This window comes from Sardina pilchardus, chromosome 8 (assembly GCF_963854185.1).
Source record: "Sardina pilchardus chromosome 8, fSarPil1.1, whole genome shotgun sequence".
Classification (NCBI taxonomy): domain Eukaryota; kingdom Metazoa; phylum Chordata; class Actinopteri; order Clupeiformes; family Clupeidae; genus Sardina; species Sardina pilchardus.
In genome coordinates, this window is record NC_085001.1 from 30,828,242 (window position 1) to 30,970,992 (window position 142,751).

The window sequence follows — 142,751 nt, forward strand, 5'->3', positions numbered from 1 at the left end:
AAACAATCACATATGATGAAAGGCATGCGACACCCCCCACATGCTGTTGATGACGCAATTCTCGTCATGCGCCGCGTGCCTGGGACACAGACGTCAGACCAATCTGCCAAACGATTTGTGTATGCCGCCATCTTGCGGTGCTCACTGCAGTTTAACTACATTCTATTCAATCAAAAAGTCAATGAAAGCTACCTGTGGAAGTGAACACTTCATAAGTAAGATGTTCATCAGAACTTGAAATGTAAAGTTTAATTATGCTTTAGGTGTGTAAACTGACCATTCACTATTTTCTAAAAACAAGGATATGGATATACTTTTCCGAAGTCTGACGATCTCTCAAAATGTATTTCATCCTTGATCTTACTATCCAGTTATCTTCCTCAGACATTGTGGATGTAGTTACTACTGTGTGGAGCAAAACTCCAGGTGTAAATGTGCTTTATAAATATTAACCAGAGCAACCTGCCCAAAGCTCAAATAGTTCTGACCTTTGATTAAGTCGCCTGTAGTTTGCTGATGTCGCTGGCCTGTATGGCTCTGACTAAATGCAACTTGTGTGAATGGACGCTACTGTAGGGTAGGTATCTGGCGCAATATCATAGCCTAACGTTGGTTCAGAGGCCAGCTTTTATTGCTAATTCATGTATGTTTTAACATGGCCATAATAAGGTACCTTTGTCAATAACTGGGGGACATTGTCTGATATCGTCAACCCAATTTTCCTTTGCCATTCCGCTGTGACTATGTCTGCTGTCAGCAACAGCAAATCAAACCGCAGTAATGGCAGTGCCGCAGATGGTCTATACCAGGCCTATTAGAGATATTTAATCCCATGTCGTTTACACTGACTGAATTAACTCAACACAAACTCTTTTAGCTTATAGGCAGCATTTAGCAGTTGAAACGTCAGTCCTGTTTCTTAACTTAACTTTCTTAACATTGGCCTAGGGATAAGGTTCCAATCTCAACACACATGCAATGCAATCTCAATATCTCCTTTGTGTCAGTCTGAGGCTCTTCGTCTCAGTGTGATAGTATGCTGTCCTCTAGTGGTCAGATTTTGCAACACAAAATGTGAACTACCATGAAGCTAATACAAGATGCCAAAATCTGGGTCTTTGCACTGCATGTCAAGAGTGATGAAAACAGTATTATGTTAGCTCCTCTAGTATTGGGGCAACTGGAACACACGTATCCTACCTCCTTAGCTGTCCTCCTTTTCAATTTCTTGGGAGGCAATCCCTGATACCCCAGCAATTCCAGTGCAGTACCCTGAAAAGACTTTTCAGGTTTAGCTTCTCCTTAATCCTGTGTTTAAAAGCAACAACAACAAGATAATTGAAATAACTGGACAAATTAATTTTAACATTCATTCACAGTAACAACAACAGGATAATAACAACAAATAGGGGGCAATGCCCAGTACATTGAAACAATGAGTAACAGGCAGGGCTGTAGTGGAAGATAAGCGCAAGGAAATGCAGTTTATCCACCTCTGAAATCGCATCAGCACTCTAGGAACCATTTAATACCACTGGTATTATTATGCACATTGGACAATAAGCTCCACCATCATCAAAAATGTTCTGAAAAAAAAAATAATAATAATAATAATCATATACCACATGGCGCACTCCACCTTACTGTGATAACAGAATTCATGGATACCCACCTCTTTTTTACCACTACACCCCTAGTAACAGGATTAACTCTTGTTTTCTCTCTCTCCCTTTGTGTGTGTGTGTGTGTGTGTGTGTGTGTAAAGGATAGACACAAATGTCACCAAAAACATACTTATTAGCTGCAGCCATCTTGGTTTTTGACACAGACAAAAGGTCAGTGACATATTTAGCTGCGGTCTGCTCAGTATCTATAATTAAAACCATTGTTCCCAGTTTGCTGTTCTGGAAGATGTGCTAATTCCAGGAGGATTTGTTGAGCAGCTCTTTTTTTAGACATTACAATAGACATACATAGTACACATTGTAAGCCAATATCTTAGCACTTCTCTGGTCTTAAATGTCATGTATTAGAACCACCACAAGTACTGTAGTAGGGCAGCTCCTCAGTGGAAAGAGTTTTGTGGCAAACACATGTATATACAGTGCAACTGGAAAGTTGTCAGACCCTTGAATTAAATTCTTCTTTTTCATTACTCTACACACAAAGAATGCTCCAAGACTCCACAAAAAGAAAAAAGTATATGGAGTGTTTTGTAAACGTGTGGAAAAAAAATATTCAGACCCTCTGTTATGACACTTGCAATTGAGCTCTGGTGCATTCTACTTCTGTCGATGCTCCTTGAGATGCTTCTAAAATTAGATTTGAGTCCACCTGCACCTAAATTAATTCATTGGACTTATAAGTAGAGGCCCACATATAAGGTCTCGCAGTTGATGGTGTACATCAGAGTGAAAAGCAAGCCACAAAGTCGAGGGAATTGTCCGTAGACACGCGAGACAGAATTGAGTCAAGACACAGATCTGGCAAAGGATACTAGAAATGTTTGCAACATTGAAGCCCAGTAGCCTCCATCATTCTCAAAAGGAATAGTCTGAGCAATCCGGGACGAAGGGCTTTGGTCAGACAGGTAACTAAGGACCAGATGAGATCCAGAGTTCCTTTGTGGACATCGTGCTCTTAGGCACTTTCAATGCTGCAGAAAAATGGTCTTGCATCTTTCCCAAGATCTGACACAATCCTGCCTCTACGGACATTTATTCTTGACCTTGTGGCTTGCTTTTTACGCTGACATACATCAGCTGTGATACCTTACACTGACAGATGTGTGCATCTCCTAATAAGGAATTCATTTAGACACAGATGGACTCCAATCAAATTGCAGAAGCATCTCAAGAACCACTGATAGAAGGAGGCACTAAAGCTCAATTGCAAGTCTCATAACAAAGGGTCTGAATGCCAATCTAATATTGATATTTCAGTCTTCTGCTTTTTATTTTTCAATTCACAAAACAATCCAAACACCTGTTTTTTGTAGAGCATTAGAGCATTGTGTGTAGATATTGTGTGTAGATTTACCGAAGCGAAACCAGTCGCTTCGGTGAAATGTACAAAATTAAGTTATTGTGCTCACATGAACAGCCATAAACTAAACTTTCCAACGATATGTATATTGAGGGTATTACACACTATCGCTAACATAACCATATCCAAAGTTGACATGGTTCTCCTGTCAACTATGCCAGAAGAGGAGAAATCTCCTTTTTAAGCGGCGTGGACAACGGGAATGACTGCAAATGTGTTGAATCTTCGCCGAGTTTAACAGTCGAAACATATGTTTTTTCCGTGAAATGAGTTCACAATATGAAACTGTAGACTGTATACTGTCGAATTATGCGACAACCTGAAATTCAACATTTTAACCCAGAAGTTTGTTTATTGTGGATTTTCTCAAAATAACGTTGTGCGCAAAGCAACTGACTTTGCTTTGAAGGGTCACAAATAAATAAATAATTGAATCCATTTTAAGATCTGAAACAAGACAAAAAAAAACTTCAAGGATCTGACAATGTTTTGGTTGCACTGTACTTGTTTACTTTAGTTGACTGTTTGAGTACTTCTATTCCTACACACTAAAGTTTGACCTACATTTTTTGGCCAGTTATGGATGATTCCAGCTCTGAGAAGTATTTTTGTTTGGGGGTCCTACAAGCATGCTTAACCCTGGTAGATGAATGCATATTTTGACAAATGTTGTGAGTCAGGTCATATCAGTTATCACACTCATTACTTTTCTGACCCTGTATATTTTGCATGTAAGAATAGTCCACCAAGGATAAAAGTACACCTGACGGCTATGACCTGGGTCTTTTGATATTTGGATAGAAACATCCTTCTACAGGCTAGTATGGTTCCTTGTACCAATCCAGAGTAGCGTAGCTCTCAGCCCAGAGAGCCAAAGGCATGGTGCCATTGGCTTTGCTACTAAGAGCATTATTCAAATGATCAGGGATGGATGGAATTTGGGTCATGGCACCACGGTGAATGTGCTTGTTTTGGCAATGGCAGGACTGCGGTTTGGTTCATTACTCGGCTTATTGTCTAGAAAAACATTAACACAATAAAAGACGTGAATAAGATGAACAACCGGAATAAGCCCGTGCTGCACAATAAGTAGCATCAGCTGATGACAAAGATACATGGCAACCTTACACTGAAATGGGTGTCATTGCTGTCAGGGAGGACTTTCTTCATGAGACTATGATATGATCCATGTGACTATTTACGGAACACTCAGACCCTAATACCACTGATCACTGGGCTGATGGCTGCCGTTCGGTGGGGGCAGAAGTGATGCCAATACGCGGAACCCTGGTGGTCATTCACCAGCACATTCCTGGAAAAAAGGGAAAGTCAATTATGTGGAAAAGAGACTCCTGCGTGTTCACAACTGACCCATTAGAGGTCAAAAGTACAATGGATTTATATGCAAACCCATACATATATACACAGACAGATGAACACCGATAGAACATTTTTGTCCAAATACAATACCATCCAAATACCATACTTGCCCTGCACTTATCAGCCTGAATGCCATCATGATGGTCCTCTCCACCCCAGATCTCTCTCTTCTCCAGCTCACAAACATGGGTACGCAAAATATTTATTATAAAATAAGCCTCTGAACGTGTGATGGTTTTTAGCGCCTGTACTCCAGTATCAGTAGCTATTCTCCTGTATGCATATCCAAATGTGTTTTTTGAATACTAATGTACCTGAGATGTAATCCAAATGCGGTACACCATCTCATCACTGGAGCTCTTACCTCACAACTGACATTAAACCATTCAGTGAATGTACATCATTACCTTATCATTTCAGTCACATCAATTTGTACTTGACAAATTATAACAAACTTTGGAATGGATCTGATCCACACATCCCACACAGCATCAGAGCCAGGTCCTCTCCAGAATCGGAGGCGATCTGGACATGCTGGTTAAACAGCGTGTAACCAATAATTTCTTGAGACCTGGCAACATTGGCTATTCCAGTGTCACCTGGCTTTGTTGAAACTAATGCAAGGCTAACCTATTTCAAGCCTCAGGGTCGGTGTTAGCAGATGAAGACCAGTTTCCTGCATTAGGCGAACAAGCCCACTTGGACAAATCCAGGCACGTGCAGTTAAGTCCGACCCTCCTCTACACTTAAGCCTATGGAAAACGCCTTTGCATTTCGTTGTTTAATGTTTGCGGTTCTGGTCGTTTTTATGCTGTTAACACTATCTTGGATGGATAAGGACTGACCGCTACAAACGGTAAAACGGTGGTTTTCCGACGCCAATGCAGTCTCCCTGAGCGGACAGCGGATTCGGTTCGGATGTGAGGATACGTTACTCGTGTGTTGTTGATGTGCAGTTACATAACTATCCAATGAGCGTGGCCGCGCGCACGTGGTCGGCCCGCTCCAACAGGCGACACAGTGAATGAATCTCAGCGCGTAACAGAAAACTGCGCATTGTCTTGATACTGTCTCGAACATTTAAATATCAGAAATTACAATTACATGGTTATTTTTTGAAATCATGTGAGATAATTTGTAGTCTGTGCCTAGGTATCCTTGTAAATTTGAATGTAGAGAAAAATAAAACACAAAAACGTGTTGCATTGACTACATAAATTGCGAGAGTGTGACAGCAGGTGGGGTGGTGGTGATGGTGGTGGTAATGTTAAACAGTTACAGATACAATTTATATTATTTGGATATTATTGGTAGTCGGTATGTGTACAAATAATACAATATTTCACCGATGCAGTTCTCGTCTTTGGTCCCTGTAGCATGCGCGCTCATGCCCCCTGATCCCTCCGGCGCCCGGATGTTCGGTCTGCTTAGGACAACATGGTCGCCTGACGGAGCAAGACGTGTTCACGAGCGTGCTGGAATCTCTGTGCATTCTCACCGCGACCGCGAGGTTAAATCAGCTGACGGCTGAGCAGAGGGGAACTGTATATGCCTATCTTTGACATAGAGCTTTCTGGTAAGTGTATTACAGCTCTACATGACCATACGAACCTTTAATGTTGTATTCGTCTCCTGTACGTGCTGCGTACTGGTGAACAATAATAAAGCTCTCACAGTTGGCCATGTGGAGCAGAGTCAACAGGCTGTGGTAATGTCACATTTGGCGATAATGCTCTTACAATCGTATTATTCTGAATTAAGTGTAACAAAACGACGTGAGGCAGTGACACCATTCTTCTTTCTCACTGTGACTTAGACTGCTTAGTCGAATTGAGGGCTTAACAGACGTTACATTGTAGCTGGACCATATTGGCGTTTAGGAAGACGCGCGATGTTGATCTCTGGTTGTCAAGTCAAGTCAAGACCTATATTCAGTGGTTCATGTGTTTGTTCAGCAGACACAGCTTATTGTGAATGGAGTTGGTTGTCTATGGAAAGAGATCATGCTCATCTGATCTGTGAACTGCAGAGTGAGTGTCCGAGGCCAGTTGTTAATGTTGTTAATGAACACGGACATGAATGAGTGCGTAATAATATTGTGACAGGTTGGGTTGATGTAGGTCAGTTTTGTCGCCGCATAACTTGACAATACATCGTAAGACAAATATTGCCTGTAAGTACTCAACGCAGTCGAGCTAGAGTCTGCGCACGCGCAGCTCTAGCGAGTTCAGCAATCACCAAATGTGGTCGCTGGCTATGAGTGCGTGCTTCAAATCAATGCAAGGAACCACGCGATGCAGGACACTGAACAGAGAAGTAAAACGTGGTTGTTATCAGGCACCCCGTGTGTCTGGCATAGAAGGGGGAGGGGTGGACGTTAGGTTATTTCCTCAGCCTGATAGCGAGGTCCTGACAACGTTATCTGCTGCGTGTCCTGTAACTGAGGAGATTTCTAGTGACTGTAACACATAGCAGATTGGATGTATTAAGGGGCCGTTTCTGTCGCAGCATGCACCGACATGTGTTGTAGGTGTTGACATTTGTGCGTATATATACAGATGGTGGCATGACACGTGTTTGTTTGTTCATTTTATTTATGTAGAGTATCATCTCATCGGTGACCTTGGTTAGGGCAGATTGCAGGAGCCTGCATCATCATTGGCATCAGCAGGATGCCTTTCAGTGTGTGGTTGTAACATTGTATATTTGTCCCACTGTAGCTTTGCTTGTTGGAGTAAACTAGGCCAACAGGGAACACAAACTATTCAATGGCCTTAATAAACCAAATGAAGTCATAAATGGTCACCGTGATCTGAAGTCATCTGGGACCCAGTGTGAAAGTAGTGACCGCCTCTCAGTCACCACTGCTCTAAACGCATTTCTTTGAACCCTTGACCCTTGAGAGTACTGGCCATTATGTGTACCCCAATTCTAAGAGCTGTCTCCATGACTTTACAACCAGCGGCCCCTGGCATCTCCGTAGCCTTTCTCAGGCTGGCATGCACTCCAGCCTCAGCCACTGAGTCAGTCTGCCTTAAAGGGCCAGCCGTCCACACGAGTACATGTTGGGTTGTCTGCTCATTCTGTGACTTCTTTCATGACTCCCGTGGCTTAAATAAGACTGTGCACTCTAGGCAAAAGCATTCTGGCTCAACAGGGCAAGCCACAATCTACCAGCGTTTTCATGTCAGGCCTTCTTTTCTTAGTCGTATGGGGGTCATTACTGGTGGATTTGTAGTTGTCTCCCCAATGCTCCGAAGATGAATAGTGGATTGCTTGTATGTGTGCAAGGAGCAGAAGATGGACTGGACATGGAAAGTATTTTATTTGGGATTTGTATTGTGTGGCTGAAATACCACAAATGACTGTGATTATGGTCGGTTGTAGTGCTACGATTGAGTGATGTCAGCCAGCAGACCTGTTGCAGGTGAGCGTGGAGTGTGTACAGGTATCAGCCGACTTGTTTCAGATAAGTGTTGAGTGAACTGACTATAAGTATTACTGATGAGTGATGTGGTGCACCCAGGTAGGCACAAATGTGCATTTTATCACACAGTTCAGGTTTTGCAGGTCTCACTCGCTCGCTCTCTCTCTTTCTCTCTCTCTCTCTCTCTCTGCCTCAGTGTTTGCGTACTGTATGTGTCTGTCTGTGTGTGTGTGAAAGACAGAGCCCCAGCAGGACAGCTGCTTGTTTTCCCTGCGCTGTCTCATGTGCAGCTCATGTGACAGGCCTATTTCCAGCGTGTGCCGCGGGCCTCCAGCGAGACACCTGACACCTGTGGGCCCTCAAGTTCCCACCAGCCCATTAAATCCCCACTTATACCAGTTCTAAGCCTGAACCCGCTCCTTAAACCCTAAAGCAAATATCGATCAATACAAAATAAAAATTAATCTGTTACCCCCAAGCCTCCCTTAATCAGTGCTTTGAACCTTAATCCTGCCCATGGCTATCGACAATAACTTAGTTGGTGTCTATTTATCCAAACCTTAGACTTGATTTTGAACACAAAGTCCTTTTAAACCCCAAAGTCACGCCTTTACAAATTTCCTGCTGTGCTTTAAATCTTAAATCTGTCAGTCAGTTCAACTCCATGAACTTGTGTTCAAGCTTTAAGACCAGTTTAGCTCCTTAGTCCCTAACTTGATACTGGTTTCATCCTGGAGGCTCGAGCTTCATCTTCACTGCTTGACCCTGTACAACTCCTTTAACTCTGAAGACCAGGTCTGCAGTCTGATAGTCTTTTGTGCTTAGAAAGAGTTCAATGACATGAAAGTATCCAGATGATGAGCCATAAGAGCGGTGACATTGTCCAAAATGGCCAGGAAAGGTCCTTCAATGTTTCCTTTCCTAGATACACTTGTTACCCTGGACTATCCTCAAAAGTAAAGGAAATGAGACAATACTGTCCAAGGAGTTCAGACTATTCGACAGCAGTCTGCATATTTGACTACCTAATGATCCATAACCAATGCCTAAACAATAACCGTTTAAGCCCTGGGACTTAATCTCTACAGAAGACTTTCTGACCTGAAGTCTATAGATCCCAGAGGGGCTGCTGCTGCTCAGTGAGAATGAGTAACATCACCCAGCGCAGTCTTGGAATGCCTGCCAGCCTGTTCCAGAGTGCACAAGGTGCTTGCTCTCTCTGGGTTGTTTACATGTCACCACGCTCTTCCTGGTCCATGTCTCCAGAGATGGTTCTGTTTTGAGCTCCAGTCAGGCCTGTGGCAGGTCGACTGCTGATTCAGTGCCGTATTGGACTGAATGTCAGCTGCGTGTTACAGGATCGCTTTGGTTTATGCGGCAGAGCAGTGCTACAGACCTGATGTGTGTATTAGAAAGGGATAGACAGCTCAGCTCCGCGTCCCTTCATGGTATGTGTTTGAGCGTGTTGTGCTGGCCATGCGGGAGGTGTGATAAGATTCAAGTGCCCTGGCTGGCAACTTGTCCTGTGGAAAATAGACTCCATATTTTCCAGTCTGACAGGTGCTTGAAACTTAACTCTGCTTTCAAACAAACAATGCCAGTTCCTAGCTTCTTGGGATGATGCATGCAATGAGTCAACAGGTTAAGCATAGTATCCTGAACTTACAAACCAATAAACATAAATTGTGTGTGTGTCACAAGCTGTTTTATCCAAATGACTTGGTGTCTATTTGTCTTGTGTTGTGAAGGGGTTTTTTTATTTATTAAAGAGGAATGAGTCCTATCCTTTAATTAGAATGAATGGACATCATTCATGCGGCGATCTACAATTCAATCAAGGTCTACAGTGCATAAAAGTGCAGAGGTCTGGGAGCGTTAAGTGCCTGGTTGGTCGGGATGTCAGTCAAGCTAGTGGGCTATTGAATGCAAGGCTTTGTTGGGGTTGACACAGTAAATCTAGAACTCTGGCTCTACTTTCACTTACTTTTATTACAAATGCTTTCGACTTTCTCGCTGCTTTGTGGTCTCCTTGCCTAGATTCATTTTTAGTGCCTAAATCTCTTCTTAGATGGTAGACTTTGCTCTAGGAGTGTTTCAGGGCTTGGTTTTCAGGGAAATTGGTGTTTGTTATTGGAGTGGTTTCGCTGGCAGAGATATCGTGATCATAGGAACAGATGATCACAAGGTCTGAATTTGCAGTACAGTGATGTGCTGGAGTCCTGCCAACACACACACACACACACACACACACACACACACACACACACACTCACACCTCTTATATTCCAGTCCCTCGTACTGTTATTGCCAGTTAATGCTGTTTGTGTCCTAATGTAATTCTTTGTAATTCTAGAGGTGGTAATTGCCAGGCTGATTGGGTATATTTGAGGGTATGAAAAATCACATTTGTATGTTGGAAGTAGCTGTCAGACTCGATTTAATTTCATCTGGGCCAGTTTAACTGAATAACATTGAATTGGTCAATTTAGTCCAAACTGTGTAACTAATGGCATACAGCATTGTGGGCAATTGTCATTGTAAGTGGAGACCTTCAGTACCATGCTGAACTTTTGCTAAAGAACATCCTAGAAGTAGGTCAGGAAAGTGCACTAATCATCAGGCTACCAAATTTACCAACGGCCATCAGGACATTTTAAGTGCACACTATTCAGTTTGGGCCATTTCTTCGCTGTTTTCTCACTTTTTACGTACAGTTTTCTCTACAGAGCTCCTCCTACAGCTTCAGAGTATATATTTCACGGCACTCCTCGCTCGGTCAGTGTGCCGTTAGCTCTTTCGCTGGTCCTCCAACAACGCTTTACTCACTTTCTGCTTCTTTTCGCCGGCTCTGCCATGACGAATGTCTGAGAATCTCCGTATAGCAATTTGTTACATCGCGAGACTTTCTGACTCTGAGGCCGTTATATGCCAGCCCAAAGTTGCAAGGCTATTTTTTTCGCTCACAGGCTCTAGGGGGAAGCGAGACAGCCACCATTCAAGCTAGAAAAAGTCCTACAGTATAACCATTCCAGTGACTCCGACGTTAAGGTAAATTTTTTGTTAGTTTAAGTCCAGGTCTGAAAACTGATTTTGTACATATTTGGAGGGGCCATTTTTCCTTTGTGTCACAGGCCATTATTTGTAGATGAAAAATGTTTAGACCCAAATCCTCAAGCCACCCTAATCCGTTAAATCTATTCAGAGGAGAGAAAACTGAATAGGTACCTGAGATAAAATTGGAAGCGTTCTGTTTGATTGGCAAAGGCCATTCATGTCCTATCAATATAAAATAAATATTGCAGCATTCTCTCTCGCTCTCTCACTCCAAAGTACAATTCCCTGGGCCAGGACATCACTTGTTTTGGACTAATGTGTGTAAACTCTAGAAATGGCAGTGTAGTGCAGGACTTACCAGCCATGTTGTAATGGACCCGATTCGTTATTGCTGATAGAATTGTGCTTGACAGGGTACCACACCACAACACAAGTGTGTTTTGTGCCTTGATTGTGATTTACTGTTAGCGGTTGGTGGGAAAGGAATTATCTCATAAAAGCCCAAGAGACAGGGAGTGTCTGCTGTACACATTACTAATACATTAGATAGTCAACACGTTCTCTCTCTCTCTCTCTCTCTCTCTCTTATTCTGTCTCTCTGTTTCCCTCCAGTAACGCTCTATCCCCCTCTTTCTGTCTGTCCTTTTGTCTCACCTCACTGTCCCAAGAGTCCACAGGCTCAGTCTTGTTGGCTGAGGGAGGCTGAAGTGAAGAATAAATAAGTGAATGAACTTTGTGAGCATTTCTCAATGGCAGGCATACATGCACACACCCTTATTCTTACTCTTTATCATTGAAGCAGAAGCAATTAAGTTCAATTCAGTGGGATCGCCAAGATAACATCCTAGGTTATGAATGTTTCCCACAAGCCCAACCCAGTTGCAAATGTTTGTTGACAGAATAAAATTGTAGTGGCTATTGATTGTACGCCCACGTAGAGATGTGTTATGACTTATGTTTCCAGCATTTGGCAGACGCTTTAAACCAAAGCAACTTACAGTATATGAATGAACAAAAATACCCGTTTTTTTTTTTTTTTAAGTTTTAAAAGCCTACATTAATAATAGTAATAAGAACAATACTACCAATATACAAGACTATGTTTTACCATATATTTATCATAAGAGGATTAAGAATATGTTTGAAGATTTGGGCATGGGGCAGAGAGTATGAGAGCACAGGGATGCCTGAATGTTGCCTTAATGTTACATTATGTAATGTTGCACAACTTTGAGTGTCTAAGGGCAGGAGACTGGAAGTGAAGAAGTGACTGGAAGCGTGAGTTTTAGGATGGAGGAGTTAAGAGTCTAGGATGTAAGGGCACTTGGCCTTAAGGACTAGGAGCAAGAGCTGCTGTGGGATAAGGTTGACATCCAGCGGCTCTTTGTAGAGTTAATGAGTGCATGATCCTGCCACAGAGGACATGGCTGTGCGGTTGCTCTGTTTGGTGTAGGAGGAGCTCATGATCTTTGCATGAAAGAGGCGATTGTCCTCTCGTCCAGAAAATGATGTCAGCAGTGGGCATCCCTGCTGATGGAAGGCTTGCTGAAAGGCGGTTACTGAGAGGGCCCATTTGATGTGTTTGCGTGTGTGTATGTGTTTGTGTGTGTGTGTGTGTATCTGTGTGAGTGTGTTTTGTGTGTGTGTGTATCTGTGTGAGTGTGTGTGTGTATGAGAGTGACATAGAAAGAGCGAAAGGGAGGAAGAGAGAAAGAGAAGGAGCGAGGGGGATCCATCTGTGTGGCCTTCAGCTTGTATAGGCTGGCTTGTGTGTGAGTGTGTTGTGTGTGTGTGTGCTTGTGAGTGTGTTTTGTGTGTGTGCATGTGTGTTTTGTGTGTGTGTGCGTGTATAGGCTACATTAGCGTGTGAACCCATAAGTGGTTGGTTTGCATGCTAGTGCGTGTCTGTGGAGGCGTTCTCCTCACGCTGTCCTCTGGCTTTTGGGAGTGGGGTTATGCGCTCGCACATGTGCGTGAGCGTGCTCGCCCTGTGCCCAGTCCTCCCGCCCGCCCGTCCGCCCCCCCGCCCGCCTGCTCCTCCATAAGCGCCGGGGGCTCGGCCCTCATGTTCGGGAGAGTGGAGTGGCCACGGGCGGCCGCTGAGCAAACTGCCCCCAGCTGGAGTCCGAACTGACGGCGTCTCAACCCAAGCGGTCTCGCGGGGGCACTCGCGGCTTTGGCACATCGCGATGAGCCAGCCTTGGCTATTGAGCGCAGGCCACAGCCAACCCCAACAAGACGGGTTTCCTGGCACTCAAGCTGTCAAACGCACCAGTCACCTTTGGGGTTTACCATTTGAATCGGAATTCTGCTATGAGACGTGGAATTGTTTTTGGAATGTTTCAGACACGCAGGCTACGCCAATATTTCCCGCTCACTTTGAAACCATGGGCGTGTCCAGCAGCCATGTGCTGTACTGCACAACAGCTCATAGGAGACGCAGCATACAAGACATGTGGCTTTTTTGAATCACGCTTCCATGCCGAATGGAATAGATTGTCACTAATGTATCTTTGAATAGAGGCTGAACTGACACTGAAGGTGTTTTTAAGTTTGACCTGCTAAATAACAAACTTGATCTAATTCCTAGATCATCTAATTAGTGGCTATGGGAGTGAGATCACTGCATCTGCACAGCTTCAGTGGCTGGCCTCTGCTCTGGCTGCCTGGCCCTTGGCTTCCTGCGTGTGGTGACCTTGTCTCTGTAGTAGGAGCAGGAGCCTTAGCGTGGCCCAGAATGCCAAATGAGAGCGTGAGGCAGCACATTACTGCAGACAGGTATGGCGTGGATGGAATCGGACGAATGCGCTTGGCTTTGCAATGGAGGTTCCCTCTTAAGTAAACCTGGCAATTCGTTTCCGCTGGCGTTTTGCGTTGGCTTTATTGGTATGCAGGGTAGATGCAGTGCGGCAGTGCTTCTCATTCAGGCCTTTGAGTCACTCCCAGATGCCTCTACTTCACTGGCATGACTAACAGCCCATTGTAATATTTTCTGTGTGGTTATACTGTACTTGATCTTTCCAAAACGAGGAGCTCATACATAGTAGATGGGCTATGAAAAATGCTTGAAGCTTTTATAGCTTATAGTCTGTGTCAGCCACTTAAGTGTTTCAGTTTGGTTTAGATTGACCAGTTAACCAGGCTCAGATTCCTTGTTTGTTTACACAAACCTTGCCAATAAAGCTGATTCTAATTCTGAGATTGGTTTATGTCTCTTTATATCCTGCTGTAAACGATGGGAATGCGTGTGTAGTCTCTTAATGGTTGCTCACTGATAGGAAGAGCGATGTATTTGTGTAAATAAATATCCCTGCTGTGAGATTTGATCAGAAAAGGCAGATTTATTTGAACAGGTAACAGGTGTGCATCCGGTGTGCGGAGATCAGGTCAAGGTGGCTGGGTCGCACAGCATTTGTGTGTCTGACTGAACATCTGTGTTGTCTAGCGCTGGTCTGTGTGCTGTGTTCATGTTGCTTAGTGCTGTGTGTGATGGAATTATTGTGTGACTTAGTGACGATGGCACAGCTATGGTTGGTGTCCTTGGTCGGACTGCAGTAACTGCCTAGGATTTTCTCTCTCCCACTCTCTCTCTTTCACTCGCTCGCCTCTCTCTCTCTCTCTCTTTCACTCTCGCTCTCACTCTCACTCACCCTCTCTCCCTCTCTCATTCTGACTCTCTCTTTTTCTCTCTCTCTCATTCTCTCTCTCTCTCTCTCAATTCAATTTCCCAGTTGAAATATGTTTCATTGGCACGGCAATTCACATGTTGCATTGCCAAAGAATTCACAGAAAAACGAATGTAGTCTCTATACATACAAAAACAAGAAAACATATACAGACACTGTTACACTTAATCAAGGCACTGTGAATCATTCCCTATATACATACAGAATATATGACGTATGATGTATATATCATTATTCATTCATATTATGTGTGAGTGTCTCTCTCTCTCTTTCTCTCTCTCTCTCTCTCTCCCTGTCTCTGTCTCAAAGATTCTCTCAATCACACTCACATACACACACATCGCTGTCACCCCCATCACACATACACACATCGTCACGCCATCCTCTCACATTCCTCTCCTGTAATAGGCCATGTAGCAGCCAATCCTACTTGGCCAGCCCCCTCTCTGTGCTGTGATTCGCTGTGTTGGCTGTGATGCAGAAGCCTCTCTTTGGAAACAGTCTAGACTGCAATGCCTCAGTGCAGCTTCTTTACCTGCTCAACCTGCGGCTGTCTCTCATTCTCTCTCTTTCTCTCTATCCCCCTCTGTCTGTCTCTCTCTCCTCCTCTCTCTCTCTCTCTCCATCAGCAGTTATCTATCTGGCAATCCACCTCTCCATATGTCTGTCCATACATGAAATCATTTAGCATTTTTGAAATGTCCATTTAATTAGCATGCGTTAGTCCTCCATCAGTGTCCTTTTGTGTACTTGTGTCTCTCATCACATCACACACTTCCCATCCTACCCCCCTAGTCCCATCCCTTAACTGCGTCCTGCCACTCGGAAGGTGAGTACAGCTGACCGCACATGCCACACTGTGATTTCTTTTTTATCTCTCTGTCTTTAGGCACACACACACACACACACACACACACACACTCACACACTCTCATTCGCATCCTTTCTTTTTCACTGCTGTCTTTTCCTCTGCCTTCTCCCCCCTCCCCCTGGTGCTCTCTCTCTCTCTCCATCTCCCTCTCCCTCTCTCTCTCTCTCTCTCTCTCTCTCCCTCTCCCTCTCCCTCTCTCTCCCTGTCTGCCCTTGTCTCCCCAGGAACAATTTCATTTTAGAACTGCTGTCAAAGTGTGTGTGTGTGTGTGTGTACGCGCGTGTGTGCTTGTGTGTGTGTGTGCGCGACCTCTAAGTAAAAGCAGAGCAGAAAGGAGGAATAAGCTGAACAGGTGCCTTAGACACTGATGTTTCTTCAACTAACGGCGCATGATGAAACTGCAGTGCCCTTGAAACTTCCAGCACGGTCAAAATAGCGCTTACGTTGAGACCTGTTCCCATATGGCAGATTATTATCCTCCGAAAAGGCCTCTCGAGTGCCAGACCAAAACATGTCGGTCGTTAGCAGGATTGTTTTCTCAAATTATCTGTTGATTTGGCACCTGTTCCATGTGGAAATAAATCCTACTGGTTGCATGTCTAAGGCAATGCTATCTAAAATGATGGAGGGGCTCAAGCTCAAGCTATTAGGAGCTAGCGAAAAAAAGAGAACAGCAAAGCCCTGCTAACAATCCAGAAATAATCTACCGAAGGACTGTCAGCCTTTGATTTCCAGCATTCAGAAAGGCTAACCTGCTTTCTTCGAAATGGTTATGAGCAACAGTGGTGTATGTCTGCCATGACATGTTTGATGAGTTGGGCCAGTGTCGTCTCTAAGAATGTATAGGTCAGCAGGGCTGATGTGAATTCAGTGTCAGAACAGGGCCATAGGGGTGTGACCTCTGAAGGTAGGGGACTACTCAGATGTACTCCGTTGATACGTCCCGTTATATAAGGAGTTCATATTTCACCATCTTAATGTAAGGTGGGTCCGTCTCTTTCATTCCACAGAGTGCCTACATGTGCGCTCCATAACACTAACATGCATGTTTGTGTTATTTGTTTTGACACACCGACTCTCTCCATCTCCTTTTGGTCATTCCCCCTCATGCTAACACATGGCCAGATAAGTGCTCTCCCAGTCATTAAGTCCACAGCTTTGCTCAGATTAAGTAAATACCAGCCATGAAATGTAATTTAGGAAACGGTAAGACACAGTGGAATTTTCTGCTCCTGCGCCTTTAATAACCTGATGGAAAATGAATAAACGTCATGAGCCGATTCTCTAATACACTCTGCTCCCCCAATCCTATGGCTGTGCACGAGTCTAACTGCTGGCCTGAACACCGTGGCCCATATGCACATCCAAACTCACAACACCCTCCCCTCACGCTAGGAACTGCCAGGTCCTTAACGGAGTCCTGCCAAAACCCCTGAAAAGGTTTAAGATTAGGAGATTAGCCAATCGTAATGTCAAAAGAACTTAACATAAGGAATGACATGCTAACTTACGTTGCCTTTCCATATCCCCTCCAACGCCCCCCGGCTCCCATTCAACCGCGTCTCTCTGAGCCAGCGGCCAAAAGGTCAGTCAGCCATCCAAACACAAAGCTCTGCGAGTTGAATGTGTTTTCTTAGTTCAAACTGCTCCCTGTTGGATGATGCGAAGAAATGCGTCAGCTCAAAAAAAAGGTTGTTTTTATGGTGCCAAACGCAGAGCTATAATCTTGCTAGAATGTGCTGATCCGTACCATAGGGCCATATGTTGGCGTGAGTGGTTACAAGAAAGAATGTTTCCAAACATGCTGTGGCTACCCTGTGTTCAGTGCACACACACAGATGGCAAGAAGCAGACCTTTTTTGAATAAGGTACGGGCAACTTCATGTGACGCGTGTCCCTCCCTGCTCTCCAGGATTGACCTTGATCATCGAGTTAATTCTTAGCCTACTCTGACGGTAGCTGAGCCTGCAATTGATCTATTCCAGACATGGCATGGATCTATAGTTGCAAATGAGAAGATGACGTCTCCAGATTTAGCCCTGGCATTCTCAGAATAGTTTTAGGCACTGGACCGTACATGGTCATTACCAGCATCTTCTCCCCATCTTTTGCCTTCACATGGGATTTTATCTTAACTATTCAGACTGGCATTCAGAGTTATGTTTTCTATGCTTATGTAGTGTATGTATTCTTATGACACAGGTGACGCACCAGGGGGGTATTCCAAGTATATGGTTTAGTGACAAACCTGGGTAAATTAACTCCTACACCAAGAGCCCTGTGGCATTGTTTTGTTTGGAGAATGAAGCCATACAGCTCTTCTATTAGGAGATTTAACCCTTAGTATTACTGACCCAGGTTTGCCGCTAAACCACATACTTGGAATACCCCTCGGACCCTGATATTTACATTTAGTTTATTTTTGTTATGTCTATAGTTTGTGTACATCTGCTGGCTGCTGCTATAGAGTAGATCAGACCACTTTGTACTGCTTCACCTCCTGACCTGGCAATGACCTCTGAGGAGACATTCAGCCTTAGTTTTGTTATTGAAATCATTTTGTCAAGCCTTTTGGTTGCTTAGTAGTATCAGATGGTATTTTCTGGAACTTTTGAGTCTTGGAACAGATGCTTGAGCTTCAGTAAGACCCACATACCACAGGCCTGTTGTCCTCAGCCCCAGGTCCAGGGGGGTTCTAGTATTGTCCAGCCTGCAGCTGTGAATGTTTTGAGACGGAGCCACAACCTCTGCTGAGAGGTTTGTTTGTTTGTGTTTTATGTGTCTGTGTGTGTGTCAGTGCTAGGAGAGCCATGGCTGTAAACATCTCAATACCCGCTCTGTGTCAGTGTGTCAGTGTTGTTCGGGTTGCTTGTGTGTCCCAGGAAAGCGGCACGCCATACGTGCATGTAGCGTAGCCGCACAGAGCCATGTGATATTGATTGCTGCAGCTCTGGTTCTCTCGTGATCAGGGCACACAACAGGTTAATGCTTTGAGAACGTGTTATGCTGTGTTAGTCTGCCTTCCTCAAGCTGTTTACATTTAATACCCTTCACACAAAAGGATAATCCCACTCAGAAATGCCCCATTCTTCCCCTTCAAGTTGACTTATTATTACACACTGTGAGCACACACACACACACACACACACACACAATCACACACACACACACACACACACACACACATACACCACACACACACACACACACGCCGTAACCACACATGATTAGTGCAAACACACACTCCTCAAAAACATTGTCATTACTGGTCCGCACACCTCGCAAACATTCCTCTGGCTCTCCTCACGAGCACACCTAGCCGCGCGCTGCGCTCCTCACCTGCACGCTTCCGGAGGATCCCATGTGTGGGGGCGTGTTGGCCCTCAGGCAGGTGTGGCGCCGCGCCTCATTAGAGCTCTCAGTCCACTGGAAAGGGTTGGTGGGGGGGGGGGGCACTGACAACAGAATACCATCTGGTCTCTCTTCAGCTTTTAAGTCCCCTCACCCATAAAGAACATATTCCACATTCTGTCACATCTATAGGAACACCCGAAACCCTAGAGATTTATACGGATCCTAAGCAGTCTTTCTGAGTGTATCTCCCTTTCCTGGCCGTGGAGACTTTTGTCTAAATGTTTTTTCTCTGTGTTTTGTCTTCTCTCTTCTGCAGGGTAGGGGGTCCTGAGGATTGCTTTGCAGAGAGCTGAAGGATGGACTGCCACCTCTGCCCTGCTCCTCCTGCTCCTTCTCAGACGCAAGTCCGCTTGATCAGTTAGCGCTGCGCGTCTGCGCTAATCTCAGCTCCAGTTAGCGCCGCTCCCTTCGCACAGCAGCTCTGCTGAAGTTAGTGGCTGAAGTTAGCTGTTAGCTTTGGCACTAGCAACAGCGCCGCTTGGTGCTCAGCGACTACGCTAGCCGCTGTTTCGGTTTGGGCTTTGCATTTGTGCGGACAGCTCTCGATCAGTTCCAGCCTCGGGCTCAGAGCCTCAAAGCCTCCTCACCTCACCTCACCTCATCTGCCTTAACTGAATATTTTTATTTTTATTTTTATCATTTGGGATTGTAAGAGCGACAACCATCAAAATGCTGGACGAATATCTGTGGATGGTGATCGTGGGCTTCATCATTGCCTTCATCCTGGCCTTCTCGGTGGGGGCCAACGACGTGGCCAACTCGTTTGGCACGGCGGTGGGCTCGGGCGTGGTGACGCTGCGGCAGGCCTGCATCCTGGCCTCCATCTTCGAGACGCTGGGCTCCATGCTGCTCGGCGCCAAGGTGGGCGAGACCATCCGCAAGGGCATCATCGACGTCAACCTGTACAACGAGACGGTGCCCGTCCTCATGGCAGGAGAGGTCAGCGCCATGGTCGGTAAGAACTCCCAGCATGCTACTGCGGAAAAGGACGTTCAGGTCCAAGTACATTAGCCTGTATTGCTGCGCGCTCCCTTTGCGCCTGTTTTTGTTTGTCTGACCCGGACCCACGGGGACAGTCTGTCCGTTCTTCTGTCTCTCTAACTGTGTGCTCTCCCACCTCTCTCCTTTTCTATCCTTCTATCTGTTGCTGACGTTTTGTCCCTGTACCTGTCACCTGTGTCTCTCTCTCTCCCTCTCTCTCTCTCTCTCTCTCTCTCTCTCTCTCTCCCTCTCTCTCTCTCTCTCTCTCTCTCTCCTTCCCTCCTGTTGTGCCTGCCTGTCCCTGCCTGTATTCGTCTCACAGAGAGCATGTGAGGAGAGCGAGTGCCCCGGCGCTCAGTGTTCTCAGGTGCGGGAGCACGTCTCTTAATTCTCACTCTGTGTGTGTGTGTGTGTGTATGTGTGTGTGTGTGTGTGTGTGTGTGTCCCTCCAGGGTCTGCAATATGGCAGCTGATTGCCTCTTTCCTGAAGCTTCCCATCTCAGGAACACACTGCATCGTGGGAGCCACCATCGGCTTCTCCATGGTTGCTATCGGCACCAAGGGTGTGCAGTGGATGCAACTGGTGAAGATCGGTAGGTGAACACACACCCCTGTGTGTGAGGTGTGTCTGTACGCATACAACTTTCTGTACAATGGTCATGTTCTAGTAAAAGAACTAGGGTATGTTGGTCTGTGTGTGTGTGTGTGTGTGTGTGTATGTGTGTGTGTGTGTATGTGTGTGTTCCAAGTTGTCACAGCCGAGTGTTCTCTCTTGTGTAGTGTCCTCCTGGTTCATCTCCCCCCTGCTGTCTGGCCTGATGTCGGGACTGCTCTTCTTCGTCATCAGGCACTTCATCCTCAACAAGGTCAGTGGGAATCATTTACTCCACGTCCACACACCACCGAGCGCATTACGGAATCTGGGTCTGGCTGCCTCGAATCTCATGAGCCCCGCGCTCAGGGACTGACATTTAGACTGAACCGCTGTTGTGTCTGACACGATTTCGTGTCAAATAGAGTGACTTTGTAGGCCCCAGCCGTGGCGCGACTGGCTGGGCCACCTGCACCACACGCCGGCGACCCAGGTTCGATTCCCGCCCCGTGGTCCTTTCTGGATCCCACCCCTACTCTCTCTCCCGCTCATTTCCTGTCATCTCTACTGTCCTGTCACATTAAAGGCATAAAAAGCCAAAAAAAATAATCTTAAAAAAAAAAAAAAAAAATAGAGTGACTTTGCAATGTTAAACGATCTGCTGCCCTTCACAATATGAAGTGGTGTCATCGGCCCTGCTGGTCTTAAGCCTCTCATGCATCGTAATGTGTCTTATTTTTACCCACGTCCCCAATAAGGGCGCAGAGGACATTGTAATCAGGACTGTCCATTTGTCTGTAATGAGTCCACTCACATAACCTACAAAGTCAGGATCTTATTTTAATTCAACCTTTCATCCAGCAAGTCTAGCGCGTGGTCCTTCTACATGAAGATCCAGATCAGGACCACTTGAAAGCCCTTGTTGAGCATGTGACGTACATACAGTATCTAGAAATGCCCTTGGGATGACTTGATCTGATAACAGGGAATGCTATGGGATGACTCGGATCACGCCTTCGTCTGCTTATGTTGTGCTTTTGTGCATGTTGTTCCCCTGCAGGATGATCCCATGCCCAATGGCTTGAGGGCCCTTCCCCTGTTCTATGCCACTACCATTGGCATCAACACCTTCTCCATTATGTACACTGGAGCCCCATGTATGGACACTTTCCACACACACACACATTTGGGATAGAATAATGTTTTATAATGTTAATGTTAATAATAAGATTTTGTGAACTGACTAACCTCCTCTTGTGTTTGTGTGTGTGTGTGTGTGTGTGTGTGTTTCAGTGCTGGGGCTGGAACTGATGCCAGTATGGGCGATCGCATTGATAACTTTGGCAGGATCAATAGTGTGTGCAGGGGTGGTGTGGTTCTTAGTCTGCCCTTGGATGAGGAGGAAAATTGCTGGTGAGTATAACACAGATTCTGATCACATGGGTCACATCTGATCACATGGGTCAGTCAGTTCAGAAGCATTGTAGGGTTGTTGCAGACTCATACATGTAATAATATACATTTTAGGTCATACATTAAAACGTTATGCAGTAGGTCTGAAAAGATTAGGCCTTAATTATGCTTATCACTTCTAATCTAGTGTTTACTTCCACTATGTTCATTCAATGCTTCTGTCATGCTTACTGACTATTGATGCAAACTGTGTAGCCCAGATAGAATTTCTCTCAGTCCAAAATGATTTACTTTGGTCATTACCCTGGGACTTTTTTGCCTCTTCTACGTTGAATAGGACTTTGTTGAAAAGTCTTGGATTTAAGTAGGTTATCTTACTGTAACACAGTCGTAATGTTACAGTTGTTTTAACAAGTTGTAATAAAACAATGTCTCATGTTAGATGACTTCTGTCCTGTCAATGTCTTATGTTAGATGACTTCATACTAAACACATAAATAGGTGTTACTGTCATGTATAGAATAAATTATGTGTGTGCGCGTGTGAGCACACGTGAGTGTGCGTGACCGAGAGAGAGAGATCCTAGGTGTGTGTGTGTGTGTGTGTGTGTGTGTGTGTGTGTGTGTGTGTGTGTGTAGTGTACACACGTACATTTCCGTTTATGCGCTCAGCTGTTTCTTCCATCTGTGCGCGCCCCCATAGGCCAGTTGAAAGAGGAGCACCTGTCTCGCATCTCTGATGAGAGCCTGGATAAGATTCCCGAGGAGGAGGAGGAGGCGCCCGTCTTCAAGGAGCTCCCGGGCGCCAACGGCCCCGACGACGACTCCGTGCTGCCCCTCACAGGCCCCACCACGCCAGAGGCCAGCGGCCTGGCCAACGGGGCCGCGCCGCCCCCCAACGGACGCTTCTACGGTGAGTGGCTCCCGGGAGAGCGCCGCCGACGTCAGAAGAAGTCCGCGTTGTGCTGTGTTGTGTTGTGGCGCGCCGCACAAAGACGAGCGTTGTTCAGAGCGTCGCCGGCACACACGCTTTGTGACGGCGTCATGGCTGACACAGAGATGGCCGAGGGCATGACAAGGGAGAGGGTTTGTGCTAACAGTGGGCATCCATCCAGCAGAGTGAGGGAGATGAGGAGGCTCCCAGCAGCCCAGTGGTTCTCCATAATATCCAGAGTGGACATGTACAGATTGGGCCAGTAAAATGCTCATTAGCTCCAGCTGCACTTGGAATGATTATTATGGTCTGACCTTTGCTGGAGTTCTTTGATTTACTAACAGAGCCGCTCTAGGCAGTAAATCAATTTATTTCGAGATCTCCCTGGTTTGAGTATCGTCTGTCCCGAGTAATAGCTTTTAGCTTTCATGATCTCGCATTTCACTTGCAACTACAGTATAAAGCCACGAGACAAATGGCACGCATTACACCAAGAATTATAGAAATCCAGCGGGAGCATCTCCTTTATGAATGTAAATAAATAAATAAACTAGAAAATGTAATTCCAGGGAATTACCAGTGCATGATAATGCAAAAATGGTGAGGACTTTTATTTTGAAACAGTTGTGGATAGAGGAAACAGTTGACAGAGACAGAGAGTTGCTTGCAGGTGGCCTGGCCATAAGTCTATGGGGAAATATTTAATAGTTTTTAATTTGTAATTTAAAAAGTATAAAAGTAACAAAGTTGAAAAGTCATAGCAACCTGGTCCATTAGAAGACCTACGTTACAAAGTTTGAATGAAGTTTCTAAGTGAAACGGTTGAAGAGAAATTGCGTACGGAAAAAGCAATCAGCGGAATAATAACCATTATAAGAAGCCAGGAAGAACAGTACAGTGCATTTTCATAATAAATAATTGTATAATAAATCATAATAATCTCTGCTCTCAGGTCGCACTCACTCCATGACCAACGGCTGCCTCAAGTCCCCGGTGTCCAACGGCAGCTTCAGCTTCGACCACATGCGCAGCGACGGGCAGGTGTACCACACGGTGCACAAGGACTCGGGCCTGTACAAGGACCTGCTTCACAAGATCCACCTGGGCCGGCTGGAGGACGAGCGCAGCGCCTCGCGCGCCGACAACAACTACCGGCTGCTGCGCCGCAACAACAGCTACACGTGCTACACGGCCGCCATCTGCGGCATGCCCATGCAGCCGCTGCGCGCCGAGGCCGCCACCGCCGCCGACGACGCCGAGAAGCTGGTGGGCGACACGGTGCTCTACTCCAAGAAGCGCGTGCGCTACGACAGCTACTCCAGCTACTGCAACGCCGTGGCCGAGGCCGAGATCGAGGCCGAGGAGGGCGGCGTGGACGTCAAGCTGGCCTCGGAGAAGACGGGCGCGCCGGCGCCCCCCGGTGGCCTGGAGGAGCTGCCCGAGGAGGAGAAGGACGAGAAGGACCGGCCGCAGGTGTTCCTGCTCTTCCACTTCCTGCAGATCCTCACCGCCTGCTTCGGCTCGTTCGCCCACGGAGGCAATGACGTCAGGTACGGCCCTCTGCAGCTACACACGGCTCATACTCACCTGTCCCATCCAGTCCAGAATATAGCCTTTTGCACCTGGAATCTACATATTCATGTACAAAACAAATCAAAATTGAGACACTTCTGATGTGTTAGGGCGAAACGTTTGTGGGGTTTTTTTGGTTTGTTTGCTTTGGCCTGTAATGCTCTCTCGGCACTTTGAATATAGTTTTGTATAAATTTCAGCCCCTGAGTAGCCTGGTCCTAACCATCCCATAATACTACCATTTCATTTCGTATTATGGTCTGGCATTTCTTTGCTCTGAAGCGCTTGCAGGAAGCGGGAAGTAACGCCCAGTTCTGGTTTGAATTGATTGGACAGCTCTCACCCAATCGGCGATAGTTACTCATAACAACATAGCGCAGGCGTTTAACGTCATCGTCACGAGCGCCCTCCCCCTTTCGCCCCCACCAACCCGTCTCTTCGTTTATTGGCTGCTTTCTGGAGGGGGGCGTTCTGTTACAATTCTACCGAGCAGAATGCTCCACAGAGGAGCACGGCCAGACTCGTAGTGGAGGCAATCCTTGGCCGGAAGTACGTGGATGGCTCGCGAGGCTAGCCCCTGAGTGCGGTCTCTACTTTTCCACTACCTGACTGAACTCTTTCTTGGAGTTACGCACCGGGCACAACCAAATTATTAGACAATAGGCGCAGATGCCATCTCTACCTACGCAAACAAATGTCCTGGCACACATCCACCCCCATCGAACGCACTATAGCTCTTCACTTGAGCGCTCCTCACAGCCTTGAGCGGCATTCATAACTATTCGACAGCCTATTAAAAAGCCGGGCTTTGGATGTTGACATATTAACATGCTGTCTTTATATTGTATCCAGCTGTTTTGAAATGATTCAGGCTCACTCAGCGCCTTTGTCTTTGTTTCCTCCGTACTCTCAAATGACGTCTTGTTTGCGTGCGTGCAGCAATGCCATTGGCCCGCTGGTGGCGCTGTGGATGATCTACGAGCAGGGCGGCGTGATGCAGGACGCGGCCACCCCCATCTGGCTGCTGTTCTACGGGGGCCTGGGCATCTGCGCCGGCCTGTGGGTCTGGGGCCGCCGCGTCATCCAGACCATGGGCAAGGACCTCACCCCCATCACCCCCTCCAGGTGAGACCAGGGCCACACACCTACGGCCTCGGGGCTCAAACTCAGGCGCACACAGCAGCAGCTTACATCTAAACTTCATACCGACGACACACACACACACACACCATCAGATAGAGCCAGTGTGTTCCTCACTCTCCAGCTCACTCACACCTGCCACTCAGCCATAGGTCTATCCCACCCCAACCTGCCACTCTCAGCCCTGGGGCCATGCTGTACGTCGAGTACACCTGTCCACACTACCAAGGAGCAGGTGCTCTCACATGCCAAACACTAGAACACCCCAGTCTACGTCCTGTCCCTCCACCCACACACCTGTTGACATAGCCGTCATTCCTTACGCCCAAAAAAGGGTTCCCACCAGAAGAGACTTGCAATTCATGCCTGTCTCACCACCTACTGTTCTGTTGGAGGACATTTGTAGGTATGTAGGCAGGTTGTTTTGGCAGGTAACCTGGTGTTAAATAGCAAGGCAAATACTCGCCTGTTCCACCGTACAAGGCTGACACACTCATCGGCTGACATGCAGAGACACATGCAGCCATCCGCAGACACGTTACTCTTACAAAACACCTGCCACTTACACCTGCACAGCAATTCTTGAAGTATTTGCCCAGCAATTCTTGAACCATTCCCTATTATTTTCATACATCTCCCAAATAATTCACTCGCAAGCATGGCTGAGATAATTGAAAACACTGATGCTTTCTTTTAAGAGCACATATGCTTCCCATCACACAGTGATGATGTAGTCTGCATGCATACACTATGGACTTGAATATGCTGTTGTCTGGGCAATGAGTGTGAGTGTGTCTTCTCTGTTGATACGTGTGTGTGTGTGTGTGTGTGTGTGTGTGTGTGTGTGTGTGTGTGTGCAAATGGAAAGTCTGACCATGAAGAATATCTTTTGTTACAGTGGATTCACTATAGAGTTGGCCTCCGCACTCACTGTTGTGCTCGCTTCCAATATTGGAATTCCTGTCAGTACCACCCACTGCAAGGTATGCTGGGTAAAAGGCCACAGGCCACACCCGCCACTCCCACTGTTTGGGGTCACTGTGCACGCAAGGGAGGGGGAGGTGTTATGGGCCTTACCATGCCAATCAGAGGAACTGCACACACACACACACACACACACACACACACACAAACACACACATGCATAAACATATACTCAAACCTACACGCGTACCGACACTCTGTGTCACACACAAACCACAAGCATACACATTCCAAGATAATTCCACTGCTTAAAGGAATTACCCTTATGGCCACCAGCACAAGCCACATGCAGCACTCTCCCACTGGTCAGCAGGCGTTAACACAAACAGACACGGACTCTCACATAACATGCCAGCGGGCCATCAGTCTGACACGCAGACACCCACAGACATCCCCAGCGTGTGCAGTCCTCTAACCTCCCCGCACCTCCCCGCTGCGTAACAGCTGCATGCAGTCTAAGTGTTCCAGAACCTTCTCCCGCTGTCTTGTCACGTGGTTCCTCGTCTTCTCTCGTCTGCTCACCCTCCCATGGCATGCTGGGAAGAGTGGGCGGCCGCGGATTGTGTGTCGTGTCCCATGACCCTCCTGTCTCATGCACGTGTTTGTGTTTGTCCTGTTCTCTTGTCCTGTTTCTTCACAGTGGATTTTGCATTGAAGTAATGACTGCTCTAACAGTGGTTGTTGCCTCAAATGTGGGCATCCCCATAAGCTCCACCCACTGCAAGGTATTGGAGAGATGTACAGTAGACCCTCCCCTCCTAAAGTAGCAACCAATCATAGCACATTTATTCCAAGACTAAGCCGATCGCTTTCCTATGACTCTCTTTCTGGAGTTCTGCATCTGTATGACCAGAGTTTTACGGTAAACGTAAAACCTTACACTTGCAGATCTTTCTATAGATGCACATGCATGCAGACCTACATCTGCACATGCTGCATCAGCACAGTATTACACGAGCACACTTCTTTACTCACCAATTATGGTAGCACAGCTTTTCACTCACCTTATTTATTATTTGCCTTTAATGCACAATAATAATTAGCAGTGTCTGCCAAATTCATGAGGAGCATTCGATTATAGCTGTTAACTCACTTAAGTTTCATGAGCTCCCATTTTTACATTATCGTTTTATACATTCTACTATTACAGCATTTGCAATACAACATTAATGAAAATATACAACCAATTTGGAACAATGCTCTTTTTTGAAAGACATTTCACTGCAAGTGTAGTCATGCAGCGTAATCAACCTAGACAAATGGCTAGCAGTTCAGATTGGTTGGATTTTGTGGATCTCTGCTAGTGGCTAATGTCCTACGAGAGGCTTGCTGAAGGCCTTAACCGAGCCCTGGTGGCCCAGTACTGGTGTGGAGATGGAGGTTTTCCCCCAGAGCAGCTCAGAGAGGGGAGATGCAGAGGAATGCCCTGTTCATCACACTGCCATCCGAATCCAGTCCTTCCCTCCCGATTCCCCATCTGTCCACTTCATAGAGATCTACTCTAACCTGCGTCGTCATGCTGGTTGGAGGCTTACTGACATTACAAAGCAACTTCTAGCATACATACATATATATCAGCAATAGGGCCATAAAGTACGTCACTTAGTTAAATAGTATTAAGAGAAACACTTTTGGACTTTGAGAATGCTTATGTAATGTCTCCTAAGCCTTCAAAATGTGTCATCGGTAGTGACTTTGTGAGGGGCACTTTGTGTGCTGATGTTCCACACCTGAAACACAATTCCATACATGCTCAGTGCCACTAGTGGTCTACAGCCAAACAGTTGTCTGTTAGCCAGAGCCTGTTACTGCAAGATAGACCTTTCACTCCACACAAGTCTCACACAATTCCACATAACACAACCACATAAAACCATCATGCAAATATATAATGCTAAAAGTTAGCATACCCTGTGTTACCATATTCTCAACCTATTTTTGACTATAATTATGATCCTTTCAGTTGCTCCATTGTATAGCAACTTGTAATCACATTAGATTATTACATGATACAAAATATTAGATCACATTGACATGACATTGTAAGATAATGTCAGTTTTTCATTGTTTACCTCTCATGTAAGTTCTACTCCCAAATTACTTTTTGATAAAGTCAGAGAATTGCTCCTCACACTCCTTGAGCTGCCCCTCTGTATACACTCGGGTTTGCAAACAGTTCAGACTCGAACGGAGCCATACAATATGCCAGCCATTCAACCCATCCCTTCAAGAGTTTGGAAATGAGGGGTAATATTTGACTATCTGGTGAGCTCAAATATCCATAGACTTTTGCTAGGGTTAGGGTTAGGGTTAGGGCTACCTTTAATTCCGTTCGGCACCGTCTCTGTCTTGTGTAAAGCGCTTTGGGTTGCACTCTGTGCACGTTAAATGCGCTATATAAATAAATTACTTACTTACTTACTTACTTAATTCACTCGATGTAGACTGTTTGTCTTTAAGATTTTTTTTGTAGCTATAAACATGATGGTGGATTGCCCTAAATTAAGTTCGTCAATACGATCTATTGACACTGAAATCAAGTTGGCAAATCTTATGTCACACCTGACACTACCTTTGGTGTCCTAAGAGATATACACCTGTGGATTCAACTTGGACAAATGGACAATTGCTCTGGCTGTTACCACAAGTTGCTACTGCTTTCAGTCCAGTCAATGCAGTCCATTACTGGAGCTCTACTGTAATGATGTAGTGGAGGTATGTGTTTGTAGTCTCACTGATGATGGAGGACTGTTACGTTTCAAACAGGCCTACTTCCAGTGGGGACAAAAACACATGTTGGATTTTAGATGATTAATGTAATTACACATAGTCCTAACCTAGCATAATTCACTAAAACACACCAGTTCATCCACAGATGAATGGAAAACCCTCGTAACATGATCTACTAAAGCATCTTTTCTCCATCAATATTTGCTCCGTCTTAATGATGTCATTCATTCATGTGTGATGAGCTTGTAAACTAATCCTGTGAATTCCCATGTATGACCACTTTTACTGTGAGCATTAATCGATGTTGCTCTTCAATGTGTGTCTGCGCACACGTGTGTGTCTGGGCATGTGTGTGTGTGTGTGTGTGTACAGGTGGGCTCTGTTGTGGCTGTGGGTTGGCTGCGTTCCAAGAAGGCGGTGGACTGGCGACTCTTCCGGAACATCTTCCTGGCGTGGTTCGTGACGGTGCCGGTGGCCGGCCTGTTCAGCGCCGCCGTCATGGCCCTGTTCGTGTACGGCATCCTGCCCTACGTCTGAGAAGGAGAACCAAGGAACGAGAGCGTGCGCGCGAGGGAGAGAGAGAGAGAGAGAGAAGAGAGAGAAGGGAGGAAGAATAAAGTGCAAGAGGGCTAGCAGAAAGAGGTGTGGAAAAGGAAAGAGGAAGGAGCAGGGGGAAGACAGGTGATGGGGACAGTGTTCAATGAAATGCTGCCAGGAAGTGACACGGAAACTTCCTGCTGCCAGGTCTGCTCTTTTATTTATTTTTGTTTGTCTTTACCAAATTTAGCTTTTGTACCCGAAGCAAACAGGACTCTTTGGTGCAGTGATGTGACATTGTATTTATCATGCAAACACAGGTACTATTGAGCGAGACATATGCAGACACACACACAAACACACAGACAGGCACACAGGTCAGTGGTGTGCTCCCGAGAGAAATACTAATACACTGGCTGACCTCGACGCCCACCCTTCATGCCATCCACACATTACCCTTGACCCCTGACTTGTGACCTCGCCAAATGAGGGTTCCATAGGTATTTGTGTTACCATACAAATCCTTTTCTGAAGGCAGTGGTCATATTGCTGTGTTTTTTTAAATGAAGATCCTTGTTTTAGTACTATATTGTACTGTCCTTTTCTGTACATATTCTTTAAGATGTGTTTTTGTTTTCTTGGGTTTTCTAAATAATGTTTCACTATTCAACACATTGGAAGTTCTCAAAGAGTTTTCAGACTACAATGCCCAGATGCATACATAATCACACACACACACACACACACACACACACACACACACACACACACACACACACACAGTACTGATTTGCTCTCTCTCTCACACACACACATGCGCACACACACACACACACATTTCAATTTGATGAGTTATGTTTCATTTATTTTATGCTCAACTGAAATACACAACACTTATTTTACTGTACCTTACAAACAAGTGTTGTCACAGTTGAGTGGGTTTCCTTTAAAAAAGTAAGCCAGATATGTTATGATTCTTTCACCTTCAACAATGATCACTTGCTTCAGGTGTCGTTAAATAACAAGAAATCTTAAGGCCAGTTCATTCTCTTGCCAACTTAACAGAAAAGTTTGCTGAAGCTGGCTGGAAAAAATGTTTCTCTATTGTTGTTATTTCAGTCTAAGCATCACAAATGAAAGGTTTTAGATTACAATGTAAAACAATTATATTAATGGCACTTTGACACTAGTTGCAATAGAAAAGCTTCAGAAGCTTTTTTCAATTTGATCTTTTGACCATTAACCATGGTAACAGTTTCCCATGGCATTTTTGCCAATCAGTGTACATATACAGCCAACATGATCCTGTTCCCTGGTCTCCGCCAGCATCAGCTTCTACTGCCATCCAGCGCCGTGCCAGTGTTTGTTCATAACGATGCCATCTCTGTGTCCCACACCACTGTGATGTCCTACTGCTGCCATCCAGGAAGCCCACTCTACTGTGAGGTCAGAGCATTACCATCCCAGGGTGCCACTGCACGTTCAGGTCATATCGATGCCATCCAGCAGCATGCCAGTCAGAGCCTATACTAACGCCATCACATGACCCCATGCCCCAGTGAGGCCAACACGTGCAGAGTCGGCCAAATATCTGCATAGTACTCTCAGCTTAGGAGCATAATCAACACACACACACACACACACACACACACACACACCAAATGTACAGTATAAAAGTGAGAGCAACTGTTTCCATCTGTTGGCCAGTAGCTCCACCGGTCTGGTTTGCGCTCAGCTGATTGTCTTGCGGTGATGCGTCTGGGCCTTGTGGCCCCCTGCTCTGTGGACACTCTGAGACTGGACACCCAGGAGCTCTGCTGTAGGCCCACGCTGGTCGTCCGTCGCGTATGTGATCATGCACAGTAACCATGCCAGACATTTCTTCCGTGGGCCTACAGTCAGATGCTGCACTGCGTGCCCACTGGAAACAAAACAAAGCCAGGCTGTTCCAGCAGAGCAGGGGAGAGAAGGCTTCTGCCGGCTCTAGGTCCAATGAGAGGGCCGGTCGGGTTTGCCCTCGGTCCAATCAGATTTTGAAGGGCTGGCTGAGTTGTCCTCTGCTTCTGGACAGGCACCTAATTTGGAAATGTACAAATGCGTGGCTTTCAGAATCAACGCAGTGTTGCTGTTTATTTGTGGTGTATTATTTTTATCTGTCATGAACAAATCTATGCTTAAATGGCCATTTGCCTTGTAATGTTGTGCTTTACTGTTTGTTCCATACAGTAACTTCTCAGTACTGTGGTGTTTACATTGTAATCATATCTAAAAGTATCTCATCCAGTTGCCTAACGATGCCAATGAAAGACTAATCTCCATCCAATTCATCCGTCACAATAGCGAGATGCGTTTCAGTTTTATCGGGAGTTTTAGTAGGTAGTAGTGTGAAGTATGATCTGATATGTCTTTACACTATTACACTGAAATGCATTATGAGTGTGATTTAAATAATTAAGACATTAGATATAAAAAAAAATTCATTAAACTATATTTTTCTACATATCTGAGTTTTACCTGAGAGAGAGAGAGAGCGAGAGAGAGAGAGAGAGAGAGGATGATGATCCGGGCTGAGTTGATGCCTGGTGGAATAAGAGATCACGTCATGCCTGGTCACGTGGCATCGGAGTGGTTTCATACACTAATGTTGCACCCCGATGGGGGCCCATTTCTTTTTGTTCTTGCACAGGGATGTCTCCTGAGCAGTGGAGATGGTGTGGTTGGTTTCCACAGATGTTCACGCTGCCTCCGTCTTGCCAGACTGCCATCTTATGGCGACTTGGCCTCGATCAATTAAAAAAAAATGGAGGCACAGCGCTACCAGGCCACAGGCTCCCTCCACTGTTGAGCAGAAGGTGCCATATTTTCCATTCGTAGAAGCAGTCTGTGTGTTACTTAGAAGAGCTTATCTCTTCTGCACATAACCAACTTTTGGAGCTGGAGTCCAGTCTACTGAGGGTTGTAGCATAACTGGGACTGTCCACAGTTATTTGTAAATATCCTGGTTAACATGTAGCCGAAAGAAATTGGGTGTGCAGTCAGCGGAGACGGTTGGGGTACTTAATGTGTATTAGATGGCTGTGTAAAGATATTGTTGATGCACAATTCTCTCTTGTTGTTGAAGTGTAGTGGCTTTGCAGTTGACTTTGTTTCGTTGTATGATGTAAACAATGATTCTGTGAGTACCTAGTGAAAAAAACTAACTTTGATCCACTGGTCAAAAAGTGATCACTATCCTCAACCAGCTCTAGAGATCTGTCTGTGTGTGACAAGTTCCCAGCTCAGAAATCGGCTGACCTTAACCCGACCCTAAGCTAACTGCAGCCCTTTTAAGGCTAACATAATTCTGACTAACCTTAGGATAATCCAACCCTAATACAAAAACCAGCCTGTTGGGTTATGTTGTATATCTGTTCCATTGGTTGTATCACGTCTGTGGAGAGTTGTAAAGTACGTAGCAATATATCCATGGACTCCTGTGGATATTCAATGACCTCTGGGGTCCCAAAAAGGTATTCTCATATCAGTTTTCACCCAATGAGGTTGAGCAAACTGCATCTCTCTCCATACTCTGCTGCACCTTTGGGAATGTTGTGGCCCCCGCAAAGGGCTACTGCTGCCTGTTGCGCTGTGTCTGTAGAACCAACCAAACTCTTCATCTGCGTATATAATGTACTGTACTTTTACTGTTTTATTTCTTTACAAAACTTAGTGAGAATTGTCTGCATTTGAACTAATTAAATAATGGGAATAAAAATGACAAGAATACCAACATTTTCTGTGTATTGTCCTTTTGTGCTTGACCTATTTAGAGCGTTGTATTGATATTGATATAACACTGTATTGTATTCATGTCCTTTGATGGGATTTTGTCTATTATAGAATATTCCCTCATGATGTCTGCCGCAATCCAGGGCATTCCTATGCTGACATAACTATGTTGGTAAAACTGCAGCAAAACCCAGAACTACAACTCTACATATTCCTGAGAGTAACACTGAGCATGAAAGTGTTACGTCTTAATTGCATGAAGTTAGGATCATGTGTTACTGTACTCCAAATTTCACGTAAGATAAGAAACCACACTAGATATTGCTTGGGAGCTTTTAATTTGAATGGTCTGAAATGAAAAGGCTCCATAGGTGCAATGACAGCATCATAATACATAGGATATTGAAATAAATAAAACATCAGAAGGTCAACTAAACTGAAGTGCCGAAGTCAATAAATAAGTAAACACATAAATAAATCTCCATGACTGAGTAGAGTGGTTGCATCTGCTGGGCTGCTAGAAGATGTGATGTGTCCTGCTTCTGTGGATTCTAAATCTGTAAAAAGCAAGAGGGAGTACATTTAATGATTCAGCAATTAAATAATAATCTACAGTAGCCAATATAACAGATAATCAGTGTTATATTGATTGTTATAACAGTTGTACATTACTAGATTAAATCAAGTCAAGTGTGTGTGTGTGTGTTTATGGGCATACCATCATGTCATTTTTCAGAGGGTTTTCCTTTTCATTGCTTGGGTTAAAGAAAGCAGCCTGGAATCGGCGCTGGGTTTTATAGCTGGAAAAACAGAACAAAGAAAACAGGTTTTCAGACAACTGGAATAAGATTTTAAGTGTAAGTTTAACTCGGCTCCTACATGCATGCCTATGTTTTCTAGGCTTTTCACATCCCTTGTTTGTGTTGCGTTGCGTTTGCGTTGCGTTGTGTTTGCGTTGTGTTTGCGTTGTTGTGGACGTACTGCACACAGATGGTGAGGAGCAGGGCGGAGCAGCTAATGACGGACAGCATGACTGCGATGACCAGCAGAGCGGTGTGGGCGTAGGCCTCGTCGTCAGCGTCCACCTCCCTGTGCTCCGTCTTCATCAGCTGGACCGCACAGCGCTTCCCCTCGTACCCCACCTGACAGCTGACCGGTAATAACAAACACAGTCAACCTTTAACCACTCAAGTGGACGCATTCAGTGGTCATCATCACCTACCAAATACAACTTGATGCACCTCACTTTCAACACTGACAATATCGCTGTAGTCTATATTCTGTCACTCATGCACACACACACACACACACTCTTACATATTGAAATGTTGTTTGTCGGGATTTTACTCACATGCACAATGGTTCCCTCAGATCCTCCATGAACTTGCACTGGCCATGTATGCAGAAGTCTCTGTGTGTGGTGAGACACACATCCTCGACGGTGGTGTGTGAGCTGGAGTGTGTGTACTGTCTCTGGCCTGGTGTGTGGGCTTGGCTCGCCGCTTTCCTGTTTTTCTTTTTGTCCTTCCCTTTTCTCCGATTCCGCCCTCTCCCGCTTCCCGCATCTCCCGTCTCCCCTAATTTACTGAGCTGCTGAACTGGAGCATCAGACAGGGGTCAGAGGTCAACAAGTCAGATAGGCGCATTAAAGTGAGGAACACAAGAACTCACAGCCTCAAAGAGAATTGTATAAAAGAAACAGATGACGGTGGAAGAAAGCTATATGTCCTGACACACAAACATATTTCTACACATGCCTACTTGAGGTACCATACTTGTGTGCTGCACTTGAGTTTAGATATCTTTAACTTATTATAAACAGACATATTTCCCACATTTCCCTATTTCAACCAGTTCATGATATGTTTCTAGGAATTATGCCACTGGCTGCTTTGGAGTTTGGGGTGAAACTGTACCTTTGGTCATGCTCATCTCCACCTCCTCCAGCCTCTCCTTCTCAAGGTCGTCATATTCACTGGACGTCTGGAGGTCGCCGGATGCTCCCAGCAGAGAATCATGGGCACTGAAGCTCACCGCCGAACCCACTGACCCCACCACAGTACACAGGGCTGGATTAGAGAAGCCCACATATGAAGTGAGAGCACATCATGATAGCAGGTATAGTGATATAGGCAACCCTACTCCCATGCTACAGTAGATCCAGTACATCTGGACAGTTGAATAAATGTCCCAGTTCCACCCTTGCCACCCACACACATCCTTCAAATGAAAGCGATGGCATGGTGCTGTTTATCCCATCTCAAACACACGTGTATTCACACTCGCACAAATAAGGTGAAAAACAACTCCCACACAGAGAATCTCCCTCCAAACCACTCAAGCCACCCAGACAGCCACACCCTGAGGAGCTAGTCTGCTCTGGAACGTTGGCATCATTCATTCATAAACACGCTCAATCCCACAACCCGCTCAGTGCCCTCAGACATGCTTTAATCTTCCGTAATCTCTCTTAATCTCGTTCTACAAAAGACTAGAAACATATCGTTGTAACGTGCCTTTTATTTAGTTTAGCCAATTGGACCATGGACGTTGTAAGGTAAGCCTTATGTGCGTTAGTGGCTTTGTTACTAGTAGTAGTAACCCATGGTTGACCCAAGCCATTCAAAATGTACGCACAACCTCTTTCAAACCCTAGATAGCACACACCTTAACCTCCCAGTGGCATATACAGTTTGCCTCCCAGATGAAAGAATCCTGTTTACACACCTGCTTGGGCCCTCACCTGTACCTTGTCACAACTGCCCATCTATGCTCAGATATCAACACACACCATCAGGTCATTATGGTGTTAGAAACCAGTCTAAAGCCATCAGAGATGTGTTTCAGGTTATACATGAAACACACATGCACACACACACAAATAGCTGTCTAAGGAATCACACTTTACCGTGGAAACACAAATACAGATAGTTATATCCCCCAGGGCATTAACACTGACACACACACACACACACATGCAAACATGAACACACAACGACATGAGCACACTCACCTAAACACAACAGGCAGGAGAAAATGAGAGATTTCATGTCCAGGTAGAGAGAGATGAATGCCTATGTTCTGTATGTGTGTGTTCTGTATGAGAACTGCACAGACTCCAACTGAGTAGTCCTCACTCAGGGAGGAGCTTTTATAGGTGAGGTCCCTTCATGGAGACGTATGTGCCAATGTTTGTGTGTGTGTGTGTGTGTGTGTGTGTGTGTGTGTGTGTGTGTGTGTGTGTGTGTGTGTGTGTGTGTGTGTGTGTGTGTATGTGTGTGTGTGTGTGTGTGTGTTGTTCTGTATGAATAACTGGGGTTTAATCATTAATGTCTTTGTATTTAAATGGCCACTTTCATTGTGCTCCTTTTTCTCGCCATTAATGCGTCACTTGTGTTTCCACTGACTCAATATTCACATAAGTACTTACACAATAATACACACACACACACACACACACACACACACACAATAAAGGCACACACATACACACATTATACTGATTGAGAAGGTGGTGCCTGTGACAACAGATCAGGATGCCAACTACATTCTCATATACACAAGTACACATACTTAGCGTTAAAAGATCAATATTGGAGCTGCCCTCTGTTGACTTGTTCAACTTTCTAACTTGCAGACTTAATGAATGTTTATGTATTGTTGTGATCTATGCCTTACCTTTGCACTAAATAGAAAAGGTCATTTTAAAAGCTTAGAGACCACTGCACATTTTTTTTTATGGTTGCTGAGTGCCATTCGAATGAGTTGACGGTCATATTCAAATTTGCAGTGGTCTCTTAATTTTGAATATAACCGTCAACTCATTTGAATGCCACTCAGCAATCTTAGGAAGGCATCAAAACAATTTGCAGTGGTCTCCTAATTTTCTTCCAAAGCTGTATAGTAAAATGTAGTCAAAATGTGCAAGTCACAAGGAGTCAGCGAGTGTAGTTGGGATTGATGGATACCTACTGTAGGGTTTCAGTCAGATGTGCATTATTAGAGTTATCTAACCTTTTGAAATTCAATTGACCTCAAAGTAGGCCTTCTCATTCAACCTACAGTATACTTCTTTTAGCTGCCGTCTTCCTCTCTTGGGTCTCCCTCATCCCTCAGCCCCATTCTCTCTCTTCTGTCGACCTCTCATTCTTTTCCCTTCTTCTTCAAAGGACTCCTCCATGAAGGCCGTAGGGTGGCATAACAACTCAATTATTTTAGACTCCATCAGTTCTCACAATATGCAGACAGAAAAACATGAGTTAGTATACCAGACTACGTTTTTTCAAAAGACTCCTCAAATATTTCAAGATCCTTTCCGCTGACTACATCCTTAGTGTTGTTGATGTCATCCATGTGTGTGTTTATTATGGAAGATCGGTTGGTATGGAGAATCTGTGTAATGAGAGCCATCCCAGGGCCGCATGCCAGCTTATGTGAACAGAAAACAGTAAATATGGGTGTAGTTACATGTGCTTGTTACCACATGCTGTTGAAAGTGTTGTGGGTGTAAATGAATGTGTGTGTGCGTGCGTGTGTGGGGTCCTCAAGGCTACAATATTGATGTAATGTCTGGATATCAGGAATGAACACTTAGATAAGAGAGCAACTGAATCACTCACTGGTCCAGACACAAGCATATGCACATGCACACTTGTCCTCTTTAGTAACAGGATATGTATGTGTGTGTGTCTGTATTCATTAGCATCCACACAGCCAGTAATGAGTTCACCATGCACCATTAAGCTTGGAGGCATAGAGAAGACAGAGGAACATACAGTATAGGCTTTCTGTTTATGCTATTGTGTTTGTGTACATATGCTTCAAATATGACCTTTCATATCAATATGAAATAATATTAGTGAACTGAAATGTAGATAGAAATGTGGCATGGGTGAGTTTGGGCACCCCGTTGACCCAGGTTTCAATATGCTCTCTCTGGCAGATAGAGAGATCATTTGCAAATATTTTCATGTTGCTAGTCTTAATTAACAGATTTATTACATTACAAAAATAAATAATTACCAATATCAAATGGTCTGCACTAATTAGCATGAGCTATAATGACTCAGTGCACAGCACTATTAAAATGGATACTAACGACCAAAAATGATGAATATGCAGCTTAACGGACAAGAGCACTTGCCTCCCTCATAATGCACCTCTTCTGGTTAAACATCCAAGGGCCCTGAGGCAGCTGATGGTGACGCTGTTTTCACTACTCTTTCAGTTGAAAAGATTGCCGCAAAAAAGCATGTTTCTCTAGGATGAAGCTGAGGCAGGTCTTTTTTTCCTAGTAAATGGCAAATGAAAATATATTTTTAGGGGTAATAATAGATCACAAATTCAGTTGCAAACCATGTAAACCATGAACTGTAACATCCAAAATGTCCAGAAGCATTGAACACTCTCTACATATACAGTAGATAGATAGATACTGTAGATGGATGGATGGATGGATGGATGGATGGATGGATGGATGGATGGATGGATGGATGGATGGATGGATGGATAGATAGATAGATAGATAGATAGATAGATAGATAGATAGATAGATAGATAGATAGATAGATAGATAGATAGATAGATAGATGGATGGATGGATGGATGGATGGATGGATGGATGGATGGATGGATGGATGGATGGATGGATGGATGGATGGATGGATGGATGGATGGATGGATAGATAGATAGATAGATAGATAGATAGATAGATAGATAGATAGATAGATAGATAGATAGATAGATAGATAGATAGATAGATAGATAGATAGATAGATAGATAGATAGATAGATAGATAGATAGATAGATAGATGGATGGATGGATGGATGGATGGATGGATGGATGGATGGATGGATGGATGGATGGATGGATGGATAGATAGATAGATAATTTTATTGCCATGCAACAATGTTGGTGGTATTTTTGTTACAGGATATACTGTGACAGTCATAACTCCCACACCAGCCAGTGATAGATGTTGTGATGATGCTCTCTATGATGGCTGTGTAGATTTGCATCAACAGATGTTTGCTCTCATGAAACTTCTTAAGTTGCCTAAGGAAGTAGTCTTTCTTGATACTGTAAGTGCTGTTAATTTCCCACTTCAAGTTCTTGCTGATGTGTGAGCCAAGGAGTTTGTCTTGGAGCCCAGGAGTCTGTCAAGGTAATTGGCTGGTCACATACAGTAATAACTGGGGCAATGATGTTAGGCCTCCTCCTAAAATCCACAACTATGTCCTTAGTCTTTAAGCAGGCATTGAGATGGAGCTTGTTGTTGCCTCTAGCACGCTGATTCTGCCTTATTTAACACACTGTGTTGAGATCTGGGGTAATGCCTGCAGAACCACTCTATTGACAGGGTAAATTCGGTATGGCTTCTAGGCTAGACTTTGACGGGTATGCCGGGAAAATGCTGCTCCTTTTCCGGAATGCAGGAACAATTATTACAATACCAGCAATAACAAAAAGAATAGAATAGAATAGAATATATACTTTTTTGATCCCGTGAGGAAAATTTGTTTTCTCTGCATTTAACCCAATTTAACCGAATCAGTGATCACACACAGCACACACATAGTGAGGTGATTTACACACTAACCCAGAGCAGTGAGCTGCCTGCCCAACCAGCGGTGCTCGGGGAGCAGTGAGGGGTTAGGTGCCTTGCTCAAGGGCACTTCAGCCGTGGTGGACTGGTCGGGGATCTAACCGGCAACCCTCCGGTTACAAGCCCGAAGCCCTAACCAGTACACCACGGCTGCCCCAAAGGAAAATACACAAATAAAATAGAATAAAACAAAGTGACTTGCTCAGGATACCTCTGCTCTGTATGATGTGAAATATGTCCATTAATAACGGCAGATGTGTGTTACATCAGATCACCATTTGGGAGATGAAGGTGACCCCACATTTAGTGGTCACATTGGCTGTCATGAAGCTTATGTTCCCAGTATACTGTAATTTCAAAATAGTCAAAAGGTGCCGAATGAATACATTTATAGCTCATGTCATCTGATTGGTCATATTTCACATCTGTATCTGTGACATCTGTATCTGTAAACTGGAATACAGTGGTGCTAGAAGTTCCATGAACATTGAATCATAGAACTGCACACATTTTCATTCACTGGTGATCCATTATGACATGCTCTCCTTCCAATAAATGATAGCAAATAGCATTGCATTAGCAGTCAGCATCAGCAATAATTACTCACATTTGCATGAATAAACTCCATTGGCTTCTCTTGATCAATTCTGGTAACAGATGAAGGGCTGATCTCATCTGATGTCATATGCACATTTTCCTACATTTCTGAGGCTTTCACAAACCAAGCACCACCACAATTAGTCAAATCAAAGTCAATGTCATTGTCTATATGGTGTTGTCTGTGAACCTTTAGAATAAGTGCACAAACCAACCTTTAGTTTACTAAGGCATACTCTTATACTGTATATAGCCATATAGGCTATTAATATATATATATAAAAAATAACTACAGGTATGGGGCAGCAAATGCAGCACTGCAGTTCTTGAAGTACAATGCAGTAGCTTACGAGGCCTAGGCTTAGGCCATAACACAGAGTAACATTTTTGTAAGGGTATGCTTGGGGCGCTATGGCAGAAAAGGGCCGTTGCGCATGCGTGCGGCGCGTTTTCCGCATTTGTGGACTGAAGTTCGTTTTCTGTCTACTTCCTCGTTTTGTCTATCCCGAGTACAGCACGGAAATTTAGACAACTATCAACTAAAGTATATTTATCTGTAGGAACTGTTTAGCTTCCTAACATGTCAAAGCCTCCTCCCAAACCAGCAAAACCAGGTAGGCAATTAACACCAAACAGACTTTTAACCGGCGATGCTCTCCAAACCTGCGTTGGGTGCATACGCTCTTTGGGAACTTAGCACGGAGAGTTACAGTGTTGAGTTGGGACCTGTTCGGTTACAGGGAACACACCCATACTGACTGACTTGCCAGGATCTGTGTCACGAATACCTCTTATCTTGGTTTGCGAGTTTTTGAAAACAGTTTATTACAACTGGGTTCTAATGTTTCCGGAATGAGTGTTTGATTAGTAAACAGCCTATCCTTCAACTTCAGGATTCTCCGTCGATTTAGAGAATAGTATACTAACGTCACGTAGTTCCCTATTTCAGTTCGAACCAAAAAGGTGTAGGTCATAGTTGCGTCTGTCATGTGGTTGGCTATTAAGCTGTATTATTCAGTTAAATCTATTGTTTGCAATTTTATCTGAAACGCTGCTGAATCTTGCAAAGTTGGTGAAGTGTTGAATTAAATGAATCCAAATGGCAACATGCCGATGGAGTCCATCGTGGGCTATGTGTCAATGTTGAAATTGACAATATGTGCGCGATCTGCTTGCCCATAGCATGTTTGCAGCGAAAATGTTTAACTAGGCGAATGGGTAATGGCATTGAAGGCCAACAACACCGTGTTTCTAAGATGAAATATCCAAACATTTTTGAGAACATGTGTAAACTGAAGGATGAAAAAGAAAGCGCAACAGCGGTAGTCCTCTTCTCTCCAGACTCAGCATTTTCTCGGTCATGCGTCAGACTGAGGAATGTATTTCCGATCTATACATAATCAACCTAGTGATTAGGGAAGTAGACAAGACGGTAGGACACCCTTTCATATTTAGTCTTGGCATAATAATTAAAAAAAAAAAAAAAAAAAACATTTTGTATTGACTTCTGCAAGTGTGTCTGCCGGTATGAATTCTTTCATAGCGAAAGGGAAATTTATTGGTTAGAAGTCATGAAATCTTGATAGTCATCATGACAAATTGTCTTTGGTCTTTAGCCTGTGTGTAGATGGTGAGGCTCAGGCCTGCTCCACGTTTTAATAGACGCCAGCATTACAATGTAAGATGATGGACAGTACTCATTTCACACAAGTGAGAGAGATGGTGTTACAGAAGCACATGATTATGGATGTCAAGTTTAAGGATATGTCTGCTGAAAATGACACATGCCTGACCCATGCGCTACACATTGCTGGATGCTTGCCTGTCTTTGATAGCAAGATCACTGCAAGCCTAGACAGCTCATTCCTAAATCCCTCAGGCACATTGGACCAAAATAAATCCGCATCAAAATTAGGCAGTGGGGAACAATGTCTAACAACATCATCATAAAAACAGAAGCTCAGATGTAGACTATGCCCATGCAACCTGATAAATGTACATTCTTAGCAAAGACGACCTTCCAACCATACATCCTACTTATGTCAGAATACAGGCTGCTGTGGTTTCAGTCAGAGACAGCATGCTAATTTATAATATATGTATAATATTTCATGTGTTTTCCCACCACTCCACTCCTGTTTATGTACAAGTTAATGCATATTATTGCATTATTATTATTATTATTATTATTATTATTATTTATTAATGTTCATAGTTTAGGACCTCAAAGTGGATGAATTACCTTCATTTCTTTGTTATTGCTAGGTGCACAGACCTCATGTACGCAACTGTTAAAAGACTATCAGTGAATAGCCCGTACACTGTGACAGTGGCTCAGGAGGTGCAGTGATGGGAAGGTTGCTGGTTCGGTCCCGGCTCCTTCTGGTCTGGTGTCAGTGTGTTCTTGAGCAAGACACTGAACCCCTCACTGCTCCTGATGTGCAGGTTGGCGCCTTGCATGGCAGCCTGCACCATCACTATGAAATGTGTATGGGTAAATGTGTGGGGTATTGGCCTGTAAAGGGCCTCCAGCACCATAATAACTATAGTGAAGTGCTATATGAAAGCAGTCAATTTACCATCTTGATATGCTAATATGGTTGCAAGCTAGTCTAGTTTATTAGTTTCCTAATTAAATGATCTTTTCTTGCTCGGTGCAATGTCATTATGAGAAAAAAATTTAAGTCATGTATTAAGTATTAAGTGTATTTTTAAGTCATGCAGTCTATTGTCTATTATTGACTTTGAGGTGAAATGAGGCTCTGGCAACGTTCCTGCAACCACACATTAGTATTCTTGCATCTGCGTCATTGTGCGGCTTGGGATTTTGCAATGCAAACCTACATGCTGGTGGTAGCTGTCTAGCTATCCTTTAGTCATTTTGTGTATTCATTAAAAATAATACTGTGATCTGTTAGATGTAGTTCATGGGTGAAGAGGTCTTACATTTTGGTATAATGAATGAACTTGCACAATACTTAATGGTTGCATACCAGTCTGGGTCAGGGATACAACCATGTGTACAGCCTAACACAGCCTTAAGGGATCTTGACACATTTATTTTGAAAGATTTTAACACAATAATGATAATTAAAAAAAACTAAAATATGAAGAATTGCATATGAAGAAAGGCTTTGTTATAGATTTGGTATAGACCTCTACATGGCTTGCTATTATCTCCAGCAACAGCATTAGGCTACAACTTCAGTAGTAGTACTGACAGCCACTGACTGGTATGGTTTCTAGGGCTGAAAAATGAATCCATTTTTTAGTTAATTTTTTAATACAATTTGAATTCATGTAATTAGTAAACCGCAAAGACTGCAAGTCATCATGCAGCTTTCGACTTTTGGGTTAAGCGGAAGTGATGTACAGGCAAGCAAGCAAAGATTCCATACAAAAGCTATTGTCACGCAGTTGCTACCTCCTGAGGCAACACCACCAACATGTAGCAGCTTGAAGGAGCACCGCAGGCAGCAGAGGGATGATGAAGGTATAGCAAATGCAAGCAGATCTAGTGCTGGTCCTGCCCTATAAGACAAGGATAAGCAAACTATTATCTCAGCGTCAAGTGCATTAAATAGTGAATATTGAGCTGGCACTTGACATTCAAAAATGATATCATGAATCAAAGCGCAATCACAATATGTCAGCAAAATGGCTTTTTTAATACTTCCCCCCCCCTTTCAGAAGTAATAACGTCAACCTGTTGGTTTTGTCTGAGTTGTTTCATACTGTTCACAACGTTTGTTATAATGAAACTAATGTGCTTTCAAAACAGGTTTAAACATACCACCGGTGTGGTCTAACCCTATCTGTTCCTAATGTGATCAATGGATATTAGCCATTTCATAAAGTGCTACCCATATCCCACTGCTGATTCAGAGACTGTTCAGAGCCATTATTCGTATGTGTTGGTCATTATTCCATCCATTAGAAGCATTAACGGTGCCTCCAAATTGTGTGTGTGTGTGTGTGTGTGTGCGCGCGTGTGTGTGCGCCTGTTTCTCTGTGTGTATTTTAGGCCAAGTGAAAGTGTTCAGGGCCCTATTCACCTTTGACCCCAGAACAGTGAGTATTCTCAGTTGCTCTGAAGCTTTTGTGTTGAGGCCACTGTTTTTATGAAATACTTAATAAAACATGTAACTGAAATTATTATTTTATTTTACAGCCAGATGAGTTGTACTTCGAAGAGGGGGATATATTATACATATCTGACACGGTGCGTTGAAAATTCTATTTATGTGTGCATGTGTGTACAGGTGCACATTTTTTATACAAGAGTGTTTTGTATAAAAGATTGTAAACATGATCTAGCATCATGATTGGTTTGTCAGTAAAACCATGTTATATTTACATACACCTGTAAAGCTTATGTTTGTGTGATAATAAGATGATAGAATTTTCAGACAATACAGTATGTCATGGAAAATATGTCTGTTTTCAAGTCGTAATGATTAATTTCAGTAGCCACATTTACATGGACAGTTGTTTTTTTTTAACAGATTAAACTATTCCGATTTAAAAAATCGTGTCATCTGTTTAAATGGGGTACGTTCTATTCCGATCAGGTGTTTTCAAGCACTTTAGAATCTTTGATCGGAATAGCCGTTGTTGCCTACATTTCATTGGGAAGATATAGCATGCAATACGAATGACTGTATGGCTGTTCATTCAGATTAGGAACGGACTACACCACCTCTACATCACCTTCATTCCGATTAAAATTCTGATTGGATCAGGCATATCCATTCTGATTGATGTGTTTATATGACAATTTTATTCCGTTTCTAATCTGACTAGAAGTGTCCATGTGTTGCTTTGTGGGTAGTGAGAGGGTGCAGAGTCTACAGTACATACTTTGTCAAGTCTACATGTGTATTGTTTTCATATGTTGTTATGTAAGAAAACAATAAAAAACAAAGTAGACTAAAAGTAACAGTTCCTTCCACTAAATCAATGTAGAGGGAACCTTTGCCCAAACGTTATATGTGGTGGAGGATTAGCACTTTTGGGATAGCCTTCCAGAAAACATTGTTCCTTGAAATGGAAGCAAAATGCAGTTGGAGGAAATAAAGTGCCATTTTGATCTGTCCTTGACAGAGTGACAGTAATTGGTGGAAGGGAACCTGCAGGGGGAGAACTGGCCTGATCCCCAGTAACTATGGTGAGTGTCTATATCCAACACACACACATCTTTCACTTTTCTTTTGCCAACACCATGCATATTGTCCTGAGAAGCAGTCTCTTGATTAGTGATATGACTCTAATAGTGTACACTGTTTGCTGTGGATGACTAATACAGCTGGAAACCGCAGCATTTTAATTGAATCTAAGGGTGTGCTAAAGCCCAGTTTACACAACCATCACTCTTGTGTTCCTTTGACGCACTATGTAAAAGTGAAACCTTGGTTATCTAGAAAAATGTACTGTTGAAGACAGTAACAAAACTGTGTCACTGGGCTACTTGATAAGGATCTAAAGCCCCATTCACACACGAGGGGAATCAGTGGTTTTGAGTGGTAGTTTAATGATAAGGTCTGATGTGTGAATGAAGTAAACATGCTAAAGTCGAATTGCCGATAACACATTCGATTGTACGATAACACATATCTTCTCACACAACTGTAGTGTGAAAACAAGTCAATAGATTAGCAGTTTTGAGAAGGGCATTGGGTCGGAGGGGGCACTTACCCTTCCACATTCACTTTCTTCACTAATATCAGAAACCTCAAAGTCAAAATTTCTCTCAGGATTATTTAATGTCTGTGTGTAGCCATAAGTGGTCGCAATCACTTTTTTATCACTATTGATGAGCTGACTATGAGACATTCGCCTGAAGCTCGGTTAGTTAGCTGATATGATAACTGTGCTTTTATCAGTTTGTATTGTTAACATTACCTAACTTTTTAAACCTAGTTTTAAATGTATATTCTTAAATACATGTTTAAAACTAGAAAAGCACTCAGAGAGCGCAAACCTCTGCCAAGCGAACACATAAAAGCTTTCTGCATCCAGACGGTGATGCGGATCCCTCCCAAAATGTAATCGTTTCTTGGGTCATTTCAGAGCTTCCCTGAAAATTTCATCGAAATCCATCCATAACTTTTTGAGTTATCTTGGGAACAAACAGACAGACAGACAAACAAGCAAACCAACAAACCCAGATGAAAACATAACCTCCATGGCGGAGGTAATGAGGGCCTAGCCCACAGTGCTCAAATCACAGCATATGGGAAAGGGTTGGAAGGATGCTCATGCAGCCAGTTCATAAGCACGCTGGCAGCTGCCACTGGGGAAGAGATGGCCAGCAAAGATGAAACCTCGCCGTAGGGGCAGTAATAGCTTGGATAGTTCATAGCTAAGATATTATGCCTAACCTTGCACGTTCAGTCTCGCAAGGTTGCAGAGCAAACCTATTACGTAAATGCTTTTGTGTGAGAACAGAGGAGAGATGTTACTTTATCGTTATGGAGGAGTGTGTAAGAACACAAAAGAATGTAATCAAAGCCATTTTTATCTAGGATTTCTTGTGTGAATGAGGGTTGAATATTGAATATTTAGAAGTGTCTTTCTTAAACACTGGTATTGTATTCAACAGTGAATAGGCCCTTGGTCCTGATCGTTCAGCATTTTAAGTGAAAAACACACATTTGTAACTTTTAGTTTGAGCAGAACTTTTACTTTGTCAGTGTTTTGTCTGTGTTTGACTGAGTTTTCCTGGAAACTGTTCATTCTCTGCGTGATTTCAAACTTTTGAACAGGGTCATCTGTGCAGCCTAACATGAAAGCAACAAGCTAAGCACTACCACTACCGCAAGACACCCACTGTTGCCCAAAGCCCACATTCTTAAAAACAGGGCATGCATGATGTCTTTAGTTTTTGGAGTAAGCCTCTTAAGCTTTGGGCTGTACAAACAATGTACTCAACCAAACTGAGTGGCTTGTCCCTCTCTTTTCTCTCCCTTTCACAGTGGCCGAGCAGGCTGAATCCATAGACAACCCCATGCACGAAGCAGCCAAACGCGGTGAGTAGCGCGTGAGACAAGAAGTAGGCCGACATGCTGTTATAGCAGCGGGTACAGGTGCCTGTGTCTGAGCCTGAGGATGAGTGGTGCTTTGTTGTGTTTGTTGCAGGTAACCTGAGCTGGCTAAGGGAGTGTTTGGAGAATAAGGTGGGAATTAATGGACTGGACAAGGCAGGAAACACCGCCCTCTACTGGGGATGTCATGGAGGACATCGAGGTAAACTTTCATACACGTTCACAATGGCATTTTTAGGTGTGTGAAACATTGGCTTTTGCTTTGTTTGCTGCTCTGATGTAAGCACCACATTTGTACACACAACTGAGGATCTCTTCAGCATTTAAATTCAGAGTTTAAACGCACAGTTAAATTTAATTACAAGTTGCCTTCAACAGCCAAATTCCTTTAACACTGCTTCCTCTTAGAATTAAAATGAAATATTATATGCCGGCATGTCTAGCCTTTGTTGCTAGAGCAGTGGAGAGTAGACAGGAAATGAGTTGGAGAGCGATGGGGAGTGGATTGAGAAGTGACCTCAGGCCAGGCTTGGTCCTGGGCCCTCATGGGAGGCCGCCACTTGCGCCAAAGCTTCCCCCTATTGTAAAATACTTTGTAGCACTTTCCTTATGAAGAAAGCTTTGTATGGCTTGCATGTGATGGTTGCTGGACATTTGAATTGAAATGGAAAACTGGAAATGGGGGGAAAAGACCCAGAGTGGCCTTCACCAATCCTTGCAACAACAACCACACCTTATAAATGAATGAAAATATGTTTGGTGTGTGTGCTGTCTTTCTACAGATGTGGTGGAGATCTTGCTGAGCCAGCCTAACATTGAGCTGAACCAACAGGTGCGTGAACACTCAAGCACAGAATGAGTGGTTTTACGACATACTAGTAATGGAAACATAAACTTTTCAGATGATGCATGCTTGGTTTGTCTGAACAGACATGTATGTTTCGGGGTCTTGTTGCTTGCCTGTAATGTCTTGTCAGACTTGATAATACTGAGAACAGACACTATCTCACCCAATATGGTGGTCCTCCCTAGACTAGACCATTGTGATGTTGTTTGATCCTGTCAGACCTTCTTACATCTGACACTATGACCGATGAGCCAGAACACAGGGATTGTTTGTCTGGTCTCTGATTACGCTTCACAGTCTCCCTATAGCAGCTAGAACTGAATTCAGAAATTCAGAAATCTCTCACTCTTAACACACCGGCTTGATTCAATTACACTCTACACTTTGTTCGCAAGGTGTACAAGTATTTTAGAAGGTTATGAAGTTAATTGTTTATTTTTTTTCTGAATGTCTGCACCACTATCAAGTCTGGTGTAGCCAGTTCTATTTCCAGTGATTATAGTGGAGGCTAATTGTTGCAACAGACACTACGTGAACAGAACGTTTGTTACATGCCCGATATACAGCCTTGCTGTAACCTGCAGGACAACCACTGAATCATAATTCAGCTCTAACTCTCAGACTTCTTCCCCTCCGCTCAATGGTTGAATGCCTTCACCACAAAGCAAGACGATTGTTAATTGTGGTTCATTTGCAGTAAAATAACCTATGTAATTAGTTTTATGTTCCACTCACTCAAAGTAACCCCAGTGAAATGCTCTGGAAGGCTGTTGTGTTTCCCACAAAGGTTATCTTTGTTAGTTTCTTGTGTGCTGTTTACCTTTTACCTTACCTGATAAAAACTGATTTTCCTGCGGCACGACTTACGATAAGGAGTCTGGGACATGGCTGATACACACCCGGAACACCTGGTCTTGCACTATGTAACGTTGTTATCATGGGTAGAGAAGCATGACCCTTTTCATCGCTTTTAGACAAATTGCCTACCACCTTAGCCTTAGACCCTAACAGTCTGTTGAAAATTGACAAAAGGAGAGTTCCTACATTGTGTTACTTCACAGGCCAAGTCAGGGAGAGGCTTATGACTGAAACGTATCCCTGTTTTAAAATGTTGCTCAAATTGTTGTGTCTGTCCTCTGTGCTGTAGAATAAGCTGGGTGACACAGTATTGCACGCGGCTGCCTGGAAAGGCTACAGTGACATAGTGGAGATGCTGCTCAACAAAAGTGAGATTCACGTCCTTTATCTAGTGCTCTCTTGATGTCTTCTCCTTTTTTAATTTCACATCTATTTGTTACTCTATCTCCCATTCCATCCTGTCCCTTCATCATCTGTATAGTAGAGTATCTGGCAATTGCTTGGGTATTAAGTGTGTGTGTGTGTGTGTGTGTGTGTGTGTGTGCGTGCGTGCGTGTGTGTGTGTGTGTGTGTGTGTGTGTGAATCCAGATGCCAGGACGGACCTTCTGAACAACGAGAAGAAACTTGCACTGGATATGGCCACAAATGCTCAGAGTGCGTCCCTGCTGAAGAGGAAGCAGGGCAGCGGTGAGTCCTGTTCTCTAGCGCTCCACACCATCTCATCTCCACAACACATACCTTACCTGTCTGTGCGCCACATCATTTTCACCATCACTCAGCTAGACTATAGATAGATACCTACATACATACATACGTTATTGATCCCCAAGGGGAAATTCAAGGTCGCAGTAGCTTATAAGACGCCAGACACAACATACACTACAACGAAAACAGGATGATAAAATAACAAATCCACATGACTAAAAAGAACAGTAAAATATACTAAAGGTACTAAACCAAGGATCCACATGAATGTAGGCCAATAAGGATGTATAAGCATGAGGCGCTTGTAGTGACGGGGCAGGGACTGACCCTGCGATTGAGTATGAGGTGTCATTGTGGCAGTGCAAGTAAGTCTGAACTGCCCTTACTGCAGTCCTGTGTGTGTATCTGGAGAGGATGTGTCCTCATAACAGTCATTGTGTCATTGCAGCCGTCTCCCGCACTCTAAGCAACGCAGAGGAGTATCTGGACGATGAGGACTCGGACTGAGGAGGAGGCCGAAAGATGGAGTGTGCTGTCCAGCAGTGCTGTCTGTCAGGGACGCAGGATGATGGAGTGGAGTTACTGCACCACGGCTGGGTGGCCTTGTCCCCCCAGCCCTATGGTGTGTCAGCTCTGGTTTTTATCACCTTTTCAAAAACGTCTGTGTGAAATGTATGTGTATATCTGTGTTCATCTCTGCAATGCTTTGTAACATCCGTAAAATGTGGCGCGAAAGTGTGAAATGAGAGTAAGAGTTGTGAGATGTTGAATGTGAGTCTTGTTCTATTGCTGTCTCGTCCAGGCCAGAGCTCTAGTACGGACCACGTCCGTTCTGTTCCGTTCCGTTCTGTCAGACAGTGCTGCTTTACTAATTGTGCCTTCTCTCTGTATGTATGAACGACGTGCAGAAATGTTTTAATGTCTTTCTTTTGGTATGTGCACTGGAGACCAGCTGCTTAGCTTGGAGACGGTTTGCCACCTTAGAGCTCTCACCCCAGCTCCCATGGAGGAATATTGGGTCCAGGAAATATTGTCATTCCAACATATGTGTTGTCTTTTTGTGTTCTGAGAAGTCTCTCCACAGCTGTAACCAATAAAAACTTTGAACTTGTTTATTATGTTTCTTCATGTGAATAGACTGGGAAGAATATCTAAATATTCATTCATCTGTTTAATATCTTAAACTAACTTCTCCTTGGTTATGCCCTGTATAATGCAGTATTGATCACGTAGTATAGGCCTAAAGAATTGTGGATTCAAAAATATCTGATCATTTCGGTCTCAGGTCCTCTTTGCTTTAAACCCTGATTACTGATCCTGATGTTTGATTAAATACTTAGACTATACTAAATACATATTGCATGGGTAATCTTTTACATACACATGCTAAAGTTGACTAAAAAGAGGAATGAAAAATCATCCTTTGGAAATTGTCTGAACACCATATCTCACAATTGGCATATAGGGTGCTTTTCATAAGAACATCTCTCAATGCAAATCAAACCAGTTATTAGGCCAACTGAAATAAAACCATGCAAATCTCTATGTATGGTGAAGGGTATGTGATGTCATGCCATTTCAATTCCAAAAGCTAAGGGAACTTTGTCAGGATGCATAGTATCCTGAATCCATGAAATAACTGGCCTTTACAAATACAAATCTGCCAGTCTCTATGGGAATTTAACATAGGGGTGTGTGTATACGTATGGCCCCTGTACTATAAGGAAGAACATTTATTTATTTACGATACATAAAACATAAAATAAAATTGAACATAAAATTGGTGTCCTTAAAGGTTGGATGTTCCCTGATTTTTTTTAAATTAAGGCATTAAGATCAATTTATCTGATCATTCTTCTGATTGTAAAGAATAAGCTGGGCTGGAAGGCATCATACCTGAACTGACTCCAGGAATGGTAATACTCAACGTCATCACTAGAGGGAGGTAGCTAAGCTGTGACTGTCAGATAGCATTACAGCTCAGCCTTATCAAACAATTCTAGAGTGCTATGCAGTATGCACTCTCATCCTCTAGGAGCCGACTTGTGGTCTTTGTAAGAGTAGTGTGCCTATTTATTGTTGTTCTATAAGGTCTCATTTGCTATGTTGCTTGCATGTTCGTCCTCATTGTAGGTTATTTTGGATGAAACTGTCAGCTAAATGAATAAACGTAAATGTAGATTTACACTCTGACCACCAAGTTTCATGAAGAGTGACAGACAATGTCGTGTTGTGTTTCCTTTCACATGTGTTTTCTTTTACAAACATTTTGCAACAGCCCATTCATTGCTCTATGATGGGCTGATGTTGTCTTTCCTGACTGAAACTGCACATATTTTTCTGAGACCTCTTTTAGCTACAGGAATCTGAGAATGCCTCCCCTTATTTTTGTTGCTGCCTTGCCATCCATGCATAAACAGGAGACAACATGTATTTTAAATTGAGCTTCTCTGACAGACAGATGCAGATATCTTCTGTTCTGTACAATAGCCATGCCTCCATAATAGTTGTCCACACATGGACTGTAATCCAATGGTACCATTCATTCAATCTGCCTTAGGTGCAGTTTAGTGCCATAATCAGATCAAGAGACCCACACCTCCCATGTTCACCCATGTCAGACGTGGACAATCTGCTTGTGTCTTTTCCCCATCTTTGCATGTGGTGGGATGTATGCAAACAAATGTGCTAACTAAGCAAGGTTACAAGGCCTCAGCTGCCATTTTCGTCTTATGCAACCCGCAAGAGAGTTTTGTCTCATAGTTTTGCCCACATGGATCTTTTTTCCCACATAATCACTTATCTTGTCTTTTCCCACATAACATATCATGTATGATATGTCAGTGGGTAGATAAGATAAGGATTTGAATATGCATTTGCAATGAGATAGCATATGGTATAGAAGCCTTGAATGCAAACCAAGATGGCGGTGAGTGGACTATTCCTCCTATTGCCACCATCTTGCGACAAGTCCTAGCAAGATGGCAGCAAAAAACTAGAACACTGACTGCACAATCAGTCCTTTTCTACAACCTCTATTTACACTAAGCAAAGTTGAAAAAATACTTCTATTTGTATACAGGGGTCCCTCCACATGAGTATAGAAGTGTAATGATATTTTGAGCCATTTAGCCTTTAAGTCAGTGGCTTAAAGTAGTGATTTGCTTTGAAGTATTGAGCTTCTCCTCAAGGCCATGCTATGCTATTTCCTTTATGCATATTAGTATTAGTTTTTGAAAGATGTTTCTAATATGACTGACAATGTATATATTCCATATGTAAATATTTTGGTGGCTGCTACCTTGAGTTTCAACTTTCAAAGATGATACCAGTTTTGCATAGAAATTATTCGGTTAGGTTTCTTGACCCTAAAAATGTATACTTATGGCTATGGTGTTCAGCAAATGTTTTTGTCCAAAGCAACAAAATGATCTTTCTAGTTTTAAAAGAAAAGTTATCTATGAAGGCCTTATTAGCATTCAAGATGGCAGCCACTGGAGGTGCATTTTTAGGGCCTTTTTTCTTTGTTCACTTCAACAACTGAACCATTCCAGTGGTTAGCCACTCTACCATTATACCTCATTCAGCCATTAAACCATTTTTGACATGGTTCCCAGTCTTCATTTTAGCTTTATGAGCACACTGGCTGTATGAACTGCATGTTGATGTATGAGCACATGTTGTGCTTTGCATGCTGGCTACATGTATGCCACTAGAGGATTGCTGCATTAGGAGTCCACTGCTCTTAGCAGGCCTGCCTACAGCCTAGAGAGAATTCACAACATGGCAGCTGGTCGTGCCTTGGACACATCACCCCTTTGTCCATTACCCCTCAATGGGTTCCAGTAACTGGACTGGTATTATAATTTATTCATATCTACTCCATCAACCACTTTGTTCCTCTCAAAGCAATTTAAATTCAGACTTTAGTTTGTGGTACATCTGTGGTGAAATAACCAATGCAATTCTTCCTATCTAGTAGCTAGTCTTCCCATCTCTAAGTATAATTAAACAACCATTTATTCAAGGCTCATATTTTATTACACCATTTCTGTGATCAGGCATTTCTTTTTTTTTCTGCTGTTATTAATGCATAGCATTGTTTCTGTTTTACAAACATGATACATTTGGAAGTACCAGTATCTTTGCATGAAAGCATTTGGTAAAATCAGCAACTCAACTCAAACTCAATAAATGAGAGAAAAGACAGGGTCAAGGTGAGATCTGTTTTTTTAATGAGAGCGAAAGAACCATTACAGCTCTGTCTGTTGTGGACCATGGCTTCCAGCAGCCATCTTGTACCAAATAGACTTGTTTACAAAAGGCAGGAGGAGTAGACAACACGTGTGGCCCGACAGTCCGACCCTCTCCAGCCCTGGCTCCGGAGAATGGATGCAGTTTCTCCAGTAGTAAGCACTGATGCAGGACACTCGCAGACATGACGAGTGGCGCACAGCACATATACATACATACACACCAAAGGGCTCCTCTCTTGAAATCCATTCAAACTTAAGGAAAAAGGCACCATTTGAAATAGTAAACGGGAGCCTTTCGGAGGCAGCTCTACAGTCCAAACTGTTTTTTACAAAAAAAAAAAGGTCAAAGGAAAAGATAAGGCAAATAAAAAAAAAACTGTTTCAATACAAAAATGGTCCAAATATGAACATATAAACTGTGATATTTCACCAACCGACAGCTCCAAGTATGCATTTTCGCAGTGTCTGCAAATATGCATGAGGAGGAGGACGCCAATTAAAGAGAGCCAGTATTCACATGAAAATCATGACATCTGTCTGAATCCCCTCTCCACATCCAAGAGATTTTTATGAGAGCCCACACATGAAAAGGCACTTTGAATGTAGATATTTTAGTCCATTGCGCACTGAAAGAGACAGAGAAAAATAAATTATATATTTGATATGGCTGTTGGCATATGGCCGATTAATTGACCTGGTTGTTGATATGCATGAAGACTAGGACAGGCTAGGACATTACTCACCACCACATCATGTTTAGCTCTCAATAGCGACTTCTGCTATGTGTCCATTTATGGCCTCCACTACCTGAGCACGGAGAGAAGCAAGTGTAAAGTTAGAGGCGGAACACATTTGAATGATGAAAGTCTTTATGTATACAGAATGTAAGATAATTACCGTCTTGGTTTCAATTTCCACTTCAGTCACAATTTCCTCTTTAGCCTGAAACGAAAATGAATGGTATGAATGTCAGTTATCGATTTACCACATCTAACACACACTGTCCATTAGAGGGACCAAGATAAAAGGATCTTAATCTACGTGAAGACTCAGGCCATACATCAGACTAATCTATTCTCTAGTGTTAAATGTATTCTGAAACTTTTGTTTGTAAAATTACCTTGATGACTTCAGGTGTTGACACAGGGATGGGTTCAGCAATAGGCTCTACCTCCAACTTCTCTGGTACAACCACAGTCTCCTCAACTGTGCTAACAGGAATCTAGAGAGAGCCGAGAAACATTTAGGAAACAGAAATGCAATGCAGGGTATGTATAGTGTGTAAGTAGGCAACATGCAGTATATATGCCAAATTAGGACTTACAGGTTCCTCAGGGTCAGCAGGTACAGACATGGCGGCCTCCACAGCAACAGCCGATTCGGTCACAACAAAGTCCTCAGCCATGGTGTCAGGGACAGGCTCAACAGGGGCCGCCTCAGCTTCCACCACAGCGACGGGGGCGATCTCAGCCTGAACACCGAAGGAAAAGCAGCCATTTTAACAACCAATCTTCTACTACAGACAAGCCCACCAATATATATTACACACAAAATCACCAACTGACCCACTATATGAGACTGTTTTATGTAATTAAAAACATGGACATGAACAAACGGGTTAAAACCAGAAATGTTTGCTAAGTAGGGTAATTCCATGGTCATTGTATCACTGAAGCACAGAAAATATCTTATTTATGAAGTATTACTGTAGAAAATACTTATTTATGAAGTATTTTCTGACTGAAAGACTGACTCCTACAAAATGTTAGGGAGGGATTATAAAACCTACCGCAACAGCCTCCTCAATCTGGGCAGGCACATCCTGGGGCACCTCTGGTTCTGGGACAACAGGGGTCTCCTACAGGAAAACATGAAGGATGTTAGCTACACATGGAACACGGTGTGAATGGGAAACACAGAGTATATACAGCTCAATAAATGCACACCAACAGCTGCAAGCCCTGAGAAAGAGAAAACTTAGGTGGAAGCTGTAGAGAGAAGGCGTGCGTATACAGGGCCAGAAAAAGAGACACTTTGTGCTCTGCGGCACAAAGAGAGAAGCCTTTGCCCCAAAACCACACAGCAAGGTTTTAGTTCAGTGCTCCCATGCAAAAAGAGGTGACCCTAGAAGCTGAGAGGTGTGGCAGTAAACCAAACAGAAGTGAAGAGTGAGAGGTGGCGACACAAGTTGTGCTGAAGAGGGAAGAGTGAGCAGCTCAGCTCAGAGGAGAGCGGTGAAGCAAGTGAAGCTGGCCTTAGTGGGAGTGCGCGCGGTTAAGAGAGGCCAGGAGCTCTGGAGAGTTAAGGGAGCCGTAGTAACCTCAGGAAGCTGCTCCGCTCCCGCAGGCTCGGCTGCCGCTGCTGGCTCTTCCGTCCGGACCTCCGCTACGGGCTCTTCGCTTGAAGGCTCCACCGCCGCTTCTTCCGCCTCGACTTGTTCGCTCTCAGTCTCGGCAGCAAGTTCTGTGGTCGCCGCGTCTTCGACAGCCTCCACGGTCACAGCTTCGGTCGTGTCTTCAGCCGACTCCAGCTCGGGCACGGCCACGGCTTCTACCGTTTCCAGGTCAGCCGAGGCTTCTTCGACTGGCTCTTCTGAAATGGTTTGGGCTTCATCCGCAGGCTCAGGTGCAGGTTCAGCGACAGGTAACACTTCAGCGACAGGCTCCGATGCGGCCTGCTCTTGTTCTTCAACTATGGGTTCAGGTGCAATCTCTTCTGGTGCTTCAGGGGTAAGCTCGCATGCCACCACTTCTACAGTCTCTGCCGTCTGTGACCACATTTAGACATGGCAGTCATTTAAAATCAACATGCCAAAAGAAATCAGCTTGTTTTCTTCACGTGCATACACATCAGTTGACTGCATGTAATGACTATCGCATTATGCAATGCTTTACTTCATTACCTTTTCCAAAAAAAACCTTTAGGTGTCTGCTCAACTATTTGCCACAATATGAAATGTTTTGTGGAACCATTTTTTTCCACAGATCAGTTTTCACAGTTTTTCTTTTTTATTAACTATTCTTATTTTTGTCATCAATTCATTTTGTTTTATTGACCCATATGTGCTATAATGAACTATGGCACATCCTAACTAATGCTGGTTGGCAGTCTTTACAACAGCCTCAAGGAAATGCACAAGAGTTTCCCTTGTTTTTTCCCTGGCAGGGTTAACACAACACACATTCACAGAGCAGTCTAATAAACAGTCCAGTTACAACAGGGCAGCTTTTCTGCTGGCCATGAAAACATGTACAAACCTCTATGGTCTCCTGGACAATGGGCACCTCACATGGAGCAGCTAGCGTCTCCACCTAGAAAAGCACAGCAAGAGGACAGGTTACAGTGAGTTACATAACATCCAATCATTGAAGCACATTCATACCATTGCCTACAAGCACAATCCTAATCATGGTCATTAAACGTCATAAAACAGGTTACGGGGGCAGTAGTGTCACCGTCTAAAACAGGTCTCTTAGTCACTTCTGCTACGAAACACATGTGCATTGACTGAATGTAAATGAGCAGTCAGACCTGACTGTGTGTGTGATATGGGAGAATATAGGGGGCATGTTACACAACATGCTGAAATATTACAGTTAATTGCATAACAGTGTTTCAACACACAGATATACATATAGATACCATCTATGCATGTTAACCATATACATCCATGTGCCTCATGTTTTAGCTGAATTGTGTTCATGATTACATAAAGGGCCTTTACATTTTACTGTTATTAAAAAAAAGTGAAAGCTAAAAGCTTAAAGGCCATATTTGGAACACAGCTAACACATGTGTATTCAGGGTCTTTGTTTCTCCACACACAGTAGGCATCAGTGCAGAGACAGCCATTATGGAACAAAATGTTCAACTCTTCCTTCCCTGGCTGCTGCCACCCCTCCCTCTCCCTCTCTCCCTCTCTCTCCCCCTCTCCTTCCCTCATCCTCCACTCCAGCGCTGTGAGCTCACAGAACATAATGTGCCCTGCGCAGCCAGGCGCACACACACACACGGACGCCAGCGAGCGCAGCGCAGCCACTCACAGGGACACACACTCAGCGCACACACACAGGGACACGCACTCAGCACACACACACACACACAGGGCCATCTCCATACTGGACCCTGCTCCCTCAGGCTACGGCACTGGTCAGAGTGCATTTGCCTATGCATTGTCTCGCACACAAAAACCACACACAAAAAGACACACACCTACACACACACATCCACACACACACACACACACACACACACACACACAAAGGGAGCCCACAAAGCCCCAGCACCCACAGATGGGCTGGCAGTTCAGCACGAGACACGTAAGGAACACTGAAGACCCCTATAGGAGCTCCTCCCTCTTCTATAAGGGCCAACACGTGCAAGACCTGGGCAACAAATCACCCACAAACCCCTGCTTCCTAGGACTACGCCCCCTTACCCCACCCCCTTCTCACTTACACACATGTGCACACACACATACGTGCACACACACACACACGTGCACACACACATACGTGCACACACAGATCAATCACACAAACCATAAAGCTTCGTGTGGGAGTTCTTTCAACACACACTTCCCCTCCCCCATACACCAATGATCAGTCACTGACACACACACACACACACTCGCTCTTAGCATGGGCCCCACAGGCAAACGGGAGGAGGGTGGGTAGGGGTGCGGGTGGAGTGAGAGCCCGAGAAGAGAGAGGAGAGGAGAAGAGAACAGAATGTTCTGTCTCCCATACACACACTTTCCTTAAAGACTGGGCCCCGCCCCTCTGAAGGGGGCGAGTGGGGTGTGGTGGACTCTCACCTGGGCTACCAAAATGGATCCCATCTTGGCGTCCCATTCTTTAATGAGCGCCGATCCAACCCTGCAGCTAGCCTGCACCCTCAGCCCTGCTCAAGTGTGGAGGAACGTGCTACACGTCTCCACCGAGTAAGCCAAGACTCCCAGGAGAAGTGAGGCCAGAGTTATTCTGGGAAGCCTGTACTCGCACATGCTCACACATGTACAGGCCATGACCAGCAGCACAGGCGTGCCTGACGCCATGCATGGCCATGTGGATTCGGCCACGTGTGCACCACAGGCCTACTTCGAGCTTGCACTTGGTAGCTGAGGCATAGGGACCAATAGCTTTCCATACAGTCACAGGAAGCACTCAAAAGACACGTACCTCTACTTCTGGAGCTGGAATAGGGGAGTCCTCCAGCACAACTGGAGCTTCTTCGGGTAATGCCGCCACAGGAACTTCTTCGACAACCGCCACTTCCTCAACAACGGGAGCAGGAACTGGTTCAGGCGTTTCCACCACTTCGGGCTCCTGAACCACTTCTGGTTCAGCCTCGACTGGCTCTGGAATCACGGCAACTGGTTCCACCTCTGGCTCTGGTTCACACACGGGTTCCAGCACCACGGCAACTGCTTCTGGTTCTGGTTCAATGACTGGTTCTGGTGCCACCGCAACTGGTTCTGGTTCACTGACTGGTTCTGGTGCCACGGCAACAGGTTCTGGTTCTGGTGCCACGGCAACAGGTTCTGGTTCTAGTTCTGGTTCAATGACTGGTTCTGGTTCTTTGACGGGTTCTGGTTCTACAGGGGCGGGTTCTGGAACTGCAACTGGCTCAGGTGCAGGGGCTTCAACCGGGGGACAGGCGGACACCTCTGGGACTATGGGCACAAGCACTGGGGGTTCCACTGGAACGTCTTTGACGAGAACAGCAGGAGGGGCGACGACCTCGATGATCTTTGGCTTGGGGGCAGGGGCCGGTGCCTTGGACGCCTTGGCTGGTTTGGCCGGCGGTGCCCCCGGGGCAGACACGGCCCTGAGCGCAGGGGTTCCTTTAGCTGTAGCAGCATACTGTTCCTCCAGTGCGCGCCTCTGTGCCTGCTGCTCAGAGAGAGGGGAGACAGACAGAGGGAGGGAGAGAGAGAGAGAGAGAGAGAGAGACAGGGGTTAGAGCCATTGTGATCTGCAGTGTTTGTAGGGGTGGACAGTGAGGTGTTATTGTGTAAGCTGTGGGACTGAGGGGCAGTGAGCCATGGGTGCGTGTGGGAATGGGAATGTGTGCGAGTGTGTGTGTGTTGGAGGCAGTGAGGTGTATGCCAGCAGTGCCCCATGCTCCGGATAAGTGTTCTGACAGGCTAAGCACCCTAGAATGCGACTATAATCACATTATAATCACCCCATAGTCTCATTAAAGTCTCATTATCATCACATTACAATCAGCCATCGCGCTCTACTGAACATCACTCCGGCAGGGCAGCCAACAGCAGACAGGGCTTGTGCTGTTTACCCGCTCTCTGTGTGTGTGTGCACACGTGTGTGTGTGTGTGTGTGTGCACGCCCCTTTGTGCCTGTGTATGTTAGCACTTAAGCCTGGATGACGAGAAAGCCCACATCAGCAAAGAGCTGAGCCCTCTCGGTCACAAACAGACAGACACTGGCAGATACGCGTGCGCACACACACACTCACAAACATCAACACAGAACCATCTTCATTAGACGGTATTAATGGGTGATGTTGCCATGGATGGGGACAGGCCACATGGGTGTGCAGCCCAAAATAACCAGGTTAAGCCGACGGGTCAGTTCATCCCTCAAGAGCACAAGGGCGTAAGTGTGGAAGGTATTTCTCTGGATAAGATAAACATGAACTGTTTAACTTCACAGTGGCAGGAGCTAGAAAAAGGCCCTCAACAAACACAAACAGGATTCCAATTTGTGGTCCTCACAATATAAAAATATGCTAGGTTTTAGTCAAACACCCATGCATGCACAAACCAAAACTTTCCCCATCTATTTATTCAACACAGAAAAGCCAAATTTAGAAGGAGAGGGCACATTAACTCCGAGGGAAAATAATCCACTGATCTAATTCGTGAAGACTGCCTAGTTCCACAGGAATGCGAACGTCCTCCGCCCTCCCCCACCCCCACCCCCTCCCCCTCCCCCCAATACACACACAGCGAAGGCAGCAGCCTAGATAAACACGGCGGTATCGGCGGGCGCGCGCACGTGAGGCACCGTGTACCAGAGCGTCCTACGGAGATGCTAGAGATGGCATACATCTACACGTTAGCCTAGTTATTACGCTTTTTATTTTTTTATTATTATTGTTTAAGCATAGGCTACTGGGGAAAGGTAACGCATTAAGATCCAAGGTAAAGGTATAAAGGAAACAATGGATTAGCCTGCGCTACATCCTGCAGAAATGTAAGAATAACGAATTAATGACATTCCCCTAAACAGCACACGCATGCATACAAACGCACTACGAGGAGACACAAGTTGAACATCGTGTTCCAAATCTGTTTTGAGGGGGAGGGGGGTGGGTTTTATAAAGCTGAGTGTGTGTAAAAGACTAAATGTTACAAATAACTGTTTCATGAATAATATTGGTTGAACATTTGCGCCAGAGAATCCATTGCAATCACCCACAAAGCTGTAAGGAACATCTTGTGCCAAAGAAACACGGGGTACACGAGGTTCAGCGGCCCTTTGTTTAACGCCAGTACAGCGTGGGCGCGCTTGGAGGCACACCCCCTCCACGCACTATCAAACGTGCAACCACATTTTATGGATATATATGATTAAATGTATAATTTCAACGAATATTTGCCTCAAACAAAGTAAAAACTACTCTCCACATTAAATTCACAACGTACAAAGATAACAGATGAAAAAATGCACTTTTGGAAAGGGAATTTTGCTGCGTCTTAACGCCACTTATTTCTTTAAAATGGCACACCCCATCTGCGAAAGTTCATAGAGTCTTTACGATTTACCTAGGTAATAATTAGCCTTGTTGACACCAGACCCTTCTCAATTGAAAGTGGATCTGAAAAAGGTTAATTGACTTACGACTTCCAGCAGGGGCGTAACTAGCAGTAAAACTAAACTTAAATTGATGCCAATGATGATTAACCCCTTACCAAATCGACGCAAACGTCTAACAATCTTGTAAACGAAGGTCTTAGACGCAAACGCAAAAATGATTTACTCAATTCCAAAGAAATACACGCCAAGCCGGACTTGTGATTGTCTCAGCGTGCCCGTGTTTTAAGAACATTGGAAATGGGCTTCAGTAGCCTCTTGGCCAGGCGGATCTGCAGAGCAAATCCCAATATTACCGAAAGTTCGTGTGGGTATTCCCAGGCTAGCTAATAAAACATTTCATACTTTTCCCAAAACAAGATTGTTGACATGTTTGCCTTACCACTCTCCTCATGCGGCGCTTGTTCTTCTTTCTCTTGCTAGGCATGGCTGCACGAGATCAGATACGGACCAGGAGCCTGGAAATCTCCGGGAGACCAGAGGAGATGATGGAGATTCGGGCAGCAAGAGGGCGACGTGCCGGTCGGAGGACCAGAGAACAGTGCGGAGCTGTACGTACGGCTTTATTTAAAGCACAGCTCATCACATATGCCCGTGCGGGTCTGTAGAGGCGGGAACTCTGTACCCATCACAGACCCCCTGATTGCAATTAGCATAAGTGGGCGTGTACGGGTTTTTTGTGTGTGTTACATAAGTGAATATCATGCGTGCGCTGCACGCGTGCATAGCCCCGCACCCTATATACCTAATGTAAAGCCCCAGTGTGAAGTGGCCAGAGCGTGGCTGGAGAATATATCCACACTTTACATAAGATCTGCCGGCCAAAACAAATTGTCCAAACATTTGTTCTCACAACATGATGAAAATATCAATGTCACTAACAGCATCCTTGCTTCTTTTCTTTGATCTTGTGTTAAAGATTCCATCAGACATTAAATGAGGAATAATGCAAAAAAAGGTAACAGCTGCCCAGTTCTCCTGTATCAGAAACATTTACAGATACCGCAAACTCACATGCATGTTCAATGTATGAGCAAAGGAACACACACACACACATACTGCTATCGTGATTTCTATTGATCATTGGCCTTGGCTTATCGGTCTGTGTGGGACTCCATGTCCTGCTCAGGAACATGCTGTTTGAGAATAGACACGGCCTAATCCTGCACAACCAACCCATCCCCCAATACACACAACACACACATACCATACAGAAATATACTACATGCTCTCAAAAGAGCTCATGAAGGTTCACACATATGTGTAAGATACAAGTACAGACAACACAAATTAACATCCCTGTGTAAACATTAACACTTCTAACATGAATCATAAGCACAAATTAGGCCAAAGCAACTCATTGCTACATTCACTCAAACCGGCAAACTAGTGTGCAAGTAGCATATCATGGCTTTAATGCAAATGGTAATAGATACAAACACGTGCAGACTTATTTGCTGTTACACACACACACACACACACACACACACACACACACACACACACACACACACACACAGACACTCTCACACACACTACTGACTACAGCAGCTGGGAAATATTATACTGCCTATATGATGTGTTTGTTCATATATTAGTTTCTTTGGTGGTGCATTAGGCCATGTGAATGTGACTTGACTCCCAGCACTCCATGGAGAGGAAGTTCAGAAGTCTAGAAAGGGGAGGGGAGGGCGAAAGTTAGGGAGTACGTGTGCATACATGTGTAGGCTATGTTGTGTTCAACTGTCATGATCCCTCCCTCCATGAACACACAAAACCTGCTTCTGCGCTCCGGCTTTTAGTTAAGACATGCACACACACACACACACACACACACACACACAAACAAATACACTATAAACACATACAAACACACACACACACACACACACACACACACACACACACACACTTACACCACTCACACACTTTCACATTACCAGGCTGTTGTCATTCCCATTTTGCTGAGTCTTGCGGGAACCTGACCAACAGGTGTGACTGAAGCAATCAACAGGTGTGATTGAATCAATGACCACCACCACCACCACCACCCACACACATTCACACCCACACAAAACACACACAACACACACAACACACACACACACACACACACACACACACACACACACACACACACACACACACACACACACACACACACACAAATAGAGGTATACAAAACAACCTCTGTTTTTTCCAGGTCCCTCCCACTGACTGACCCAAAACACCCGAGTGTCAATGAGCTTCTGTGACAAGTGATCAAAAGATTGTGTGTTATTATATGAATAACTATGTGGGTGAGTGTGTGTGTGAGTGAGAGAGAATGTGCATTTGTGTATGTCATGTGAGTGTTTGTCAGTCATGATAGACTTTTTTTTCTTTTTTGTTGTCACAAACAACTGTGTGTCTTGTTGTGTGTGCTGAGTGTGTGAGTGGGCAGTGGGGCTTGTGCTGGCCTTTGTCCACGAGGGGTCACCTATTTGAAGAATCTGGTTGTAATTTAATACTCCATGCTTCCCTTTCTAGAAGCACATTCTAAAAGGAACCTGGAGAGAGTATGTTCATGTGGAAACTCCAAAACCTTTACATGTGCATTACTGGACAACAACAACAACAACAATAACAACAACAGAGAGATGGTCAGAGAAAGTGGGCTGCACACTCCAAGGGCAGCTTTAAGGATTTTGGAGTGAGCCTGTTACTGCTACCCCCCCTCCTCAAAGGTTTTTGTTGAGCCTGTGTGAGTTTCAGAGGCTCTGCATTCCAGGAGATGGGGGTGGGTAAGGTCTTGGTTTAGATTACAACAACGAATATGCAAAATGCACAACACAACTACATGTGTATGTCTATTTCGATATGTTTTGCATGAGAAAATAGTCAGTGTGAGATGGCGAGGGATATATAAGGTAAAGTTTGCACAGGCAATAGCTAGAGTTTGTGGAGTTTATCACATGGGTAATGGCACACTGTCTGTCCTGCATGTCGCCTAGCACTGAACAGTTCGTTAGCAATGAACTCTAACTATAAATCAGGCATCCCCTTTCACCCTTGATTCATAACCTTAGGTAGCATGAGTGACAACCATCAATAATGGAACCAAACTCAGGTAAACACATCTGAGAGTTGTGTAACACCTGGAGGAGGCATAGGTGTTAACCAGCTTTTTTTTTCTTTCCATCAATAATATGAATGATGGCAAACTTGTAAGGAATGATCTCCTCCACTGTGAACAACAACTGGACTGCCATTTGTGTAGAGTTTGAACTAGAGGTAAGCTACAGCCATTGTGTGCTTTGGTCTTCCTGGTCGTTTCCCTGGAGACCACGAGTGCTGGAACCAGCAAGACGAGCAGGAAAAGAAAAGGGGAACATGAGCTCTTGTTTGACTCGGCCTGCTAGTGTGAGGAGACATTTGAAAACGCGTAGGGCCCCAAGTCTCCATACAGCTCATTTCAGAGCGCTGTTGAATTCATGACAAAGTCATGAGGAAGCTTACAGGCGCTAAACCTGAATGACAGAAGAATAAATGACCACTGTCAGTGTATAAAGTGTGAATGTGTGTTAGTTTGCTTGCTACTGATTATATTTGTTTTGACTTTTTCTTGAGCTTGATGCATGTAAATGAGCTCCAATGGACTTGATTTACCTATCTGGTTAGGTTTCTATTGCTTAAGGCAAAAAACAAAGTTATCTGTGATTGAGTCTGTGTCTTTCTTTGAGTCGTCTTCGGCTCCAGCAGGTTAAGAATGTTATCTGTGTGTGTGTGCAACCCCATAGAACGTGAGACCCTCCCCCACACGCACTTTAACTCAACAACCCCTCAAGACACCCACCAACCTCACACACATCCCTCTTTATGCTCTCTCTGCTAAGCACACACACACACACACACACACACACACACACACACACACACACACTCCTTTCCATAAGTGCACGTTAATGTTTCTCCTAGAAAGCACTGACCCACTAGTTCTACATTTATATTGCATGGACCCCATTGCCTATGTCTCACATCCCTCCCTCATAAACACACACTTTTACTGAAGATACACTTTCTGAAACATGCTGTAGTGCCGGTGTGAAGTATACAGATGCTGGCATTGCTATAATAATGTTGATGAGATTGTGTATATTGCTTGTTTCATCAACAATAGTCTTTAGCTATTATGGTTTGGCAGTTGCTCATTCACATTCTCTGCACAACAACAGAGATCCACATTGTCTTGAAACTAAATTTCCTGCTATGTGCCCAGGGCCATGTGCTCGGCTGTGTGTGTGTGTGTGTGTGTGTGTGTGTGTGTGTGTGTGTGTGTGTGTGTGTGTGTGTGTGTGTGTGTGTGTGTGTGCGCGTGTGTGTGTGTGTGTGTGTGAGTGTGTAAGTGATGAATGGCTGGTAGCTGTTGAGATGGGGGTCGGGAGAGGAACTTGAGCTCAGTCAGAAACACATGTGTCCAGAGCGACTCCAGAAATAAGAGATAGAGAAACCTTTGGCAATTTAAGGTTCAGATGAGCTCACGCATACAAAACTGCTCAAATAGTCGACAGGAAAGACTGAGCGCATGGACGAGGAGCATGCATGGCTGCATGTGTGGAAGTAAAGAGTTCAGGGGGGGGGAGGGGACGATGTAGATACACAGAAGAGGTGTTTATTTCCCTCTGCTATAGGTGAGGGGTTTCTCACAGCTGCCAATCAGCATATTTATCAAAAACAAAGACATCGCCAATGCAGCAGCTTTTAAGGGCATTACACTGCATGGGGCTATCCGGCACCTTCACTGGTGTTTCATTGAATAGGCTCACAACACCTCCAGAAGACTTAACAATGTCTGGCATCCCACACCCACCCCTCTTCACATTCAGTACTATTTTTCTACCAACAAATTCTTTAGCCATTCCTCTTTGTTGCTGTGGCCGTTTGTGATCAGATCAGGAAGATAACCATGTTTCCAGGGGACTGAATGTGTGAATGGAGGCATGAGAACTATGTCTCTGTGAATCACATTGGCAGCACATTTTATCAGTAGTGATCCAGTGACTTCATTATCATAAAGTTTAAAAAGTAAACATAATAACATTTCTGAGGTGATCGTGCTCTCTCGCTATTTGGCAGGTTCGATTGGGGGGGGGATACAATAAACTAATAATATTCTATGAATCAACAAGTGAGCAAAAAATCAGTGAAGCTTGAAAATGCGTGTTGGTGTATGAAGATTTTTGCTAAAGGGCTTAGGGCATTGGGTTCAGCTGTTGCATAAGGTCTGAAGGGGGTGTGGACCTTTAGGTGTTTGAAATTGAATAAGGTGCGTAGTAGCAGATGAAGTCTCGTTGATGCCTACTCAGAACCGCCTGGATCTTGAAACCGTGTTCTGAGGTCTAATTGGAACTGTCTGCAGAGCAGCACATGGAGCCAGTTCCGTGTTGGTAATGGAAAGCCCAAGTGAATGGTGTTGGCTGAATGCTGAAGAGGGAGGGGGTGTGGTGCAAACACAGGAACATGAACAAAGGCTACAGAGTAAAGTCCTAGTATAGCAGACATGGGTGTTGCACAGGGTTTTGTGTGTTCAACTGACATGCTGAGAGAATTTGTCTAACTTAAAACAACTAAAAATACTTATTTTTTTCTAGGTTTTTCCTGTGTCACTGCATGGACACGCATGTTTGGATATCTCTATTTTAACTTGAGCTTAAACTAATGTGTAATTGCAGTTGTGATGACACTAGGTCTGGATCTGTTGTCCCAAGGAAACCAATGCTACAGATTAACAAGTCACAACCATCAGCATTAGAAACGCAATCAATAAGCTAATCAAAAATGAAACGTTAATGCAACCAACTCAAATAGCCCAATCAAAACATAGTAGACTGTAGCACCTAAAGAGACTGTAGACACTGCTAATCACAGGGTGTAAGGTCAACTCAAAGGACACGTCTTTGTTCTGGCTCCATACTCTAGGAAAGTGACACTCTTAAAATGTACATTATTCACACATTTAAATTTTGAACCATCTGGGGTAATCTCTTATCGTGGTAGCAAGGGGATAGTGGGAGTATCCCTTCAGAGTGGGGGTTAATCATTTTGTCAAGGTTTAAAATTATTGTATACTGTATATAATATCCTCTACTATTGTACAACCAAGACCTGTGCACTTCTTACACTGAGAACATTCATTTGATGCCGAACATGAATATTCCAGTAATTATTGATTTGGCCTTCTCCAATACCATCTGAACACAGTGATTGAGCGGTTTGTTAATTTATACAGCCTTAGATAACTAATTTACTAAAGCCTGCAAAATGCCAACTCCTTCTTGAGGTCTTCCTCATTTATTCAACAATACCTCAAGATAACAGAAATGTAATGTATAAAGCTACAATAAATCAATGGCAAATTGGACAGCAAAAAGTTTAGAAATGTAACATTTTCAGAATGTTAAAGCTTCAACATCTACTTTTAGCAAACATGTTATGAGGCTTGTGATCAAAGAGGTGTTTGAGGATGGGTGTAGCCTTGCCTAGTGCTCCTAAAAACTATTGTTTTTTACAGTTCAGGCAGAGATTGGAGTCATGACATCGGCCTACAACTGTAGGGGCCGCCGCAGTGAAGACCACAACAGGCTCCTACTGTCCGATCATGTATCAGTCCTTGGTGACTAACGTCGTCTACTTCCCTCTGACTAGCAGCTGCTGTCTTCACTTAATAAAAAACAATATGACACCCCTGTAAGGAAAAGCGCCTGTCTTCAGCAGTTCTACCTCTTAAGCACTTAAGTCAGACAGGGCAAGACCACATGCTGACTGCAACAGCCCACCCCACTCTGTTACCTGGTTTAATCCACACAGTCCTGATTTGTTTTAATATATGGCTTTCTTGATTAAACTTATACCACTTTCCAAAGAAGTGTTCCATATGACTTCTTTCATTGATGTCCGATGTGGTAATTTTTCCTTACACATCTACAGAAGTCTCATTTCTCAATTGTCATTCTAATTGCCCTGATGGCTGGGGAAATGGTTTTGCTTGATGCGACTAAACCCAGACTAGTCTTTTGTTTCATTTGACATTTACAATAGTCATTTGGTTATTCAAACATGGTGGCCTAAACTCCAGCTGGCTTCCATTATTTGGTCCTTTTTCACAATTCATTTAGTTACAGATACTACACTATACTTTCATTCATTGTCCACTCATTGTAAATGTCACTGTTCACTAGGTTGTAACATGAGGGAGAAAAGGGCATTCACAGTAAACAAGTACAAATTAAAGGGGGAGGGGCAATGCAAAGATAGAAAAGGGAGTGGAGTGGGGGGAGTGTGTGTGAGAGAATGCAGGACAGTGTGATGCCTAGGTTACTTTACAGCCTTCCAAAGAAGGGGGCTGTTCAATTTCACAAAGGGGAAGAGACCTGGTTCCTTAAAAGCCAGGCCAAGAGGCTATCTGTAAAAGAAAGATAATATACTGAAGTATCAAACTTCCACTCAGAGCATGTAGAATGGCAGAGAGATTGCCTTTTATGGTTTTTGTCTCGAAAGGTACAAGGATATAATAACACTCGTCATAACACCCAACATAAAATGTGAAATTTCCTTTAATACAAAACAATCAAGTTCTTTCTAAATACAGCAGTAAAAGAAAGCACAAAGCATTATTAAACGTATATACAATTCTTATTAAAACAGAGATAAAAACAAGACATGTAAAAGTAGACAGGACAGGACAGGACAGGACAGGACAGGACAGGACAGGACGGCGGTTCATCACTGGGTCTCACACTGCTGGCCCTGTTTGGGGGCGCTTGGCCACCACTCCTCCCTCTTGTCTGCGCTGCCTCCTCCTGTGGCCCCTGTGTGTGCACAGAGAACATATGCGTGAGTAGGAGCAGGAGCAGACACACGTCCAGACACATACAGGCAGTATGGACACACTCCATGAGCACAGGGTGCCTCTCATTAGTCTTTTAGACGTCTTCCCTTCCTTCTTCGGTCCTCGTCCTCACTGATCTACATTAAGAATGATGGGGCGGCAACAATGGGATAGTCTATCCAGTGTTATACAGTAGATCAGTGGGAACGAGCCTGGAGGACCGAGCATCGAGGATCGAGGAGAGATGTCGAGAGGCATCCACAGATGTGTGAGTCGAGATGAGTGTGTGCGCGCTCAAAGGCAGTTCCATAGGCTTTGATCTATTTGAGCTGTATTTGATGGAGAGTTTTTCCTAAATATGCAACATAGACGATGATGTTCTATTGTATTAACCGGTACATTTGGATGAAACATTTCTTCGGCTCAGGTGACTCACTACTTCCTGGAAAAGTGGGTTTTGAGAAGAGATGCGCCAATCTCAAACTGATATCAGTCTGCTGACTCAAATACCTGGATCAGGTATTGTGACGAGAGCCAAGTTGACATTGTGGGCCAAACCTGTTTCTTGAACTTAACAGATAACATGTACTGGGCTAAAGCCTGGAACTGAAACCCTAGCAAGAGGCCCAAGTTCAACAATGAGGACCATAGGTCATGTTGGTTACATGGCCCTTAGTGTAATGCAATAGGAACTCTCTGGCCCAGGTTACTAACACCAGCACTGAAGTTCCTGTGCTGCTGGCTAATAGGCCAATGAGCCCAATATCTTCAAACCAACTCTTTGTTCACAAGAGTTGATGAACCAATACTGCATGAGGGAGCTAATAACAAACGGTCAACTGCAGGTACTGTAGGCTCGCTAGAACAGTTCTATAGCCTTGAGTTCTACGGCTGCTTAGTGACTACCAAACACTCTAGAGCGGTTTCTAGAATCTTTGGTGACTACACTGCTATCACATTGGTACTCATGAGCAAATACGACGTCTGGGTATCAGGACCTGAAAAGTCGGATCAGTCCATCCCTAGTTTTCAGACTGAATATGTTCACAATGATATGTTTCCTTCAATCTAAGTTTCTTTTTACTTAGTTTCTAGTTACTTTTACTTTCACATTTAGGCCAAAACCCCTGAGTAGTGTGATCATGGTCTACAGGCAGACACTACCACAGCCTGGGCTGAGTTGTCAATGCCAGGGGCGCCTCCTCCCTATCTGTAGAGAGCTGGTCAGGCGGCATTCCGAACAAGCAAACTCAACAGATCACTCATATGCAACCTGACATCAGGTGACGCCCGAGTGGGCCCTGGCACCAGGTGAGCCTTCCTCAGGAGGGAGTGAAAACCTGTTAGCACAAAGACTGTGGCCAAGACGCCGGAAAAGCTGCTCTGGAGTGCGTTTTACGACACTGATTACATCTGTTAGCTCAGGCCAAACAAAGCAGCTGGATGGAAATCACTTCAACAAGTCCCTGAGCAGTTTGTAAAGCGCCATTTGAACACCAGAGCTGGTCCAAATCTAGGGGGGAAATGTGGTTAGCTCAGTTTATTTGAAGTCTTTATTATTCGTCGAAGTCTTTGATGAGACGATCAACTGTGGTTAAGTGAAAACACCCCAAAACCGAACCCATGTTACTGTGACCAACTTCCTGGTGACATAAGTGACAAACACACAGGCATTAAGCACACCACAGACCACCCAGTGTGAGCCCCCAGAATAGACTTGGGTTACCCTCCGAGGTCAATGGGTCGGCTTCGTCCTCCTCACTGTCTGTAGCAAACAAAAAAGCAACAGGGTGGCCTCATACGCGGGCTGCACAGGTGCATGATGGGACTGCTCCGGCACACGCGGTAGCAGAAGCAGACAGAGTGCTCCAGGGATGGGAATCTACACGGTGGTGTGGCTGTGCCACGTGATCGCAATGTAGTAGAGATATACGAGCGCCACTGAATGTGTCACCTTCGGGGTTACTGTGGAATGTGTGCGTGCGACAGGCGGTGATGAGGATACTGGGTCACCAGCGTGAGTAGCTATGGGAGTGATGAGGATACTGGGTCAACAGCGCGAGTAGCTATGGGAGTGATGAGGATACTGGGTCAACAGCGCGAGTAGCTATGGGAGTGATGAGGATACTGGGTCACCAGCATAGCACAAGTAGCTATGGGAGTGATGAGGATACTGGGTCAACAGCACGAGTAGCTATGGGAGTGATGAGGATACTGGGTCAACAGCGTGAGTAGCTATGGGAGTGATGAGGATACTGGGTCAACAGCGTGAGTAGCTATGGGAGTGATGAGGATACTGGGTCAACAGCATGAGTAGCTATGGGAGTGATGAGGATACTGGGTCAACAGCATGAGTAGCTATGGGAGTGATGAGGATACTGGGTCAACAGCAAGAGTAGCTATGGGAGTGATGAGGATACTGGGTCAACAGCGTGAGTAGCTATGGGAGTGATGAGGATACTGGGTCAACAGCACAGCGCGAGTAGCTATGGGAGTGATGAGGGCATGAAGACAGGGCCAGTAGGGACCCAACTGGGTGGGTTTAGTAAGGCACAGTGGGGCATGTGTATGACACACACACACACACACACACACACACACACACACACACACACACACACACACACACACACACACACACACACACACACACACACACACACACACACACACACACACACACACACACACACACACACACACACACACACACACACACCAGCAGGTTTAGATGCGTATGCGTTTATGTGTATGTGAAACTTTATGGGGTTGGATTAAATGAAATATAGTGCACACAAATCTACAAATGTTGCATATACTTGTGAGCTATGAGACGGGCTGAAGTCGTGGACAGGATATGTGCCTGTGGGTCTCTGTGTACGTGGCGCCTATATCCTGGGGTGTGGTCCTGTGTCAAGTGTGCAGGTCGCGCAGTCTTGCGCATTGCTCAACACTGTTCGACACTGTGGCTGCGGGGTGGGAAGCTTACCGGTGGCCGGCCCCAGGGCACAGTTGTCAAAGAAGCCCTTGGTGCGTGCGAGGGGAGGGCCGTGGGTCCCGGGCGGCATGTCGAAGAACAGGCTCTTGGGCGAGTCCAGCAGCGGCCGCTGGGGGGAGTTCAACGGCGGGGCCGCGCCGAGCGCCGGACGCTTGCTGGGCGACGGCCTGGACTGGGCGTGCGGGAGGGCGTGCTTGGTGGGGGTGACGGGGCGTGTGTGTTTGGTGGGGGTGGGGGGACGCCCCTGCTTGGTGGGTGTGTGTAGACCCCCCTCACGGCGGCTCTCCTTCAGCTTGTAAGCGCGCCGTTTCCATCGGTCGACCTCCTCCTGCTGGCTGGACAGAGTGCTGTGTACACACACACACACACACACACAGAGTTGTTAAAGCAAACTAGAGACTCACTCATCCAACCAGTACAGCCACCAGCCCTCTTCAATGCTTATGCATCCAATGCATTCCATCACTTGTTAGGTGTAATAATAGAAGATGTCGCTTCTCATACAAGCCTTTGACCGATCACATGGGTGTGGAGAATATGTACACACACCTCTCTAACTGGGCAATTTTCTGTTGCAGCTGCTGAATCTCCTCCTGGTGGCCACAGTGCTTGGAGCGATTATCCTCCATATCTGCAGAAGGAGAGAAGAAGTGAGGGGATTCAAAATTCTATCCCGTGATGTTTCAAAGCTTTAACGGTGCTAAATGTTAGCCCATATCTGCTGGGCATCTGCTGACTGACAAGAGACAGGGGAGCACAAGGTGTAAAAGGCAGTAAGAGAGGGAACAGAGGAAGAGAACAGAGGTTGAAGAGGAAGAGGGGAACAGAGGAAGAAGGGAAGAGAGAGGAAGAAAAGAGTGCTCACATGAATGCTCGTCATCCTGCTGCTTCATCCTCAAATCCTCCTTCAGCTTACGGATCAACTCCTCCTTGTATTTGAGTACTGACGTCAGCCTCTCCAGCCTACACACATACACACATACACACACACACACACACACACACACACAGACCATAATTAGGATGGCAATTACACTTATGCTGTGGCTTTATTTAGATACTGGAACAGTTGAGGGTCCTAGATGTCAGAGTGTGTGTGTGTGTGTGTGTGTGTGTTGGGGGTGGGGCGAGTGCTCATGATGAACATTACTGATTTAACCACCATGGCAACCCATACCAGACAGTGCGCAGTTAAGGTCACGTTAATAAATACTAGTGATGTACTTATTCTGGGCAGCTTGCTAATGGCATAGACAAAGAATCTTCCTAACTTTGTATCAACCAGCCTACCTACATTTAATAAAAACATAATTAACAAAAAATAATTATTCCATAGGCTACAGTACAATTGGATATATTTATTTTCTAACATCTAAGTACAAAATATCTGCAGAAAAATATATCAAAATGAAATGGCCAACTAGTCGACAGACAGAGTCCATGCCATTGTTTACCCAAAGAGCGGAATTAAGGTATAACTTTTGAGAATGCAGATATTTGAGGTAAACCGCGCTAGTCTAGACAGCGGTGGGCAGAGTGACCACAGAGGTCAATAATAGGTTACTGTATGATACCGTCTGCATGCAGGTTCGATAGGCGCACAGAACAGAACAGAACAAAACAGAGACTGTAGGACAAACATTGACATTGATTTGGTTCAGCACCCAATCGATCTTTCCATCACCATCAAATCCCAACAAGCAGAGGTTTCAGATGGAAAGTGTGTGTGTGTGTGTGTGTGTGTGTGTGTGTGTGTGTGTGTGTGTGTGTCTTACTCTTGCTGATGGCTGGTATTCAGATTAGTGTTCTCCATCTCCATGTTCACCAGTCGATTCTTCAGCTTTTGCATTTCCACTGCACTGGGAGTCATCTTGCTCTGGGCCAGGGTCTACACACACAAACACACACACACACACACACACACACACACACACACACACACAGTCAAGTTCAGAGACAAATACTTTTAGGAGGACAAAATGCACAACACAAAGCCGTGGTGCATGCATACACACAAGCACATAGGCTTACCTGACTGTGGGCGAGTTTGTCCAGCAGTTCCTTCAGCTGGAGCTGCTGTTTGCTGCACTGCTGAGATGAAAGCTCATGAGCCGCCTGAAGATGCTGCAGCTTTTTCTCTACCGTCTAGAGAGAGATAGAGTGAGAGAGCGCCAGAGTTAGAGTGAGAGGTTTTAACCTTGTGAACATGTCCGTCTGATGTCTTCCACGTTTTACAAGACATATCACAAGCTAAATAAGCAGTCAGTGTCATTACTGGGGAGTTCTGCTTTGGAGCTCTGTCTTGACCAAGTGGGCCAAATTCAGGCATTAATCCATTAGTGTGTCATAAGCGAACAGAACCGTTCCTGAGTAGCTGGGGGCGGGAGAATTCTTCCTAAAGACACAGACAAGCTAGCTAGCGTGTCGGCTGCAGCAGGGGAAGGGTGGGGAGTGGGGGCGGGACCAGACACAATCCAATTCCCCAAATGAGGAAGAAGGTGTAAAGTAGTCTTTAAGTCTTTGGAAGGCCACGAGGGGATTTGGTCATGAAAACACCCTCTGAATGTACACTTCTGAACGTACACTTCAGAGGAACAGAGATTTAATAGAGGAACAGAGATCTAAGGCTGTAAAAAGTGCTGGAGTCAGTCTTATAGGCCCCATGTCCACCATGTTTTTTGCGCTGACAGCGCCCTCAACCTCCTTTTCTCAGCACTTCGGTTAGTGCTCTTAGCGCTTGTTGGGAGGTTATGAGGTTCCATTTTGATTGGTCGTTAAGTGAGAAGTGACATTGACGAGCCCAGCGCTGTTCTAAAAGTTCTAACAGATTTCAACTTTCAGTGCTCTGAGCACTGCGGAAAGAAACAGTCACTGCTGCTGTCCACACAACAAACATGATTGGTGGACAAAGGCCCTAAAGGATGTAAACAGCACAATCATTGTGTAGCATGCATGGCCCATTGCTGTAAGTGTGTGTGTGTGTGTGTGTGTGTGTGTGTGTGTTCAAGAGGTTCGAAGAGGATAGAATGTGTCTACATCATGGTGTGCCATGAGGAGTGAAGGCCTGCTGCTCTGAGTGTGTGTACCTGAGTGTGTACCTGAGTGGGAGTGAAGGCCTGCTGCTCTAGGTGTGTGTACCTGAGTGTGAGTGAAGGCCTGCTGCTCTTAGTGTGTGTACCTGAGTGTGAGTGAAGGCCTGCTGCTCTGAGTGTGTGTACCTGAGTGTGTACCTGAGTGTGAGTGAAGGCCTGTGCTCTGGGGCTGTACCTCTGGGGCTGTACCTGAGTGTGAGTGAAGGCCTGTGCTCTGGGGCTGTACCTGAGTGTGAGTGAAGGCCTGCTGCAGCCTGGAGTTGAGCTGCTGGTTGTCCTGCTGGAGCTCTGAGAGCGGTGGCTGGAGCAGGCTCAGTGGCGCCACCATCTGGCGGCACTGCTCAGGAGTCACCTTACTGCTGGCCACACGCTGCTGCTCACTGACCAGGGCCTGCGACACACACACACCATTACATTTGGCTGACGCATTTCAACCAAAGCGACTTACAACATGGTAAAAACATTTAAAGCTTTTTAGAGCAGTTCTAACAACAATTAAAAAAACAACAACACAATAAGCGCATCAATGAATGCAATTGTCTGTAGTAGTGCTATGAGAGGAGATGTTCTCTGAAGAGCTGGGTTTTCAGACATTTTTTGAAGATGGCGAGGGATGTCCCTACACTAGTAGGGACAGACACACACACACAGACACACTTCTAACTGTGATGAACCAAGAGCACACATGACAAAAAACACCACTGCCTTAGTTAGTACCAGCAGACCTCTCCCAGCCCACAGGCCCGTGCTCTCACCTGGCAGATGGCTTGCTCACAGCTGGCCACGCTGTGGCGGCGGCTGGTCTCCTGCTGCAGGTGGCGCGCCAGGGCGCCGGGCTCGGTGGGCTCGGTGGGCGCGCGGGTGCACAGCCCCTCCAGCCGCTGGTTGGCCTGCACGCGGTGCTGCAGCTCCACGCTCAGGACCTCCTCCAGCGCCGCCACGCCGCCCTCCAACCGCTGCGCCGCCGACGCCATCTCCTGAGCGCACGCAACAACAGCTACGCTTAGAATGGGACACTGGCACACAGGGCTCATCCATTTAACACAGACACAGCGATGCTATTCCTGCCCCAACAGCAACTTCCTCAGGCCGCTTTGTAACAGATAGGACCTACGCACAGTGCCGGCTGCCCTATTAAAAGTTTGTGTGCCAACGTGGAAACATAACATAATATAAACATATTTCAAGATAAAAAAGAAATCTCCAGAGGGCCTTTACATAATCACTGCGAAATAAGCATTATAATGCATGTTAACAAAATGTACCTAAATGTATTAAGACCAAGTGCATTTTTTAAGACTTAAAGCCAAAAATTCTAATTTAGTTAGACTTTTAAGGACCCTGCAGAATCCCTGTGCTTTGCCCCGTTAGTTCTTCTCCAGGTGTATGTAGCAGGAGCCTGGTGTGTGTGTGCCACAGCGCCAGTGCAGACCCACCTGTAGGTGAAGCTCCCTCCTCTCCAGCAGGAGGCGGAGGAGGACATCCTGAGGTGGACACGGATGGCCGGAGGCGCTCTTCTGGGCCTGAGCCATCAGGCCACTCTGGTCCACAGCAGAGGCCTCCTGCTGCCACAGGGTCTCATAGTGGCCCCTATAAGCCACCGCCAGCTTCTGGAGAGAAGCCTGTAGCGGAGGACACGACAGCGGGTTAGCACACAGAAAAATGATCATCTTACTGAACCATCTTATGGTCATTCTGTGCTAAGAGAATAGAGGTACAACTGAATGGTAACCAAGCTTAAGTGGGCACATGCAGTGTAAATACAACCCCTGGCAAAAAATATGGAATCACCAGTCTTGGAGGATGTTAATCCAGTTGTTTAATTTTTTAGAAAAAAACCAGATCACAGACATGACACAAAACTAAGTTCATTTGAAATGGCAACTTTCTGGCTTTAGGAAACATTAAAGGAAATCAAGAAAAAAATTAGTTAATCAGTAACAGTTGCTTGTTTTAGACCAGCCAGAGGGGAAAAAAATATGGAATCACTCAATTCCAAGGAAAAAAATATGGAATCATGAAAAACAAATTGACAAAAGAACACTTCAACGCACCACTAGTACTTTGTTGCACCACCTCTGGCTTTTATAACAGCTTACAGTCTCTGAGGCATGGACTTAATGAGTGACAATCAGTACTCTTCATCAATCTGGCTCCAACTTTCTCTGATACCAGTTGCCAGATCAGTTTTGCAGGTTGGAGCCTTGGGATGCACCATTTTCTTCAAATTCTCCTACAGATTTTCAATTGGATTGAGCATTATCGAAGATGTAACGATCGCCGTCTCCCCAATGCCTTTACCTGACATGCAGCCCCATATCATCAACGACTGAGGAAATGTGCATGTTTTTTTCAGGCAGTTGTCTTCATAAATCTCATTGGAATGTGGATATAACTAGATGAAAGTCATATTCAGTGATGAATCGCGTTTCTGCAATGGGCAAGGTGATGATGCTGGAACTTTTGTTTGGTGCCATTTCAATGAGATTAATGAAGACAACTGCCTGAAAAAAACAAGGTCATTGATGATATGGGGCTGCATGTCAGGTAAAGGCATTGGGGAGATGGCGATCGTTACATCTTCAATAATGCTTATATTATTATTTATTATATAAAGTTTATATTGACATTTTGGACACTTTTCTTATCCAATCAATTGAAAGGATGTTTGGGGATGATTACATCATTTTTCAAGATGATAATGCATCTTGTCATAGAGCAAAAACTGTTGAATTCCTTGAAGAAAGACACATAAGGTCAATGTCATGGCCTGCAAATAGTCTGGATCTCAATCCAATTGAAAATCTGTAGTAGAATTAAAGAAAATGGTGCATCCCAAGGCTTCAACCTGCAAAACTGATCTGGCAACTGGAATCAGAGAAAGTTGGAGCCAGATTGATGAAGAGTACTGATTGTCACTCAAGTCCATGCCTCAGAGACTGTAAGCAGTTATAAAAGCCAGAGGTGGTGCAACAAAGTACTAGTGGTGCGTTGAAGTGTTCTTTTGTCAATTTGTTTTTCATGATTCCATATTTTTTTCCTTGGAATTGAGTGATTCCATATTTTTTTCCCCTCTGGCTGGTCTAAAACAAGCAACTGTTACTGATTAACTAATTTTTTTCTTGATTTCCTTTAATGTTTCCTAAAGCCAGAAAGTTGCCATTTCAAATGAACTTAGTTTTGTGTCATGTCTGTGATCTGGCTTTTTTCTAAAAAATTAAACAACTGGATTAACATCCTCCAAGACTGGTGATTCCATATTTTTTGCCAGGGGTTGTACATTTATGGCTGTGCTGAATTCTAGTATCTGTGCTCTATTCAAATGAAGCCTAGAAAGTTCGGGTCAGACCTCCCCCCCACCCCTCCGACCCCATCCTACCAGTCGTGTCCAAAGCAGGTCCTGCAACTGTAGTGTGCTCTTCTTGAGGCTAGTGGTCAGGGGCTCCAGATGTGGCGTGTGGGACAGCAGCTGTTTGGTCAGTCCTCTCTCGGTGTGCTCGGCAGAGGCCAGTAGCTCCGTTGTCCAGCGCTTTCGCAGTTTCTGAGAAAGCTGATCGGCCAGACGCTGGATTCGCAAGGACCACGCCTGGATAGCAGAGGGCACTAGGTCAGTTCTGGTAGTGTGAAGTGATATTGGTATTGTGCACCATGATGGTGTGGTGTGAAGTACCCACCTGCAATTTCTGCTGGGATTGATTTTCTTGCACCACCTAGTGGCAAAGATAGGCAAAGCGTTAAAAAAGCCAAACACACACACACAAAAAAACACGCACACTTAGCTGATTGTTTCAGCAGATCATCAACCTCATCAGTTTCAATGGTTGTAGTGAGCCACACCCATGACGTATTGATTGTAAAATGTCAAAGTCAAGCAGGGTGCACCAATACAGGGTACGGTGCAGAGTGGACCTCACATTACTTACCAGGTCTGAGTGTTCAGGATAGCTGGTCCTCTGAGCCTTCAAACGCTGCACCTGAAAAAGAACAACATCTTAACTATGCACCTCTAAATACATCACACCAGTGATGACCTTCACGCTATGTCCATACATAGCCGGGTACATTTAAATATGGCGATTGCTTTTAAGCCTCTTGACCTTTCGCATACTCAGTTTTCGTTCAATGAACGGTTTGTTCTAAAAACTCTCCAGTATCAGTGTTTTGTTTGGTCAGGAAAAACAGCGTTTTGAGCCTATGCCCTGACTTTGTCTCCTTTGAAATGTTTTTAACTCTCAGATCGGATGTTCTGATCTGAATGTCAGCATCTATTTGATTGTTATCGACAGCTTTTCCTCTGTTTTTGCGCATCCGTGCTGAAATCTGGGGTTTTAAATAAAACCAGAAAAAAATAAGTCCCCTCACCACGTCGACATTCTCCTCCAGGTCCATCTTGAGCCGGCTCCTCTCCTCCCTGACGGCCTCCAGGATCTCCTGCAGCTCGGCTCTCTGGGTGGTGAGGGCGCTGACCTCTGAGCGCAGCCTCTCCAGTTGCTCAGTGCTCTCCACTGCAGCTGTGCTGTGCTGCTGGAGGAGCTGCTCTCTCTGTAGGCTGAGCTCCTGCAGCTCCTCAGAGTGCCTCTTCTCGTCCTCCCTCAGTCTCTCCTGCAGCTGCTCTCTGTCTGCACTGAGGGACGAGACTTCAGATCGCAGCTGATCCACCTCCTTCTGGAGGGTCTGTGCTACTTCGTTATCCCCCAGCAGACGCTGCCTCTCCTCAGTCACACACTGCAGCTGTGCCTGGAGCTCATTAGTCTGGGAACACAAGGAGGACATTTTGATCCATGTAAACACACTCAATATAGTTATAGAACGTGGTCACCATTTTGAACCTTTTCTGCACCAAAAAGAAGCTTCGGTGGTAGACCTGCTGTTGTGCTACATTCACATACAGTGCAATTTGAACGGCTTTGATATCGATGGCCTGGGCAAAAAATCTTGAGTCTTGACCATTAATGCTCACAATGATGCATGTTGAAAAGTGGGCTACTGAAAGAAATTGGATCCTGAGATCAGTATGAAAGGACACATTAATAGGATAGAGGGCTACATCATCACCCATATATCTCAGCAAAATGTGAAAATATGGTCCAACATCTTGCTTTATTTTAGTAATCCACTGCAAACAAATGTCTGACTCTCTTGGGAAACAATAATGATAAAAAAAAAACTTCTTAGTTCTGTCATTGAGAAGAAATGCACAGAAGTAAGCTATTACTCCATTCACTCAAAGCAACTTTCTGAACTTTCTACCACCAAAGCCTTGTTTTCATGCAGAAAATATTGAAAATAGCAACTGTGTGACACAAACGTACATCACCCTCTTGAAAATACAGAGATTTTGACGTATCTAAATCAATACAACTTCATCAGGTGAGTCTCTAGGGTTACCATAATCTGTTGAAATCCCAGCTGGATATCCTGAAAATGTACAGTGGTAAGATCTTAAGTCACTCACTCTTTCCATGTTGTTCTGCAGATCTGTCTGTAGTTGCCTCTTCTCTAGTCTGATCTCCTCCAGTTCATTCAGCTGCTGTTGGGCCTAAAAAATAGTACAAGTATTAAAAACAATAGTTCCACTCATCTGTTGCCTCATATCTCACAAGGAGCTCCATCCCATCACCTTCATCTCCAAGTCAGATCTTTAAGATTCAAAACAGACAGACAGAGTTCTACCAAACACCTGGAGCTTTGAGAACACATGTTTTTTTTGGCTACAAAATAACAAATCCATGAAGATAATTTCAGCTAAACAAGGTCTTTAAACAACTCTTCTCACCATGCCCCCATTCTCCTCCAGGTCCATCTTGAGCCGGCTCCTCTCCTCCCTGACGGCCTCCAGGATCTCCTGCAGCTCGGCTCTCTGGGTGGTGAGGGCGCCGACCTCTGAGCGCAGCCTCTCCAGTTGCTCAGTGCTCTCCACTGCAGCTGTGCTGTGCTGCTGGAGGAGCTGCTCTCTCTGTAGGCTGAGCTCCTGCAGCTCCTCAGAGTGCCTCTTCTCGTCCTCCCTCAGTCTCTCCTGCAGCTGCTCTCTGTCTGCACTGAGGGACGAGACTTCAGATCGCAGCTGATCCACCTCCTGCTGGAGGGTCTGTGCTACTTCGTTATCCCCCAGCAGACGCTGCCTCTCCTCAGTCACACACTGCAGCTGTGCCTCCAGCTCAATGGCCTGGGAACACAAGGAGGACATTTTGAGAGATTGTCTAGACCCAATGATACTTATTGGTCAGAGTGGCTATCAGTCAAACCCCTGGGCAAGAGGTCAATTACTCTTGGGAAGTCTTGGGATGGGACGAACTGATACTTTAGTGTAACATATGATTCAGTGACATCTATCAAACAAAATTACTTTCCTAGTCTGAATAATGATTCAGATATAGCCAAAACTTCTGGCGGCCATCTTGGACACCATTTTGAAAATGACCCCTTTACTGGAGTCAGAATTTACTCGATTGTTCAATATGTTCTAGGCATCATAATCAGTTGAAAAACCTTTTGTATCATTTTTGTAGGTTGGGTATTTTTTCCCCATATATTGACCCGTCTATTGGTCTATATTACGATTATGATTACGATAATTGTGCAGCCCTATTTAATATTCATATATTATACTATTACACATATAATTGAGTCAATATTGGAATATTATTGGAATAATATTACTAATGTTTATGTCAACATACTCAATATCACCTTCTTGAAAATACATTTGAGGTATCTAAAACATTACAACTTCCATCAGGTGAATCTCTAGAGTTATCACAATCTGTTAAAACCCCAAGTAGAAACCTTGAAAATGTAAAGTGGTAAGATATTAGGTCACTCACTCTTTCCATGTTGTTCTGCAGATCTGTCTGTAGTTGAATCTTCTCCAGTCTGATCTCCTCCAACTCGTTCTGTTGCTGCTGAGCCTAAAAATAAATAAATAAATAATGCAAATACTGAAACAACAGTTCCACCTCATCTATTACAAAAGCTTGCCAAATCTCTCACAATGGGCCGAACCCCATCACCTTAATCTCCTGTTCGAATTGAAGCTTAAAGATTTGACTCGAACACCTGGGGCCCTAATTTAAATGGCAGGCAACGTGCAGTCCGTCATCAAGCAAGTTCTTTTTATTTATGGACTAGGACTTACAGGGGAGCTATACCAGGCGCATAACTGAAGCGCTCCGTTCGCGAAGCGTATTCTGCAGCAGTTAATAATAATTATAATCAATGGAAGTAGCTACACCAGACGCGACAGTGACGCGTACATTCGAAACAAATAGACAAGTCTTCTAAAATGGATTTTACACATTGCGAACGGAACGCTTCAGTTACGCGCCGAAGTTTTGAAATCAGCTTTCCTTAGACTTCAGAGTTCAGACATTGTCCATCTTTCAAATTAGGGCCTCATATTTTTGCTCCAAAATAGCACATCCACAAACATAATTTCAGCTATACAAGGTCTTTAAACAACTCTTCTCACCATGCCCCCATTCTCCTCCAGGTCTCTCTTGAGCCGGCTCCTCTCCTCCCTGACGGCCTCCAGGATCTCCTGCAGCTCGGCTCTCTGGGTGGTGAGGGCGCTGACCTCTGAGCGCAGCCTCTCCAGTTCCTCAGTGCTCTCCACTGCAGCTGTGCTGTGCTGCTGGAGGAGCTGCTCTCTCTGTAGGCTGAGCTCCTGCAGCTCCTCAGAGTGCCTCTTCTCGTCCTCCCTCAGTCTCTCCTGCATCTGCTCTCTGTCTGCACTGAGGGACGAGACTTCAGATCGCAGCTGATCCACCTCCTTCTGGAGGGTCTGTGCTACTTCGTTATCCCCCAGCAGACGCTGCCTCTCCTCAGTCACACACTGCAGCTGTGCCTCCAGCTCACTGGCCTAGAAAACAATACAGGGCAAAGTCGGTCTTAGCTTCAGTCTGTTAGACGTTGCCACAATTGTGCAGGGACTGGACAATGGTCACTCACTTTCGCCATGTTGTTCTCAAGATCTGTCTGCATCTGTCTCTTCTCCTGCCTCAGCTCCTCTAGTTCCTGCTGAGCCTGCAAAAAAGCAGAAAAGCACAATGACAATAAAATTGAATCTAAATCGAATCTAATCTTAAACATAACTGACCTAGCAGCACCAAAGAACGCCATAGCGCAACTAACCCCAAGTCTAGTAACACACCCAGACTATAGACAGATCTCAAGAAGCTTAACCACCGTTCTTAATAATAACAACACATATCAGACAGTTTTTCCACCGTTCTCACCATGTTGTCCTCCAGGTCTCTCTTCAGCTGGTTCTTCTCCTCCCTCACGCCCTCCAGGATCTCCTGCAGCTCAGCCCTCTGTGCTGTGAGGGCGCTCAGGTCGGATCGCAGCCTCTCCAGCTCTCCAGAGGCCTCCTCCGAGTCCTGAGGGGTGCAGTGATGCTGCAGCTGCTCTTGGGCCTTCAGGAGCTCTTGTTGCAGCTGATCTTGCTGTTCCTGTGCTCTCTGAAGCTCCTGGTGCAACAGTTGCTCGTTTTTATCGAGTTCCTGCTCAAAATACCGTTGCTGCTCTTGGGCTTTCAGTGAGTCGTGGCTGTGCTGCTGTCGAGTCTCCTGTAGTTCCTGCTGCAACTGTTCCAGCCGCTCTTGAGCTTTCTGCAGATCTTTCTCAAGGTTTAACTGTTGTTCTAGAGCGGTGCTAAGCTCTTCCTCGAGACACTGCTGCTTCTGCTGGGCTCCTAGTAGCTCCTGCTGATGTTGCTCCTGGGCCTTCAGGAGCTCCTGTTGCTGCTGTTCCAGCTGTGCCTGATGAAGCTCCTGCTGCAGTGGTGCCTGATCCTCCTGATGAGGCCGCTGGTCCTGGGTATTGCAAAGTTGTTGCTGTAACATGTCCTGGATCTCCTGGAGTTCTCGCTCCAGTTGTTCCTTCTGCTCTTTGCGTACACGGAGCTCCTCCTCCTTTTTCTGCTGCTGCTCCTGGATCTCACAAAGCTGCTGCTGCAACGTCTCCTGCTGCTCCTCGGCCGTCTGGAGTTTCTGCTGCAGCCTCTCCTGCTCGTCCTGGCCTCTCCGAAGCTCCTGCTGCAACAGCTCCTCGGCCCTCTGGAGTTTCTCTTCTAAATGACGCTGCTGCTCTTGTGCCTGGAGTAGCTCTGACGGTGGGGTCTCTTGAGTTTTCTGGAGCTCCTCCTGCAGCTGATCTCTGAGCCTCTCAAGTTCCTCCTCCTTCTGACGCTGTGCCTCTTGAACCTCGTGGAGCTCCTGCTGCAACTCTTGGGCCTTCTGGCCTCCCTCACTCTGGCTCACACTCTTAAGATGGTCCAGCTCAGCAGTCAGAGAGGCCACCTCAGAACGCAGGCGGTCTAGTTCAGCAGTGGCCTCCAGGGAGTTCTCTGTGGCTTGTGGGGCCTGTGGAGGGGCAAGAAGAGACAGGCTTTTATCTTTGCCCAAAACATGTCTGGAAAGTTCTGGTATTTTTCTTGAGAATGTCATTCTCACCTGTGCACTGGCAAGACGGGCGGCAACCAGCTGGCCCTTCAGCTCTCTGACCTCATCCAGAGCTTCTCTCAATTCAGTCTGGTTCTCAATCATCTGAAGGAGAATAAACAGCATTTAATCATAAATTATGTCAGAATTAATCTGTCATGCAAAGTTTTGCCAAACAAGAGACCAAATACATGCAGTCTGCTGATGCAATGAGTGCAGATATAATTAGTTATTATAATATGGGATTTTTTTTCTAATTCATTTTACTGACAAGATACAGTTGTTCAGGAAGAGGAGGGTGCCCATGGAACGGAGCTATTTATCAAATAAAATGTTAGATAATTATTGATTGATTGCGATAATTAAGTCAGTGGCAAAACCCAGGATGAAAGATTCGGCATAAAACTCTAAGGTTCCAGATCTTAATTGCGTGGTCTCACCATGTCCACATTCTCCTGAATGTCAGCCTGAAGTTGCTGCTTCTCTTGTCTCAACTCCTCCAGCTCCTGTTTCTGCTGCTGAAGCTTCATAATGAAACACACAAAGGTATCACATCAGAGCCGTGTTCAAGTTACAGTGGCTTCATTTATATAAAAATACGCATACATATCCTTCAATACAGACATTTAAGAGCAGTAAGGAGTCTCTGCCACGATGGTTCAAATACGTTCTGAAAGTCAGACTGCGATAATGATGTGAATATAGGACTGCACTTAATTTCACTGCATCATATGGATGGCATTGAGGTTGTTAATGGTATGTGATTCTTAGTTAATTGAACCAACCTGCTCGTCTGTTGCACCAGAACTGCACGACTGCCTGCTTTGAAGCTGCTGGAGCTCAGACTGCGTCTGCACACACTGGAGGGAAACAGAAACATACTCACACTTACTGACCAAGCAAGGGACAACCAACAACCAAGAGACAGAAAAAAAGAAAACAATGCAGCCAACATGCATGGTCAACCAACTCACCATGTCCACACTTTCCTCCAGGTCTCTCTTCAGCTGGTTCTTCTCCTCCCTCACACCCTCCAGGATCTCCTGCAGCTCAGCTCTCTGAGCAGTGAGGGCACCTAGTTCAGAGCGTAGCCTCTCCAGCTCCTCAGAGATCTCCACACCAGGCTCCTGGGAGACAGGATGCTCCTGTAGTTGCTCCTGAGCCTTCTGGAGCTCCTGCTGCAGTTCCTCCTGCTGCTGTTGGGCCCTCTGGAACTCTGCCTCCCGATGCTGCTGATGCTCTTGAGCGTTGTGAAGCTCCCGCTGCAAGGAGTCATGTTTCTCCAAGGCCTTCTGCAGCTCTAGCTGCAGTCTGTCTTGTTCCTCCTGGGCGTTTTTCAGATCCTGGTGCAACCGCTCAGTGGCATTTTGGAGTTCCTCCTGTAGATGCTCATGAGCTTTCAGAAGCTCCTGTTGATGCCACTCCTGGGAACTCTGTACGTCCTGTTGATGCTGCTCCTGGGAACTCTGTAGCTCCTGTTGATGCTGCTCCTGGGAACTCTGTAGCTCCTGTTGATGCTGCTCCTGATCCTGCTGCAACTGATCTTGAGCCTTCTGAAGGTCCTGCTGCAACATGTTCTCCTGTTCCTGGGCCCTCTGGAGTTCCTGCTGCTGTTTCTCCAGCTGTTCCTGGGCTCGCTGAAGCTCCACCCTCGACATTTCCTGATTTTGCTGGAGTTTCTCTTCAAACTGCTGTTGCTGCTCTTGAGCCTTCAGTAGCTCTTGTTGCTGCTGCTCCAGCACCTTCTGCATGGCCTCCTGAAGCTCAGACTGGAGCTCTTCTTCACTCTGCTTGTGCTGCTCCAGCTCCTTCTTCAGCTCAGACACAGTTCGCTCCAGAATCACACCATCCACTAGATCTGCACAAGGAGCCAGAGGGTGTTTTTTCAGAATTAGCCTCAACATAATGTTATGTGTACAAAAGCATACATGCTTCTGCACTGTTATCACCACCGATCACAACGCCTCTGGACAGAAAGCACATTATCTTGACACTCTGCATGGTCAAAGTATAGAAGTTAGAACCTCAAACTATGCGTTTGACCAGACCAAGAGCTACCAAAGTGGCAAAGTCGCTTTTGACGCTGGTAAAATGCAGCTGCTAAAAAAATTCTATCGCAAAGGCAATCTTGGTGTTGACCTTACCAAATGAAGGTCTTGTGTAATAGAAGGCATTTGGTACTAAATCATAGTCTGGCTATCACCATAAAAAGCTCAATCTTTTAAGATTGAAAATTAGTATGGGAGTCTATGCTTTACTTCTACTGCACGAGAGGCATGTTCTCTCGGAGGAGGGGCGGGACTGTCGAGCTCTATTGGCATCATTCAAATCATGACTCCGTATGCTAAGATAATCCTTCAACCAATCAGACCAACGATCCGTTGCATCTTTTGGATGAGCTAGTTTGTGATTGGAGCCAAAGGTTCTGGCGGGTAACAGAGGAGACAGATATGCAGGTTTCCAGTCTGAGTTGCCAGGCGAAATCCAAATTCGCTGGCAGGTCAGGCAGGGTTCACCCAGCCTAACTAAATCATACATTTGACAACAATGAAGACAGCCAACAGGGGGGTGAGAAGATTCTTACTTTTAGGGACTTTGCCATCGAGGAGAGTGGTGAGCTTGGTGTTTTCATCAAAAGCCCCCATCAGTTCCTTTTGAAGGTCTATCTGCATCTTCTTGAAGCGCCTCTTCTCTGCCTCTAGCTGTTCCTGCACACTGTGCAGCTCCGACTGCATGCGCTGGTGTTCTGCACTTAACACATCCTGCCAGGACCAACAGAATTCATTAAAACCCAAATCAACTCCACAGACACATACCCAAGGACATTTCTACACACTGCCCTCTATCTGCAAAGGGATGGCTCTAACAGTAGATGGAAAGGAATACAAATGCTCACATCTCTTTCTTTGAGAGAGATATTATCTGAGCGCAGGAAGGCCCACTCCTTTTTAGTGTCCCGGCTGAGGCACTCAGCATCCTCCAGGGAGCGCCGCAAGCGCTTCACCTCCTGCACCAGGTCCTTATCACCCTGCAGGTCTGACAACGTGTTCAGCTCCGCCTAGAAAGTGTAATCAGGACCATCAAAATCACCACAAACAGCAGACACACATATTGTAATTTCCCAACTATTAGCCGCAGCTTATACATTGATTTTGCAAAATGTATCCAGCTATGAGATTAATACACAGGGACAGGTAATTTGGATTTTCATCGGGGACCGGGGTTTGTTTGTTTGTCTGTCTGTCTGTTTGTTTGATAGCAAGATAACTCAAAAAGTAATGGATGGATTTCGATTACATTTTCAGGGAAGGTCGGACATGACCCAAGGAACGATCAAATTTTGGGAGTGATCCGTAATTCATTCAAGATTCCGGAGGCTTTTATGTATTTAGCTTAGTGGTGTAATGGCATGGTATGGCCACATAGCGCGATCTGAATAGTTTAGGTTCAAATGTATGACAACCTAGGAAGAGCAATGCAGGAGGAGGAGGCTGCGCTCTCTGAGTGCTTTTCTAGTATTGTACTAATATGGCTCTGTTTCTTGCATAAAACACTGTTCTGTGGCTTATACACAATGCAGCTAATACAAATTTATATCTAACCTGAAGCTTCTGAGCCTGGGCATTGGAGTCCTCTGCTGATTTCTTCAATGTAGCAATCTCAGCCAGGAGCTCTTGCTGTAAAGTTATAATCAATCAATCAATCAACCAATCAATCAATCAGGTTCTTAAAACTAATATCAAGGGAAGCAAAGTTGCAGAACAGTTTTTAAGGTGTAGTTGTTGAGACTCCTGAATGTTAGTTGGTCACTCGTGTCACTCACCTCGTACTCCCTCTTGCTCTCCTCCTCCAGACACTGGAACTCGTCCATCTCCCTCCTCTGCAACAGCTCCTCCTGCAGGGCCTCGCTGTCCCTCCTCAGGCGTGCCACCTCCTCACCACACACCTGGAGCTCCTTCTGGAGGGCGTCCCGCTCAGCCTCCAGCCTTTCCTATCACACATCACAGGGAGTCAGGGTCACATTACATACATGTAACATGTTTGGTAATGGTCATGGTGGAATGTGGAATGTGGACTTAAGCAGGTACAGAATCAGAATTACTGCCATGTAAACATTTTGAACCAACACAAGGGCAAGAAGGCTTCTAAGGCTACATGTAAAGGCACTTTAAAGCAACACTTCACCATTTTTTCATATTAAACTGTTATTCCCATAACTAAGACGAGTTGATACATACCTCTCACGTTTCAATGCGTGCACTCACTGGCTCTGTTGCGCGGCGCTATGGAGATTGCACTTAGCTAGCCCAATGCATTCATTAGGATCCAAACAGAGATGAAGTTAGAAGCAACCAAACACTTCCATGTTTTCCATTAAAATACAGTTACACGACTAGTCACACGACCAAGCATGGTGAGACAAAATAAAACGTGGTGCATTTCTAAGCAGGTAAGAGGGATAACTATATTGTGTGGCGGAATAACATTGGGAGCACTCAATGCAGTAATATCCTCACTCCAAAGCACTTGGGAGCATTGGGAGACTCAGCGCAGTAATATCCTCACTCCAAAGTGAAACTGAAAGTGCAAGAGTGAGGATATTACTGCGCTACACAATATAGTTATCCCTCTTACCTGCTTAGAAATGCACCATGTTTTATTTTGTCTCACCATACTTGGTCGTGTGACTAGTCGTGCAACTGTATTTTAATAGGGAAATAGCGCGCAACAGAGCCAGTGAGTGATGAACGCATTGAAACGTGAGGTATGCATCAACTCGTCTTAGTTAAGGGAATAACATAGTTTAATATAAAAAAAACGGTGAAGTGTTCCTTTAAATTAAGGGTAGAACTTAGACAAAAAGTCAGTAGGTACAAGTTGTGTCTTGACCATGAGCTCTTGCCATTGCCACTGACCATACGAGAGCTTATGAAGACAAAGTAGCTCCTAAGCAACACAGGCACACAGATTAATTGAATGTTTCTACGGTTTTACACTTTTAAGCATAAAGTCACAAAGGCATATGCCAACTCACTCTCTCAAAGCTCAGAGCTTCACACAGTTGGATGGACTCTCCCAGGTCGCTCTTGAACTGGAGTCAAAGGGAATTCACAAGTATTCAACATACATTTAATCTGAAAGTTCCACAGTATTGCTCATGTTCTTTTTACCAATAACATAACTTTCTGAATATTTCACTAGTCTTTACTCATTACACATATGGATTGAAGATGGCATTTATATAAAAGATCACGCTCTAGAGAGCAAGTACAGTGAGAGAGGTTTGTTTTGCCCACCTGCTCACTGTTGTAGTTGGAGGTGTTGTGGGGTGTAGCTTCTAGTTGCTGCTCCAGTTCCATCACCTTCTTCTCCATCTCCGCTGCTCTCTCCAGAGCCTCCTGTTTCTGCAGTACCTCCACCTCAAGCTGATGCTGCAGCTCCTTCTCCATATCGTGATGAAGGTGAAGCCCCTGTTTGCCCTGCGTCTCCTTCTCGAGCTGAAGGTGCAATTCCTGCTTCTCCTGTGCCTCCTTCTCGAGCTGAAGGTGCAATTCCTGCTTCTCCTGCGTCTCCTTCTCCAGTTGAAGGTTCAGCTCCTGTTTTCCCTGCATCTCCCTCTCGAGTTGAAGGTTCAGCTCCTGTTTTCCCTGAATCTCCTCCTCGAGCTGACGGTGCAATTCCTGCTTCTCCTGCATCTCCTTCTCGAGCCGACTGTGCAATTCCTGCTTCTCCTGTGCCGTCTCCTCCAGTTGAATGTTCAGCTCCGGTTTTCCCTGCATCACCTTCTCGAGCTGAAGGTGTAATTCCTGCTTCTCCTGTGCCTCGTTCTCGAGTTGAAGGTGCAACTCCTGTTTTTCTTGCGCCTCCTTCTCTAATTGTTGCTGCATCTCCTGCCTAAGCTGCGTCTCCCTCTCCAGCTGCTCCTCCAGGTTGACCAGCCTTCCTTTAATTTCAGAAACCCTTGGGGAACAATAGTCACTGGAAGAAAACAGCAAGGGTCACAAACGGGGTTACAATAACACTCACACAGACTTAGTGTTCCTAGACAGACTCAAGAGTTCTGAGACACATCCAAGCACACCTTTCTGAAGAATTGCGCGTGGTCACACTGCTCTGATTCAGATCCATGTCGAAAGTCCGTTCTAAAGGAATTTCCCAACGTCCTTCAAAATCCTCCATGTCTACAAAAAAGGGAGAAAGAAATGCTGTTTATCTCAGGACTCAGAAGCAATAGTCATGAAAAACAGGCATAAAAACAACCACTGAGTTTATTCATGAAGTGGACTGAGAAGAGAGATTATCCATTGAGCTCACCATCTTGTTCGACTATAGCTGAAAGGTCGATCCTACGTTGCTTAACAAAGGGCTCCATGAACCCAGTGTCCGTCTCTGCTAGTGCATCAGAAGGGAGGCCGGCCTGCAACAGCTTACCACCCCATGTCATGCGCCGCTTCGGAATCTGTGTGAGCAGGAAAGACACAGGAGTGTTGCACATTGTCTTTTTTGTTCTATGTCTGTATTAAAGCAAAATAGGTATATTCTGTGCATCAGTTATTGCTTACACCATTTTTAAGAAACTTGTGACCAAGTTACCTTCTTGACTGTGACAACATTGGAGGTGACGAGCAGTTTGGTGAGGTTGCGGATACGGTCCTCCTGCTCCCTCTGAAGCTGCTCCTTCTCCTGCAACAGCTGGCACAGGGTCTGCTTCTCGGTCACCGTCGTCTTGGTCACCGAGGAAACCTGCCATCCCAACACACACTGGGGTCAGATCTCTCACACATAATTCTGCAGCAGCATTTTACTTATGGTGCTAAATACAAGAGAGCACAGAGAGAATAGGAACATACAATAGGACGTGTTAAAAGAATTTCAGAATAATATGTGGATGACATAACTAATGAATTGCATAATACCACATGTACAGTTCTTATATTTCGGGGCGTAATGGCCTGCTGGCCATGTGTGCCGTGTGTGTGCCATGTGTGTGTGCACGCGAGTACCTCCTGCAGACGTTGTTTGAGCTCATTGATCTCATTTCTGTAGCGTCTCAACAGAGCACCGTCGTCAGACACCTCGGTTACATGTGGATCATTCTTCATGCGTTTCGCTGCACTTGCAAACTAGAGAAGAGCAGTCACAACAGCCTCACGTTAACATTTAGTACTGGTGTGATACCACACCACATTTCAAAAACATCACTGCACCATAGTAATCAACAGTAAGCATTTGATCCAAATCAGAATATAATGACACAGGGCTTCAATGAATGTCAACATGCCAAGATGGGGACATGTGTCAGAACAGAGGACTTGGCATTCAAACAGCAAGGAGATGGGGTGGCCAGGTTGTAACGTACCTGCAGTGTGCTGAGGGTCTCGTCCTGTACAGCTGGGGTGATTGTACACACAATGACCGTTTTGGCATTGCCCCCAAGCGAGTTCTGCAGAATACGTGTCAGCTTGCTGTCTCTGTAGTTGGTGAAGCCCCTGTAGAGACAAAGACCTCATTTTAAATACGTTATTCCACTTCTGCCTATAGACTGCCTAAGTGTTGTAGAGAACATGAAGAGAATGGAGAACTCTTTCCTGCACAAGCATTGTACGGTCAAATTTGGGCATTGAAACACACAAGGAAACCATTTAGAAAAACCCACTACACAGAAGCCTACAAATGTATGAGAAACAATAGTGTCTTCCCTTTACATTACTATTTACCATAAACATTCATCCAAAAACATTATGAAAACATTACTTCAAGAACAAGTAAAGAAAAGAGTAATTTTGAGCATTACTTCTGATTTTCATCTGACAACTTCTTGATGACTTGACCCAGAGTGAAGAGACTCCGGTTGATGTTGCATCCCTCTTTGAAGCGAGTTCCTGCAATGCACAAACAAGTGCAAACAATCACTCCACACTCCCGCTTACTTATCGTAGAGTGGCCCCTAAACTCCATGCAATTTACAATCCCTACTGGTAATCAGTGGTCAACTCACCCTCTGCTCCTGTCTGACTTGCTCGCTCAGCCCCTGCCAGATCCACCAGATTCTGTTTGACAACCACAAATACACATAAGAACACACAAGCAGGAGAGGACACACATCTATAGACTTAGGAAATGGGACTACATGCATCAGTGGGCTAGAGTGAGCTGGGTGGCTGACTCACCAGGTGGGACACAATGATAGCTCCATCAGAGATTTCTCCTGAGGCTGGATCACTCCGCTCTCGACTTTCAAGGATCTGGTTAAGACACACACTTCACTTAGTGCTGTGCTGTGGTTAGGATTAAGTATGAGTGTGCAAGCGCGCATGGGCAAACTCTGAGCATGGGGATGCTGCTTACCATACGGAAGATGGTGTGAGAACGACTGCTTCGCTCATTCATCTTGGTCTTTCCATAATGGCGATTCTCTGTAGAAAACACATATTTTGACTCATGTTTATGATGGAATTGATAATCTCTCTCTCGCTCACACACACACAAACAAAACAACACATTACTTTCTCCTTTCCGGATCCAGGCCAGTGCTTGCTCAGGCGACGTCACCAGCTCCTCCGTAAGATCAGCCACGTAGACATTTTTCTGCAAGCACAACACCCCTTAACAACCAATTCACTACACTACATACAGGAGTACAGAAGTTGCGTGCCTAAAACCCATGCATACATGTCAGGGAAAGCGCAAACTCACATAGTTGCCCTCACGGATCTCTAATGGCTTCCTCTTCCAGCTGTCACACAACAGGTCAGTGACGGTCTCATTATAGATTTCCATGTAACTCACTCGGAGAAGAAACTCCTTCTTGGGGCACTTCATATGCACAGACATAAACAAAAAGGGTTTCAGAAACAAAACAAAACGTGTTCAGAAACAAATAGATTAATATGTGGAGCACAGATCCATGCACTTACCAATCCAAATATACGCTCAATATACTGTATCCTTGCATAGTCTGCACTCCATTATTCATAAATTACTTGATCTCAATCATTTCTACTACACACAGTCTACTTTGAGAGGCTTTACGGTAATGTGTTTAGTGACATGGCTCAGTTATTAATTTTATATTTTCCTCAAAATTACATAAAGCCTAGTCAGTTGATGAGAGTTGCAGGTGTGTTTATCAATGGTCTGTGACCATATTCCACAATAAAATGAATGAGAATATTAGCTAAACTAAACCATACTTCATTATCTATATAAAAATAAAAAAACAAAACATCCCCTCCCCTCTCATCCTACATTTTTGATGGTCTGGAAGACATCCTCCATAGCCAGTGGGATAACGCCTGGGGTACGGCTGCTCCCCATCATCGTGAAAGTCTTCCCTGATGAAGTCTGGCCATATGCAAATATGGTTCCTATGAATTGGGGCAAGCACATGTTTTTAATACATACATCTATCTATGCAATCACAGCAGCTCAGACCAAATCAGCTAGATTAAAATGTCTTCCCAGCCAGGTAGTTTATATACATCCAACATATGTGCATAATGTGAAAAACTAATTTGAATATGTATGTGCAGATTTTTAACTCAAGTGTTGTTCCTAAGATTTCACTACTGACTATCTACAAGCTCTCAAAACATCCGAATGGAGTTTGACTGTCAGGATTATATCAGATCTCAAATTGCATGTTGACAACCCAGAAAATTGTGCCGAGAAATATGTTGCTTTTCTCTACTATTTCTTCCTACTATTTATGTGAAAAACATAAATCTTTGTGTATGAAATTAACATGTTTCTGTGAAGCATAAACATCCCCTTGTGCATGAAATGCGCTATATAGATAAAATTGCCTTGCCTGACAGGCAAAAGCAAAAAATATGCCATAGGCCTATATGATTTCTATTGGTGTGTAAGACTATCATAATGACAATTTGATAGCTGATAGCTATTCCCTGGGGGAAATGGATATTCAAACATACTACTACATATAGACTCAAACACACAGAGACAGAGCCTACACCCACTGCAGAATGTTGTAGCATTTGTTACTCACCATTATAACCCTCAACAGTGGAGACCACTAATGACTTTGCAATGTCCTGGTACAACTGGTTGGTGCTTTCCTCTGCACTAAAGACTCTGTCTGCAGAAGACATGAAACAGAGGAGTTGTAGTAGGCTACATATTGGGGAGAACACATCTGACAGAGGACCATGTAACTTTGACACCTCAAGAGTGGAACAAGGGTGAAACAAAGCCATATTTACCAAAGCTGAAACTTTTTGTGGGGTTTCCATCATCAACCTGATGGATGGTTTGTTTGTCAGCTCTCCAGTAGAGCTGTACAGGCTCCGCATTTTCCGCTGCAGCCTCCTCTCTGCCAATAGAAATAAGCATAACGTGTTTTCTTTCCCGGAGCGCCAAACTGGTATGGGCAATTAGTCAAATATTTATTAATACTAAGGTAAAGGTAGTGTAGGGATTTCTCTGTCCCTTAAGATAGTAAGATGGAGCTTACAAAAAATCCAATCAAATCAGGTGGTTCTGTCAGCTAGATGCTAACTTGTGACACTTGGCAGTCTAAAAGGCTAATGTTACGATGCTTACAATTGTAGTTCTATACTCTACCATTACTATTGAAAAAAAACCCTTGATAGATCCGCTTCAACACCAGGACATGAGCGAATATCGTTGGCTGAATTATGTCTGACATGATAGAAGCTAAGTCCGATAAATTAACGTTAGCTGCTAACTGTTGTCTTATCATAGCAAAGTAACGTTAGCCTAGCTGCTATCTAACATAAACTTACCTTTGTATGAGAGGTCGGACCCTCACGCAAACTTTGACAGCAGATTCCTCTGTCATTATGTCTGATTATGAAAATATATATATTAGTTCAGCATTGTTCCTGACACTTAGCAAATTTTAAAAAGATCTCTGAATCTTCAGAAAACTGATTGCTCAGTGACATTCCCAACTGATAGAATTCAAATATGTGCGCTAAGGTTTAAAAGCACAAGTGACGTCACGGTTTTGAGAAATGCTCAATTTCGATTGGTGAATCCACAATTTAAAAGCGAGATCCTTGCATTCTCATTGGACAAGCCACGTCTTCTTCTAAATTTGTGGAATGCTTTATACGCTTTACTGCCACATAGAGGCCTGGAAGTAGAGCACAACTGTACTTTTATGTCTATGAAACGGGCAGCTAGCCTACAGTAAATGCCATAATTTAGGTGAACCTGGTTTTGTCGGTTAAAGGTTTTTTTTTTTTTTTTTCAGAATCGAGTAGACTACCTCTTTAAGATTCAGGAGGGTGCCCGCCCGGTGATATCCCTTGGGCAATTTCGTATATTAAGCCTTTCTACCATGTTGACCTACTGTGTACATTTTGGCTGGTAGTTGTAAACGTGTGCAGAGGGGCATGACCACTGTAATTGCAGAATTAATGTTAGGCTACTATTGTTGTTAGTAACTAACTAATGTCCACACTTTGTATTGTTACACTCAAGTGTCCCTCCCTGTCTTTTTTATGGCCTTGTACCATTAAAATGTTAATGATCAAGCAGTTTTGTGTACAAGTTCAAGTAATGAAATTCCTTGTGCTCAAGTGTCCCTTAAACTACAGATATACATTTAAAAATAAATAAATAAATAAATAAATAGATAGATAGATAGATAGATACTATATACAAAAAAAGTTGGGGAGCACCAAGGGACACCCATAACAGGGGTTATGGATATGGATTTTTAATATGAAAGCACAATTTTGCTATAAACTCAGATATTTGCAGCGTGTGTAAAACTATATCATAGTTTCTCTTCTTCTTCAGTATGATCATGGCTGTGCCGATGTCCATCACCATTGTCAAAGTATCTGTGCTCTGCTACCAACAAAGACATCTATTTCTTTTTTGCCTCTATTGAAAATATAAAGGAAATGGAATACAATTATTTTGTTTCTCTCTGTGAAGCATATGTTTACAGAGACGTGGTGATAGACAAGAAGAATTTGGTGAAAATGTTGCACTTCTTTGGTTTCTTTGCGTCAGGGGCATATTCTATCTACTGCGATGTGGTGGCATGTGCTTCATCTGCAAAGCGCAAGGACAATGTTCAAAAATGAAAATGATAAGGTTCACATGAAACAGCTAAACGCATACTGACAGGAAAATAATCATAATCATAATAATAATTATTATTAGCACTCCAGCACTCCACCAGTCAACACACATTATAAAAATCCATTTACAAGACATTCATCGCAAATGCACCCTCCACACACACATACACATGCACACGTTTCAATACATCTTCCCACCATCCATGCAACATTGCAAATAACCTCATGCCTATGGAGTTTTTGGCACAAATAAAACTCCATACATGCCGCCTGTGTGATAATAAAAGCATGTGATAAATAATGTTTAAAAAATATGAATGAGCGTAAAGTGCTGAGTAACAATGCAAATAGCATTATTAAAAGAAGTTTAGCTTAATTTAAAATTGATTTTGCCTTGGGAAAGAAACTATTCCTAAACCTAGTCCTTGTTTTTAGATATTTGTCTCCCTGAGGGCAAGAGTTCAAACAGTGAGTGACCAGGGTGAGAAGAGTCCTGTGTGATTTTTTTTTTTGGTTTTTGAGAGCAGTCTTGAGTTGGCAGTTTCCTCTAGGCTATAAGGCCACGTTATTGCATGGAAGTACAGTGGGCAGGCTACCCTTAGAAGTGGCCACTTAATTCACGCACATTGAAATGTATTACAACTTATCACCACGAGGTGGCAGTTTAAGTCCGCTGTAGCGTTGCCGGTGTTCTGTGCCTTCTGCTTTTCCCCACCTACTGGTTTCTTTTATAGCTGTTTTGCGACTGTCCTGAGGCAGAGGAGCTGTGATGCGCCTGGCTCGCACTATGCCTGATTATTTTTTGTCTTTCCCGATATCTCAGAGAGCAATAAAGCAACAAAAGTTCCAGTCGGTTGTGGCGTCCATCATTAAAACACAACGTGATCGAGGGTGGGGAGAGACGATCTGTTACATACAGTTAATTCAACCATCCATCCTAGACTAAACAATAGAAAATGTTATGTGATTTTTGCTCCATATACTCCCAAGTTAACTATAAAAGGACAACCCACAGAATATTGAATAGGCTTATGTGAATTTGAGCTATTAATCAACCGACTTTTATTATCTATAGTAAAAAAAAATGTCCTGTGAATGATGTTTAAGCAGTTTTCCCCTCTGTTTGGCATGAAATAATCATATTAATATAATTAATTTATTTCTGTGAAGTTGTCCGTTCAAGGGGGGAAAGGTCCAACGTCATCGGTGACGTCACAGTAGCGCTCCTGTGACATCACTTGATCACTTGATCCAGTGCAGGACTCACCGTTCACTTTTCAGTAGAACTAGTCTAGATCATTTGCATTTTGTTCAGTCTAGATAATTATATTCACGTTCAATAACATTTTACATTTTCAATCGGAAATGGATTTTCAAGAGGAGTTGGGAAAACTCCATGCAGACGGCGAGGAGTTGAAAAAGATGTTACAGCTCCTGCTTTTACGCCAGGAACAGAACATCGGCACCCTGATCTGTACCGCATGTGTGAGTTCCATGAAATATCTGAGCAGATGTAGCCTACAGTTTTGTAATAGTTTACTGTAAACTATAGATATGATAAAGCGTTAGGCTAATAATAATATGGCCTAAATTATAACAATATCTAATATCCCATTGTCCCTGCACTTGGCATCTATGTTGAAAGGGGCAAGGTCAACGTTGAAGTATGTTTTGATTATGGGTATCTATGAGGTGACCTTTCCAAGTCAAAGTTGAAAGGGTAAAGGTCAAAGTTCAAGTGTTTTTTTTTTGTTGTTTTTTTTTTATGATGACCTTTGAACTGTAGCAGGATTATGGTTACCATAGTTACAGCTTTGGTCAAATACCATAGACACAAATGATAGTGTTCAGCTACCTTCAAATGTAATTATAATGTAATATAATATAACATCATTAATGATGTAATACCTTAATGATGCCTTGGTTATTCACTAAATAGTGCACTATAGTGAAATACTGAGGATATCAAATGCAGCATGGCGGTTGGGCAGTTCTGTGTTAAAGGGTGTAGATGGTGGCCATGTTTGATGCCATGTTGCCTCTTCCCTCTCTGCAGTCACAGCATCAGCTGTTTCCGCATCTCCAGCCTCATCTTCTGCCCTTGCCCCAATGTCCCCACGGCCCACTCCAGCCCTTGCATGCCAGTGCGGCACCTGGCCAGCGGAAGCTGCTTGCCCCCATACCCCCTGCATCCCCCCACCACCAGCTGCAGCGGTCTGTGAGGGGTACGCTGAGACCCCTGAGCGCTCAGCAGGAGCGCCAGACCAACAGGAAAATCCTGCAGGAGGTCCTGGAACTGGCCGAGGAGATTGTCCTTCAGGAGGAGCAGGCCGCTCTCAATGATGCCAGGGCCTTGGCCCAAACAGGCAGCTCTGTGGGCAGCTTCAGGCCCGTGGATCGCAGGACCCCGTCGGCACCCAGTACTCTGCCCCCCATCAATTCCCCAATTGCCCCTGCTGTCCCCGCCCCTCCAAAGACAACCAGACAGTTCCAGAGTAGACTACCCCGTCTCAAGAAGACAATGTCACTCAATGTGGTCACTGAGACAGGTGAGTAGTTGTTCTTACACTCCCCCTCCCCTGCCCTCACCTCACACACACACACACACACACACACACACACACACACACACACACACACACACACACACACACACACACACACACACACACACACACACACAGAATATATTGACTCATACAGGCTGGCCTAAGGTTGCAGAAAAGGATCCACACATCATGGGCAGGCCAAATGATGAACACTGTGCACACAGACAGACAATGTCTCAGTCTTTATTAGCCTAATTGAATATCAGTGCAGTTATCAATACAAATAACACAGTTGTTTGCCATGGCAAGTGTAGACAGGATTTCAGACAAACATATTTGACCTTTGACCTCTCAGAGCAAAAGGCCGTTGAGTCTGGGACAGGGAGGAAGGAGGAGACAAGGGAGCGTAAGGAGGTGATGAAGAGGAAAGGGAAAGAGGAGAGGCACACCAACAAGACCCAGCTGGCCAAGAATCTCCCAGAGTTGACCAGACTGCGCCCTCTGTCCTGTCCCGAGGAGGCCCTCCTGCAGGCCTTTAGAGTGCTCAGCGACGATGACTGGTGGGAGTATAGCTTAAATAGGCCAGGCTAAAATATTAACAAACGAAAGTTTTTTTGCCAAGATATTATGCTATCCAAACAAATCGTAGGTTTTTAGCTAAGATAGATTAGACTATGCTGAGATATTGTTAAGAGGTAGGAGTTGTGAAGAGAAGAGTAGTCTAGGCTATGCTGACACATATATAGTATATACTCTGATCCCGTGAAGGACATTTGGTCTCTGCATTTATCCCAAATCCGTGAATTAGTGAAACACACACAGCACACAGTGAGGTGAAACACAGACTAACAAGGGGGGGCGTGCCACAGCGGCCAAACCAAATGCATGTATTACTATGTTCCTCTAATGTGTTGTTGTCTGTGCTGCAGGGAGAAGAAGATCAAGGCCCTGATCTCCATCAGGTCTCTGGCTCAGCACCACTCTGAAGTGCTGCTGCCCAGGCTGCATGACGTCTGTCTGGCCGTCAATAAAGAGGTGAGAGGCTCTCTGCTGGACAACATTCTGGAACACATGTTGTATCTTTTGTTCTGTTTCAAACTAGACAATATCTATTGAAATGCCTTAATGATGCTACTAAAGAAATGATGTTAACTCTCTTAGTATTCAATTCATGTCCAGTCAAAGTGGTACAAGCTGTCATTTCAAGTCCTTCCTCCCAACCAGGTGAGGCACCTGCGCTCTGCCGTATCCTGTGCTGCCATGGTGACGCTGGCCCACCTGTTTGCTCACCTGGGGCAGGACATGGATGCAGAGGCCGAGGGTGCAGCCCGAACACTGCTGCCGAAGGCTGGAGAGTCCGGCAGCTTTGTAAAGGACATGGACCTGGCCCTGGGGTACATGGTGTATAGCATCACCCCCATCCGCAGCATGAACGCTCTGATCAACGGAGGACTCAGGTTAGGGGCAGAGAGATAAAGAGGGCAAGAGTTTTTTTCTGCTTAATTGCTTTCTAGTGCTTCTTAACGTTCTGTGTTACCTGGATCTCTTAATGTCTGTATCAGTTGTTACTCACCTGATAGTCTGCCTGTTGTGTCTCTGTCTCCCCTGTTTCTCCTGGTTCTGTCTCTTTGTCTCCCTTGTTTCTCTGGCTTATCTATTCTCCTGGTGTGACTTATTGGTTCTCTGCTTCTTCTTAGCCACAAACACACAGCCGTGAGGAAGAGCACAGCACGGCACCTGGAGAAAGTGACGGAGGTCATGGGGGCAGCTTATCTCCTGTCTGGTAAAAAGGACCCGAGTCTGACTGCCCGCTTCATCCAAGTTGCCAGCTGCCTTGCCCTTGACCACGCACTGGAAGTCAGGTTAGGAGCACTATTTCTTGATTCTTTAGTATTTACTTTGTAAAAAGTAATACAATTAAAAGTAAATGTGTCTAAATTAACCAATCAGCCAATCAGCAACAGTTTCTGTTCTATTATGAGATATCCAAGCGTAATCTCATGTTATACAGCACTAGGCTAATGAATGTAACTATCTCTTAGTGCACAGCATTGAAATAATTTGTTCACAGCTAAACTGTAGTGAAGAATTAATTAAATAAAATGTAGTGAAGAATTAGTGATTTAATATTCAGTTTCCAATATAGTCCACAAAAGTTATAGTCTGGCTGACAGCTGACTGATTATCAAATCTCCATTGACACATCTTTCCTGTAAACTTACGTTTTGTATTCAGTTGTTAACTTAATTCCAAAGACAATCTGCAGAGCAAATTCAAAAGCACTCACAGATTTGTTAGGGTTCACCCAGGCTACATAACTTACATTACATATATGAGATATGAGATCTTTTAGGGCAGGGACAATGACAAGCGTGCCATTGTCCCAATTATAAGTCAGTACCATCAAAATGATTTTAAAGCCATTATGCGTATAATGCTTATATATTAATAAGCCAATGAATCATTGAGTCGGTGGGTGGTGACTGTTCATGTATTTTGTGTCTGAAACAGGAATCAGGCCCGTAACATTTTCTCTGTAGTGGCCTCCCATCCTGACCTCATCAAGATGGTGGAGAGGTTCGCCCCTCTGAGCGATCAAATCCGCATCAAGGACTTCATTAACACATGCCAGAAAAGGTAGACTGGACACACATCACACTATTGTTAAACACTGAACATTTTTCCTTTACATTTGTTTATCAGAGTGATAAATGTGCCAAAATCGCTGTTCATTATTGTTTAATCTGTGGACATAGAGGGTAAATTGTCTTTGTGATGTGCTGTTTTTTTCCTGCAGACCTTTGCGTTGAAGTAGACATCAGAGCCGGCCAGAATGAGACCGCAACCACGGTGTCACAGACACACACACAACACAACTATGTTACAACACACACACACACACACACACACACACACACACACACACACACAGCAGTATTGTAGAGATACGCTAAAGCACATCCATTTCACACATGAAATAAAAAGAAAATTAAAAAAACATTTGTCTGCACAGATTCACTTTTTCATATGGATTTTTAATATGAAAACATCATTTTACTATAAACTCAGATCTTTGCAGCGTGTGTAAAACTATAGGTATATATCATAGTTTCCCTTCTTCAGTATGATCATGGCTGTGCCGATGTCAATCACCATTGTCAAATTACTGGTATCTGTGCTCTGCTACCAACAAGATACAGTATCTATTTCTTTTTTAACTTCTATTGAAAATATAAAGGAAACGGAATACAATTATTTTGTTTCTCTTACTTTTTGAAGCATGTTTACAGAGACTTGGTGATAGACAAGAAGAATTTGGTGAAAATGTTGCGCTTCTTTGGTTTCTTTGCTGCTGTGTCAGGGGCATGTTCTATCTGCTGCGATGTGGTGGCATGTGCTTCATCTGCAAAGCACCAGGACAATGTTCAAAAATGAAAATGACAAGGTTCACATGAAACAGCTAATAGCATACTGACAGGAAAATAATCATAATCATAATAATAATGCATGACTACTTAATGATGACCACTGAAGATGTAAAGGTCCGGTTCTCCAGCAAATGATGTCCTTCTGCTGTATCAATGTCCAGTGGACATGCCTGATTTGGTGCCAACGGGCTCACAGCATTATGTCCTACTACAATTCAAGAACACAAGCATGTTATCTGACGTTTTGCCCTCTGTGTATTCAACATACTATGACATGTGATGCTCCTAAGAAATTGCCTCCTGTCCCAAACATCACCGCAGACGCACAATAACATTACAGAGCTACAAAACAGGAATATTCTGGCTTTTGGTATTCTACTATTCCTATAGATCCTCTTCAATTTAGAATTAAGCCTATACTGTGACTGTAGAAATCATAGACTGTAGGCTATATAGTATGGTAGAAATGCCATGGCGTGGGGTTGTGAGGTCTGGAACAGTGGTTCTCAAACTGTGGTACGGGTACCACTGGTGGTACGCAGACTCTGTTGTGGTACTCTGGGATATTTTATTTCTTGACAAAATAATCTCTTCATACAAAAACAACAAAAAAATGTATATGAAAAAGAAAACCCAAAAAACAATGCAAAACAGAATGCACAATGTAAAATATATTAAAATTGGTCATAATTGTGGTACTTGGAGAGATATTGTTCTCCAAGGTGGTTCATTGTGAAAAGTTTGAGAACTGGTCTAGAATATGAACTCAATATGGTATATTTTCAACTCGACTAGCCTATTTAGGCTGTCATTAATGTAGGCTAGTTCCGATTGTCTACATGTAGCAGTGTTGGTTATGCTTCCCTGAATTTCCCCACTTTTTCCTGCATATTCAGTGCAACTTTGCCGTTTCCCACGTACAGTCAGGGTACAGTAGGTAGGCCTAGTAGGGGGGTGTGGCATGAGTTGGCTCCGCTTGGCTCCCGCGCTGGGGACCCCTGAAGATTCCATGAAGCCCTCCTCTGCCTCTTTTGCGACTGTCCTGAGGCAGGTATGTGTCTTTTTATGATTTTCTGTCATGCATCTATAGTTATCAGAATTTACCATAATGTGTTGTGCACATACATACATACACATATGAGACTTGATGACATGAGATGCTTTTTAATGTGTTCCGACCGTTCCGACCGGGCACACTAAATTATTTCTGACGCTGCAGCAGTTTAGCATGCTACAGGTGTAGACTATTCAGTTAGTTTACATGCTGCTAGCTGAGTTATGTCATGTGGCTATGGGTTGACCCGATCAGTTAGGCTACATCATGTTGTGTTTTAAAGTGCTTTACCTGGTCGGTTTAGCAGGAGCTGTGATGCTCCTGGCTCGCTCCATGCCTGGTTATTTTTTTATGTCTTTCCCGATATCTCTGGTACAGTATGCCACGTACAGTTTTGTAGCAGCTAATTGTTTGAAAGTATGTTTTTAGTTGTCGTGCGTCGCTCTTTTGCGACTGTTCTGAGGCAGGGGAGCTGTGATGCGCCTGGTTCGCTTTTTCCCGATATCTCAGAGAGCAATAAAGCAAGTTCCAGTCGGTTGTGGCACCCATCATTAAAACACAACGCATAAGTGATCGAGGGTGTGGAGAGACGTACCTCTGTTACATACAGTTAATTCATCCATCCATCCACCTAGACTATAAACAATAGACAATGGTATGTGATTTTTGCTCCATACTCCCAAGTTAAATATAAAAGGACAACCCACAGAATATTGAATAGGCTTATGTGAATTTGAGCTATTAATCAACCGACTTTTATTATCTATTATACATTAGTAAAAAAAATGTCCTGTGAATGATGTTTAAGCAGTTTTCCCCGCTGTTTGGGATGAAATAATCATATTAATATAACTAATTTATTTCTGTGAAGTTGTCCGTTCAAGGGGGGAAAGGTCCAACGTCATCAGTGACGTCACAGTAGCGCTCCTGTGACATCACTTGATCACTTGATCCAGTGCAGGACTCACCGTTCACTTTTCAGTAGAACTAGTCTAGATCATTTGCAATTGTTCAGTCTAGATAATTATATTCACGTTCAATACGCGTTATTTTTGCTGATTGTCATCAACAAATTGTAATGCTGCTCCGGTCCGCGGAATTTTAGATCGGAAATGGATTTTCAAGAGGAGTTGGGAAAACTCCATGCAGACGGCGAGGAGTTGAAAAAGATGTTACAGCTCCTGCTTTTACGCCAGGAACAGAACATCGGCACCCTGATCTGTACTGCATGTGTGAGTTCCATGAAATATCTGAGCAGATGTAGCCTACAGTTTTGTAGGCTAATAGTTTACTGTAAACTATAGATATGATAAAGCGTTAGGCTAATAATAATATGGCCTAAATTATAACAATATCTAATATCCCATTGTCCCTGCACTTGGCATCTATGTTGAAAGGGTAAAGCAAGGTCAACGTTGAAGTATGTTTTGCTTATGGGTATCTATGAGGTGACTTTTCCAAGTCAAAGTTGAAAGGGTAAAGGTGTGTTTTGATGATGACCTTTGAACTGTAGCAGGATTATGGTTACCATAGTTACAGCTTTGGTCAAATACCATAGACACAAATGATAGTGTTCAGCTACCTTCAAATGTAATGATAATGTCATATAATATAACATCATTAATGATGTAATACCTTAATGATGCCTTGGTTATTCACTAAATAGTGCACTATAGTGAAATACTGAGGATATCAAATGCAGCATGGCGGTTGGGCAGTTCTGTGTTAAAGGGTGTAGATGGTGGCCATGTTTGATGCCATGTTGCCTCTTCCCTCTCTGCAGTCACAGCATCAGCTGTTTCCGCATCTCCAGCCTCATCTTCTGCCCTTGCCCCACTGTCCCCACGGCCCACTCCAGCCCTTGCATGCCAGTGCGGCACCTGGCCAGCGGAAGCTGCTTGCCCCCATACCCCCTGCATCCCCCCACCACCAGCTGCAGCGGTCTGTGAGGGGTACGCTGAGACCCCTGAGCGCTCAGCAGAAGGAGCGCCAGACCAACAGGAAAATCCTGCAGGAGGTCCTGGAACTGGCCGAGGAGATTGTCCTTCAGGAGGAGCAGGCCACTCTCAAAGATGCCAGGGCCTTGGCCCAAACAGGCAGCTCTGTGGGCAGCTTCAGGCCCGTGGATCGCAGGACCCCGTTGGCACCCAGTACTCTGCCCCTCATCAATTCCCCAATTGCCCCTGCTGTCCCCGCCCCCCCAAAGACAACCAGACAGTTCCAGAGTAGACTACCCCGTCTCAAGAAGACAATGTCACTCAATGTGGTCACTGAGACAGGTGAGTAGTTGTTCTTACACTCCCCCTCCCCTGCCCTCACCTCACACACACACACACACACAGAATATATTGACTCATACAGGCTGGCCTAAGGTTGCAGAAAAGGATCCACACATCATGGGCAGGCCAAATGATGAACACTGTGCACACAGACAGACAATGTCTCAGTCTTTATTAGCCTAATTGAATATCAGTGCAGTTATCAATACAAATAACACAGTTGTTTGCCATGGCAAGTGTAGACAGGATTTCAGACAAACATATTTGACCTTTGACCTCTCAGAGCAAAAGGCCGTTGAGTCTGGGACAGGGAGGAAGGAGGAGACAAGGGAGCGTAAGGAGGTGATGAAGAGGAAAGGGAAAGAGGAGAGGCACACCAACAAGACCCAGCTGGCCAAGAATCTCCCAGAGTTGACCAGACTGCGCCCTCTGTCCTGTCCCGAGGAGGCCCTCCTGCAGGCCTTTAGAGTGCTCAGCGACGATGACTGGTGGGAGTATAGCTTAAATAGGCCAGGCTAAAATATTAACAAATGAAAGTTTTTTTGCCAAGATATTATGCTATCCAAACAAATCGTAGGTTTTTAGCTAAGATAGATTAGACTATGCTGAGATATTGTTGAGAGGTAGGAGTTGTGAAGAGAAGAGTAGTCTAGGCTATGCTGACACATATATATACTCTGATCCCGTGAAGGACATTTGGTCTCTGCATTTATCCCAAATCCGTGAATTAGTGAAACACACACAGCACACAGTGAGGTGAAACACAGACTAACAAGGGGGGGCGTGCCACAGCGGCCAAACCAAATCCATGTATTACTATGTTCCTCTAATGTGTTGTTGTCTGTGCTGCAGGGAGAAGAAGATCAAGGCCCTGATCTCCATCAGGTCTCTGGCTCAGCACCACTCTGAAGTGCTGCTGCCCAGGCTGCATGACGTCTGTCTGGCCGTCAATAAAGAGGTGAGAGGCTCTCTGCTGGAGAACATTCTGGAACACATGTTGTATCTTTTGTTCTGTTTCAAACTAGACAATATCTATTGAAATGCCTTAATGATGCTACTAAAGAAATGATGTTAACTCTCTCAGTATTCAATACATGTCAATTCAAAGTGGTACAAGCTGTCATTCCAAGTCCTTCCTCCCAACCAGGTGAGGCACCTGCGCTCTGCCGTATCCTGTGCTGCCATGGTGACGCTGGCCCACCTGTTTGCTCACCTGGGGCAGGACATGGATGCAGAGGCCGAGGGTGCAGCCCGAACACTGCTGCCGAAGGCTGGAGAGTCCGGCAGCTTTGTAAAGGACATGGACCTGGCCCTGGGGTACATGGTGTATAGCATCACCCCCATCCGCAGCATGAACGCTCTGATCAACGGAGGACTCAGGTTAGGGGCAGAGAGATAAAGAGGGCAAGAGTTTTTTTCTGCTTTCTAGTGCTTCTGTGTGACCTGGATCTCTTGATGTCTGTATCAGTTGTTACTCACCTACAATAGTCTGCCTGTTGTGTCTCTGTCTCCCCTGTTTCTCCTGGTTCTGTCTCTTTGTCTCTCCTGTTTCTCTGGGTTATCTATTCTCCTGGTGTGACTTATTGGTTCTCTGCTTCTTCTTAGCCACAAACATACAGCCGTGAGGAAGAGCACTGCACGGCACCTGGAGAAAGTGACAGAGGTCATGGGGGCAGCTTATCTCCTGTCTGGTAAAAAGGACCCGAGTCTGACTGCCCGCTTCATCCAAGTTGCCAGCTGCCTTGCCCTTGACCACGCACTGGAAGTCAGGTTAGGAGCACTATTTCTTGATTCTTTAGTATTTACTTTGTAAAAAGTAATGAAATTAAAAGTAAATGTGTCTAAATTAACCAATCAGCCAATGAGCAACAGTTTCTGTTCTATTATGAGATATCCAAGCGTAATCTCATGTTATACAGCACTAGGCTAATGAATATAACTATCTCTCAGTGCACAGCATTGAAATAATTTGTTAACAGCTAAACTGTAGTGAAGAATTAATTAAATAAAATATAGTGAAGAATTTGAGATTTAATATTCAGTTTCCAATATAGTCCACAAAAGGTATAGTCTGGCTGACAGCTGACTGATTATCAAATCTCCATTGACACATCTTTCCTGTAAACTTACGTTTTGTATTCAGTTGTTAACTTAATTCCAAAGACAATCTGCAGAGCAAATTCAAAAGCACTCACAGATTTGTTAGGGTTCACCCAGGCTACATAACTTACATTACATATATGAGATATGAGATCTTTTAGGGCAGGGACAATGACAAGCGTGCCATTGTCCCAATTATAAGTCAGTACCATCAAAATGATTTTAAAGCCATTATGCGTATAATGCTTATATATTAATAAGCCAATGAATCATTGAATCGGTGGGTGGTGACTGTTTGTATTTTGTGTCTGAAACAGGAATCAGGCCCGTAACATTTTCTCTGTAGTGGCCTCCCATCCTGACCTCATCAAGATGGTGGAGAGGTTCGCCCCTCTGAGCGATCAAATCCGCATCAAGGACTTCATTAACACATGCCAGAAAAGGTAGACTGGACACACATCACACTATCGTTAAACACTGAACATTTTTCCTTTACATTTGTTTATCAGAGTGATAAATGTGCCAAAATCGCTGTTCATTATTGTTTAATCTGTGGACATAGAGGGTAAATTGTCTTTGTGATGTGCTGTTTTTTTCCTGCAGACCTTTGCATTGAAGTAGACATCAGAGCCGGCCAGAATGAGACCGCAACCACGGTGTCACAGACACACACACAACACAACTATGTTACAACACACACACACACACACACACACACACACACACACACAGCAGTATTGTAGAGATACGCTAAAGCACATCCATTTCACACATGAAATAAAAAGAAAAAAAAAAAAAAACATTTGTCTGCACGGATTCACTTTTTCATATGGATTTTTAATATTATGAAAACATCACTTTACTATAAACTCAGATCTTTGCAGCGTGTGTAAAACTATAGGTATATATCATAGTTTCCCTTCTTCAGTATGATCATGGCTGTGCCGATGTCAATCACCATTGTCAAATTACTGGTATCTGTGCTCTGCTACCAACAAGATACAGTATCTATTTCTTTTTTAACTTCTATTGAAAATATAAAGGAAACGGAATACAATTATTTTGTTTATCTTACTTTTTGAAGCATGTTTACAGAGACTTGGTGATAGACAAGAAGAATTTGGTGAAAATGTTGCGCTTCTTTGGTTTCTTTGCTGCTGTGTCAAGGGCATGGTCTATCTGCTGCGATGTGGTGGCATGTGCTTCATCTGCAAAGCACCAGGACAATGTTCAAAAATGAAAATGACAAGGTTCACATGAAACAGCTAATAGCATACTGACAGGAAAATAATCATAATCATAATAATAATGCATGACTACTTAATGATGACCACTGAAGATGTAAAGGTCCGGTTCTCCAGCAAATTATGTCCTGCTGCTGTATCAATGTCCAGTGGACATGCCTGATTTGGTGCCAACGGGCTCACAGCATTATGTCCTACTACAATTCAAGAACACAAGCATGTTATCTGACGTTTTGCCCTCTGTGTGTATTCAACATACTATGACATGTGATGCTCCTAAGAAATTGCCTCCTGTGCCAAACATCACCGCAGACGCACAATAACATTACAGAGCTACAAAACAGGAATATTCTGGCTTTTGGTATTCTACTATTCCTATAGATCCTCTTCAATTTAGAATTAAGCCTATACTGTGACTGTAGAAATCATAGACTGTAGGCTATATAGTCTATGGTAGAAATGCCATGGCGTGGGGTTGTGAGGTCTGGAACAGTGGTTCTCAAACTGTGGTACGGGTACCACTGGTGGTACGCAGACTCTCTGTTGTGGTACTCTGGGATATTTTATTTCTTGACAAAATAATCTCTTCATACAAAAACAACAAAAAAATGTATATGAAAAAGAAAACCCAAAAAACAATGCAAAACAGAATGCACAATGTAAAATATATTAAAATTGGTCATAATTGTGGTAGCCTACTTGGAGAGATATTGTTCTCCAAGGTGGTTCATTGTGAAAAGTTTGAGAACTGGTCTAGAATATGAACTCAATATGGTATCTTTTCAACTCGACTAGCCTATTTAGGCTGTCATTAATGTAGGCTAGTTCCGATTGTCTACATGTAGCAGGGTTGGTTATGCTTCCCTGAATTTCCCCACTTTTTTCCCCACGTACAGTCAGGGTACAGTAGGTAGGCCTAGTAGGGGTGTGTGGCATTGGCTCCGCTTGGCTCCCGCGCTGGGGACCCCTGAAGATTCCATGTAGGTAGCCCTCCTCTGCCTCTTTTGCGACTGTCCTGAGGCATGTATGTGTTTTTTTTTTTAATGATTTTCTGTCATGCATCTATAGTTATCAGAATTGCCATAATGTGTTGTGCACTATACATACATACATACATATATGAGACTTGATGACATGAGATGCTTTTTAATGTGTTCTGACCGGGCACACGAAATGATTTCTGACGCTGCAGCAGTTTAGCATGCTACAGGTGTATTCAGTTAGTTTACATGCTGCTAGCTGAGTTATGTCATGTGACTTTATGTGGGTTGACCCGATCAGTTAGGCTACATCATGTTGTGTTTTAAAGTGCTTTACCTGGTCGGTTTAGCAGGATGTGATGCTCCTGGCTCGCTCCATGCCTGGTTATTTTTTTTATGTCTTTCCCGATATCTCTGGTACAGTATGCCACGTACAGTTTTGTAATTGTTTGAAAGTATGTTTTTAGTTGTCGTGCGTCGCTCTTTTGCGACTGTACTTCTGAGGCAGGGGAGCTGTGATGCGCCTGGTTCGCTCTTTCCCGATATCTCAGAGAGCAATAAAGCAACAAAATGTCCAGTCGGTTGTGGCATCCATCATTAAAACACAACGCATAGCTGCTAAGTGATCGAGGGTGGGGAGAGACGTACCTCTGTTACATACAGTTAATTCATCCATCCATCCATCCATCCACCTAGACTATAAACAATAGACAATGGTATGTGATTTTTGCTCCATATAGCCTACTCCCAAGTTAACTATAAAAGGACAACCCACAGAATATTGAATAGGCTTATGTGAATTTGAGCTATTAATCAACCGACTTTTATTATCTGTAATACATTAGTAAAACAAATGTGCTGTGAATGATGTTTAAGCAGTTTTCCCCTCTGTTTGGGATGAAATAATCATATCAATATCACTATTTTATTTCTGTGAAGTTGTCCGTTCAAGGGGGGGAAGGTCCAACGTCATCGGTGACGTCACAGTAGCGCTCCTGTGACATCACTTGATCACTTGATCCAGTGCAGGACTCACCGTTCACTTTTCAGTAGAACTAGTCTAGATCATTTGCATTTTGTTCAGTCTAGATAATTATATTCACGTTCAATAAAATTTTACATTTTCAATCGGAAATGGATTTTCAAGAGGAGTTGGGAAAACTCCATGCAGACGGCGAGGAGTTGAAAAAGATGTTACAGCTCCTGCTTTTACGCCAGGAACAGAACATCGGCACCCTGATCTGTACCGCATGTGTGAGTTCCATGAAATATCTGAGCAGATGTAGCCTACAGTTTTGTAATAGTTTACTGTAAACTATAGATATGATAAAGCGTTAGGCTAATAATAATATGGCCTAAATTATAACAATATCTAATATCCCATTGTCCCTGCACTTGGCATCTATGTTGAAAGGGTAAAGCAAGGTCAACGTTGAAGTATGTTTTGATTATGGGTATCTATGAGGTGACCTTTCCAAGTCAAAGTTGAAAGGGTAAAGGTCAAAGTTCAAGTGTGTTTTGATGATGACCTTTGAACTGTAGCAGGATTTTATGGTTACCATAGTTACAGCTTTGGTCAAATACCATAGACACAAATGATAGTGTTCAGCTACGTTCAAATGTAATTATAATGTAATATAACATAACATCATTAATGATGTAATACCTTAATGATGCCTTGGTTATTCACTAAATAGTGCACTATAGTGAAATACTGAGGATATCAAATGCAGCATGGCGGTTGGGCAGTTCTGTGTTAAAGGGTGTAGATGGTGGCCATGTTTGATGCCATGTTGCCTCTTCCCTCTCTGCAGTCACAGCATCAGCTGTTTCCGCATCTCCAGCCTCATCTTCTGCCCTTGCCCCACTGTCCCCACGGCCCACTCCAGCCCTTGCATGCCAGTGCGGCACCTGGCCAGCGGAAGCTGCTTGCCCCCATACCCCCTGCATCCCCCCACCACCAGCTGCAGCGGTCTGTGAGGGGTACGCTGAGACCCCTGAGCGCTCAGCAGAAGGAGCGCCAGACCAACAGGAAAATCCTGCAGGAGGTCCTGGAACTGGCCGAGGAGATTGTCCTTCAGGAGGAGCAGGCCACTCTCAAAGATGCCAGGGCCTTGGCCCAAACAGGCAGCTCTGTGGGCAGCTTCAGGCCCGTGGCTCGCAGGACCCCGTCGGCACCCAGTACTCTGCCCCTCATCAATTCCCCAATTGCCCCTGCTGTCCCCGCCCCTCCAAAGACAACCAGACAGTTCCAGAGTAGACTACCCCGTCTCAAGAAGACAATGTCACTCAATGTGGTCACTGAGACAGGTGAGTAGTTGTTCTTACACTCCCCCTCCCCTGCCCTCACCTCACACACACACACACACACACAGAATATATCGACTCATACAGGCTGGCCTAAGGTTGCAGAAAAGGATCCACACATCATGGGCAGGCCAAATGATGAACACTGTGCACACAGACAGACAATGTCTCAGTCTTTATTAGCCTAATTGAATATCAGTGCAGTTATCAATACAAATAACGTAGTTGTTTGCCATGCCATGGTGTAGACAGGATTTCAGACAAACATATTTGACCTTTGACCTCCCAGAGCAAATGGCCGTTGAGTCTGTGACAGGGAGGAAGGAGGAGACAAGGGAGCGTAAGGAGGTGAAGAAGAGGAAAGGGAAAGACGAGAGGCACACCAACAAGACCCAGCTGGCCAAGAATCTCCCAGAGTTGGCCAGACTGCGCCCTCTGTCCTGTCCCGAGGAGGCCCTCCTGCAGGCCTTTAGAGTGCTCAGCGACGATGACTGGTGGGAGTATAGCTTAAATAGGCCAGGCTAAAATATTAACAAATGAAAGTTTTTTTGCCAAGATATTATGCTATCCAAACAAATCGTAGGTTTTTAGCTAAGATAGATTAGACTATGCTGAGATATTGTTGAGAGGTAGGAGTTGTGAAGAGAAGAGTAGTCTAGGCTATGCTGACACATATATATACTCTGATCCCGTGAAGGACATTTGGTCTCTGCATTTATCCCAAATCCGTGAATTAGTGAAACACACACAGCACACAGTGAGGTGAAACACAGACTAACAAGGGGGGGCGTGCCACAGCGGCCAAACCAAATCCATGTATTACTATGTTCCTCTAATGTGTTGTTGTCTGTGCTGCAGGGAGAAGAAGATCAAGGCCCTGATCTCCATCAGGTCTCTGGCTCAGCACCACTCTGAAGTGCTGCTGCCCAGGCTGCATGACGTCTGTCTGGCCGTCAATAAAGAGGTGAGAGGCTCTCTGCTGGAGAACATTCTGGAACACATGTTGTATCTTTTGTTCTGTTTCAAACTAGACAATATCTATTGAAATGCCTTAATGATGCTACTAAAGAAATGATGTTAACTCTCTCAGTATTCAATACATGTCAATTCAAAGTGGTACAAGCTGTCATTCCAAGTCCTTCCTCCCAACCAGGTGAGGCACCTGCGCTCTGCCGTATCCTGTGCTGCCATGGTGACGCTGGCCCACCTGTTTGCTCACCTGGGGCAGGACATGGATGCAGAGGCCGAGGGTGCAGCCCGAACACTGCTGCCGAAGGCTGGAGAGTCCGGCAGCTTTGTAAAGGACATGGACCTGGCCCTGGGGTACATGGTGTATAGCATCACCCCCATCCGCAGCATGAACGCTCTGATCAACGGAGGACTCAGGTTAGGGGCAGAGAGATAAAGAGGGCAAGAGTTTTTTTCTGCTTAATTGCTTTCTAGTGCTTCTTAACGTTCTGTGTTACCTGGATCTCTTGATGTCTGTATCAGTTGTTACTCACCTACAATAGTCTGCCTGTTGTGTCTCTGTCTCCCCTGTTTCTCCTGGTTCTGTCTCTTTGTCTCTCCTATTTCTCTGGGTTATCTATTCTCCTGGTGTGACTTATTGGTTCTCTGCTTCTTCTTAGCCACAAACACACAGCCGTGAGGAAGAGCACTGCACGGCACCTGGAGAAAGTGACAGAGGTCATGGGGGCAGCTTATCTCCTGTCTGGTAAAAAGGACCCGAGTCTGACTGCCCGCTTCATCCAAGTTGCCAGCTGCCTTGCCCTTGACCACGCACTGGAAGTCAGGTTAGGAGCACTATTTCTGGATTCTTTAGTATTTACTTTGTAAAAAGTAATACAATTAAAAGTAAATGTGTCTAAATTAACCAATCAGCCAATCAGCAACAGTTTCTGTTCTATTATGAGATATCCAAGCGTAATCTCATGTTATACAGCACTAGGCTAATGAATATAACTATCTCTCAGTGCACAGCATTGAAATAATTTGTTAACAGCTAAACTGTAGTGAAGAATTAATTAAATAAAATATAGTGAAGAATTAATTAAATAAAATATAGTGAAGAATTAGAGATTTAATATTCAGTTTCCAATATAGTCCACAAAAGTTATAGTCTGGCTGACAGCTGACTGATTATCAAATCTCCATTGACACATCTTTCCTGTAAACTTACGTTTTGTATTCAGTTGTTAACTTAATTCCAAAGATAATCTGCAGAGCCAATTCAAAAGCACTCACAGATTTGTTAGGGTTCACCCAGGCTACATAACTTACATTACATATATGAGATATGAGATCTTTTAGGGCAGGGACAATGACAAGCGTGCCATTGTCCCAATTATAAGTCAGTACCATCAAAATGATTTTAAAGCCATTATGCGTATAATGCTTATATATTAATAAGCCAATGAATCATTGAATCGGTGGGTGGTGACTGTTCATGTATTTTGTGTCTGAAACAGGAATCAGGCCCGTAACATTCTCTCTGTAGTGGCCTCCCATCCCGACCTCATCAAGATGGTGGAGAGGTTCGCCCCTCTGAGCGATCAAATCCGCATCAAGGACTTCATTAACACATGCCAGAAAAGGTAGACTGGACACACATCACACTATCGTTAAACACTGAACATTTTTCCTTTACATTTGTTTATCAGAGTGATAAATGTGCCAAAATCGCTGTTCATTATTGTTTAATCTGTGGACATAGAGGGTAAATTGTCTTTGTGATGTGCTGTTTTTTTCCTGCAGACCTTTGCGTTGAAGTAGACATCAGAGCCGGCCAGAATGAGACCGCAACCACGGTGTCACAGACACACACACAACACAACTATGTTACAACACATACACACACACACACACACACACACACACAGACACACAGCAGTATTGCAGAGATACGCTAAAGCACATCCATTTCACACATGAAATAAAAAGAAAATTAAAAAAACATTTGTCTGCACGGATTCACTTTTTCATATGGATTTTTAATATGAAAACATCATTTTACTAGAAACTCAGATCTTTGCAGCGTGTGTAAAACTATAGGTATATATCATAGTTTCCCTTCTTCAGTATGATCATGGCTGTGCCGATGTCAATCACCATTGTCAAATTACTGGTATCTGTGCTCTGCTACCAACAAGATACAGTATCTATTTCTTTTTTTAACTTCTATTGAAAATATAAAGGAAACGAAATACAATTATTTTGTTTCTCTTACTTTGTGAAGGATGTTTACAGAGACTTGGTGATAGACAAGAAGAATTTGGTGAAAATGTTGCGCTTCTTTGGTTTCTTTGCTGCTGTGTCAAGGGCATGTTCTATCTGCTGCGATGTGGTGGCATGTGCTTCATCTGCAAAGCACCAGGACAATGTTCAAAAATGAAAATGACAAGGTTCACATGAAACAGCTAATAGCATACTGACAGGAAAATAATCATAATCATAATAATAATGCATGACTACTTAATGATGACCACTGAAGATGTAAAGGTCTGGTTCTCCAGCAAATTATGTCCTTCTGCTGTATCAATGTCCAGTGGACATGCCTGATTTGGTGCCAACGGGCTCACAGCATTATGTCCTACTACAATTCAAGAACACAAGCATGTTATCTGACGTGCTGCCCTCTGTGTGTATTCAACATACTATGACATGTGATGCACCTAAGAAATTGCCTCCTGTGCCAAACATCACCGCAGATGCACAATAACATTACAGAGCTACAAAACAGGAATATTCTGGCTTTTGGTATTCTACTATTCCTATAGATCCTCTTCAATTTAGAATTAAGCCTATACTGTGACTGTAGAAATCATAGACTGTAGGCTATATAGTCTATGGTAGAAATGCCATGGCGTGGGGTTGTGAGGTCTGGAACAGTGGTTCTCAAACTGTGGTACGCAGACTCTCTGTTGTGGTACTCTGGGATATTTTATTTCTTGACAAAATAATCACTTCATATGATACAAAAACAACAAAAACTGGTGGTACTGTGGTACTTGGAGAGACAATATTGTTCTCCAACGTGGTTCATTGTGAAAAGTTTGAGAACCACTGGTCTTGAATATGAACTCAATAATAGTATCTATTCAACTCGACTAGCCTGTTTAGGCTGTCATTAATGTACTGTAGGCTAGTTCAGATTGTCTACATGTAGCAGGGTTGGTTATGCTTCCCTGAATTTCCCCACTTTTTTCCTGCATATTCAGTGCAACTTTGCCGTTTCCCACGTACAGTCAGGGTACAGTAGGTAGGCCTAGTAGGGGGGTGTGGCATGAGTTGGCTCCGCTTGGCTCCCGCGCTGGGGAGTGGGGACCCCTGAAGATTCCATGTAGCCCTCCTCTGCCTCTTTTGCGACTGTCCTGAGGCAGAGGTATGTGTGTTTTTTCTTTTTCTTTTCTTTTTTTTAATGATTTTCTGTCATGCATCTATAGTTATCAGAATTGCCATAATGTGTTGTGCACTATACATACATACATACATATATGAGACTTGATGACAGATGCTTTTTAATGTGTTCCGACCGGGCACACTAAATGTTTTCTGACGCTGCAGCAGTTTAGCATGCTACAGGTGTATTCAGTTAGTTTACATGCTGCTAGCTGAGTTATGTCATCATGTGGCTTTATATGGGTTGACCCGATCAGTTAGGCTACATGTTGTGTTTTAAAGTGCTTTACCTGGTCGGTTTAGCAGGAGCTGTGATGCTCCTGGCTCGCTCCATGCCTGGTTATTTTTTATGTCTGTCCCGATATCTACAGTATGCCACGTAGGGGAGAGAGTGGTAAGACGAGCCACTTTTTACATTTTTCATCACAGCGTCATGTCAAAGACGACTTTTTTTGCAATCTTCATACCATATCAAACTTCAAAGTGTCCTGCTACTATTTGACTAAAAAAATAATTGAAAACATTTTATAGACCCAGTGATATGCCCTTTTGAAAAAAAGTGGTCAAGTGGCTCAACTTACCCCACGCACGGGGTAAGATGAGCCAATGTGTGGGGTAAAATAAGTCAAAGCAAAAACTCAGGTAAAAGATTGTTTTATTAAGTCTTTGTTCATAACACAAAATATGACCTGTAAAAGCTAGGTCAACCAATTCAGCCTTTAAACTTATCTTAAAATCCATTTAAAGTTTAAAAGGGATATAGAGTGGATGCATGGACCATATTACCTTGTTCTCATATGTTAAAATATGTTAAAATATAATATTGTACATTATTCTCATATGTTAAAATATCATATTGTAATCCTTATCAAAAATAAACTCAACTGCAATTTAAAAGCCTGATGTTAAAATATAGGCCTGATATTGTCAGGCTTTTTGTGGCTCAACTTGCCCCACCTCTCATGGCTCATCTTACCCCATAGCACCATTTCGGGAAAAAATGCTTCTCATGACAAGCTAGGCTAAGATTTGTCATTTTGATTAGCCCTCATATAATAGCTTATAAAGGCACCATCTTAGATATAATGTGTCTAAATGTTGTTTTATTCTTGTTTTCTCTAAATCATCTTACTTCTGGACAAAAATGTAATTCACTCAGAGAGCTAAAAAACACATTATTCCAAATATCTTTCTTACCAAATTTTCCATGTACTTCCCTTCTCTACAGATGTTAGGAAAGGGTCCCCTCCCCCTTAGAATGCTGTCATAAAATTAAATTTGTTTACCATATCCTAGAAAAAGGGTATGGCTCACCTTACCCCTCGGCTCATCTTACCCCTCTCTCCCCTACAGTTTTGTAATTGTTTGAAAGTATGTTTTTAGTTCTCGTGCGTCGCTCTTTTGCGACTGTCCTGAGGCAGAGGAGCTGTGATGCGCCTGGCTCGCTCTTTCCCGATATCTCAGAGAGCAATAAAGCAACAAAAGTTCCAGTCGGTTGTGGCATCCATCATTAAAACACAACGCATAGTGGTCGAGGGTGAGGAGAGACGACCTCTACATACAGTTAATTTATCCATCCATCCATCCACCTAGACTATAAACAATAGAAAATGGTATGTGATTTTTGCCCCATATACTCCCAAGTTAACTATAAAATGACAACCCACAGAATATTGAATAGGCTTATGTTATGAATTTGAGCTATTAATCAACCGACTTTTATTATCTATAATACATTAGTTAAACAAATGTGCTGTGAATTATGTTTAAGCAGTTTTCCCCTCTGTTTGGGATGAAATAATCATATTAATATCACTATTTCCATTAACATATCCATCAACAACAAATCCACACTGATTGAAGAACACATCAGGGAGAGAGGACTTGATTTCATGTGTCTGACAGAGACCTGGCACCAGCCAGAGGTTTACTCTGCCCTAAATGAAGCTTGTCCCCCCGGCTACAGTTACTTGGAGGCAGCTCGCAGCACTGGCCGCGGTGGTGGCCTTGCTGTCATCTACCAACAGGGCCTGGAGCTGACCCCCATCTCACTACCTACAACATCTTCATGTGAGTGTCTTGCTTTTAAATGTAAGCCCCCTTTTCCTATGACTGTTCTCCTTATCTACCGGCCACCAAAACCAAACTCTGCCTTCATCCCAGAAATATCTGATCTCCTCACAACACTCTGTACTACCTCTGCAAATACCATAATCCTGGGAGATTTAAATATTCATGTTGATAACCCCTCATGTCACCATGCAGCTGATTTTCTTCAGCTACTAGACACTCTCCACCTACAACAACATGTTGACATCCCGACACATTCTAGGGGACACACACTTGATTTGGTCATCTCTAACTCCGCCCCCATCAGCAACCTACAGGTTTATGATCTTGGTGTGTCTGATCACAAGGTTGTGTCAATGGAGCTGTCTTTCCCCTCCCCCTGCACCAAACCAAAGCGACAGATCCATTTCAGAAAATTGAAAAACATCAATGCGGATGCCCTGGACCTGGACCTCCAACTTCTCTCTTCTGGTTCTACTGTCTTCCCCTCTGTTGCTGACTCAGTGGATTTCTACAACCAGTCCCTGAGCAGTCTCCTGGACCTCCACGCCCCCCTTACATCCAGGTCAGTCTCATTTTTGCGCTCAGCGCCCTGGTACAACTGTGAGCTGCGAAAGATGAAGACGGCTGGGCGTGTTCTTGAGCGGCGGCTCAAGGCCTCTGGACTGACTGTTCACAAACAGGCATACAGAGAACACAGGAGGGAGTATGCTCATGCTCTGAGAGATGCACGGTCCAAGTTTTACTCCAACATTATCAACAACAGCCCAGGTGACTCTAAACAACTGTTTTCAACAATAAATCACCTTCTCAAGCCACCCTCATCCTCCCACTCTGAGACCACTGAGGAGAGGTGCAACATGCACATTACTTTTTTCAAACAAAAAGTTAATAACATCCGCTCCCACCTCTCTGCCAATGCTGTCCTGCCCCTCCCAACTGCTGACCCACCGTTTGAGATTGTCCAGCCCCTCTGCTCTTTCTCTGATGCCACACAGGAGGAGGTGGAGCACATCATCAAAAAAATGAAGCCATCCACCTGTGCTCTGGACCCTTTCCCTTCAGCCCTGCTGAAAGCTAACATCTCTGCCGTCTCTCCACTCATCACCAGCATCATAAACCACTCTCTCATGGCTGGCCATATCCCTTCTGCATTAAAAACGGCTGTCATCAGACCTCTGCTGAAAAAACCCACACTGGATCCAGAAGTTCTCTCCAACTACAGGCCCATCTCCAATCTTCCATTCCTGTCAAAGGTTCTGGAAAAAACAGTTGCAGCACAACTTTTTGATCACCTCAAACACAACAACCTGTTTGAAAAGTTTCAGTCTGGTTTCCGTCCTGGCCATAGCACAGAAACAGCCCTGGTTAGGGTCACCAACGACCTCCTGATGACAGCAGATACTGGTTCCCCATCTCTGCTCATCCTTCTGGACCTAACAGCTGCTTTTGATACAGTAGACCACAACATCCTCCTCCATCGCCTGCAGTACACCATTGGACTCTCAGACAATGCCTACAACTGGTTCCACTCTTACCTGACCGGCAGAACCGAGCACGTCGCCCTGGGCAGGGCTAAATCACATACCCACAACGTCACCTGTGGTGTCCCTCAGGGTTCTGTGCTGGGCCCCACCCTCTTCACCATCTACATGCTCCCCCTCGGCAATATCATTAGCAGACACGGAATAACTTTCCACTGTTATGCTGATGACACACAGCTCTACCTCAGGACAACCCCCACTTCATCTGCTCCCCTGCCAACATCCACACTGACCACATGTCTGGAGGAGATAGAGGCTTGGATGAAGCTCAACTTCCTTCAACTGAACAGCTCTAAAACAGAAGCAATTCTAGTTGGCTCATCACATCAGCTCCGCTCTTCCACCATCAAAAATATCACCTTCTCTGGACAAAACATCTCCCTGTCAACATCTGTCACCAACTTGGGTGTTAAAATGGACCCACAACTCACTTTTGACACCCACATCAAACATCTCTGCAAGACTTCATTTTACCACCTCAAGAACATTGCCAAACTCCGTCCAACTCTCACCCTGGGCGATGCAGAGAAGCTCATCCACGCCTTTGTTTCCTCCAGGCTGGACTATTGCAATGCACTCCTCATTGGGATCTCTGGCAAGAGCATCCAGAGACTTCAATACATCCAGAACAGTGCTGCCAGGATCCTGATGAGGGTGCGCAAGCATGAACATATCACCCCCATTCTGAAAAGTCTCCACTGGCTCCCGGTTAATTTCAGAATAGAGTATAAGATCACACTCCTCACCCACCAGTGCATATATGGACATGCTCCCCTCTACCTACAGGAACTCCTCACCCCCCAGACCTCCTCACGCCCCCTGCGGTCAACAATCATTAACACCCTCCAAATCCCCAGAACCAAGCTCCACAGGATGGGTGACAGAGCTTTCTCTGCTGCTGCTCCCAGGCTATGGAATGCCCTCCCTGACGACCTGAGGGCCCCACAGACATTGAACACTTTTAAAAAAACTTTGAAAACATATCTTTTTAAAAAAGCTTTCTGTTAAATGTATTTTGTTGATGTGTGTGTGTGTGTTGTATGTGTGTGTTTGTGTGTGTGTGTGTGTGTGTATATTTTATACACGTATGTGTGAGTGTGTGTGTGTGTGTGTGTGCGTATGTGTGTGTATGTATGTATATAATCTATTTTAAATTGCATTATTTTTTATCTGTCTTTATCTGTTATCCATTTGCATTATAATTTTGTAGCACTTTGAGATTGTCCATAATATAAAGTGCAATACAAATAAAATTTATTATTATTATTATTATTATTATTTCATTTCTGTGAAGTTGTCCGTTCAAGGGGGGGAAGGTCCAACGTCAACGGTGACGTCACAGTAGCGCTCCTGTGACATCACTTGATCACTTGATCCAGTGCAGGACTCACCGTTCACTTTTCAGTAGAACTAGTCTAGATCATTTGCATTTTGTTCAGTCTAGATAATTATATTCACGTTCAATAACATTTTAAATTTTCAATCGGAAATGGATTTTCAAGAGGAGTTGGGAAAACTCCATGCAGACGGCGAGGAGTTGAAAAAGATGTTACAGCTCCTGCTTTTACGCCAGGAACAGAACATCGGCACCCTGATCTGTACCGCATGTGTGAGTTCCATGAAATATCTGAGCAGATGTAGCCTACAGTTTTGTAATAGTTTACTGTAAACTATAGATATGATAAAGCGTTAGGCTATATAATAATAATATGGCCTAAATTATAACGATATCTAATATCCCATTGTCCCTGCACTTGGCATCTATGTTGAAAGGGTAAAGCAAGGTCAACGTTGAAGTATGTTTTGATTATGGGTATCTATGAGGTGAACTTTCCAAGTCAAAGTTGAAAGGGTAAAGGTCAAAGTTCAAGTGTTTTGATGATGACCTTTGGACTGTAGCAGGATTATGGTTACCATAGTTACAGCTTTGGTCAAATACCATAGACACAAATGATAGTGTTCAGCTACGTTCAAATGTAATTATAATGTAATATAACATAACATCATTAATGATGTAATACCTTAATGATGCCTTGGTTATTCACTAAATAGTGCACTATAGTGAAATACTGAGGATATCAAATGCAGCATGGCGGTTGGGCAGTTCTGTGTTAAAGGGTGTAGATGGTGGCCATGTTTGATGCCATGTTGCCTCTTCCCTCTCTGCAGTCACAGCATCAGCTGCTTCCGCATCTCCAGCCTCATCTTCTGCCCTTGCCCCACTGTCCCCACGGCCCACTCCAGCCCTTGCATGCCAGTGCGGCACCTGGCCAGCGGAAGCTGCTTGCCCCCATACCCCCTGCATCCCCCCACCACCAGCTGCAGCGGTCTGTGAGGGGTACGCTGAGACCCCTGAGCGCTCAGCAGAAGGAGCGCCAGACCAACAGGAAAATCCTGCAGGAGGTCCTGGAACTGGCCGAGGAGATTGTCCTTCAGGAGGAGCACGCCGCTCTCAATGATGCCAGGGCCTTGGCCCAAACAGGCAGCTCTGTGGGCAGCTTCAGGCCCGTGGCTCGCAGGACCCCGTTGGCACCCAGTACTCTGCCCCTCATCAATTCCCCAATTGCTCCTGCTGTCCCCGCCCCCCCAAAGACAACCAGACAGTTCCAGAGTAGACTACCCCGTCTCAAGAAGACAATGTCACTCAATGTGGTCACTGAGACAGGTGAGTAGTTGTTCTTACACTCCCCCTCCCCTGCCCTCACCTCACACACACACACACACACACACACACACAGAATATATTGACTCATACAGGCTGGCCTAAGGTTGCAGAAAAGGATCCACACATCATGGGCAGGCCAAATGATGAACACTGTGCACACAGACAGACAATGTCTCAGTCTTTATTAGCCTAATTGAATATCAGTGCAGTTATCAATACAAATAACACAGTTGTTTGCCATGGCAAGTGTAGACAGGATTTCAGACAAACATATTTGACCTTTGACCTCTCAGAGCAAAAGGCCGTTGAGTCTGGGACAGGGAGGAAGGAGGAGACAAGGGAGCGTAAGGAGGTGATGAAGAGGAAAGGGAAAGAGGAGAGGCACACCAACAAGACCCAGCTGGCCAAGAATCTCCCAGAGTTGACCAGACTACGCCCTCTGTCCTGTCCCGAGGAGGCCCTCCTGCAGGCCTTTAGAGTGCTCAGCGACGATGACTGGTGGGAGTATAGCTTAAATAGGCCAGGCTAAAATATTAACAAACGAAAGTTTTTTTGCCAAGATATTATGCTATCCAAACAAATCGTAGGTTTTTAGCTAAGATAGATTAGACTATTCTGAGATATTGTTAAGAGGTAGGAGTTGTGAAGAGAAGAGTAGTCTAGGCTATGCTGACACATATATATACTCTGATCCCGTGAAGGACATTTGGTCTCTGCATTTATCCCAAATCCGTGAATTAGTGAAACACACACAGCACACAGTGAGGTGAAACACAGACTAACAAGGGGGGGCGTGCCACAGCGGCCAAACCAAATCCATGTATTACTATGTTCCTCTAATGTGTTGTTGTCTGTGCTGCAGGGAGAAGAAGATCAAGGCCCTGATCTCCATCAGGTCTCTGGCTCAGCACCACTCTGAAGTGCTGCTGCCCAGGCTGCATGACGTCTGTCTGGCCGTCAATAAAGAGGTGAGAGGCTCTCTGCTGGACAACATTCTGGAACACATGTTGTATCTTTTGTTCTGTTTCAAACTAGACAATATCTATTGAAATGCTTTAATGATGCTACTAAAGAAATGATGTTAACTCTCTCAGTATTCAAAACAAAGTCAAAGTGGTACAAGCTGTCATTCCAAGTCCTTCCTCCCAACCAGGTGAGGCACCTGCGCTCTGCCGTATCCTGTGCTGCCATGGTGACGCTGGCCCACCTGTTTGCTCACCTGGGGCAGGACATGGATGCAGAGGCCGAGGGTGCAGCCCGAACACTGCTGCCGAAGGCTGGAGAGTCCGGCAGCTTTGTAAAGGACATGGACCTGGCCCTGGGGTACATGGTGTATAGCATCACCCCCATCCGCAGCATGAACGCTCTGATCAACGGAGGACTCAGGTTAGGGGCAGAGAGATAAAGAGGGCCAGAGTTTTTTTCTGCTTAATTGCTTTCTAGTGCTTCTTAACGTTCTGTGTTACCTGGATCTCTTGATGTCTGTATCAGTTGTTACTCACCTGATAGTCTGCCTGTTGTGTCTCTGTCTCCCCTGTTTCTCCTGGTTCTGTCTCTTTGTCTCCCTTGTTTCTCTGGCTTATCTATTCTCCTGGTGTGACTTATTGGTTCTCTGCTTCTTCTTAGCCACAAACATACAGCCGTGAGGAAGAGCACTGCACGGCACCTGGAGAAAGTGACAGAGGTCATGGGGGCAGCTTATCTCCTGTCTGGTAAAAAGGACCCGAGTCTGACTGCCCGCTTCATCCAAGTTGCCAGCTGCCTTGCCCTTGACCACGCACTGGAAGTCAGGTTAGGAGCACTATTTCTTGTTTCTTTAGTATTTACTTTGTAAAAAGTAATAAAATTAAAAGTAAATGTGTCTAAATTAACCAATCAGCCATCAGCAACAGTTTCTGTTCTATTATGAGATATCCAAAAGTTATCTCATGTCATACAGCACTAGGCTACTGAATGTAACTATCTGTCAGTGCACAGCATTGAGATAATTTGTTAACAGCTAAACCATAGTGAAGAATTAATGAAATAAAATATAGTGAAGAATTAGTGATATAATTATTCAGTTTCCAATAGTAGTCCACAAAAGTTATAGACTGGCTGACAGCTGACTGATTATCAAATCTCCATTGACACATTTTTCCTGTAAACTAAGGTTTTGTATTCAGTTGTTAACTTAATTCCGAAGACAATCTGCAGAGCAAATTCAAAAGCACTCACAGATTTTTTAGGGTTCACCCAGGCTACATAACTTACATTACATATATGAGATATGAGCTCTTTTCGGACAGGGACAATGACAAACGTGCCATTGTCCCAATTATAAGTCAGTACCATCAAAATGATTTTAAAGCCATTATGCGTATAATGCTTATACATTAATAAGCCAATGAATCATTGAATCGGTGGGTGGTGGCTGTTCATGTATTTTGTGTCTGAAACAGGAATCAGGCCCGTAACATTCTCTCTGTAGTGGCCTCCCATCCCGACCTCATCAAGATGGTGGAGAGGTTTGCCCCTCTGAGCGATCAAATCCGCATCAAGGACTTCATCAACACATGCCAGTAAAGGTAGACTGGACACACATCACACTATCGTTAAACACTGAACATTTTTCCTTTACATTGTTTATCAGAGTGATAAATGTGCCAAAATCGCTGTTCATTATTGTTTAATCCGTGAACATAGAGGGTAAATTGTCTTGGTAATGTGCTGTTTTTTTCCTGCAGACCTGTGCGTTGAGGTAGACATCAGAGCCGGCCAGAATGAGACCGCAACCACGGTGTCACAGACACACACACAACACAACTATGTTACAACACACACACACACACACACACACACACACAGTAGTATTGTAGAGATACGCTAAAGCACATCCATTTCACACATGAAATAAACAGAACATAAAAAAAACCATTTGTCTGCACGGATTCACTTTTTCATATGGATTTTTAATATGAAAACATAATTTTACTATGAACTCAGATCTTTGCAGTGTGTGTAAAACTATAGGTATCATAGTTTCCCTTCAGTATGATCATGGCTGTGCTGTGCCGATGTCAATCACCATTGTCAAATTACTGGTATCTGTGCTCTGCCACCAACAAGATACAGTATCTTTTTTTTTTTTTAACTTCTATTGAAAATATAAAGGAAACGAAATACAATTATTTTGTTTCTCTTACTTTGTGAAGCATGTTTACAGAGACTTGGTGATAGACAAGAAGAATTTGGTGAAAATGTTGCGCTTCTTTGGTTTCTTTGCTGCTGTGTCAGGGGCATGTTCTATCTGCTGCGATGTGGTGGCATGTGCTTCATCTGCAAAGCACCAGGACAATGTTCAAAAATGAAAATGACAAGGTTCACATGAAACAGCTAATAGCATACTGACAGGAAAATAATCATAATCATAATAATAATGCATGACTACTTAATGATGACCACTGAAGATGTAAAGGTCCGGTTCTCCAGCAAATTATGTCCTGCTGCTGTATCAATGTCCAGTGGACATGCCTGATTTGGTGCCAACGGGCTCACAGCATTATGTCCTACTACAATTCAAGAACACAAGCATGTTATCTGACGTTTTGCCCTCTGTGTATTCAACATACTATGACATGTGATGCTCCTAAGAAATTGACTCCTGTGCCAAACATCACCGCAGATGCACAATAACATTACAGAGCTACAAAACAGGAATATTCTGGCTTTTGGTATTCTACTATTCCTATAGATCCTCTTCAATTTAGAATTAAGCCTATACTGTGACTGTAGAAATCATAGACTGTAGGCTATATAGTCTATGGTAGAAATGCCATGGCGTGGGGTTGTGAGGTCTGGAACAGTGGTTCTCAAACTGTGGTACGCAGACTCTCTGTTGTGGTAGGCTACTCTGGGATATTTTATTTCTTGACAAAATAATCACTTCATATGATACAAAAACAACAAAAAAATGTATATATGAAGAAGAAAACACAAAAAACAATGCAAAACAGAATGCACAATGTAAAATATATTAAAATTGGTCATAATTGTGGTACTTGGAGAGACAATATTGTTCTCCAACGTGGTTCATTGTGAAAAGTTTGAGAACCACTGGTCTTGAATATGAACTCAATAAATTATCTTTTCAACTCGACTAGCCTGTTTAGGCTGTCATTAATGTAGGCTAGTTCAGAATGTCTACATGTAGCAGGGTTGGTTATGCTTCCCTGAATTTCCCCACTTTTTTCCTGCATATTCAGTGCAACTTTGCCGTTTCCCACGTACAGTCAGGGTACAGTAGGTAGGCCTAGTAGGGGGGTGTGGCATGAGTTGGCTCCGGTTGGCTCCCGCGCTGGGAAGTGGGGACCCCTGAAGATTCCATGTAGATGTAGCCCTCCTATGCCTCTTTTGCGACTGTCCTGAGGCAGAGGTATGTGTGTTTTTTCTTTTTCTTTTCTTTTTTTTAATGATTTTCTGTCATGCATCTATAGTTATCAGAATTGCCATAATGTGTTGTGCACTATACATATATGAGACTTGATGACAGATGCTTTTTAATGTGTTCCGACCGGGCACACTAAATGTTTTCTGACGCTGCAGCAGTTTAGCATGCTACAGGTGTGTTCAGTTAGTTTACATGCTGCTAGCTGAGTTATGTCATCATGTGGCTTTATATGGGTTGACCCGATCAGTTAGGCTACATCATGTTGTGTTTTAAAGTGCTTTAGGCTACCTGGTCGGTTTAGCAGGAGCTGTGATGCTCCTGGCTCGCTCCATGCCTGGTTATTTTTTATGTCTGTCCCGATATCTCTGGTAGGCCTACAGTATGCCACGTACAGTTTTGTAATTGTTTGAAAGTATGTTTTTAGTTGTCGTGCGTCGCTCTTTTGCGACTGTCCTGAGGCAGAGGAGCTGTGATGCGCCTGGCTCGCTCTTTCCCGATATCTCAGAGAGCAATAAAGCAACAAAAGTTCCAGTCGGTTGTGGCATCCATCATTAAAACACAACGCATAGTGGTCGAGGGTGGGGAGAGACGACCTCTGTTACATACAGTTAATTTATCCATCCATCCATCCACCTAGACTATAAATAAACAATAGAAAATGGTATGTGATTTTTGCTCCATATACTCCCAAGTTACTATAAAAGGACAACCCACAGAATATTGAATAGGCTTATGTTATGAATTTGAGCTATTAATCAACCGATTTTTATTATCTATAATACATTAGTTAAACAAATGTGCTGTAAATGAAGCAGTTAAGCAGTTTTCCCCTCTGTTTGGGATGAAATAATCATATCAATATCACTATTTTATTTCTGTGAAGTTGTCCGTTCAAGGGGGGAAAGGTCCAACGTCAACGGTGACGTCACAGTAGCGCTCCTGTGACATCACTTGATCACTTGATCCAGTGCAGGACTCACCGTTCACTTTTCAGTAGAACTAGTCTAGATCATTTGCATTTTGTTCAGTCTAGATAATTATATTCACGTTCAATAACATTTTAAATTTTCAATCGGAAATGGATTTTCAAGAGGAGTTGGGAAAACTCCATGCAGACGGCGAGGAGTTGAAAAAGATGTTACAGCTCCTGCTTTTACGCCAGGAACAGAACATCGGCACCCTGATCTGTACCGCATGTGTGAGTTCCATGAAATATCTGAGCAGATGTAGCCTACAGTTTTGTAACAGTTTACTGTAAACTATAGATATGATAAAGCGTTAGGCTATATAATAATAATAATATGGCCTAAATTATAACGATATCTAATATCCCATTGTCCCTGCACTTGGCATCTATGTTGAAAGGGTAAAGCAAGGTCAACGTTGAAGTATGTTTTGATTATGGGTATCTATGAGGTGATCTTTCCAAGTCAAAGTTGAAAGGGTAAAGGTCAAAGTTCAAGTGTGTTTTGATGATGACCTTTGAACTGTAGCAGGATTATGGTTACCATAGTTACAGCTTTGGTCAAATACCATAGACACAAATGATAGTGTTCAGCTACCTTCAAATGTAATTATAATGTAATATAATATAACATCATTAATGATGTAATACCTTAATGATGCCTTGGTTATTCACTAAATAGTGCACTATAGTGAAATACTGAGGATATCAAATGCAGCATGGCGGTTGGGCAGTTCTGTGTTAAAGGGTGTAGATGGTGGCCATGTTTGATGCCATGTTGCCTCTTCCCTCTCTGCAGTCACAGCATCAGCTGCTTCCGCATCTCCAGCCTCATCTTCTGCCCTTGCCCCACTGTCCCCACGGCCCACTCCAGCCCTTGCATGCCAGTGCGGCACCTGGCCAGCGGAAGCTGCTTGCCCCCATACCCCCTGCATCCCCCCACCACCAGCTGCAGCGGTCTGTGAGGGGTACGCTGAGACCCCTGAGCGCTCAGCAGAAGGAGCGCCAGACCAACAGGAAAATCCTGCAGGAGGTCCTGGAACTGGCCGAGGAGATTGTCCTTCAGGAGGAGCACGCCGCTCTCAATGATGCCAGGGCCTTGGCCCAAACAGGCAGCTCTGTGGGCAGCTTCAGGCCCGTGGATCGCAGGACCCCGTTGGCACCCAGTACTCTGCCCCTCATCAATTCCCCAATTGCCCCTGCTGTCCCCGCCCCCCCAAAGACAACCAGACAGTTCCAGAGTAGACTACCCCATCTCAAGAAGACAATGTCACTCAATGTGGTCACTGAGACAGGTGAGTAGTTGTTCTTACACTCCCCCTCCCCTGCCCTCACCTCACACACACACACACACACACACACACACACAGAATATATTGACTCATACAGGCTGGCCTAAGGTTGCAGAAAAGGATCCACACATCATGGGCAGGCCAAATGATGAACACTGTGCACACAAGACAGACAATGTCTCAGTCTTTATTAGCCTAATTGAATATCAGTGCAGTTATCAATACAAATAACATAGTTGTTTGCCATGGCAAGTGTAGACAGGATTTCAGACAAACATATTTGACCTTTGACCTCCCAGAGCAAAAGGCCGTTGAGTCTGTGACAGGGAGGAAGGAGGAGACAAGGGAGCGTAAGGAGGTGAAGAAGAGGAAAGGGAAAGAGGAGAGGCACACCAACAAGACCCAGCTGGCCAAGAATCTCCCAGAGTTGGCCAGACTGCGCCCTCTGTCCTGTCCCGAGGAGGCCCTCCTGCAGGCCTTTAGAGTGCTCAGCGACGATGACTGGTGGGAGTATAGCTTAAATAGGCTAGGCTAATTTATTAACAAATGAAAGTTTTTTTGCCAAGATATTATGCTATCCAAACAAATCGTAGGTTTTTAGCTAAAATAGATTAGACTATGCTGAGATATTGTTAAGAGGTAGGAGTTGTGAAGAGAAGAGTAGTCTAGGCTATGCTGACACATATATATACTCTGATCCCGTGAAGGACATTTGGTCTCTGCATTTATCCCAAATTCGTGAATTAGTGAAACACACACAGCACACAGTGAGGTGAAACACAGACTAACAAGGAGGGGCGTGCCACAGCGGCCAAACCAAATCCATGTATTACTATGTTCCTCTAATGTGTTGTTGTCTGTGCTGCAGGGAGAAGAAGATCAAGGCCCTGATCTCCATCAGGTCTCTAGCTCAGCACCATTCTGAAGTGCTGCTGCCCAGGCTGCATGACGTCTGTCTGGCCGTCAATAAAGAGGTGAGAGGCTCTCTGCTGGAGAACATTCTGGAACACATGTTGTATCTTCTGTTCTGTTTTAAACTAGACAATATCTATTGAAATGCCTTAATGATGCTACTTAAGAAATTATGTTAACTCTCTTAAGTCTCGTTTCCACCGAGCAGTACGGTACAGTTCGGTTCAGTTCGGTCCGCAATTATTTGTGTTTCGATTGTGAGAAGTTCTAAAGCGTACCTAAATAAGCGTACCGAACCGTACTGTTTTAGGGGACCCTTCTGTTGAGGTACCAGTTTGTGGTACGGTATTGAGGATTCCGGGCGCGTCACTATTCCTCACTGTTCCCATAACAACCAGCATATAGATATTAACGCCGCCATTTTGGGAGTCAAAAATTAGCGGAGTCCAATAGCGACACACGTGAGATTGAATCAAAGTTTGCTTCATTGAGTATTTTAAATGACCTGGTGCAAGGTGATCGACTTCCTAGACCTCAAGTAAGATACTGTGACACTGATTATTTAGTTAACACCACGTCTTGATGACGCTTGACCATTAAAGCTTAGAGTTTGAAGATTTTCAGGCTGGATTTACGTAGGCTTTAGATAACGCTGCAGGGAACAGCTTCTATTATCGGTCCTAAACAGTGCTATTTGTTCCTCAGGCTTGAACGTGACAGGCAGTCAGCCTACATGAGTAAACAAAAATATGTGCCTAGGTATATTGCCTGAAAGAGTGGACGTGCTAGCAGTGCATCCAAGCTGCCTACCACAGATCCTTCAGCGAACTGTTTTGACTGGCTATCAAGCATATCAACGGGAGCTACAGTAGCCTAGGCCTATCTGGATTACATCTATTTATTTCGTTTGGCAAATGACAACGTGTTAACTACGCTACCGGTCGCTAGGATTACTTATTTCGTTTGGCAAAATGACGAAGTGTTGGTCGTAGACGCTAGTTAGCAGGAGTTAGTAATTAGCCCACTGTGTTTCTAAATTAGGCATAGGCTACAAGTTATCTTAACTAAGTTTACAGCACACTTGGATTAACTCTGAAAGACAGCATGACATTTACTGGATATCTGAGGATTTTTCTCTGTGGACAACTAGAAAGCAGAGAAGAACAGCTAGACTGGCCGTCAGTTTAGCTGGCTAGCTTTCAAGCAAGGTAAGACATTTTCCCTCCAGTGCTAGCAAAAAAGGGCAGGATATTGTTATTCAGTTGTGGTTATCATTTGCCTTTAAATTGAGTGAACGTATCTATTCAAAATAAACTAAACGTTTCCCCAATCTGGACGTTTTAGTTTGGTGCCACCGATTCATGAGCAGTCGTGCAATGTGTGTGGTCCCTGCAGTGAAACCATACGAAGCTAGCAACGATATTTAACATACGATTGATTCCTGCAACTATATCCATGCAAACAGCATAGGCAGACTGCCTAATCCTTGTTTTTGAAACGATTTAAGATGATATGATGGTGAAACGATTTAAGATGGTATGAACACAAATATCCCTTTGCATACATTTGCAAACATGCGTTGGGTTGACAAAACGGAACAACTGCTATCCCGCCTGTCATACAGTAGCCTAGTGCCTTTTGCAGTGGGTACACAAAGCGGACCGAACTGTACCAAAACGTTCCGTACCTAAACCTAATGTACTGAACCGAACTGTACCGTACTACTCGGTCGAAACGTAGCTTTAGTATTCAATTCATGTCAAGTTAAAGTGGTACAAGCTGTCATTCCAAGTCCTTCCTCCCAACCAGGTGAGGCACCTGCGCTCTGTCGTATCCTGTGCTGCCATGGTGACGCTGGCCCACCTGTTTGCTCACCTGGGGCAGGACATGGATGCAGAGGCCGAGGGTGCAGCCCGAACGCTGCTGCCGAAGGCTGGAGAGTCCGGCAGCTTTGTAAAGGACATGGACCTGGCCCTGGGGTACATGGTGTATAGCATCACCCCCATCCGCAGCATGAACGCTCTGATCAACGGAGGACTCAGGTTAGGGGCAGAGAGATAAAGAGGGCAAGAGTTTTTTTCTGCTTAATTGCTTTCTAGTGCTTCTTAACGTTCTGTGTTACCTGGATCTCTTAATGTCTGTATCAGTTGTTACTCACCTACAATAGTCTGCCTGTTGTGTCTCTGTCTCCCCTGTTTCTCCTGGTTCTGTCTCTTTGTCTCTCCTGTTTCTCTGGCTTATCTATTTTCCTGGTGTGACTTATTGGTTCTCTGCTTCTTCTTAGCCACAAACACACAGCCGTGAGGAAGAGCACAGCACGGCACCTGGAGAAAGTGACGGAGGTCATGGGGGCAGCTTATCTCCTGTCTGGTAAAAAGGACCTGACTGCCCGTTTCATTCAAGTTGCCAGCTGCCTTGCCCTTGACCACGCACTGGAAGTCAGGTTAGGAGCACTATTTCTTGTTTCTTTAGTATTTACTTTGTAGAAAGTAATACAAGTAAAAGTAAATGTTTCTAAATTAACCAATCAGCAACAGTTTCTGTTCTATTATGAGATATAAGTGTAACCCCTTCTAGGTGTGCATTACCAGGCACACGTTACATTAAAATAGTAAAAGTTAAATAATGGCGCTAACAGGATCCTAAGCTCTCAGCGGTGGTGTGATGAGCTGGCTGAAAACATTCCTGATACCAGTAGGGTAGCAGTTTAACAAGAGAAATCCAATAATTAAATATTAGCGCGGTGCCTCCACTGTAAGAATTACTACACTCACCTGTTACGGCCAGCTCGTTCGGAGACCGCAACATAAAGAGGGACGCAACAACAGTTTTAAATCAACCAATAATTTATTTAAGTAAAGCAAAAATGTCTAGGGGAAAAGGTATGGGAGTGATGACGTGCGTGTCTGGATGTAAAGACTGTGTCAGTAGCTATGTGAGAAGCTAAAGGCAAATAGACAAAGAATGAGAAGTAAGAATAAGAAACAAGAGGAGAGAGAGCAAAAGGGTGCAAGAAGCAAAAGTAGCCTGCAAGAAGAAAGAAAAAGTGCCTAACGGGAGAAGAGAGAATGACCCTTTATATGACCACACCCTTGATGGCATAGCAGGTGTATGGAATTAAACAATCGACCTATAATGGGCTCCACCTGCCCGTGCACTGACAGGAAGAGACCAGAGGGGCACAAGGGGGTCGTAACACCTCCCTCCCTAAAAGAGGTTTGCTGTAAGGAAACCTCCATATACATTAACGAGAAAATAGACCTCCTGTGATCCCAAAACATCTCCCTACATCCTGGTACCTAGGAATGAAGGAAAGACGGAACAAGAGAAAACACTGAGGTTCACAAAACACTAAATAAGAAAAACAAACAAACCAAAATTCTAGAAAAGGAACACCATCTCACATAGTGACCTATCCAAGACGTTTAAATTAACTCAACCTGGAAGCATTACACCAATAACTATGACCATGACCATTGAGAACAGCCAGGTAACACTAACCATATAAATCGGGCCAGTAACTTCTAGATAACCTCGTCTGAATCAGACGTGGAGCAAAACCAGAACTCCCACCCATAGGTGGCAGTGAGCAGCAGTCCATCTGCACCATAGCATTGCCGATACCCACCGGACACACGTGTTGAACGGGTGGCGCCAACCCAAACCAAACACCATGCGCTACGGAGATGTAAAGAAGAGCACTTACACAGAAAAGCATTAGTGAGAATAAATACAAGATAAGACCACCCCTGGTCAGAGCAGGACCCTCAACCTTCCCCCAAGAATTCCCAACAGAGAGCTTACTCTCCACATAAGCGTCACCAAGCGTCTCAGTGACAGCCAACATGTTCTTCACCTGCCCTACAGGTGGAGCTGACGAGCTCTTTTCCTCAGTTTTAGAGGTAGCAGAGGAGTCAGTTAAGCTAACATCCACATCTGGGGACGTTCTTGCCTTACTGGGAACCAGTGTCACTGCCGGATGCCCAGTGCGTTGAGTCAATGGCACTGCAGGCACACACACAGGTGGCAGCACCTTGCCAGTGTTTTCCCAAACCATACCACCTGCTAGATCATTACCAAGAATGAGCGCAACCCCTGGCACAGGAAGTGAAGGCCGTACGCCAACCACAGCCTTACCAGTAACCAACTTAGATGTTAAGTGTACCTGATGGAGTGGCACGGGAACAGAGGCATCAAAACCTTGAACCCAGACGTGCGCTCCAGTGGCTGTATGGTCAGACAAGGGTAGTACACTGTCCAGCAGAAGAGACTGGGTAGCCCCTGTGTCTCGAAGGATACGGACAGTAACACCATGTTTCTGATTAGGCAAAGACACAACCCCTTCTGTAATGAAAGCAGAATATCCAGTGTGAATCAACTCGAAATTACTCTGGGCCTTCCCAGGTATGAAAGAAGTCACCAACCCTATAGACTTACTTTCCTTTCCCTTCCTACCAAGGGCAAGACACTCGGTCACTTTATGACCAGGCTTGTTACAGTAAAAGCATATGACCCTCCTGGTGACGGGAAAGCTCTCAGCTACAGGGGAACGGCTAGGACTACCAGGGGGAGAAGAAGACTGTGGGGAGTTAGGAGCGGAAGACTCCTGCTCCAATCTATTCCTCCTAACCTGGTCTTTCCTACTGTGGCCGCTAACCTGAAGGAACCCAGGAAAACGCTTGTGTGTTAGGACGTACTTATCAGCCAAGACAGCAGCCTCATCTAGAGTTTTCACTTCCTGTTCGTTTAGGTATACCGCTACTAGCTCAGGGAGACAGTTCTTAAAGTCCTCTAACAGAATGAGTTGTCTCAACTCTTCTCTGGAGTTAGCGGCTTGAGCCATACACCACCTATCGAACAGGATTGTTTTCTCTCTAGCAAACTCCACATAAGTCAGCTGTTCAGACTTCCTGGAGTTTCTGAACCGCTGTCTATAGGCTTCAGGAACTAACTGATATGCGTGTAAAATGGCTGTTTTAACCACATCATATTGGCTAGCTTGATCAAGACTAAGAGCAGTGAATACCTCTTGGGCCTTCCCTTTGAGGACACATTGTAACAACAAGGGCCACACCTCTCTTGGCCATTTTAGTGTGGTTGCAACTCTCTCAAAGTGAGCGAAATACCGATCCACATCCTTCTCAGAGAAGGGGGGAACAAGACGGATATTCCTAGTGACATCAAAGCTAGGTGGAGAAAGCGGAGGAGGAGCAGGCTGAGGAGACTCACCTTGTTGTTTAGCAATCTCTAGCTCAAGGTTTTTAACTGCAAGCGCATGTTCACGTTCACGGTCATTTTCCTCACGTTCCATGCGTTTGAGCTCAAGCTGATTCTCAAGCTTTTTAAGCTCAACTTCTCTCTCTATCTCCATAGCCTTTGTTTCCTTTTCAGCTTTTAGTTTTTCCAGCTGCAGTTGTTGTTCTGGTGGCAGTGGCATCACCACTGCTCCTACAACCGCTGCCTCTTTCACTGGAATCACCTTTTTCCCAAACACACCTGTACTTGTAAGCTGATTTTTTATGGCAATAAATAAAGTCTCCTTAACTTTCTTTTCTTGAGCAGTTATGATCAACTCATAGTGCTCAGAAACCTTCCAGAGTTCATCTTTAGTAAGCCGTGCAAGTAGCTCTTCAGAAGGCTTGGCATAAAACTCCTCAAGAGATGAAGACATAATTTAAAATATCAGAGCCAACTTAACCAGCACAGGCAATCACCAAATCACAAACCAGTAGATAAGTGCAACAAACTTCCACAAGTTTAAAACGCCAGCAAAGCTACCTAGCTGAACCAACAATGAGGCACAACATAAACGAAAAACACAAATACAGGCACAACACACCAAAACCCTCTCCTCACACAAGAGCGCAGTTAACAGGAGCAACGTAGCCTGACCACTACCAGAGAATGTCTAATAAGGGGAGAAGGACCACTAGCGAAATACTTCCGCATGGTACTGCAACTAGAGGGCGATCGCGAGCAAGTGATGAATGAATGGGTAGCAATGGAGCTGAACCCCCCAGTACCACATTTGTCGTTATATAATTTTTTCTCCTGAAATTGCATTAATGCATGCGATGCAGGATAACTTGACTTGACAATCAGCTGACCAATAAAATTTTTAATATGTGTTGTTATTCCTAAAAACCCTTTCAAAGTTTTCATGTCACGTGACACAAGCGAACCACTTTACGGCCATAGACCTAAAAGAAGGTTCAGCTTCACGACGGTCGTAATCGGTCGCGAGTGTCGCGAGCATCCATGAGCTAAATGCTAGCATGTTACAGGGAAAACGGCCCATCCTATGAAAAGCAGAAAGGACATGAGTGACTTTTTATTTAATTTCCAGTGGAAAACCTATACTCAGGTAGCTACTACGACAATGTACATTAAGAAATGAAGTTGTCAACTGTGAAAAAAACGAGTTCTAGCCGCTTAGCCCCATAGACCACAATTCATTTATCACTTGCTCGGCAACGTCCCTAGCGGAATTTCAACAGATTGCAGGAACAATCCGGTACAATGGAGTTAATAGGAAGTGGACCGGCTCTCCCTAAAGGGGCTCTGCCACTACCAAGAACACAGAACGTTGCTCAGCTGACTTGTGTCACCTACGTCATTCACGTCGTGGTCAGCACAGCTGACTGAATGTGTAAACAATTAAGCGCTAGATCTAGCTTAGCGTACAATGAGGACATGCAACTTTAACTACACATTCAAACAACCTAGCCTACGTAGCACACGACGCTATACAAACAATATCTCCAATCAATTGTCTACCATTTATAAAACACCACGCAAACAATAAACTACTTACCAAACATCCACGCACCCAAAATACTCAGCAATAAATCCAGGTCAAATCACCAGACGGTCACTGTCGATATCAGTCAGTAAACAATACTCCGGTAGCCTAGCCTATTCCCTCCCACAACTAACTTTGCCTTGCTAGTCTTCAGGGGCCTGCCGGCCTCGGGGCGACTGGTTAACGCGTGAACTCGTTGCAGTAAACTGCACGAAGCGTGCCCCCGACAGGAATATTAAACTCCGGACCAGGATTACCCCTCGAACAAAAAGTTTACAGAAAACGGCAAAACAAAAACAGCACCCCGATGGAAGGGCAGAGCCCAGCTGGAGCACTCTTCCTAACCGGAGACTGAGCGAGTTAATTAGCTAATTGACTGAATCAAACCAAAAGACAATCTCACCTGGATCTCTGCGAGCTACATTCCGGACGAGAACCCCCAATTTATGTTACGGCCAGCTCGTTCGGAGACCGCAACATAAAGAGGGACGCAACAACAGTTTTAAATCAACCAATAATTTATTTAAGTAAAGCAAAAATGTCTAGGGGAAAAGGTATGGGAGTGATGACGTGCGTGTCTGGATGTAAAGACTGTGTCAGTAGCTATGTGAGAAGCTAAAGGCAAATAGACAAAGAATGAGAAGTAAGAATAAGAAACAAGAGGAGAGAGAGCAAAAGGGTGCAAGAAGCAAAAGTAGCCTGCAAGAAGAAAGAAAAAGTGCCTAACGGGAGAAGAGAGAATGACCCTTTATATGACCACACCCTTGATGGCATAGCAGGTGTATGGAATTAAACAATCGACCTATAATGGGCTCCACCTGCCCGTGCACTGACAGGAAGAGACCAGAGGGGCACAAGGGGGTCGTAACACACCTCATCGCTCGTGTATGACGTAAAGTTACAGAACAAACTATATGAAATGGGAAAGTGTTCATTGAACTAATGGTGAATGCATTAATAAACTAATTGCCAAGTACACCCAAGAGTAGAGTATAGTATAATGAAGAATATTTATTTAATAACAATAGTAAGAAATATCAACGGACAATCGACAGCAAACCTCCTGAAGGGAAGAGGGGGAAAACAATTTTCTCTCACAGGCAAACGCCCAACCGCTTACTAAACGTTAGCTAAACATTTACCCCAGTGTGAAATGACAGTGAACACAGACATATATCATTAAAATCACAAAAAACACAGAGATCACAACAATAGCGATTGTATCGTCATGGCATACAATAATCACAATGAAACAAGCGCGCAGTTGGGGCCCGGTGGTGCACAGTGGCAGCTCTTTGAGCTGCAGACAGAACAGCAGCCGCTGAACTGCCTCTCCAAACTCGCCGGCGATCCGAGCGAGAGACCGAGAGAAACGTGTGGTGTGTGTCAGTGTAAGTGTGCGTTACTCACGATCCACCGTTCGATAGATGATCGTCCTCCAGGCAAGCCGGCTGCAGACAAAACCCCAGTGGTGGTTCTCTGGTGGGCCCAGCACCAGAGAGCGGGAGACGGGACTGGCAAACCAACACCGTTGATCACAGTAGTCCTCCGAGCTAGCCTGCTGCGGGTGGTTCTCTGGTGGGCCCAGCACCAGAGAAACTATGCGTCCCTCCGAGACAGGTGGCAAACAGCAATCCTCACCGACCCCAGTCCAGAGATGTCCCAGGGTGGTTACAACCTGATTCCGCGAAATCGGTGCCTTTTAGCGTCCCTAACAGAAAATCAGTTATAAAATTGCTTTAATAATGAATATGTGTAATTTAAAAACTCTTCATGTTACTGCAGATCCTATCAATAATATAAGATCAAGTAAAATCCAATAAATTACGATTTAAAATATTTAAAATCACATTTTATATGCTAAAGGGGATTTTGGCCTGTCCCACGCTATGGTTGTTATTTTTCAACATAACTTCTCATTTATAAGGTGTGGGCACAAAGATACTATTTTCACAGTTTTATATTGTTTCAAGTGTAATCTCATTGTTAAGTTTTGACATAAATATATATAATTTCTTAGAATTATTAGTCATTTATCATTGTCAATTCATTGTCCCTCATTTCATATCAGTCCTACTATCACCAAAACCCCCCTATAAAATAATAGTACAAACCAGACGTGACATAATTTCAAGGAAGTGACATAATTTCAGGTTTTCTGTTTTATCAGCAGAGGTAGAGCGGGGGCAACATACAACACCAGTCCTGATACCATTATTTAAAGTATAAATATAAACAATTATTTATTAATCCTTATATTACCAACATCTAGAGGTAATAACCTTTCAGATGACATGCCATGTGCATTTCTAACCTTGACCTGTTAGCTAGCAATGAGCAGATTAGCATGAAATCCTCAGTCCTGTTACTATTGCTAATAGTTAGTTAGCCAACAATGAGCAGATTAGCATGAAATCCTTACCTCAGTCCTGTTACTAATGCCAATTATGATCTAAAACAGATAATTCTGAAAAATTCTAAATATGACATAATCTCAATGAGAAGAGGGACCAAAATACTACTTAGATATGTATAAATTGTTGCATAATTGTAATTGGAAGTGTTTTTCAGTGGTAACAGGACTGAGGAAATTATGAAAACATGAAATAAATAAACAGTCATAAAATGGTAAATGGTATAGCTTGAGTTGCCCCCACATAATTTGCTGTACTATGAAGATGTCTTAGATGAATGGGTATTGAAAAAAAAATAGTTTGTAACAACTTTATTTTAAATAATAATAATAAAGTCGAAAAGGCACCGATTTCGCGGAATCACAAGTCGTCCTCAGATGGGCCCAGCACCGGAGGCACGACCCAGTCCTTCCAAACACCGCTGGCACGTCCGGAAAGGCGCTGTAGGTCCAGGAGCTAGCGTGTAGCAAGCTAGCGAGTAGTGTCAACAACCGCGGTATAAACCAGCACCGGTTTCCAACACACTTCTGTCTGCCGGACACTAGCCCACGACTAGACACAAGTAACCAGCAAACACGGGTCGCTGAAAGTCACTGGCACGTAACAGAGTAGCTAGCCGAAAGAAAACAGGACTTCGCTAATCGCTAGTCGGGACTCTGCACTGACTGGACTTCACTGAACTGAACGAGCGACTGCGAGCCGTCACGTAACTGAGGTAAAGCTATGGAATGTTCAGATTCCCCCAGTTTCGCGGGCATAATTAAACAACAAGAATTTATTGGCTGGTTATACAATTCAAATAAAAGCAAAACAAATGAAGACATCTGATTGGATTACAGGCAAAGAACTCCAGAGTACACAAACATGTAAACACAAAGCATTGTGGCCAATGTATTAATGTAAAACAAACAAACTTAGTTTTAAAGGTGCTTACAAGATAAAAGATAAGATCAAATGAGCCTATATTGCTCTTCCTGAGGGCAACATTTCATACTCGCCATGTAGAATATGTTCTGTGGGCCTAGGCCTTCCTTTCTGACTGAAGTGTCAAAGTCTTGCAGTGATGTAGGTGCTGGGGGCATACGCATAGTCTTCCCTGTTCTCTTGATTAGGGTTTGCAGTTGAGCTTAAAAGCTTCAGGGACAGGTTCCCAAGCCATATTATAATACCATATCTAGATTCAATGGCTGCCCTATAAAAACTTAGCATGATGTCTTTCTCTATGCCAAAAAGTCTTAACCTTCTCAAAAAATGAAGACGCTACATAGAACCTCCACATGCTTTTTTAGTTTGGCTAACTCAGTGAGTGGTTTTGCTATATGTATTAATAGTTTTAGAAATTGTGCTACAAGAATCACGATTAGCGCTTATTCTTAAGCTTTCAGAAAAAACTGTAATAAGCCAATGAATCATTGAATCGGTGGGTGGTGACTGTTCATGTATAGTATTTTGTGTCTGAAACAGGAATCAGGCCCGTAACATTCTCTCTGTAGTGGCCTCCCATCCCGACCTCATCAAGATGGTGGAGAGGTTTGCCCCTCTGAGCGATCAAATCCGCATC

The 142,751-nt window shown here is 44.3% G+C and overlaps 8 protein-coding genes across 10 annotated transcripts in view; 5 read left to right on the top strand and 3 right to left on the bottom strand.

Annotated features, from left to right (window-relative positions):
* Positions 1–5,522: 5,522 nt before the first annotated feature.
* Positions 5,523–33,530, top strand: LOC134089199 (sodium-dependent phosphate transporter 2-like). Of its 2 annotated transcripts, XM_062543560.1 has the most exons (11): positions 5,527–6,001; positions 19,134–19,832; positions 20,311–20,451; positions 20,639–20,724; positions 21,511–21,607; positions 21,744–21,863; positions 22,566–22,775; positions 23,749–24,346; positions 25,308–25,493; positions 26,407–26,491; positions 29,595–33,530. In XM_062543560.1, exons 2-11 carry the CDS (start codon positions 19,547–19,549, stop codon positions 29,757–29,759), a joined length of 1,974 nt encoding a protein of 657 aa, XP_062399544.1. In that variant the 5' UTR covers positions 5,527–6,001; positions 19,134–19,546; the 3' UTR covers positions 29,760–33,530. The 2 variants fall into 2 exon arrangements, with proteins under 2 accessions (XP_062399545.1, XP_062399544.1); XM_062543561.1 differs by lacking the exon at positions 26,407–26,491 and having other exon boundaries at positions 5,523–6,001.
* Positions 33,531–33,882: 352 nt separating this feature from the next.
* LOC134089200 (proheparin-binding EGF-like growth factor) lies at positions 33,883–36,619 on the bottom strand. The gene is made up of 6 exons (XM_062543562.1): positions 36,541–36,619; positions 35,444–35,596; positions 34,879–35,125; positions 34,509–34,676; positions 34,246–34,327; positions 33,883–34,084 (listed from the first exon to the last, which is right to left on the bottom strand). The coding sequence occupies exons 1-6, from the start codon at positions 36,575–36,577 to the stop codon at positions 34,079–34,081; spliced, it is 693 nt and encodes a 230-aa protein (XP_062399546.1). The 5' UTR covers positions 36,578–36,619; the 3' UTR covers positions 33,883–34,078.
* A 4,566-nt stretch (positions 36,620–41,185) lies between these two features.
* ostf1 (osteoclast stimulating factor 1) lies at positions 41,186–50,832 on the top strand. Its single transcript, XM_062543563.1, has 10 exons — positions 41,186–41,345; positions 44,756–44,802; positions 44,903–44,953; positions 45,835–45,898; positions 47,706–47,759; positions 47,869–47,976; positions 48,557–48,606; positions 49,769–49,847; positions 50,069–50,167; positions 50,634–50,832. The coding sequence occupies exons 1-10, from the start codon at positions 41,312–41,314 to the stop codon at positions 50,690–50,692; spliced, it is 645 nt and encodes a 214-aa protein (XP_062399547.1). The 5' UTR covers positions 41,186–41,311; the 3' UTR covers positions 50,693–50,832.
* A 3,565-nt stretch (positions 50,833–54,397) lies between these two features.
* si:dkey-164f24.2 (uncharacterized protein LOC566607 homolog) lies at positions 54,398–62,844 on the bottom strand. The gene is made up of 10 exons (XM_062543564.1): positions 62,665–62,844; positions 59,622–60,335; positions 57,699–57,752; positions 56,762–57,208; positions 56,231–56,299; positions 55,766–55,912; positions 55,562–55,663; positions 55,339–55,383; positions 55,185–55,248; positions 54,398–55,067 (listed from the first exon to the last, which is right to left on the bottom strand). Exons 1-9 carry the CDS (start codon positions 62,707–62,709, stop codon positions 55,198–55,200), a joined length of 1,674 nt encoding a protein of 557 aa, XP_062399548.1. The 5' UTR covers positions 62,710–62,844; the 3' UTR covers positions 54,398–55,067; positions 55,185–55,197.
* Positions 62,845–69,856: 7,012 nt separating this feature from the next.
* cenpe (centromere protein E) lies at positions 69,857–96,568 on the bottom strand. Its single transcript, XM_062543565.1, has 45 exons — positions 96,446–96,568; positions 95,903–96,012; positions 95,689–95,778; positions 94,929–95,047; positions 94,377–94,496; positions 94,187–94,268; positions 94,029–94,096; positions 93,851–93,925; positions 93,679–93,730; positions 93,475–93,562; positions 93,040–93,169; positions 92,684–92,803; positions 92,274–92,423; positions 91,995–92,139; positions 91,762–91,861; positions 90,977–91,658; positions 90,715–90,771; positions 89,503–89,670; positions 89,282–89,356; positions 88,576–88,737; positions 88,264–88,441; positions 86,654–87,537; positions 86,465–86,539; positions 86,120–86,203; positions 85,692–85,784; positions 84,474–85,601; positions 84,187–84,261; positions 83,708–84,097; positions 83,064–83,147; positions 82,016–82,405; positions 81,695–81,778; positions 80,602–80,991; positions 80,163–80,213; positions 79,914–79,949; positions 79,619–79,825; positions 77,676–77,861; positions 76,995–77,216; positions 76,466–76,630; positions 75,179–75,292; positions 74,923–75,035; positions 74,013–74,110; positions 73,697–73,778; positions 73,139–73,494; positions 71,876–71,914; positions 69,857–70,129 (listed from the first exon to the last, which is right to left on the bottom strand). Exons 1-45 carry the CDS (start codon positions 96,499–96,501, stop codon positions 70,044–70,046), a joined length of 8,259 nt encoding a protein of 2,752 aa, XP_062399549.1. The 5' UTR covers positions 96,502–96,568; the 3' UTR covers positions 69,857–70,043.
* Positions 96,569–107,517: 10,949 nt separating this feature from the next.
* On the top strand, positions 107,518–109,647 carry LOC134089686 (TOG array regulator of axonemal microtubules protein 1-like). The gene is made up of 5 exons (XM_062544134.1): positions 107,518–107,557; positions 107,922–108,027; positions 108,217–108,449; positions 108,675–108,839; positions 109,487–109,647. Exons 3-5 carry the CDS (start codon positions 108,253–108,255, stop codon positions 109,614–109,616), a joined length of 492 nt encoding a protein of 163 aa, XP_062400118.1. The 5' UTR covers positions 107,518–107,557; positions 107,922–108,027; positions 108,217–108,252; the 3' UTR covers positions 109,617–109,647.
* A 14,189-nt stretch (positions 109,648–123,836) lies between these two features.
* On the top strand, positions 123,837–126,942 carry LOC134089744 (TOG array regulator of axonemal microtubules protein 1-like). Its single transcript, XM_062544186.1, has 6 exons — positions 123,837–124,377; positions 124,671–124,875; positions 125,240–125,345; positions 125,531–125,763; positions 126,004–126,168; positions 126,819–126,942. Exons 1-6 carry the CDS (start codon positions 123,837–123,839, stop codon positions 126,940–126,942), a joined length of 1,374 nt encoding a protein of 457 aa, XP_062400170.1.
* A 6,917-nt stretch (positions 126,943–133,859) lies between these two features.
* Positions 133,860–142,751, top strand: part of LOC134089206 (TOG array regulator of axonemal microtubules protein 1-like) — a 9,327-nt gene continuing 435 nt past the window's right edge. The window contains exons 1-3 of one of the 2 annotated variants that reach the window (XM_062543568.1): positions 133,860–134,016; positions 134,259–134,417; positions 142,655–142,751. The exon at positions 142,655–142,751 is cut by the window's right edge and continues 29 nt beyond it. In XM_062543568.1, the coding sequence (XP_062399552.1) occupies positions 133,862–134,016; positions 134,259–134,417; positions 142,655–142,751 (411 nt within the window). In that variant the 5' untranslated portion in view covers positions 133,860–133,861. Of the gene's footprint in view, positions 134,017–134,258; positions 134,418–141,590; positions 141,906–142,654 lie in introns of those variants that run through there. The other variant, XR_009940031.1, reaches the window with a different exon arrangement.

Excerpts from the sequence above, each read along its gene's own strand:
- cenpe (XM_062543565.1), bottom strand. The coding sequence starts at position 96,501 with ATGACAGAGGAATCTGCTGTCAAAGTTTGCGTGAGGGTCCGACCTCTC. Across the intron at positions 83,148-83,707 it reads TGGAGGAGAATGGGGGCATG|GCTCAGCAGCAACAGAACGA; the intron begins GTGAGAAGAGTT and ends ATTTATTTTTAG. Across the intron at positions 71,915-73,138 it reads TGCCCTGGGGCCGGCCACCG|ACAGTGAGGAGGACGAAGCC; the intron begins GTAAGCTTCCCA and ends TGTTTGCTACAG.
- LOC134089199 (XM_062543560.1), top strand. The coding sequence starts at position 19,547 with ATGCTGGACGAATATCTGTGGATGGTGATCGTGGGCTTCATCATTGCC. Across the intron at positions 20,725-21,510 it reads GGCACTTCATCCTCAACAAG|GATGATCCCATGCCCAATGG; the intron begins GTCAGTGGGAAT and ends GTTCCCCTGCAG. Across the intron at positions 24,347-25,307 it reads CACGGAGGCAATGACGTCAG|CAATGCCATTGGCCCGCTGG; the intron begins GTACGGCCCTCT and ends GCGTGCGTGCAG.
- LOC134089686 (XM_062544134.1), top strand. The coding sequence starts at position 108,253 with ATGGTGACGCTGGCCCACCTGTTTGCTCACCTGGGGCAGGACATGGAT. Across the intron at positions 108,450-108,674 it reads CTGATCAACGGAGGACTCAG|CCACAAACATACAGCCGTGA; the intron begins GTTAGGGGCAGA and ends GCTTCTTCTTAG. Across the intron at positions 108,840-109,486 it reads GACCACGCACTGGAAGTCAG|GAATCAGGCCCGTAACATTT; the intron begins GTTAGGAGCACT and ends TGTCTGAAACAG.
- si:dkey-164f24.2 (XM_062543564.1), bottom strand. The coding sequence starts at position 62,709 with ATGCCTAGCAAGAGAAAGAAGAACAAGCGCCGCATGAGGAGAGTG. Across the intron at positions 55,913-56,230 it reads AGATTGAGGAGGCTGTTGCG|GCTGAGATCGCCCCCGTCGC; the intron begins GTAGGTTTTATA and ends TTCGGTGTTCAG. Across the intron at positions 55,249-55,338 it reads TGGAAATTGAAACCAAGACG|GTAGTGGAGGCCATAAATGG; the intron begins GTAATTATCTTA and ends CTCCGTGCTCAG.
- LOC134089200 (XM_062543562.1), bottom strand. The coding sequence starts at position 36,577 with ATGAAATCTCTCATTTTCTCCTGCCTGTTGTGTTTAG. Across the intron at positions 35,597-36,540 it reads CTCCTGCCTGTTGTGTTTAG|CCCTGTGTACTGTGGTGGGG; the intron begins GTGAGTGTGCTC and ends TCTCTAATCCAG. Across the intron at positions 34,677-34,878 it reads CTGAGGGAACCATTGTGCAT|CTGTCAGGTGGGGTACGAGG; the intron begins GTGAGTAAAATC and ends ATTACCGGTCAG.
- LOC134089744 (XM_062544186.1), top strand. The coding sequence starts at position 123,837 with ATGGTGGCCATGTTTGATGCCATGTTGCCTCTTCCCTCTCTGCAGTCA. Across the intron at positions 124,378-124,670 it reads CAATGTGGTCACTGAGACAG|AGCAAAAGGCCGTTGAGTCT; the intron begins GTGAGTAGTTGT and ends TTGACCTCTCAG. Across the intron at positions 125,764-126,003 it reads CTGATCAACGGAGGACTCAG|CCACAAACATACAGCCGTGA; the intron begins GTTAGGGGCAGA and ends GCTTCTTCTTAG.
- ostf1 (XM_062543563.1), top strand. The coding sequence starts at position 41,312 with ATGTCAAAGCCTCCTCCCAAACCAGCAAAACCAG. Across the intron at positions 44,803-44,902 it reads TCACCTTTGACCCCAGAACA|CCAGATGAGTTGTACTTCGA; the intron begins GTGAGTATTCTC and ends TTTATTTTACAG. Across the intron at positions 47,977-48,556 it reads ATGTCATGGAGGACATCGAG|ATGTGGTGGAGATCTTGCTG; the intron begins GTAAACTTTCAT and ends GTCTTTCTACAG.